Source organism: Schistocerca gregaria, chromosome 6 (assembly GCF_023897955.1).
Source record: "Schistocerca gregaria isolate iqSchGreg1 chromosome 6, iqSchGreg1.2, whole genome shotgun sequence".
Taxonomy (NCBI): Eukaryota; Metazoa; Arthropoda; class Insecta; order Orthoptera; family Acrididae; genus Schistocerca; species Schistocerca gregaria.
Genome location: NC_064925.1, coordinates 165038162 through 165182340, shown reverse-complemented (window position 1 = coordinate 165182340; position 144179 = coordinate 165038162). Strand labels below are relative to the sequence as shown.

Genomic DNA, 144179 nt, shown 5'->3' with positions numbered 1-144179 from the left:
CTGTACTTTTTAAGCACGCAGCTACTGTTAGCTTTTTATAAAAGACTAAGTAATGAGAAATTTTTGCAATTACGAAAACTTGCATGATTGTTAACTTTAGCCGTCCGGGGTGGCGGAGCGGTTCTAGGCCCTACAGTCTAGAACCACGCGACCGCTACGGTCGCTGGTTCGAATTCTGCCTCGGGCATGGATGTGTGTCATGTCCTTAGGTTAGTTACGTTTGAGTAGTTCTAAGTTCTAGGGGACTGATGACCTTAGAAGTTAAGTCCCATAGAGGTCAGAGCCATTTTTTGTTAACTTTAATCTTTTCTCGGCGTGTATAACGGCTCATAAAATTTCTATCGTGTACACTTCTCGAAACCTTCCAATATTAAGAGCGGTGCTTCCCTGTCAAGACCATACGTGTCATGAAACGACGAGGTAAGGGAGTGGCGGTGGAGAGGGTTAACTGTCGAAATACCGACCGTTTTAGGCTAGTTTACACGCATTTCATACAGTTAATTAACAATTATAAACAACGAGAAATGATAAAAGTTCACATAAAGTGTAGTATGTACAGGCCATAGACCTTTACAAAATTTAAAAGTTTAGAGTTGCATTTTTTCTTCTTTTAATTATTAAATCACAAGTATGACATCTATAAAATTTTGCTGGCAATTGCTGCAACGTAGAGGACAGTAGACGCATTATCCATGTACCTCCCCTGCCTTTTCATCGCTCCTCTCCTCCCTTTGTTCCCTCTCCTACTCGCATATCTACTACGAATCTCAATTATGACATAGTCATCACGTTTGTCGTCCTGCCGCAGGTTGTTGTGTTCACGCGACGAGGCCGCTGTGACGTTGCAGTAAAGGATTTTAAATTAAAATTGCACCACCCTCTTTGAAGTGCAGCACAGACGTTTTCCGCGCCGCAGAGTGTCTCTGGCGAGATAAATTCTGGGAGGCAGCGCGCACGGATGCCACAGGCAGCGCCCAGACGGCAGAGAGGGCAGCCAAGACTGCTGGTGGAGAAGGGGGTGCTAAGAGAGAGAGAGAGAGAGAGAGAGAGGAAGGGAGATGGCTGGGAGACCGAGGGCGGAGGGGAGGGAGAGGGCAAATACTGACGCTCCTGATAAGGCAGGGCAGGCCGTGTTTTGCTGGCTCTCTTTGGCCCTTACTGGGTGGACGCAAGCAAATTCCTCGAGGTTGGCGATAAGCCATGTCAAAGCAGGACCGGGGGGTGGGGGGCTGCGCCTCCGGGCGTCTGCCTCGCGGAGCCGAAATTAATTCTGTGTGCGACCCGACCCAGCCGAGGGCCGGGCGCGATGTGCTGCAAGCATGCAGTGGCGGTCGCGTCTACACTTGCCGAGATGTATCCCCCGGAAGCCGCCGTTATTTGAACAAGACGCGTAGGCCGTGACAGTTTCTTCAGCTAACCCAGTAGCAGGTATTTAGGTTTATTAAGCTTAGTACCTAGTATAACACAAATTTAAGACATGGAATTTAGAGACAAATAAATTTTTAATATTGTGAATTGTGTCGCCCGCTGCCATCAGAAAATCTTTGACAATACCGCAACGCGCCCCGTTGGGACTTCCTGTAACCATTTGACTAACGGTTTAGCTCGCTGCTGCACAATCGCATTTGGAGATGGAGCCATACCAAAGCTATGAAGGGAATCCATTCCTCTGCCATCATTGGTGCATATTCTGTTAAACACTGCCCATGTTCTACTCAACTGGTCAAAAAAGCTAGTCTCTTGCTAATTCAGGACAAGATCGGATATTGTGGATGACAAGCCTATGTCCGCACTCGTTTCCATGAGTCTGTTAGCTGGACTGGAAATTTTGCAGTTCTATGGCTGTTTGGATGGATGGCTATTTTTTATATCAAAGCCAGAGAGCCTTTCTAGGATAACCGCATTTTGATGGACAGAGAGTCACAGGTTGCCATGTATGCGTTGAAACTCACGGAGTAGATCTGTTCTTCCTCGGTACAGAAAGTGGTATGGAGCATTTCCCCATCTATGAAGAGTGTCCATGCCTCAGCCATGGCTGGTGTGCATTCGTTAAACACTGCCCATGTTCTGCTCAACTGGTCAAAAAAGCTAGTCTCTTGCTAATTCAGGACAAGATCTGATATTGTGGATGACAAGTCTCTGTCCACATTCGTTTCGGTGAGTCTGTTAAGCTGAACTCTAAAGTTTGCAGTTCTATGGCTGTTTTCATGGATAGCTTTTTTGATCAAAGCCAGTTTCTTTCTAGGATAACCACATTTCGATGGACAGAAGATCACAGGTTGCCATTTATGCGTTGAAAATCTCGGAGTAGATCTGCTCTTCCTCTGTCCAGAGTGCGGTAATACCCTCAATGTGGAAAATTTTAATATTATCAGTTTTTAATATAATCAGTTGAGTCGTTCGCCGCCATCATGAAATCCTCGACAGTACCAGGACACGTCCTGTTCGAACTCTCCGTAGCCATGAGGCGAATGGTTTGCCTCGCTGGGGTTGATCTTAGTGTCCCGCCGATAATTCTCGTTGGGTTGTTCAGCTGTGCGTCGAGATTTTGTTTGTGTGCACTATTGAGCCATAGAGGAGCACCATATTCTGCAGCAGAGTAGACTAGCCCAAGAGCTGGAGTGCTCAGAGTTTCAGCCGCAGAGTCCTTGGTTGTTCCACACAGCTTATTTAGGATGTTGTTCCTAGTCATTACCTTCGCAGTGGTGTTTTGCAGGCTCTTCTTGTCGGTCAATTTCATTTTCAAAGTAACCCATAGATATTTTGGGTACTAACTGTGATGAACTAGTTTGCACGAAAATAGATCTGGAGCTGTTTATTCTCCGATCTCTTGTACAGATGAAAGTAAGCAGTCTCCATCTTGGTGGGACTTGCTTTCAGTCTTCATCTCCGATAGAACGTTCCCATTAGCGCCAGATCAGATGTTGAAATGGCTTCCGTTTCTTCAGAATTTCGATATCCCACGGCCAGCATCCAGTAATCGAGTATCTGAACTTACGAAGTCTAATTTCATGTGTGTTGTACATGTACAGATTAAACAAGTTTGGGGTGAGGATAGATGCCGGAAGTTGTCCGTCATTTAGAGTGTTTTAAGAAACCTATGCTGTTGCTCAGTTCGACCGGGAGTGACCTTCCAGCTAGCATGCTATATTAAAAAGTTCGACAGTTTTTTTGCATGGATTTTTGGAATGACTCCGTAGAGAAGACTTCATCTTCATACTGTATCATAAATTGGATGCATGTGTTTGTTTGGCTTCCTATAACGGCTTGGTAGCTCTAAGATTCAATCAATGGCGTGAAGACTGATAAGGACATCAAGCTCATACATTGATGTGGTTCCACCAATAATCACATCCCGAGAAAGATCACTACTAACGACAACAACTATTCCTACAAAATGTTTGTATCCCTAAAGAATTAATAATGTAACACTTCCATCATCCATAAATTTCCGGAAAGAGTGAAAACTCCAATAAAAGTACAACCAAACTTTCGTAAGAATAATAAGTAGAATTTGAATCGTTGCGTTCCATAACTGGTTTCTCAGTACGTAATGTTTGACAACCTAATGAGGAACCTACAACCAATTGTTAATTAGTCAGGAAACTTATAACAACAACCGGTATTTAAAATATGCGGCAAAAATCCTTTGTGCTGTATAAGGAATCGTTTGTATTGTCCGATAGAGATTCACAGAAACCTTACCTTCGCCCATCCATATGTCCCTCCACCATCTATATACTAAAAGCATCATGGGACACTACTGCAATTAAATAGGAAGCATGTTTCAAATCCCGCAGGAGACAGAATTGAGTCCGGCAGAATGGAGAGCCATTCCACTACAAAGCAGCGAGAAATGTCTCGATCTTACAATTTCAAGATGGCGGCTGAAGATCAAGAAGAAGAAGTGGAGTGTCGGTCAATCAAACTGACACAAACAGCAGGAACTCTGGTACAGCCACGGCTGCAGTAGTGGTCAAAAGGACTGTGTGGGCAAAGAGTGAATTTGCTCGTTGTAAGAGCATCAACGATTGTTGGAGAAACCAAACTGGATACTGGAAAGAGCATGGATTGATGTATTCTAGGCTTTTATGTAAGAATAACGTTTATCGTAGAAGACTGGTCCTATTTATTTTGAAGATCGAGTTAGTTCGTTTTAGCTTCAATGTTGGATACAGCTGTCCCGACTAGTCAACAGTTGTGGAATGTCCGTACTGCAAACTTTGAAGAATCTCAGCAGAAAGATCAACGTCTACATTAGAAACACAGCCTGGCGCACAGTAGCTAAACCTAACTCTAAAACGCCGCTTCTCACTGCGTAAATATTCCTATGTAGATACAAGCCGTCCACGGAAAATACTTAAACCGTTTCATATGTTTGTAACTGCCATAACCTAGGATACAGATACAGGGATTTTTACAGCTCCACATCTGCTCTTTTTGATATCGTTTTTTAATGGACGCCTGCGTTAGAATCGATTTCAAGTGCTCTTTAAACCACACCGATCGTCGTATCCTGGTGATATGTTGATCGGTGTCTCACCAGAGGGAGTGCAGCCATTCGCCAAAACTTTCTAACCGCATACTCACTTATTCTTGGCGTAGATACATGCCCACAGATTGGCATAGTAAATGGGGTCACTCCGATTCATCAACATGGATGGTAATAGAACGTGTTCCTTCCGTATTTGAAAACTGGCACTTCCCTCTGCGTTCATGGTCATCTGTTTGTGTCTTCGATGTAGGCTCATTTCTCACTTTTCTGCCTTGTTTGTGGATATTATGATGCCAGTATTCCCTCGCAGGCGAGGACCGGTGTAACAAGGATAGGGTATGCAACCGACAGTTGAAGAACTATGGCTCCCCTCTACTTTCATGGGTGTAGGTTTGCAATATCAGAGTCAGCATGCTTCTCCTTTGTGCGGATGTGGCTGAGACTGCTATGCTGACAGTATTTACTTGCAGTCAAATGTAGGCATACAAAGAAAACGGTGAACATCTTTTCTGACATGTAACTGAGGGGCAGGCTATGATTCGCGGAATCCCTTGTTTGTTGAAGAAAATTCAGTTTCGGTCCTCACGTATAGCGCTGCCCAGCTTTCATCCGTGGCAGTAATATCTCTCCCTGCTCTCTAAATGGGTCAGCATTCCATGTTACCAGAACACGCCCAAGTGAGTTTGAAGATTTTAGTAGAAGTTATATCCCTCCTGATATCACTTTACTAGATGGTGTAATCATATTTAATTGTGTGTGTGTTGGCTTGTAAAGGCACATATATAAAACCAGCAATCTTTTGGATTGTTTGTTTCCTTTAAAATCGTAGCAATATTTCATGTGATTTCAAGATTATCAATTTGAATTATGGAAACTTGTGTATAAACTAAATAACTAATTTATGCTTTTTTAATACATTGAAAGGTGCTTATTAGATTCTTTGGTATGCGATTTATCATTATGAAGTTTCAGTAATTACTCTGTGTGCGTTTTAGATATGTAGAGACCGAGCTATGCCTGAGCTAAGCTCAAGCTGGTTGCCTTACGTCTGTGCACCATTACTAATCTATCGCATCGGTTTCAGTTCTTTTGTGTTCACATTAATTTTAGTACTGTATAAGGAATTTAACAAGGAGGAAATTCACTTTGGCCAAATCTTAAAATTATACTGTCTTAGAAATAGCCCGAATCAATAAACCTCTTGAAGTGGGTGTTACGACGTCTGTTTTGCAAGTAGGCAAAGTAACTGTTAGTTTTCTGAGAGCTGCAGAGGGAAACAAAAGGGTTGAAGGTTATTTTTGTTCTTGGCTCAGAACTTTAGAACTCTTACCTTCATGTGCCCTGCCATCTCAGTCATGAACATGATCTGCCGCTGCGTAGCACGTGTTGCATTCACATGAAATAAATGAGAAATATGAGTTCCAGTTTACACAGATAATTTCAGTTCCCATAAAACACTGAGATTAATTAGGTTAATATACTTTACAATTAGAACAACGTATGGCGTTAATTACACATAAAATCATACCCTCCGAGAGACGAGGAAAACTCTTACGTCTCATAGCTCCCAGACGTTAATAGTTCATTGAAACACAATATTTGAGCAGAGGTTCATCATCGATATTGTTACATAACAAAAAAGTAAATTATAAAATATTGACACGCATGAAACCTGTAAATATTGTCGTACTGAAACACTGTAATCTCATAGCAGCTGTTAGAAGTGATAAGCAGTCGTCTTAGTGCATACAGTACGACATAATCTACAGGACTGAACTTTATATTCGCTTTCTGTCGAGAACATTGGTCAGCTCAGTGTTGCCTGAACGACTAATTTACTTGTGTTTATCAACAGTGATGTATTTTCGTTCCAGTGAGAATAACATCTGCATATTTGTTCATCATACGAGGTTCTACATCCTATTTGCATTGCATTAAATACATGTCAGCAATAATGCATAATTAGGAATCCTTCCTCTACGATAACCAATAATCAACAGCAAGCAACGACGAATTCTGCAGTGAACATTCGACCTGGGCTAGGGCCTTGAGAGGTATCCTATCAACCGAACTCTTCTTTTAGTTAACTTGCGAAATCGATTTCTTTTTTCTTAAATTCGATTCAGTCTCTATTCATTGTGGCCATGTAAGTCTAGGAAGCAGAGCACTGACTCCTGGATTCAATCCGGATCTGCGGGGGGATTTCTCGTTGGTCCAGTTTCCCCGACCCCTGATCCGCTCAGCGTACTATGAAGTAAGTACCAGAATCTTTCACGCGAATAAAATGCGGCCTAGCTATTGATCCCCCATCCTCTCCCTCATTGTACCACAGTGTAGAGAGGCTCCAGTCTTCCTGCAGTGAGGCCACAATATCGGTTACGAACTTGTGCAAGAATTCGACTTCTGTTACCTCTCCATTAGTTACACAATCTGCCTATCTACTCTGCCGAACACTCTGAAACTTACCCTCTTAGTGTAAAGAAAGACTGTGATGGTAAACTTCTACGTTATTTGATACAGAAACAGCCGAGTAAAACTGCACGCACGCAGACACTTTTCACTTTGCTTATTCTGATAATTTCTCCTCTGAGAAACAATATTTTAGCGCACCGCAATCTGACTTTTACAAAAAGAATAACCATGACTAACAATAACATATACCATTCATGAATCACTTACTCACAAAAATCTTGGTTACTCGAACTACTGCAATACAGCGAGGACCAAAACTGCCAGCTAAATAAGATTCTAACTGCTGAAGGCACTAACTACTGATAGACATATAGTTAGCAAATGAAAGATTTAGACAGAGAACAAACAATACATTTACCTTAATAGTGTTCAAAAGATTCTTGACACCTGTTTTGACTAATTTCCTTTTTCTGGGAGATACACGTCCAGATCGTTCGCTCATATTAACGTCTCAAAACCTTGGCATCCATCTCCCCACATCCACCACTGCTAGCGTCTTACCTCCAACTGCCTAATACTACGGGCTGTTCACATCCAACTGCCAAACACTACATTAGCGATTAATCCAACAATGAGTCCAGTCAGTCACAGACTGCGCACAGCGCAGTCAGCGATTTTAATAGATAGCTCTACGTGGCGTCACCAACATGAAAGCCTAAAAAGCCTACTTCCATACAGCCCAAGCTCGCCACAAAAAGTTTTACATATCGTTTTGGGCAGTGGCCAGTAAATATTTGCTAAATGTTTTCATATTAACCACAGCAAACATATCAAATGTACACACTTATTGATACACTGTTGGTCAAAAGCAAAAATTGTCCTCACCGTCCATAAAGACATTCCTGATCATTCATCACAGAAATAATTATAGTTTTATGCACAACGTCTGAGTAGTAAAAGAAAATGCTCACGGAAGTAGTGGATTTCCATCCTGTCTTGAAGAAGCAGTGTCGTCCATCCACCGGAAAGACAGTGCTAACTCTTGACATGCGACAGGTAATGGGCCACAACAGAGAAAACCCAGAACAGAGCCAGTCGAAGTTTTCAAGAATATTGGTTGGTAGATCGTCACAGAGCAGACCGACAGTATTTCTTGTAGAGATAATGGTATTAGTGGGCCACCAAAAGTGCAGACCCACTGTAGTCCATGTAGATATGGCTAGCAGCCATACATTGCAACTGTGCAGGTGCACCATCATCATCGAAGATTCTTGCGGATAATATAGCAATTCCATGAACCACCACTTGTGCACTCACAAACAAAATCGTTGAATTTTTTTTTATATATCCTTAGAACCAGCAATGCTGTTAACCAGTCTCTAGCTGAAATATCAGCTCACATGCAAATACTAACTCTTCCCCAAATTTTTTTAACTCTTCACATAATGTGCACATACTATGACCAATAGAAATGTGTGCAGTGAAATAAAATCCTGTTATATACTTAATTTGAAGACCTGGTGTCTAATTTCAGTAATGAGAATACAATTACAAAGGTACAAAAATCGTTAAAGAATATAATGATAAGATTAGTAGTAAGCCCGGCTTTGCAAAAAAGGAGAAATAAGCATATACATGAGTATTGAAGGAATTTGGTCATAACTAAATAAATGAAAAAATAAGAATATTTACTAGCACATCAAATTAATACATGCGCTTAAAAAGGAAAATTTAACAGAATAAGTAATACCTAAATAGGTTTTTGAAACTAAAGAACAGGTTGTATTTGAGGATGGCAGTACTGCTCATCATAGTAAATGGAGCTTAGTATTGGAAAAGTTCTACCACATAACTCTTATCAAATAAACTCATAAAGACAGGAAGAACATTGACACACAAGGGTACACATAAACACATAGCAGAATAACACAAAAGGAAAGGACAGGGTTTGAGTTTAGTATAACATTTGGTATTGCAGTATTTATCATATTTCTTTTGCAAACTATACTTTCTTTACTTGTCAGAGATCTCCCTTAGTTTATCATTATTCCCAAAAAGTCCTATGTATGGATGCTTTCTGTATTAGTATTTTCACATATTCATTACCTCCTTATTTGTTTTCAAGAAAATCCTACCTAAGCCCTAATTGTCTATCCATATCCTCTTTCTAAATAATTATTTCTCTTTGTACTATACCCATTTTGGCCCAGATCTTTTTCATATAACTTCTTAATGCATTCTTTCCCTATTCTTCTAGTTAGTTTCTTATATAGTATCCTCTCCCTTAAGTTAACTTAAATCTACTGAGCTTAGAGGCATAAACCAAAGGCTGAGGCAATGCAGCAGCACAAAAATTAACACAAACAAGAACTGTGAAGTGGAAAAGCAAGCAGCAATAAATATAAATTAGCAAAGCAAATGCAACATTACAACTAATATAAGCCAATGTGCAGCAAAGAGAAATATAAATCAGTAGTAAAACTGGCTTAATACAATGCAAAATTCAGTAGGACAGTGTCTCACAAACAGAATTAGTAAAAGCAATGAACTATAATTAAACATAACAAAGCTCTAACAGAAATAATGTTACAGTAAGATACCAACACAAACAAAGGAAATGTCTATTTATACCTTAATAACTATGCCACAGCTTATCACTAGAGTAATTTATCACAATAACTTACTATTCCAAACAAGGTACCAAGCTGTGCAAAAAAATTATGCATGCACTTCCTGTGTAGGGAAGTATCTATTTACATTCTATCATCTATATCATTTCTCCTTCCTGTACTTCTTTTGTTTCCTAGTTCTTCCCTTTTTTTAAAAAAAGAAATTAGATCATAGGTTTATTATTTCATGGACTGTAGACCGAAAGTATTTACTACAGCTATTAAATTTTATTTTAATCAAGGCGGCAGTGCAGCTACAAACAAAATATCAAACAAAATAGGCAAATATATACAAGGCAAAGCATAAAGATGTCATTCACTACCTATGTGGCATTTCATAAGGCAAAAGAAAAAAAATCTCTCAACTAGAAAGACAGTAGTCATAATCATGTGTGTAGGCATAAAATATTTCTCGTCATTTTATATGCATTTCAAGAAGTATCAGGAAGTACGAGCTCCAGAGTGTTACAATATGTTTTCAAGTAGGAGTGTGCCGTATTTGCGATGCTTTCTACAAAGAAACGTCAATAGCAAGGTTAATGGACTCTTTTTCTACATCTGTGCCTCTGAAAGGCGTACACTAATGGGTTTTTCCAGGCGACTGTCGCACAGCTCAGTGCCCACAGCACATTATGTCAAGGTCATTTACCTTCCTTAGCATAACATTTATGAGGCAGTTTTCGCTATAGTGAAAGTCTCATTAAAAAAATCATGGTAGAAATGTGTAGAAACGAAATATCATGAGTAGCAGTGTCTAAATATTTCTGTCGACATTGCAGTGCTCACATTCAAACATGTACAGACATTTCATAATTCTTAAAATACGATTCTTGATTTCCGACATCCATTTCAAAAACCAGAGTCCCTAACCAGTACTCACTATTCCTTACCTCATTACACGTATACATAGTCATTGAAACTTCTTCAATATTTCTTCATAATAAATATGTAGCATATTAAAACTCGTCATATAGCATCATGTCAGTGATCATAAACGCATCTCACCATCATAATACACATCGTCGTCATTATAACATCATCATAACGGATCAGTCACATCACAGAATCGTCATAGCTTCTTTCAGTAATTCCAAAACCAAAAAAACTTCTCTTCTCGTTTCAATAGTGTCCTCTACCTCAAACCTACTTCTAAGATCATGATCCCATACAAAATACATAGTATCACAATGGTTCCGAAAAAAAATGAACAGTTCACAGAGTACAGACAAATTACAATTTCATAAGTGTGAAGTTATCCAACTGCGTAATTGCATAAACATGTGTCACTGATGTAGTAAAAAAAATGTTGGTCTCTCTGTTAAATAATGAAATACCTGCGTAATTCTGTGTTAGAGAAATATGGTACTGATGTGTAAAATTGAAAAAGCAAATACCATATTACCTAGGCTCCTTTTGCTTGCCACGCACATAGTACACAAAGGAAACATATACCTCCCTGAAGGTTAATGTAGTTATACCATCAGGCGTTACAGATTACAGCAATGGAAAGAAATGTATCATCCAAAACCTTCTTCCTATCTTTTTAATTCGAGAATCTTTCAGAAAATATGTTTTAAGTAGAAAAAGTCTCTCAAATATGTGTCCATTAGCATTAAACTGAGTTTTTGTTGCATGATAATTTCTCTCATTACTTAACGGTAAAAATGTGCCGAGTGTCGTAATTATCGTCATCTGTAAGCAATGTACTACAGAAGTCAATGTACTTACCTTGTCATAAGCAAATGAGTAATGCTATCCGTATAGATGTCGTAGTTATTACTTACATTAACGTGACCAAGATAGTACTGTACTGTAAGATATTGTTGTGTTGCGAAAAAGGCTATGTCTTATTGTAGCTATGCCACAGAGGTTAGTACTAAAACATATTTTACTTTCCAGAAAAATGTAGAAAACTGTGCAGATATATAAATCAGATACGGTGCAAAAGCAGTAATGTAAATTGTGTTCCTCATTAATAGCGACGTGATAAAATAGTGTAGCTGTCAAATAAACTACCCACTGTGTCATCTGTTATCTCTCATAAAGTACTTCAAATCCACAATGTCTTTTCAAGTAAATCAAAATATTGCATTAAAATTTTATTAGCAGTATTTGTTCTAAGTATGTAAGCCTTATAGTCGTTACGTAATCATGTAAAAAACAAGTAAGAATGTACACAAAATATCACTGTGTTCCCAGAATGAGATTTTCACTCTGCAGGGGAGTGTCCGCTGATATGAAACTTCCTGGCAAATTAAAACTGTGTGCCGGACCTTTGCCTTTCGCAGGCAAGTGCAATGGCAGAGCACTTGCCCGCAAAAAGCAAAGATCCCGAGTTCGAGTCTCTGGCACACAGTTTTAATCTGGCAGCAAGTTTCATAACACTGTATTGTCTGTTCACCACAAAAATGCATTTGTAATTCCTGTCTAGGTAAGTTACATAGCTTGATGACTGGATAATTAACTTCAATACATTGTTAACATGTTAACAGTTTTTAAGTATAACAAAGTGTACTAGTAACGTGAAGTGATAAATCTTATGGCAAAGACTAAGTTAAAAAGCAGATTATCTCTCAATAAACGGTTTTACATATGAAATGTGGTTTAATCCTTTACCTAGACTAATACGCAGAATTTCAACTTGAACACAATTATCATGCGGTATACGTCGGTAAAGAATACTGGAATTTTTCTCTAGGTTAGCTTATGTTACTTTTCTCAAGCTCAGCAGGCGCACATGGTCACCTGCGGTGCAAGTCAATGTCTGTCACCTCTTTGTTGCTCCGCATCGTTACAGGGATTTTAAGATCTAACTTCTAGAAATTAACTTTGTCAAGAGGCCCCTGACCTGTGTGAATCACGCCACTTTTGGTTACATTCGGGTCTGTTGTTAAGATTATATCGTCTGTCGTCTTGTCGGTAGTTTCCGTAGTTTCTTTCTTGTCGGTCACGTGGTGAAGAATTTTTCCCAGAATCGTAAGTGCGTAATGGACTGTCGCATCCGAAGTTATTCTGTCTTCCTTGATAACAGTTACTATGGTTCCCATATTGTCTGTTTCTACGTATATCTTTGTCAAAATAATTACCACGAAGAGGTGATCTTTCCCTGTAACTATTGTTACTCTGCCAGTGGTTGTCACATGGGTGGTATCTGTTTTGGCCTCGATCTGCGTTATGAAAGTACTCTTGTCGTGTCCAGTTATTATTTCTGTCGTTATGAAATTGTGACGGATATGACCTGTAATTGTTGTGTTCCTGTTTTTGCATTCCATGACTGTCAATGTCTATTTCCAATATTTGGAACAGTCCCTGATTACCTTCGATGTCGTCCTTGCAACGTCCTGCCAAAATAATACGTCGCAATTGTCCAGGCAATTCAATTAAGCTAATCCAGATGAGTTCCAAGGGACTGTACAGATTTGTAAAATGCAGATTTTTGTGCAACATCTCTTCAAAATATTTTACCGGACAGGAAAATTCACACAATTCAAATAGCTTCATCATTGTGATGCTATGTTTTATTTAATCTTGAGCAACTTGAGACCAGTATAATGAGAGGAAGGCATGATAAAATTCTCCTTCAATGTTACGATCACGAAGGACCAGTCGCATACTTACAGCTGGTTCGCTCTCTAAGAAGCCATACATAAATTCGAATCTATGCTCTAATTACCAGGAGGGAGGAAAACAATGAGAGAATTGACGAAGCAATACTTGTGGATGAATGTCATTGTTAAATGTTTTGAATTTACATGTAGTAATGAACAGCTTATAGTCAGACTCATCATGACGGCGAGTTGCACATCGGTCATTTGGTGCACCTTGCCAATTTCTTTCAAAATTTCCAAAATACCCTGTGTACTTAATTTGTGACTTTTCCCTATTTCTGAATTCCTCTTCCTGTGTCGGAGCGCAAGTGGCTTCTGAAACGTGTAATTCTTGCATTACTTGTGTGAACTGATCTTGTACTTCCTACATTTCTCTTTTGTACTGTTATTGATTTGATTCTGATTTTTCTTAAGTTGTTCAAACGCTTCTGTGACAGTAAGGGCTACCGGTCTAGTGTCATTCAGATCATCACCTACTTTTGTTATCAGTTAGTGAACTTGTCCGATATTTCGGCTACTTTCTCTGATAAAGAACTGATGTCCTCCGTGTGTTTTTTGTGAAATAAGTTTGAGAGTGTCCATTGGAGTCTAAAGCATATCTGATGTGTCCTTTAAGTTTTTTCATGAACAATAGTTTGCAGTTCTTTTATGGTTGCTTCGTGATTCTGTAATGCATGTTCATGACATCAAAAAATAGGTTGAAAATGCCCACAGACTTGTGTTTTTACATCTTAACATACTTTTTGATATTTGGCTTCGATGTTATGTAACTCAGTACTTAACTCCTCACATGTTTGTTCACGCATTTTACTTATTCTGATCTTTTCTACTCTGTCAAACGATATTTTAGTGCACTAAAATATGACTTTTAATAATTCCTACAAAAAAATAGTCCTGACTAACAATAACCTATACCATTTATGAATCACTTACCTCAAAAAAACTTGGTTACTCAAACTACTGCAATTCAGGGAGGGCCAATACCGCCAGCAAAATAAAAGACTCTAGCTGCTGAAGGCACTAACTACTGATAGGCATATACACTCCTGGAAATGGAAAAAAGAACACATTGACACCGGTGTGTCAGACCCACCATACTTGCTCCGGACACTACGAGAGGGCTGTACAAGCAATGATCACACGCACGGCACAGCGGACACACCAGGAACCGCGGTGTTGGCCGTCGAATGGCGCTAGCTGCGCAGCATTTGTGCACCGCCGCCCTCAGTGTCAGCCAGTTTGCCGTGGCATACGGAGCTCCATCGCAGTCTTTAACACTGGTAGCATGCCGCGACAGCGTGGACGTGAACCGTATGTGCAGTTGACGGACTTTGAGCGAGGGTGTATAGTGGGCATGCGGGAGGCCGGGTGGACGTACCGCCGAATTGCTCAACATGTGGGGCGTGAGGTCTCCACAGTACATCGATGTTGTCGCCAGTGGTCGGCGGAAGGTGCACGTGCCCGTTGACCTGGGACCGGACCGCAGCGATGCACGGATGCACGCCAAGACCGTAAGATCCTACGCAGTGCCGTAGTGGACCGCACCGCCACTTCCCAGCAAATTATGGACACTGTTGCTCCTGGGGTATCGGCGAGGACCATTCGCCACCGTCTCCATGAAGCTGGGCTACGGTCCCGCACACCGTTAGGCCGTCTTCCGCTCACGCCCCAACATCGTGCAGCCCGCCTCCTGTGGTGTCGCGACAGGCGTGAATGGAGGGACGAATGGAGTCGTGTAGTCTTCAGGGATGAGAGTCGTTTCTGCCTTGGTGCCAATGATGGTCGTATGCGTGTTTGGCGCCGTGCAGGTGAGCGCCACAATCAGGACTGCATACGACCAAGGCACACAGGGCCAACACCTTGCATCATGGTGTGGGGAGCGATCTCCTAAACTGGCCGTACACCTCTGGTGATCGTCGAGGGGACACTGAATAGTGCACGGTACATCCAAACCGTCATCGAACCCATCGTTCTACCATTCCTAGACCGGCAAGGGAACTTGCTGTTCCAACAGGACAATGCACGTCCGCATGTATCCCGTGCCACCCAACGTGCTCTAGAAGGTGTAAGTCAACTACCCTGGGGAGCAAGATCTCCGGATCTGTCCCCCATTGAGCATGTTTGGGACTGGATGAAGCGTCGTCTCACGCGGTCTGCACGTCCAGCACGAACGCTGGTCCAACTGAGGCGCCAGGTGGAAATGACATGGCAAGCCGTTCCACAGGACTACATCCAGCATCTCTACGATCGTCTCCATGGGAGAATAGCAGCCTGCATTGCTGCGAAAGGTGGATATACACTGTACTATTGCCGACATTGTGCATGCTCTGTGGCCTGTGTCTATATGCCTGTGGTTCTGTCAGTGTGATCATGTGATGTATCTGCCCCCAGGAATGTGTCAATATAGTTTCCCCTTCCTGGGACAATGAATTCACGGTGTTCTTATTTCAATTTCCAGGAGTGTAGTTACAAAATGAAAAATTTTGACAGAATACTATCAGTCTATTTACCTTAGTAGTGTTCAAAAGTCGTAGGTTATATATATAAAATTCTTGACATCAATTTTGGCAAATTTCCCTTTTCTGGCGGATAGACGTCCAGATCATTCGTTCGTATTAACAACTCGAAACCTTGGCATCTATCTCCCCATATCCACCACCGCTGGCGTCTCACCACCAACTGCCCAACGCTACGCCTTTTAACATCCAACTGCCAAACACTACACTAGCGAGTAATACAACAATGAGTCAACCAGTCACAGACTGCACACAGCACAGTCAACTATTTTAATACAGAGCGCTACGTGGTGTCACCGACATAAAAACCTAAACATCCTGCTTACAGCTTCTAAATTAGTTGGCCCCTAATAGAGGAATTCATCGTTTATTTAAGATTATGTGAACAAACTTCACTTCACCTTTGAACTAAACAAACGAGAACTGTCTTGATTATTACTTAGATCTTATAGTAACTATAATTTACGTTGTGATCTCTTTGGGTGCTTTTCGAAAGCAAACTAGTACAGACTAATTATCCTTCAGCTCCACACATATCCCATATCATAAAAATGTCTAATTCTATTCAGCCGTTCATCAGGCTGTCTCAACATCATTATCAGCGAAGAAAGATAAATTTGAAATGAATTTAACACCAAAAATGAGGTTAAAAATGGCTATGAGCGTTCCTTAGTAGATAATATTTTCAAAACAAAAAGCAACAGCAGAATTACTACTTTGGGCAATATTGCTAATAATGACTAAAGTAGAGAAACGTTATGAGTTCTGTACTTAGTAACCATTTCCTATAGAACTTATTGTTTTCTAGAAAAAATATATAGTTGAAAAGTTGCCTTTTCCACTAATAACATTATGAAGAAAAATCAAATTCGTAATTTGAAATCTTCGTTTACTTCTTTGCGTAGTTCAGAGGTTTATAAAATCACCTGTGATATTTGACCAGTTAAGTGAAGAGGACAAACCAAAAGAGACATCAGTATCAAATATACATTCACTGTTTGTCAAGACAATAGTGAAAATGTAACTGGGATGAAACATATGTTTGTTAACTATGTCCAACACTGTTTGTTGTTGTGGTCTTCAGTCCTGAGACTGGTTTGCTGCAGGTCTCGATGCTACTCTATCCTATGCAAGCTTCTTCATCTCCCAGTACCTACTGCAGCCTACATTCTTCTGAATCTGCTTATTGTATTAATCTCTAGGTCTCCCTCTACGATTTTTACCCTCCAGCTGCCCTCCAATACTAAATTGGTGATCCCTTGATGCCTCAGAACATGTCCTACCAACCGATCCCTTCTTCTAGTGAAGTTGTGCCACAAATTTCTCTTCTCCGCAGTTCTGTTCAATACCTCCTTATTAGTTATGTGATCTATCCATCTAATCTTCAGCATTCTTCTATAACACCACATTTCGAAAGCTTCTATTCTCTTCTTGTCCAAACTATTTATCATCAATGTTTCACTTCCATACATGGCAACACTCCACACAAATACATTCAAAAACGACTTCCTGAGACTTAAATCTCTACTCGATATTAACAAATTTCTCATCTTCAGAAATGCTTTCCTTGACATTGCCAGTTTACATTTTATATCCTCTCTACTTCCACCATCATCAGTTATTATTGCCCCCAAATAGCAAAAATCATTGGCAACTTTGTCACCCACTATGGTAACGAAGCTATAAACGAAAATCTCGAATTAGTATTCATTCCCAAGTTAAAATTGAATGCATTCAATTATAACTATATCTCATTGGCATTGAATGTCAATCCATTCCAATACATACTTCGAAATCCCGCTAATTGTAGACAGAGTGATGAAGTTTCAGGCAATAGTGGCTGCACGTACTTCGTCGCTTTTTTTAATCAGGGCTCGTAGCAACAAGGGGAAGCGGAAAGGGAAAGGGAAGAGGAAGGGAGGAACGGGGCAAATTTCATTTAAGCGTAGTTTCTGTCCGTTACAAGCTATGTTCTGTTTGCTTGCTGCATGAACGTTATACTGAAGCGTAGTTAGTGCGTATGGTCATTGTAATTTCTGATTCAATGCGCCTCGCAACCACATAAACAGTGCTGACAATTTTTGCTATATTGGCGGACTGGCTACACTGAAACCTCAAAGGCAGTCATTAACGCCATATATTAAGAAGGCTTACAGACTGTACCTTCGCCGTGAAACTGAGGACCAGTACTTGCCCTGGGCTCCTCATGTTTGTTGCATATCCTGTGTCTCAAATCTTCGTTCGTGGCTTTGCTGTACCCATGATCTGGCGAGAACCATCAAACCATGTGAAGACGGACTGCCTCTTCGTGTCCCAGATGATTATGATAGTCACGAATGTGTAGTGAAACTAGTGCTGCGTCGTCACCTTCTAAGCCCAGTTTTTCAGAGAGTCTAATTTTCTGTGTAACGAGAAGTGCACAGAGATTCACAAAATAACACAGTGTGAATTTATAGACCTCGTGAAAGATCTGGAATTGTCGAAAGGTAAAGCTGAAGTGGTGGCGTCCAGACTACAGAAACGTAACTGTCTCGATAAGACAATTAATGTGATTGCGTTCCTTCTATTTTTCGAAAGTGAAAATGGCTCAAATGGTTCATATGGCTCTGAGCACTATGGGACATAACTGCTGAGGTCATCAGTCCCCAAGAACTTAGAACTACTTAAGCCTAGCTAACCTAAGGACGTCACACACATCCGTACCCGAGGCAGGATTCAAACCTGCGACCGTAGCGGTCGCGCGGTTCCAGACTGTAGCGCCTAGAACCGCTCGGCCACCCCGGCCAGCGAAAGTGAAAAGAACTTGGTACTTTGTAGTAGTTTACAGGAAACGATGCCAGTATGACCATTGACTACAAAAGTGATCAATGGAGGTTCTTCATCGATTCCTCCAAAGTAAGTTTCAGATGTGCGCTACTGTATAATCACAACATGCTACCATCGATCCCGACCGGGTGTGTACCTTCTATAAAAGAATCCTATGATGACGTAAAATAACTGTTCCTGCTAGGATCTGATAGTCATAGGGATACTGCTTGGCCCACAACATGACTACGCCAAATCCTGTTGCTTCCAATGGCCGTGGGGTAGCCGTACCAAAGCACTACATTCTTAAATGAATGATTGATCTAAGAGTCAATGACTTGAACCAAGATCTCACAATGTTATGCACGAAGTACTTGTCGAATCGAAGAACATAATTCGCCCTACTCATCATATTAAACTGGACTTAATGAAAAACTTCTTTAAGGCCATTGACAAAAATGAGGAATAATTTCTCTACTTGCTCGAGAAATTTGCAAATCTTACTGAGGCAAAAATAAAATGGGGTTTTCGTATTTCCCTAGATACGCAAATTGTACAAAGATGATCATTTCAAAACCATCCTGACTCGTGATGAAAACTGAGCTTGGATTCCTTTTGTTCAGGTGGGAATCAACTTTCTGGGAAATTACAGGGCAGAAAACTATAACAATCTTGTGGCAAATCTTCTATACTGCTACAGTAGACAGGGGTGCAACACTTCTAAAGTTACATTTCCTGGAGTCCCACTTGGACTTCTTTTGTGACGACTGTAGTTCTATAGCCGACGAGCTCGGAGAACTCTTCCAACTGCTAATTTCGAACATAGAAATGAGATATTAGGGAAGTGGCGTCCGTCAATATTAGCCAGTTACAGCTGGACACCTGTCACGGAATCGCCAGTGGAAAACTACACCCCGAGGCAAAGTCGTGGCGTTTTATTGGGTATAGTTCCCCCTTTTATGCAAAACACTGTTTTTTTCTTGTTACCCTAACATGTTGCGACGCCTTTGTGGCAACACCAATGGGTTTTGTTTATTGAACGACTCTAAAAGTGAACATCTTTTACGTTCTAACCGATGTGACAAAATGGCGCTTAGAAACAGTTTCTGTTCGTTTTTCTTTTAACCCTGATCTTACATTATATGGTTTTGGAGGACCATCTACATCAAAGCCATGTAATGTAAAATCAAAGTAAGAACAAATACGATCAAAATTGTGTTTATGTCTCATGTTGTTAGACCAGTTACACCTAAAATATGAGCAATGTTCACAGTTTTCCAGTCACGAATACCCACTGATGACGGCACAGAGGTGTCGAAACATGTTTGGGTAACAAGGAAAAACAGTGTTTTGCATAAAAGGTGGAACCTATATTCAATATTTTTAACTGCAAAAACGCAGAAAAAATATAAGATCTGCAAATCCAAAAGATGAAAGAGCCTCCAATCTACATCTACATCTACATGACTACTCTGCAATTCACATTTAAGTGCTTGGCAGAGGGTTCATCGAACCACAATCATACTATCTCTCTACCATTACTCTCCCTAACAGCGCGCGGGAAAAATGAACACCTAAACCTTTCTGTTCGAGTTCTGATTTCTTGTATTTTATTTTAATGATCATTCCTATCTATGTAGGTTGGGCTCAACAAAATATTTTCGCATTCGGAAGAGAATGTTGGTGACTGAAATTTACGTGATAATACAAAACGAGCTGCCATTTCTGGCACCCTTTCGATGTCCTCCGTCAATCCCACCTGGTAAGGATCCCACACCGCGCAGCAATCTTCTAACAGAGGACGAACGAGTGTAGTGTAAGCTGTCTCTTTAGTGGACTTGTTGCATCTTCTAAGTGTCCTGCCAATGAAATGCAACCTTTGGCTTGCCTTCCCTACAATTTTATCTATGTGGTCTTCCAACAGAAGTTGTTCGTAATTTTAACACCCAGGTACTTATTTGAATTGACAGCCTTGAGAATTTATGGAGTAATAGAGTTCCAACGGATTTCTTTTGGAACTCATGTGGATCACCTAACACTTCGTTATTTAGCGTCAACTGCCACCTGCCACACCATACAGTAATCTTTTCTAAATCGCTTTGCAACTGATAATGGTCATCGGATGACCTTACTAGACGGTAAATTACAGCATTATCTGCGAACAACCTAAGATAACTGCTCAGATTGTCACCCAGGTCATTTACATAGATCAGGAACAGCAGAGGTCCCAGGACGCTTCCCGGGGAACACCTGATATCACTTCAGTTTTACTCGATGATTTGCCGTCTATTACTACGAACTGCGACCTTCCCGACAGGATATCACGAATCCAGTCGCACAACTGAGACGATACCCCATAGACCCGCAGCTTGATTAGAAGTCGCTTGTGAGGAACGGTGTCAAAAACTTTCCGGAAATCTAGAAATACGGAATCAACTTGAGATCCCCTGTGGATAGCGGCCATTACTTCATGTGAATAAAGAGTAGCTGCTTTGCACAAGAGCGAAGTTTTCTGAAACCATGTTGATTACGTATCAATAGATCGTTTCCTTCTAGGTGATTCATAATGTTTGAATACAGTATATGCTCCAAAACCCTACTGCAAAAACCGACGTCAATGATATAGGTCTGTAGTTAGATGGATTACTCCTACTACCCTTCTTAAACAGTGGTGCGACCTGCGCAATTTTCCAATCTGTAGGTACAGATCTATCGGTGAGCGAGCGGTTGTATATGAGTGCTAAGTAGGGAGCTATTGTATCAGCGCGCTTGCACACAGGCACTATCGTCAAGTTATTTTAACTGCAAATCAAGAGCAAATATTCGTTTTTCATAAACATTTTCGTAATCAGAACATCTGGAAACATAAAGATTAGCTGTTTTCATCCCAGTTATAGAAAAGTAAATTTTTTTGGCTGTTGTTACAGGCCACAAATTGAAGTGAGTCGACGAAATTACTTTCCTCAATAAGGAGAAGAAAGATTATGAAATAAAAATTTCTTTAACAACTTTAAACCACTGTTCGCAACCATTTGACATACTGTCGCTCTATGGCCGGCGATCTTTGCACATAGTTCTCAAATATCGTTGTCCTGCTCTTTTAATTGCTTTTATTGTGTTGCATAGCTGTTGTTCCTACTACGTGTGTTATGTTAGTTTCTGAACTGTTTGATGTTACAGAATTTCCGGTACAATTCATTGTTATACTTTTGTTCTTAAGCTTGGTCTATTGTTATGACTATTTTGATTTACAATATAACTGTTTATTAATCTTTGCAGTCTTACGGTATTCGCACCCATTTTTTTAAATTTTTACATGCACTGAAAATTTGACAAACCTTTCAGTACGATGACACATTTATGATCTTCTGGTTTATTTTGTTTGTCTCGTGTTACTTATGAACATTTAAGTAGACGAAGATTAATAAGCGGCTAGCTGGCCTCGTGGTTTTAATGTTGCCTATACAAGATAACTTATAGTTAATTCACTTGAGCACTTCAACTCATATGAATTTATTGACTCTCCACGCAATGTGAGGCTATCAATGTAATACTTTCTCTGTTTCAATACCTCAAGTGCTACTTAAGGTTTCTGATGTCGTTGTTATGTTCCTACGCTGATTAAAAAAATTATTAGTGAAAATAGCTTGTTCTGATGGATACCTTACTCGGTATCGAAAGTAAGTAATGCAATAAAATTCTTCGCAACCGGTTAGTTGTTTTTATCCTTCATTGAAACTAGAATAAGAATGCTGAACGTCAGCCACGTTACGTCTTATGTGTGCTAAATATCAGGTAGAGGGCTATCAACTGGAATTATTAAATCATTTCCAGCAAAACGCCATCGCCCATGACTAGTGTTGTGCTACTCCAACATGAATAATTTAGGGTGAAGAAGACTGCCTGATAAAAGAAAAGTGAAGCACCCAGAAGGGGACATGGAAAACAAATGAACGTTACGAGTATAGAGGCAATGCGATGTACGTTCGGTTATTACGCAGAAGTTGGCAGTATTTATCGTCTTATCAGTATAACGTTGCACCTTCTCTGGCTCGGATGCGCACACTGAATGCGTCATAAGCCCGTTGTACCATCTTCTGTGACAAACTGATGTAACTGATCCATGAAATCCTGGATATTGGCACTGACATAGATCTGACGGTTGAGGTGTCTTGCCGTCCATGGAAGCACCTCAACATAACGCATTCACTTCATAGAGACTTGTGTCGTGAGTGAGTATAGTTCTGTTCAAAAATGGAGTCACATTACTGTCGGATAAGAGATAGTATTTGAGCACACTGGATGACCGAATGGTGCCATTGTCCCGTAAGTTACCCTCTATCACTACCTCCTATGGTGGGTAGTCGTACCCGATGGCTACCCACACCATGACATCAGAAGTCATACTGTTGTGCCTCTCCAAAATATGTCTCCATTCTACTCGCCGAAAATTGTCATCGAAGAGACTGAGAAACCGGGCTTCATCGCTGAAAACAATGCAACGCCGTTCATGACCAGTCCATGCAAACCGGTCGCAGCACCACTCCATACGCAGCCATTGCTGTTGTGCTGTTAATGGCGGTCTACGCGTTGGACAGTAATTCTCTGGTCCGGCTGCTGCTAGTTCTGACCAATGGTGTGTGATGACATAGAACGTTAAAGGTAGTCCATTACTTCTTCTGGGGTGGTGGCAGGTGCTGATGTGAAGAGGCTACGATGCATCTGATGCGCAACACCCGCTCTGGTTCCCAGATGTGGTTGGACCTAAACCTTGCCGAGAATACCCGTATCACGTATCCGTGCAGTGTAACATCGGGTCACTGTCACATTTGTATGCCCCAAAAACCATGATATTTCACGATTCAACCAACCAGCTAAATGGAGACCTACACTTGAAGGGCCTTTACAACACATGTTGATAAAGCTGTGAACACGAGATCTCCGTGTGGTATCGATAGATAACGATTCCACATAGCTTCAAAGGTTGGCACTACCACGAGACACAGACGACAGCGCCCTCTAGCCGGTACTGTCGAGGTCTACGAGCCCCGCGACTGCTTCAGCCCATTTCATCAGGTGCAGCCAGCCAGGACACTTCGCTTCAGCTTCGCACCTCATTCCAAGTTATGTATGCTTCTTGCTTAAGTAAGTTGGATTTAAATTCATACAGCAGTACCGACGTGTTTTACCTTTTCCTGATCCAACCTACGCGCCGCCTTCCAGGTGGGATACAAAACACCGTGTCTTTCACAGTGACCTCTCAACATCTGACTCTCTTCCGCCCCTGATGTACCCCACGAGGCCTGTTAACCACACTAATCATGACGCCCCTAATGCACGGTGGTGGCTGTTTTATCACAGAGAATTACAGTACACCGATAGACTACACGTTTATGAAGTCACTTTAACATCTGCGTTCCTCTTTTTTTTCTTTGTTAAACAGTGTAATTATTTCCCGTTTTTGTAGTTTAATCTTTGTCTGGCTGTAAACAGGTTCAAATGGTTATAATGGCTCTGAGCACTATGACACTTAACATCTATGGTCATCAGTCCCCTAGAACTTAGAACTGCTTTTAACCTAACTAACCTAAGGACATCACACAATACCCAGTCATCACGAGGCAGAGAAATGTAAACAGGAGAAGGGTCTTTAGTACAATCTGTTATAGCAGCTACCACAAGGCGCTCTGCAGATTTGTTAGTAAATTTTACCTGTAATGAAGATTGCTTTGCAACCTTTGCATCGCCTCTGCCGTCTCTTAACATTGCATATCCACTGATAAGCATCCCACCAAATACGTTCTGCGAATACATGCCATAGGTATACAGTGACTACGAAGTTCCTTAACCACTTACCTTGTACGTAGTACTAGAATATGCACCCTACTGAATGACTTTCACATCTCCTTAATGTCGTTTGTATTCATTTATGTGCGATGTATTGAGAAAAGACCTTGCACCATTAGAAGTAAAAAGTCTTCTGTAAGAGGTTCTTTATTAGAAAGTGATGTAGGTAGTGGCCAAGACTTCTGAATTATATAAAGGGTGTAATAAAAATTCAGTGGTTAAATTTGAAAGTTATTACAGTCTGTCCTGAGGAAATAATTGAAGGCTGGAACTTATGAGAGGAAAGGTCATTCAACGAAGCTACAAAACGCCGAAATTACAGGGTAACAAGTGCACCAGTAGGCCAGCAACGGCAGCAAACTTGAGTTACAGCGTTGATGAACCACAGGATGAGCTCCTCGTAATGGTTTTCAGGACGTCAGATAATGTCTAGCGTGTCCGTGCCTGTCCGTACAATATGGTAGAGGCTGCTGCGGTGAGTGACAGCAGAGGCGATTTTGTTGCAGAGTTGTGGGTTCAGCAGCAGGCATAATCCCCAGTGGCTTTGAAGCTCTTAACTTCTTTATATGACGTTTGTGAACGTAGGGTGACATGGTCAATTTTTCAAGATAAACTGTACACCTCGAAGTTTGTTTCCTTTACTACACCGCTCATACACTGCCTGACAAAAATAGGGGAAGCACTCAGAAGATACGGTAGGTTGTGTAGGCTCACAAGGAGGGCTACGTATTTGATTACGACTGTAATCCCCTGTGAGAGGGGAAACGGGTACCAGAGTGCATTAGTGCTCTCCGGGTTTACTGTTGGCCTCGTAGGGTTTACAAGGAACGGATGTTGATTGTTCACTCTGAATGACACTGTAGAGTTTCCGCCTACTCGATTTTAGAACCTCTCAGGGTTTCATGATGGCGTTGCTTTGAGTTTCTACATGACTGGCTGGTCGAATAGTGCAACATACGGATCTGTGGGGTGTGACAATGACCGAATGTTGGAGTGCTTTGGACCGTGAGATCAGGCGTTTCGCCTTCAACGTTTCAATCGCCTCTAGTTACCCACCACAATCGAGGATCGCCGTATTGTACACCAAGCACAACGACACCTCTTCACGTTTCCGCATGCCATCCGAAAACCAGTGATGGAGGCCCAGCAACATTCTGTATTATCTTGCACAATTGGTGGCAGCTGGTCTAGGGAGCTACTGCCCCTGCGTAGGACATCTTTGACAACACAGAGTACTGTGTTCGGAGTAGTTCCCGGACAGGGAAGCATTGAGCGCTAATCAATGACGCCGCATTTCAGGAGGTCAAAACGTTAGAAAGACAATCTCAAACCTAATTTCCGTCCCAGTAGCACTAACCGGATTAAAAATAAAATGGCTCTTAGCACTGTGGGACTTAATTGCTGTGGTCATCAGTCCCCTAGAACTCAGAACTACTTAAACCTAACTAACCTAAGGACATCACACACATCCATGCCCGATGCTGGATTCAAACCTGCGACCGTCGCGGTCGCGCGGCTCTAGACTGAAGCGCCGAGAACCGCTCGACCAGGCCGGCCGGCCTATCCAGATCTCAAGAACTTGTTAGAGTACCGTTCCCCAAGAGAGGACACAGCGGCTTTTCTCGTATGACACCCTTCCTAATCGAATCAGCACATGCTTTCAGGCCTCATGGGTTGAAGCGTCATACTGATAAGTGGGTTCATACTGCCAAGTTCGGCGGCGCCGTGTGGTTTGAGGCGCCATGTCACGGATTGCGTGGCTCGTGCCGCCGGATGTGCGAGTCCTCCCTCGGGAATGGGTGTGTGTGTGTGTGTTGTTCATAGCATAAGTTAGTGTAAGTAGTGTGTAAGTCTAGGGACGAATGAGCTCGGCAGTTTGGTCCCTTAGGAACCCACACACATTTGAAAATTTTTTGCCAAGCTCCTTGAAAATCTAACTTGATTTTGTAGACACGGAAATAATGCGACGTACTGTCAAGTACCTTTCCTCCTCGCCTTCTAGGAGGTAAACTTTTTTTCCAGGCAAATTAATGAATCGCAGCAGTCCCTCGTAGAGGGCTCTCGAGTGAATATTTTGTTTCCTAAATTAAGTAAACTACAAGCATTTTGCACCTTTCATCTGTACCAATAGCGACTAAATACCCATAGCAGTAGGGCATTTCTTTCAGTATTAGTATAAGGACAGTAATCAGATTGGATATAGGTTCTGCCTTTGAGCTACATTACAGGAAAAGTTTGTGATAAACAGTGCAAAGTAGTTGAAGCGACACACACACACACACACACACACACACACACACACACAGACACACACACATATACATACACATACACACAGAGAGAGAGAGAGAGAGAGAGAGAAAGAGAGAGAGAGAGAGAGAATTATGTTTATATTTGCAACTGTAATTGAAATATGTATCTCATGAGTGGTTCTGAGACTTTGCGTGGAAATTGTACTTTTTTGTTAAATCTCAAAGTTAACTGTGAAACATAAAATAACGTGAAAGACTTCATACCTGCTAACAAGCAGCTCTAAGATGGGCGTTTGAAAGTGGAAAGCAGTTTGGAACAAATGTTCGGACACACTTCATCAGCTGCCGTTTTTGAGGTATGGAGCAACAGTTAAATGATGGAAATATGTGCTAATCTTGCTCAACATGACTAACGATGGCCTCAGTCGATGATAATGACTACAGGTTTGTGAAACGAACGCTCTGTGTACTGTTTGCTAGAAGCCAGTTCGATGTGTGAACGATACCTTCACCATTTCATGTTCCGCAACAGCCTCAGGACTGACAAAGATTTTTCTTTTTCTTTTTTTGCCGTCACCCTCCACAGTAAACAGCAATATCTCTCCATTTATTTAACGAATCTGCAACAGGGATCTAAAGTAATATTTGTACATTAAAACTTAGAATAGAGTATTACATGTAACTCCCCTTTTTGATTGAAACCATTACTGTCCTAAGTCCTAATTTTGACCGTATACTTGGATATCTTGTTGAATGAAAATGAGAAAGGCATTTATTTGTCAAGATATATAAAATAATTAAACGCTGCTAAACAGTACAAAAGGGGAAAATGAGACTAGACACTTCCTTCAGCAGTGTTGCAATCAGTGTAGCATGTTCTAGACTCTATATTAAGAGCATTCTTGTAAATTACTTGAAATGTGATTTAGAAAATACTGCATTCTTCAGTGTGCAATCGTTGCAGAGTTATATCAGTCAGAAGCACTGTGTTTCTACTTTTCAGAATTATTACGGTTGCTAAAACCTCATGAAAGTAATTCTTCAATAAGGTTATAGTAAGTAAAGTACTTCGATATCAGGGAACAAGTCAATGTGTTCTTACTTTTGTTTGTGATAGCCTTTCCGACAATGTTAAATAGTTTCTGATAGGTCTCGATTAGTAAACATAAGTAAAACGTAACAGAAAGCACAAACTGTAAAATATAAACTTTTACGGTCATAAGTTTCGGATGGATATCACCTTACAACTCAACGTTACGTCCCTATCTGCGGAGGACATTTTCAAGGGTCTTCGTAGCTGCTTTGAATCTCCATTTGATACTCTGCCTCGCTACTGACCTTAGGAAGCCACTGATGCGACATTCAAAGAAACTACGAGCACGCTTGAAAACGTCCTCCGTGGATCAGGACGAACGTTAGGTTTTAAGGCGAAATTCATACACCGACGACATGGAAATGGAAGCGCCGTGTGACTAGGGCCTCCCGTTGGGTAGATCGTTCGCCTGGTGCTAGCCTTTCGAGTTGACGCCTCTTCGGCGACTTTCGTGTCCATGGGAATGAAATGATGATGATAATGACAACACAAACCCAGTCCCTGAGTGGAGAAAATCTCCGACCAAGCCGGGACTAGAACCGGTGCCGTTAGGTATGACATTCCGTCACTCTGACCACTCAGCTACAAGGGGTGGAAAGCCACGGCATAATAGCTCGGAACATTTTATTAATCAAAAAAATCACAAAATATTTTGTGACTGTATTAATTACAAGTTAAATAAAATACAGGACATAAGTAACGCGGTAATGCAATGCTTTTGCTAATGGACAAACAAAGAATATACGCTACTTTTCTTCTTGTTGATGTCTTGATGTCAGACCCTTAAACAACCAGTAATGAGAATAACGAAAGTAAGGATATGCAATTACTTAAGGTTGAATAATAAGTCTTTATTTTGCTGAACAGTGTACTTGGTAATCTATGTTCAATGTACAACTGTTCCATCGAGAAGGACCGATGAATCCATAAATAACATACGAGTGTAAAATGTTGCTACCTTTAGTGTTTATATTTGGCCATAGAGTAAATAAAGTAATACTGGTCAGAATCATGTGTAGATATAACTGTAATACATTACATCTGCATTCGCAGAGGATATAAAAAGAGGGCCGAAACATGCTGAACAACAAACTTAGGTAGAATGGAGTCAGAATAGACTGTAACAGCAGGAAATGAAATCGTAATGCTTTCAGGTTCCTTTTACGTTTCTGAGGAACATACCACCACAAATCACGTTAAATTGACATACGCGAACATTCAGATATATAAGAAAGCACTGTTGAAGACCAATATTAGATCACCCTGCAGGGACGGAAAGATAAAGCAGGGGGAAGTAGCCCCTGTAGGAATGTCGGAACACGTGGTAAATGTCAAAATATGGAAAACGTATACAATATTACCTGGGCTGAAACCATCTGTGTCCTATGACACCCAGCCTAAACGCAACAGCATGATACGAAGACAGGAAACATGAGCTATATCGAAATTCGGATAAAATGATGTACGTAGTTCCCACGAGACACAATTTAATATTGCAAGTATGTTCTCGTATTCTGTGGTCTTATATACTACAGGAAATGGAAATTACTTTTACGAAACACGAATGCGATGATTATCAAACTTTATGGAGATGTTAAGTTTTCACTCAATGCTGATCCACTATTGTATCCACATCAGTTGTAGGAGCGTTGTGGAATCGAAGCATAGAGCCACCAAATGTCATGGTGAGGAACTTCTTGCCATGAGTTAAATTAGTGCCGTGTTAGTTCATGAAGACTTCCGGCTCATCCCGTTGCAGAAATGAATATCCGTACATCACTCTAGACGTTTCTTCTGTGAACTGTAGTACTGAGTCTTGCATTATCTACATCAGGTACAGGAAACTTTAGGACCCCCGGGCCTGATTCACGTACTTTACATCGTGGGATGCCTCGTTCTGTGACGCGACACCAACCCTCCAAGCGCATGAAGTCGAAACTGTAGCGTCTGTGCCGTTGAGTTTTAAGGGGACCCGCACCGATATGAGTGGCAGCCTTTTATCAACATACCACGTCAACAAATTATGCCTCGAAACACTGAATTTTAGAGCACATTCATGCTTCAGATGGTTACATTCGCTTACGTGTTGTGAACATTATTTCTTCATTGCTGCTGGTAAACCTTTCGGGATGTGGGGTCGTGGTCGAAAAAACTCATCTGCTTCTGACGCTTCGTCTAAGACTGCCCTGGATATCTCAGAGGCGCTCCTCCGCCGAGGCTTGCCGACTGACTGGTCGGACGTCAGAGAGAGACATAAATGCTGTAGGAAAGAGAGTTTGCTCAAAGTAACACGTGATGAGCAGAGATAATCATTGCCGAGATAAACTTTAACTGTCGATTGCCCTCTTGTCAAAGATAAAGCTGTCAACAAATCTGGAGAGCTAGTGTCCATATGTCGCTAAGTTTCATTGCCTCCTCTCTCCTATTAAAATTATCGCGATGCTTATCAATTTCAGTGGCTTCACATACACTGTCGTAGATAATAATTTAACTTTGTAGATAACATTTCTGTTTCAGAAAACTTCACTTCTTGGTTTCCTGAATGAAGTGCATGTTCCGCTACAGTCTCTATTTTTCCTACTTGGCAAAGTGCTCTTCTAGCCTTGTATTTACGCTCCTATTGGTAGTTCCAATATAAACTTTACCACACGTACAAGGAATTTTGTATACACCACATGTCGACAGAGGAGAGGGTTTATCCTTCACAGATCGGAAAACTTCATTCATTTTCTTTGCTGGTTTGATGTCATTTATTCTGTAAAATTTTACCGATCTGAACCGTTACTTTTTTAATGAAAGGGAGAGAAACTATCTTCCCGTGTACATATTTGTTTCTCCCCAAAGTCACCTTGACCACGAAGACATTTCTCCCAACAAGAGATATATTTGTTGATACTGTCACTGTAGAATGTTTGACGTTGTTATCCCAGTCACGACTTCACCTCCTGTTACACCGCTTCATCACTATCAAAAATCCTCGAAGGCGTTTCCTAAGTTCTGGAAACAAATAAAGATTGGATGTGACGTAGTCTGGATTGTACGGCAAATGATCGATGGCAGAAAAACTGAGCCCTCACTGTTTTCATTTCATCCATCGACACCTTTCGATTGTGTACCCTTGAGATGAAATAAAAAGAGTGAATTAAGCAGATTACTGTTTTATTTGATGTTTTGCTGCAGTAAACACTATCAGCTCCTTACAACAGTCGAGCAAGCACAACATAAAGAACTCTGTTTCTCACCCAGTGATATAGTGAAGGTATAGCCACCATGTTCCACGCTACAATTCGGAGTTCTCTAGCGGCAGGTAGCGGCTGATGTGTGGACATGAAGATGAGTATTAACAGCGTTTCTTTTAGTTGACAAGCTTTAAGAGTTTCCAGTACGCCCTCGTGCAAATGTTAGCAACTGTGACCTACATCTACAGCTACATCTGTACTCCGAAAGCCATCTTACCGAATGTGGTGGACAGTATTGCCTCACTTCCCATTTTCCTGTTCCCGTCAAGAATGGTTCGCCGGAAGATGCCAGTTGCTGGTAAGCCTGTGATTGGATTTGAATTCCTCTCATTTAACCCCGAACCCAGGATTATTGTGGGCTTTGGCCCACAGTAGACAACCCCCACCCCTTCCCCTCCTGGGAACGTTTCATAGCAGATGAGTGTAACTCCAAATGTTTGCGTCGTAGAGTAACTACGGTGTACGCGTACGTGGCGACGGTGTTTGTGCAGCAATCGCCTACATAATGTAACTGAGGCGCAATAAGGGGAACCAGCCGGTGTTCGCTGAGGTAAATAGAAAACTGCCTTAGAAACCATCCACAGGTTGGCCGACACACCAGACCTCGACACTTATCCGCCAGGCGGATTCTTGCTGGGCACCGGCACGCAATCCACCTCACGGTTGGTTGGGTTGTGTGGGGAATGAAACTAGATAGCGAGGTCATTGGTCTCATCGGATTAGGGAAGGATAGGGAAGGAAGTCGGCCGTGCCCTTTCAAAGGAACCATTCCGGCATTTGCCTGGAGCGATTTAGGGGAAATCATGGAAAGCCTGAATCAGGATGGCCGGACGCGGGATTGAATCGTCGTCCTTCCGAATGCGAGTCCAGTGCCTAACCAGTACACTCCCGCTCAGGAAGCAGCGCGTTAGACCGCGTGACTAGCCGGGCGGGCTATCTTACATGTGACTTAACTGCAAATTTAATCTTACGTGGTCCATTTCAACTTTAAATTCCTCGGTACACATACCCCTAGATACTTTAAGGAAGTAACTACTTCCAGTGATTTTTCTGTAATCGTGTAATGATACAATCAAGACTTTTTCTATCTTTGTTTTCACAAAACAGTACAGCCGCTTAAGCTGAGATCGACTGCCAATCTCTTTAGCAAGCGTCTATCTTCTGATGGTCTTCCTACATTTTCTTACAACTTTCTAGTTCCAAAAAGGGTTCAATTGGCTATAATCACTATGGGACTTAACATCTGAGGTCATCAGTCGCCTAGACGTAGAACTACTTAAACCTAACTAAGAACATAACACACATCCATGCCCGAGGCAGGATTCGAACTTCCGACCGTGGCAGCAGCACGGTTATGGAAGGAAAAGCCTAAAACCGCTCGGCCACAGTGGCTGGACTTCCTAGTTTTACGACTTCTCTGTATACATCGGCATCATCCGCGAGAAGCGTTATGGAACTTCCTACATTATCTACTAGATTATTTATATACACTGAAGTGCCAAAGAAACTGGTACAGGCATGCGTATTAAAACACAGAGATATGAAACAGCCAGAATACGGCGCTGCGATCGGAAACGCCTGTATAAGACAACAAGTGCCTGGCGCAGTTGTTACATCGGTTACTGCTGCTGCAATGGCAGGTTATCAAGATTTAACTTTAAACGTGGTGTTACAGTGGACGCAAGTGCGATGGGACACATCGTGTCCAAGGTAGCAATGAAGTGGGGACTTTCCCGTAAAGCTACTTCACTAGTGTACCGTGAATATCAGGAATCAGGTAAAACATCAGATCTCCGACATCGCAGTGGCCGGAATAAGATTCTCCGAGAACGGGACCAAAGACGACTGAGGAAAATCGTTCAACGTGACAAAAGTACAACCCTTTCGCAAATTGCTTCAGCTTTCCACAGTGGACCATCAGCATGTTTCAGCGTGCGAACCATTCACGGAAACATCATCGTTATGGGCTTCGGAGAGGAGGCCCACTCGTGTATCCTTAATGAATGCACGAAACAAAGCTTTACCCCTCGCCTGGATCCATCAACACCGACATTGGACTGTCGATGACTGGAAACATGCTGCACGGTCAGACGAGTCTCGTTTGAAAACGTACCGAACGGATGGACGTGTACGGATAGGGATTACAACCCCATGAATCCATGGACCTTGCATGTCAGCATGGGACTTTTCAACCTGGTGGAGGTTCTGTAATGGTGTAAGGCGTGTGCAGGTGGAGCGATATGGGACCCCTGATACGTCTACATACGAACCTGACAGTTGGCACGTACAAAACATCCTGTCTGATCAGCTGCATCTATTCATGTCCATTGTGGATTCAGACGGACTTGGGACAGATTGGCTCCAGGAGCACTCTTCTGAGTTTAAACACGTCCGCTGGCACCAGACTCCCCAGACATAGCCAGCCGCTGTGGTCGAGCGGTTCTAGGCGCCTCAGTCCGGAACCGCGCTGCTGCTACGGTCGCAGGTTCGAATCCTGCGTCGGGCATGGATGCGTGTGATGTACTTAGTTAGGTTTAAGGAGTTCTATGTCTAGGGGACTGATGACCTCAGATGTTAAGTCCCAAGTGCTTAGAGCCATTTGAACCGTTTCGAATCCCCAGACATGAACATTACTGTACATATCTGGGGCGCCTTGCAAAATGCTGTTCGGGTGCAACCTCCACTTCTTCGCACTCTTACGGAATTTGTGGACAGGTCTGCAGGATCCGTGTTGTCAATTCCCTCCAGCACTAATTCAGCCATTAGTCGAGTCCACTCAACGTCTTGTTTCGCACCTCTGCCTGCTCGAGTGGGCCCTACACGATATTCGTCAAGTGTACCAGTTTATTTGGCACTTCAGTGTATAATGCAAAAAGTAATGTTCCTGTAACGCTTTTATGTGGTACGCTAGTATTTAGTTCTACGTCTGTAGACTTCTCTCAGTTCAGAAAGACCAGTGTTGTTCTTTTTGCTAGAAAATTTTCAGTCCAGTCACAGTTGGTCTGCCGGCCGGAGTGGCCGTGCGGTTCTAGGCGCTACAGTCTGGAACCGAGCGACTGCTACGGTCGCAGGTTCGAATCCTGCCTCGGGCATGGATGTGTGTGATGCCCTTAGGTTAGTTAGTTTTAATTAGTTCTGAGTTCTAGGCGACTGATGACCTCAGAAGTTAAGTCGCATAGTGCTCGGATCCACAGTTGGTCTGATATTCAGTAAGCTTCTATTTTATTCATTAGGTGGAAGTGAGAAATTGTTACCCCACTAGAATATTTTATTAGGTACCCTGTTAACAGAGTGCATGTCAGCTGGCTTTAGTGTACCTGCCAAATACTGGCGAGCATTCGGTCATCCTTCAGCAGTTACGCCACAAATCGTGTTGTCATAACCAGAAGTTCTCATATAGTGATTCGAGGAGGTGTATCGGTCTTGCATACATTGGAGGAGTGCACTCCTGGAAGAAAGGATAACGCGAAGGCATGGCTTATCCACAATCTAGTGGTTTCCAGAATGAATGTTAACTGTGCAATGGAGAGTTCACCAATTTCAACCTTCGGAACAGATTGAAAGTGTGTCGAACTAGGACTAGAAACCGTACCTTTCCGTTAGAGCACTTCCTCGCGAAACTCAAAGGAACCAGGTTCGAATCCCAGTCGCGCACACAGTTTTAATCTGCAGCGACGTTTCACTGGAATATAAGTTTCGTGGCGTTCAGTCAACGTATAACACATTACGTGTCCAACAGTATCAGTAGGGATGTAAATCTCGTTATTATAAACCTGCTTCCCACGTAAGCACTATCGTCATCGGGCATTAGTTACCTGCTTTCTCATTATTTTCTGATACCTCTCCTGCTTTTTCTCCACATGAGCGCTAATAATGCTGCTGATCCTAATGAAAACTTTTTCAATCGTGATTGCATACAAACGGAGATTCCATGGCCCCACCTGTGACGCAAACCGCTTGTCTCTGCACTGAGCGGACGCCACAAAAAGCGAACTGCTGTCCGGTAGGGGCATCGCGCCGCGCCCTCTGTCTTTGGGTGGCAGGTGCCGGTCTGCAGCAGGTGCGCTCGCCAGCTTATTGGACTCTGTCCGCCCTCCAATAAGCGGACGACCGGGCAGGCAGCGGGCCCAGCCCGGACTGTGATACAAGGGGCGCCTATCGGATGACGGAGCCCGCTATGCGGCCGCAATATCCCGCTTTCGGGGCCGCCGACAAAGGCGGAGCGTGTGCGAAAATCGTGCGTGTGTACGGCTGGCGCCAAGTTGCAAGTGGCAAGTGCGCAGGTATGTCGGGAGGGGAGCGAACGCCCGCCAAGTAATAGAGACGCACCCGCCGACTCCGGCCGAGGGTGAAGATGCCGAGTCGGCGGCATTCCGGACGTGTCTGACCGGTCGACCTGCGCTCCGCAGGCCGGTCATCCATCCTACACAATATCTCGGGATGCCCAGCCAGCTGTATTGGACAGCCAGACAGAGGCGAACACAATGCTGCCGAAAAATTCTCCAGCCTTTCAGAAATTCTCCCCGACAGCGATCCTCAAACACGCCTGTATTCCACTCCATCCCGTATACAAACCCTCAACACGCTTCGTGCACACTACATTCTCAACAGCATAAATGTTTCGCTTCCCACCTTCTGAAATCTCCGAAATGTAAACCGTATGCCACGATACCATCCATAATGATGAAAGAACAACTGCTAATCGGCTTGAATTTATCGGTGTGTAGAAAATAGATCATAGAGTAAAAGTCTTTTGTTTCTGTCCATGAGGGCGAAGCTTTCATACTAAGCAGTTGGTTCCGATCAACAGTGACAATCTTCTGATCTGGCATAAAAGGTAGAAAAGCAAAATACAAGAAACTGACAGTTCTGGTGTTAAAACAATGAATTATATAATACCACTTTAATGCATTTTGAAAACATACTCATAATATAGGAAAATGCACACTTGAGGAGAATACGCTAAGTGCCATCACCCGATTTCTCAGAAATTCCGTTCAGTGGAAGAGGAGTCAAAATAAGCTAACAATGTGTAGGATTATCTGTAGATACTCTTCCGTTTCTAAAAACAACTATGGTCAAAGTTTCTAGACATTATCTAGGTACTTCACGGGCCTTTTAGTGGCGGTGTTCTCCGACGAAATAGAGGCTCAGTGATTACCATTGTAGTTTCACAATTTTGTTCCTCGCTTTCGAAACTCGATTATTGTTTCTATTTACTTTATTTTATTTTCATTATTGTCATTATACTACCCATGTTCATATATAGTTACTAGACGATGTTTCTTATCGAATTAAGCGTTACAGGGTCGTTATATTAATCGTATAATTACAACTGGATTTCAAATTCAGTGTCACACATTTCTTATATAATATACACCTGTATAGTTTGTTAAGGGGTTACACATTCTGTTCTTCATTCATAGATCAATTGTTAAATTAGTTGCTGTATTTTATTCATATGTTAATTCTTCAGGAAGATATGGTGCATTCCCTTTAATGAAACGGATGGTACAAGCATTTGAAACACAGATATTTCAGAACACTACGTCGATCGCACGACGTTGTTTTCTACAGTGACGTTTCGTGGTGTGAATCTCACTCGGAAAAGAACGATCCTTTATACTGGTGAAGATTTCACGCCTTGGCAATAACTTCGCGTCGAAATATACATAACGGATAAAGTTTTAAAAATTGGTTCTTACAACAGATCAGCAATGAAGATTCACTACAGTAACATTATTGGAAAATATTTTAAATAATTTTTCATTTTTAAAAATTCGTTCACCTGAACATATATTTAGGAGACAATGAGGAAAACGTTATACCCATACAAAACATTCAAGCAGTAATCTTATACAGACGTACATGGTTATTTAAATGAAAACGAAAATAAAAATTAGAATCGGGTTTCGAACACGGGGCGCAAAATTACGTAGCCGGCAAGCTAACCACAGCCCCAATGTCTTACGGTAAAAGGCACGTAAAGTAACTGAGAAATACCTCAAAAAAATTTAACAGTCGTTTTTTAGAAACGGTCGAGTATCTACAGACAAGCCGAGACAAATTTTTGCTTAAATTCACCTTTTTCCACTGAGAGAAATTTCTGGGAAATCGAGCATGGCGCTTGCCGTGTTCTGTTCGTTAGTTTAGCACGTGTTCAATTATATCTTAGCAACAGTACATCGTCAAAAAATACACACAATATAAGCAGTTACTTCAGATGTGGTCTGAACTGCCCCTAGTGCCGGCACAGTCATTATGTGAACTGCGTTGCTATTCGTAACACACTGAGGTACAGTTGTCTCGAATCTATGTTTGTGCAGTAATCTCTGTGAAACCATTTCACTGCAATTTGACAACAATATGTCCGAACAAACAGAGAAATATTTAAAAAATCCAAGTTAACATAATACCAAAACCTTCTGTATATCGTAGGTACAGTTGGCAGATATGAACATACAGGTTTGAATGAGATAATTGTCATAAGTATTTCATCGGTCCAATTGGCCACTTTTCTTTGGCTGGGTTTAACGAGCGCCTACAGCCATGTAATAAAACTGCCTTTGGGTTCTTGTGACATCAATAACCTCCCCATCATCGACGTACAGCTTATCACTGAGTGCATCCCTTACTGTACCGAACATACGGATGTCATACAATGTAAGCTGCTTTGTAAAACAGAAGCGTACCCACCTAGACTTTATGGCTTACCCGAAGTTCATAAACCTGGGATTCCGTTGAGGCCAATTGTCAGCGCTATAGGCGGACCAACACACGAGTTAGCTACACACCTTGCCTCAATGCTGCAGCCTTATATTGGTAGGACGGACAGTCATATTAAAAATTCAGCTCATTTCATTGACAAGTTAAAGGAAACGAACGTGGGCCCGGATGATATCTTCGTCAGTTTTGACGTTGTGTCGTTAATGATTCCGGTAAACGAAGCTATCTTACGCATAGCGGGTATTTTTCCTACCGATATTGTGGCATTATTCCGACACTGCCTCACCACAACCTACTTTCAATACAATAATAACTTTTATGAACTGCTATGGGCAGTCCTCTCAGTCCTGCAGTGGCTAACTTATTTATGGAGACTTTTGAACAACAGGCGTTGCAGACTGCCAGTAAGAGACCAGCCAGATGGTACCGCTATGTCGATGATACGTTCGTAGTATGGACACACCGAGCAGAGGAGTTGGATGCCTTCCTGACACATTTAAACAGCATTAATCCGAAAATCCATTTCACCATGGAGACGGAAAGGAATGGGAAATTGAACTTCCTGGATGTGTCTGTGGTTAAACGACGGGACGGAACGTTGGGCCATAAGGTGCATAGAATGTCCACACATACTGATCGTCATCTACACAAAGAATCAAACCAGCACCCTAGACAAAAAAGAGGTGTAAGGAAAACTTTGGTAGACAGGGCGTACAAACTTTGTGAACCTGTTTATTTAAAAGATGAGATTGAACATCTACGCTCAACTTTCGTGAAGAATGGTTATTCTAACAAGGATATAGATCGAGCACTTCGCTCTAGGCAGAGAATAAGGAGTAACGACGAACAACAGTGGTCCAAGGGTAAAGTTTTTCTTCCGTTCATTAGTAAGGTCACAGACCGCATTGGGAAAGTTTTAGGCAAGTATGGGGTGGAAACTATTTTGAGACCGACGAGGAAAATAAAAGAATTTTTAAGGTCGGCAAAAGATGCAAGACACCCATTGGCTACACCGGGGGTATATACAAATCCTTGTAGTTGTGGACAGGTTTACATCGGTACCACAAAGAGAAGTGTGAACAACCGTCTTGTTGAACATAAGAGGAATTGCCGCCTGAGTCACACGGATAAATCGGCCGTAGCGGAACATGTTTAGCAGGAAGGTGATCATGAAATAAAATTCAGCGAGACGAGCGTCATATCAAAAACCTCGCATTATTATGCACGCTTCTATAGAGAGGCTACCGTGATTGATAAACATCGTAATAATTTTAACAGGAAAGACGAATGAGTTAAACTGCATAAAATTTGGATGTCAGCGTTGCACCGCAAGAGTGACGATCGATTACTTTCAATCGAGAATGTTGGCGTTACCAGAGACAATCTCATAGCCCACGCCACGGGATCAACAATGGCGCCCTCTGTACTGCCTATGTAATCAGCGCTTCCTCGAGTTCTCTTCGCAGTTCCCCGCTTACCTCCGAGGATGTCTCCCGCAGTCGGAGATGAAACGTCAGGAGAGAGTTTTATACTTCGACCACGGCCTATCAGCCCGGAAGTTCTAACTGAATACGGGAGTCAGTCAGTGCGATATCCGGTTTGTAGGTTAAATACGGAAGAACATTGTAATGAAGTTTTGTGAGCTTCTCTCGCGTGAGCAGACGTGTGTGAGGCCTTGTGTTGTCATGGAGAAGGAGAAGTTCGTTCAAACTTTTGCTGTGAAGAACACGCTGAAATCGTTTCTTCAATTTCCTTAGGACAGCACAATACACTTCTGGGTCGATCGTTGCACCGTGACGGAGGACATCAAACAGAATAACCCCTTCAATATCCCAGAAGACGGTCATAATGACTTTACCGGCTGAGGATATGCCCTTGAATTTTTTCTTTGAATGAGAGTTGGTCTGGTGCCACTTCTCTAATTGCCGTTTTGTTTCTGGTTCGGAATGATGAACTCATATTTCATCGCCTGTGGCGGCGTTCGACAGAACATTATCACGATCATCCTTAAAGTGCGCGAACAGTTCCGTACTGATGGTCATTCATTGCTCTTTATGGTCTTATGTTAGAACCCAGCGTACACACACCTCAGAGTACCTCAACTGGTCGAAGGTGTGTCAGCATTACCAATAGAGACGTCCAGCTGTGCAGAGAGGTGATCCTTTGATCATCTCGAAAGGGAGTGTACGAACATTCCAACACTGATAACAGCCTACCAGCCCCACAGTTCGCCGTCATTTTGTTCACTGTCGTGTCTCCGCAGCCATTCAGCAAGCACCTATCAATATCTGCGATCCGCTAGTTTTGCTCCGAAAGAAACTCAATCGTAGCCTCCTACCTGGAAAACACCTGCGTCGCCGGCGCCGTTTTGAAGTCATGTCCAACACCGCCACCTATCGGAACTTCATGAAACTATAAGGCCGGAGCAAGAATATTCGAGGATGTCCCACAAGAGATTCTCAATTTTTTGCACCAAAATTGGGCGAGAAGATAAAATGTTGTATTACTTGCTGAATGCTCCTCGTATTTTGATCAAATATGTGTAGGCCTGACGACATCTGACGAGCTTACAACACAAACGTATTTCTTCGGCAACTGCACCTTAGTTTTTTATGAATGGCTGTCCGGACTGTGCCCTAGTTCCCACCGTAATAATTATGTGAGACAATGCTAAGCTGATTTTGTGCGTACTTTTTAACAATGCCTCTATGGCTTTATTATACTAGGAGTCATTTTGGACCATGTATACTTCGAAATATTTTAAGCGCCCAAATTCTACATGTACGAAGTCACCCTTTTTCGTTATGGCACAATTCATAGTTTTCAGCTGTACACAGTCCATTACTTGTATTTGTTTTTCTTCCATTTTCATGATATCTGAATGTGGTTACCGCTGACTGGAGATAATCTGACGCTAGAAAAACTTGTGATCATAGACGGAAGTAAGACAAATTTATCCTCCACTTTCTATATCACTGTATTATTCTTGACTGTTCAGCGGAATGTTCAAATGGTTCAAATGGCTCTGAGCACTATGGGACTTAACAGCTGATGTCATCAGTCCCCTAGACTTAGAACGACTTAAACCTAACTAATCTAAGAACATCACACACATCCATGCCCGAGGCAGGATTCGAACCCCCGATCGTAGCGGTCTCGCGGTTCCACACTAAAGCGCCTAGAACCGAACGGCCACACCGGCCTGCCTCAGCGGAATGTGGCCAAGAGCAAGAGTCATGTTACTTGCCTCTTCTAAGACTTTACCTCCAGCGTTTGTCACCTGATTTTCATGTCTTCGAGCGGTTTCTAAACAGGTTAACCGAAATGGACTGAATTGCTTAGCAAAATGTTTAACATACGGAAATCGTACTAGGAAGCATCAGAAAATGAATCAGCAAAAAGTCATCCAGATTTAGGATTTCCGTAGTTTCCCACAAAATGCTTAAGTCATGCTGCAGAGTTCCTTTGATAGTACTTCACTGATTTCCTGCATCATGCTTCCCATTCCGATCTTGATTTCCGCGCATAACCACTGGTTGTTTGTGGGTTATGTTATATAATCTTATTTCGATGATAAGCAGTAACCCGCGAACAACGAATTCGTAATTCGAGATATTTTCATGAGGGTTTCGTATATTTGACTGTCGGTCGCGTAAGATTCTAGAGATTCTTGTGCATGTAATTCAAACATCGATGTAGTCATTTTCTCTCAGCTCATCGGCTTAGAAAATATAAGAGCCTCAAGTTTGATTTATCATTGCAATGTATCTATGTAGAATACATTCTAACATGACGTAATTTAACAGTGAATAGAGCCTATCCTCATCACAGAATGTTTTAGAAAAGAAAAGGATTACAACCTTAAAAGGAAGATTAATTTAAAAATAATGTTCCAGTTTCGTGATCTTGGTAAGCTACAATAATATAGTTCCTATTCAGACAAGCTTTCATTTTCATGGATTACAAACCTGCTACATGTCTCAGACATAATCGTTCAAATTATTCAGATTAAAGGTTACAGTTATTACAAATCTTGTCCAATGCCACTTATTGCCGTACTGAATAATAGTACTCAGAAACGAGGTACGTTTTTGGCTACTCAAGTGTTCGTTGAAATTTTACAACGCTGCCTAGTAACTGTTATTCCTGCCTTCCTACCTTCAGATGAATCGCGGAATGTGCAGTTATTCGTTGGACATTATCTTCTCTTTTTATCCTATTCGACGCGTAAGTTAAAAATGACGAGCTGTACTGAAGGAAACATAGCAGCACCGGCAATAGTTTTGTCACACTAAGAAGACGTAGCGCTACTCTCATGTGTCAGCCCACAGCCTCTTGCTTACTGACCCCAGTTCGGCGAGAATTATAAATCACAAGTTTCGTCAGGTATGCCAAAGGCTACTGAAGCCATTCATTGATATTTAGACCTCGAAGCATTAGTCAAGGACTCAGATGTTGGATGCTACATTACAGTCTGTGTTCAAGTACCCCTACAAATTTTCCGTCCGTTTGGAATCAGTTGACTAAGCGGACAAGTCGGATGCTATTGTGTGCCTTAGTATTCGTTAAACCAGGAACTTAGACATGCAGCTCTGTGGACAACGTTAATCTCCAGAAAGTTGTAGGGAGCTATTGATTTGGAATGGGTTCTAGGCTGGTGGGAGGGGGTGGAGAGGGGAGTGGAGAGGGAGGGGGTGGTGCAGACATATGCTCAGTTTAAAAATTGTTTTACTTATCACTAACAGAATAGACACACACTTTCACTATAGTAAATTACTTTTGTAGCCTGTAAAAGTCCTTAAGTAGTGCTCCGTACAATCAACATCAAAATGTCTTCCATCAAATAAAAAAATAACTCCAACTTTTGCCCATTTTCATTAGTATAATATTCCACTGTCTTCCGTCTGAATACTGTGACACTTCGTCCATTCATATGAAACAGGCTGCGCAGTTGATTTAAAGTTCCCTTCTGCAACATGCGGGCGCATAGCTTCATGACGTCTGAGAATTGGAGACCTAATTAGGGACCAACTGCGCAATTGAGCTATCGTGTTTCACACTTAACCTGAAACGATCCCATCAGAACATGAGATGACTGTGGCGTAATTGATACTGGCGGCCCACCGTCGCTGCAGTCCTTGATCTTGAGAATAGAAACAGTTTCTAACAACTCAATAGCGCTTCGATGATGTGTACCTAAACAAAGCTTGTTAGTTTATTATTTCAATAGTTCCAGAGCTAGAAAAACGTTCAGGAAAAAAGAGGAAACTGGTTAGGCATAGTTTTAATGTTTAAAAGAAAAAAAACGAAAACCCTGCAACAGAAAGAAAAAACCTTAGCCATCAGTGTACGTAATTCATCAAAAACACAAATACAGACATATAAGTCGAAATGAAGACAACTTTTGTGAAGACAAGAGTTTGCATTACGACTGTATTATACTGTCTACTAATTCGTATTTGCACCAGCTAACTTGTAAATGTAAAAGTAAAAGTGAACTATAAATGTCACTCGAAAGTCGATGTCCAATAGATGGATAAAAGAGCTCCGAGCCCCCAGCACTACTGTGCAAATTATCTATAGCACACCATCAATGGCCAACAGTGAAACGTTGCAATATTCTGAAGTCTGGCTGCATTAGGTTCTAGAGACCAACTATTCACTCTTCACAATTTACTAAATTACTCAATGCAAAATTACCACTACCAGTCGAAAATGCAGCCAAGGATTGCGTAACAAAGCTGACAACTCACAGAGGTATGAATTTCACGAAATCATTAGATTTATTTTCCTTTTCAGATCCAGCTACGAATTTTTCAACTTCCAAGGATGACCGTTTGTCCAGTACGAGACTTCAATAACCAGGCCATATCTCAGCTACGTCCCTGTTCAGTCGAAAGCCCAGAGAAACTCTCAGTCCATCTTACTCAGACTATAATTAAAATTCTCAGATACAACTGACAAAAATGAGAAAACCGAATTCACACTCTAGATCGGCGGTAAAATTTCAGAGTTAGGAATCGCCCCCTTACGAAAAAATATTCTTAAGGCCACAGCTCAAGAATATTACTAAATGTTAACCAGCAACCAGCGTACAAAATTTCTGCGACCAGAACTCGGCACAGAAATATCTCAATATTTTCACGAAGAGACAGATTCTCCGCACATCAACATCACACAGACACTGCTCGCGAATGCTGTCCATAATAGCTTGCGAGAGCCAAGTTGGTGGCCCTGTGTTTATATCCTCACAAAGGTCACACGAGTCAAATGGAGTATATTTGCTTCGTGATCATGTAAAAATAAAAATACTTATATATATGAGCATCACATATAAAATCACTTCCGAATTTTATCAACATTTCAGTGCTCAAATTAGATTTTTAGTACACACTAAACTGTTAACATGAAATATTGTTAATAAACTTAAACAGTTAATTATGAACATATTTCTGCTTTCTAATTATTTTCATTATATAATGCTGCCGCTACCTTTAAGATATAATTCAACCTTGTGGTCAAATTTGCCGATTTCTTCAACATGGAATACACATTCTGGCCCGTAGTTGAAAACGATAATGTTTATCACAGTTTTGGTTTTATTCGTTGATAGGTCCCTACAAGTCATATCAATTGACGCTTAGTTTATGAAAATCGATGCAGTTGTCACCGAGCTACATTTTTTTTAAGTTCATACAGTTTCTAAGTTGTTTAACCCAGCGTGAATGAGGCTAGACATTGTTGCACCAGCTATGAGGTGGGTGTGAGATGCCCGAAACTCTGATAATAATTGTTTGATACTATAATCCTGTATTAAGTATTTTTTAGTTAGAATATTAATAATGGTTTCTATTAAACAAGACGACTAAGCAAAATACTATGTTTAAGGTATAAAACCTTGTTTTGGGTGAAATACTGAAGTGTCTTTCTCAGAAAAAGTACAAGTTTCAGAATGGTTCAAATGGCTCTAAACAGTATGGGACTTAACATCTGCGGTCATCAGTTGCCCAGACATAGAACTACTTAAACTTCATTAACCTAAGGACATCACACTCATTAATGCCCGAGGCAGGATTCGAACCTGCGACCGTACCAGCAGCGTGGTTCCGCATTGAAGGATCTAGAACCGCGCGCCCAAGGCAGACGGCTTTCAGACGTTTAACAATGTTTCATACAAAATTCCAACAAAATTACAGTTCATTTAATTAATTAACATAATGATATTATCTTCTAATTATACAACAGAAAAAGAAAATAAAAGGTTTTATGACATCAATTAACTCATCACCAACATAGCACCTACAAATTGGCACATTCCTCTGCGTGTTCCATACATATCGGCTTCTCACACTTCGAGCAATAGTGTTTTGTTTTCCTGTCTTTTTCTTTCAGTAGAGTCACCACATCTGACATATCTACCAGTCATTGTTTTGGAACGGGCGATGACAATTCTCCCAGTTGACCAGCAATCCTGTTTCGGATATGCCTTGGAAGAGACTAAGTTTTCTTGTCTAACGTGAAGGCTAACATTTATTAGATTCAAATCTAAATTACGAATGAAATCTAGGCGCTTCCCTTGTGTTTTTTCACCTACGTTTTTTCTCTGTACACTGTGATGGCATTTATGACAGCCATATTGAGTATACCATAATAAATGTCATAGGACATCGTTTGTTGTTGGAGGCACTTAGGTCATCTGTGACATCGACACCGGCTTTAGTTGCATTGTAATAAGAATCATTTTTGGTTTTCTTTTTCCACTCGCTGATTGCACTATGTTTTTATCATGATGTTAAGTTCATATAAACAGCACAACTTATATTTATAGGTACCTAGGACACCAATGTAACGTCATTCTGAACCCTAATGGAGAGCTATATACTTCTGCTCCTTTTTTGAAAATCTCAGGTACACTCGTCTGGTTTTTACGGACTGTGTCGACAGAAGTCAATGAATGTTCTTTCAAGACATGGATCATAAGGCGATAACTAGTAAAGCAATAATTGAACGTGAAATTACTATTTCTTTTCGTTACTGGCTCCACTAAACGATTTACAATATCATATGCTTTATTAGTAAGTTAGTAAGGTCCTGGTCGTTTTCTTCCCAAGTTTACTTCGACTTTGAAGATATTGAATGTCTTTGCACCTACAACAGCGTACATTTTTATGCCCTATTTGGCTCGTTTGTTTGACATGTATACACTGAAAAGACATCTTCCTCGGAAAGAAATTAGTAAGTGTCTCCGACAGCATATAGTGCTGAATATTTTCCACAAAATTATGAAAGAACTATGGGACAAAACTGCTGAGGTCTTCGGTCCCTATACTTAGGAACTACTTAATCTAACTTAAACTAAGTTACGCTAAGGTCAACACACACGAGGGGGAACTCCAACCTCCGACGGCGGAGCAGCGTGAACCTTGACAAGACGCCTTAGACTACGGAGCTACTCCGAGCGACAGCAAAATTATGAACAATATCTCTCATAGCAGCCATATTGTCACTCTTTCTCCTTACGTCCCGGGCATTGCAACTCGAGCACCATCTACATGTCACAAATCGTTCAAGTTCTCTTTATTTGAGCGGTTTGGGTCCACTATGTATAAAATCCTCCAAAGCTGCGTCGTTCAAGTGGTACTGCTCTTTATTTTCTGGATATTTTCGCCTGATATTATTTATTTGATTATTTGTATGTGTTAGTATGTTATCCAATACACTGTTTGTTAGAAAAAGACTTCAACATTCGGTCTCTGTTTTGGCATGTTTTGCAGCATCTTTTACGCCTCGAAAATTGGTAATTATATTCTCTGAACTAATACGAACACTTTATCTAGGACTGTCCTTCATCCATTTTGTACCATCTTTGCAAGTGTAAGAAAATCCCACGTACCTCAGGTGACTAACTAGGAACCGCAAACGCACATTTTGGCTCTTCCGATCATACAAGATACCCGATTGTTCCGAATCACTTTTTTCACTTCTTTCAGAAACTGTCAATCTCTTCTTCGCTCTGAATCACAGGAACTAGCATTTGAACGGTTTTCCTACACTGCTTCTAGTAGTTCTTGTAGCCGAGGCACAGATTTCTTCATAAGACATCTTGAGAAATACAAAATCAAAAATAAGTCAAAGAATACTACAAATAACTACATATCTCATAAGCTTCCTGACAGCTCAAAAATGTAACACTGACTACGAGGTATGGTGTGATGTATCCTGGCCAGTTTTTCACACGTATATCTCCCTCTGACGCTGGCGCAACAATAAACTCGACACTGCAACACTGCATCTTACCACCCTCCATCCCCCCCCCCCCCCCCCCAGCCGCTCTTCCTTTATTTCTTTAGTACTGGTTTTGCTGTATCTTTCTGGGTTCACACTTCATCAAAAGACACTTAAGTGTAGACCAGATGTAGCTTGAATTCAAAGAAATAATACTGCATCAGTTGAGAGATTTATATCAAATAAATTAACAAACGACGGAACTGATCCTCCTTGGTACACAAAACGGTTCAGAATACTGTTACAGAAACAACGAAACGAACATGCCAGACGCAAAACCCAGACGATTTGCGATATTTTACAGAAGCTCGAAATGCAGCTCGGACTTAAATACAAGATGCCTGTAACAGTTTCTACAACGAAACTTCGTCTCGAAACCAGGCTGAAAATTCAAATAGATTCCGGTCGTGTGTGAAGTATGTTAGTAGCAAGAAACAATGCCTTATTTGCGCGATAACAATGGAGGTAATATCGAAGGCAGTGCTGTCAAAGCAGAGTTACTAATCACAGCGTTCCGAAATGCCTTCACAACAGAAGACGAAGTAAATATTCCAGAAATCGAATCAAGAGCAGCTGCCAACTTGAGTAACGTAGAAGTAAATATCCTCGGATTAGTGAAGCAACTTACATCACTTAATAAAAGCAAGTATTCTGGTCCAGACTTTATACCAGTTACGTTCCTTTCAGAGTATGCTGATGAATTAGCTCCATACTTAAGAATCATATATATCCGTTCGCTCGACGAATGAGCCCTACCCGAAGATGGGAAAGTCACTTGTCCGTCCTCTTTTAGAATACTGCTACACGGTGTAGGATATTTACCATATAGGACTGACAGAGTATATCGAAAATGTTGAAAGAAGGGCAGCGCGTATGTATTACCGTGAAATATGGAAGAGAGTGTCACAGAAATGATACAGGATTTGGGGTGGACATCATTAAAAGAAAGGCATTGTTCGTTGCGATAGAATCTTCTCACGAAATTCCAATCACCAACTCTCTCCTCCGAATGCGAAAATATTTCATTGACGCCGACTTGCAGAGGGAGAAACGGTCACCATAATAAGATAAATCATAACTCTCACTGAAAGATATAGGCGTTCGTCTTTTCCTCTCGCTGTACGAAATTGGACTAATAGAGAATTATTGTGAAGGTGATATGGTGAAACCTCTGACAGACACTTAAATGTGGTTTGCAGAGTAACCATGTAGACGTAGAAATCATATATTTAAATGCAAATGCAAGTGCGGCTCTCAAGCTGTCTGTTGTTTTCGGTTGCAGCAAAGCTTTCTGACTCTGAACATAGTTCTGAAAAGAACTTGCCTCATATGTACGTGGCTGGGCCGCTGCCAATAACGGGCCCTGTCTTTAGAGACGCTTATTTGGTTTCGATTTCGCTCACACACACACACACACACACACACACACACACACACACACACACACACACACCTAGAAGCGTAGGTGGAGACCTGTAGAAAATACTCCGTAAACTTTTATACAAAGTTTTCCACAATTCCGATGACAGAGTTTAGGGGTTGTAGATGTCAATTAGTAGATACAGTTTTGACAGGGAACTCTTGTCCGGGAGTACACCATTTGAATGCAAAATAAGTTTGAAGATCGTATCACTGTAACTCGCCCAAGCCAAGGTACGAAGACAGTAATCTCTGACGTGTGCTGTCTACAGGAACTGCTGGGATGGAGAGCTACAGTCCACACACCAAGTTGTGAACATACAGCTAGGACTGTTGATATTTTTAAAAATGTAGGCAATCAGGTATGTTGATATTTAAAAAAAAAATCATTGTCGGGCCTCGATATGTCGAAAGCGGTATCCATAGATCGATATATCGACGAAGAAACATCGACTTACGGCCTATAAAAATACTGGGAGCACACTGTAACTGCAATTCCGGTTTTATATCTGTGTATTTGATCATTGATTTATTATGAGATACTCTGTACATGAACAAGTTAGCTGCTCGTTTGTACACCTTACAGCAGGAACTGAAAGGAAAACAATGCATGTTCGCGCTTAGCGATAACCATTTTTCCTAAGTGGCACCATGCATGTTTGTGGCACCATAAAAGGTGACCGATGGGTATGTCGCTCGGATTTGTCGCATATCGAATTTGTCTCGAACACTTCATGTGAGCCGGCTGCGGTGTTCTCGCGGTTCTAGGGGAGCAGTCAGGAACCGTGCGACATCTACGGTCGCAGGTTCGAATCCTGCCTCGGGCATGGATGTGTGTGATGTCCTTAGGTTAGTGAGGTTTAAGTAGTTCTAGGGGACTGATGACCACAGCTGTTAAGTCCCATAGTGCTCAGAGCCATTTGAACCATTTTGAACCACTTCATGTGAGTTTCCCTGTGTTTTGCCTTTGTGCAAAAGATAGCAACCAAGCAGTGGTAGTGTCAAAACTGCGTGGTGAGATTATACATCTACATCTACATGACTTCACTGAAATTCACATTTAAGTGCTTGGCAGACGGTTCATCGAACCACAATCATACTATCTCTCTACCATTCCACTCCCTAACAGCGCGCGGGAAAAACGAACACCTAAACCTTTCTGTTCGAACTCTGATTTCTCCTATTTTATTTTGATGATCATTCCTATCTATGTAGGTTGGGCTCAACAAAATATTTTCGCATTCGGAAGAGAAAGTTGGTGACTGAAATTTCGTAAAAAGATCTCGCCGCGACGAAAAACGTCTTTGCTGTAATCACTTCCATCCCAATTCGCTTACCATATCTGCCACACTCTCTCCCCTATTACGAGATAATACAAAACGAGCTGCCCTTTTTTGCACCCTTTCGATGTCCTCCGTCAATCCCACCTGGTAAGGATCCCACTCCGCGCAGCAATATTCTAACAGAGGACGTTGTAGTTTCTGTTGGTAGCGCCGAGCGCCGATTGCGTCAGCATATTCACCCATATGTCTCCGCTCACCACAAAAATCAATCTTGTAATTCAGATTATAGTCATCTTTTTCTGCAGCTGTTTTCGGAACAACGCCGAAGTGAACAAATAACATATTAATGGCGTTAAAAATTGTTTTAACGCAACTAGTGTACTATTTCTCCACATTGGAAATTTGTTGTTCCATGTCCGATATTTCGGGACATGGATCCCTTACTGAACATTTATCTATTAAAGGTTCTTACTACAACAGTAGAAGGTTGTAATAGAAATTGTGCAAAAACTAAATTTATTCAAATCTCGGCCTAAAACACGATGTAGTAGCCCCGTCAAGTAAAAGCAAATGTGCTGTAACATGATATTTGATCACAGAAAAATTGGTCACCAAGTTTTGTGCCAAAATATATCCATCACAAAAATTCTCTACTGTTTCTTTGCTGTTTCTTTTTACGAAGCTAATACTTACAACTAAGCAAAGTTGTCAGGTGACGTAAGAGACGTTCCTGATGCCGAAACAGTAACAATATTGTGCCAATTGTATGATGTTTGCCGCAAACTGTATTATTTACAAAGTTCGTGTCACCTTAGGCTACTTGACCACAGAATATTGAGTAAGTATGGGTAAGATGGAGACTTTTTCGATATGGGGCTTGGCGACAAAGGTGATTATCCCCTACATTCACAAAATACTTATTGCACAGAAATAATTACACCTGGGATCTTTTATTAAATTTCATTTACATAAATGTTTCAGAAATTTCATTTACTTACCACACACTCGTGATATGATAATTTAATAATTCAATATAAGTGTCTTAAATATTTTATATGTTTTATTGTTACTGATACAAAACCTCACCATCTGTCGAACATTAAATATAGGTGTGACTGAATGCTATATTGGAGGGGGAAAGAGAACCGAAAAGTGGATCTGCGTCTGCAGTTGATAGTTTTCACAAAAGCTGTACAGATATAAAATAGAAGGGCAATGCCTCATTCACATTCAGCTTCTTTTCTGAAGACATGTCCATCTCAGTAAAGAGCATGGAGAAAGGTTTGATTCGGATGTCAAGGAGACTGAATGCAAACAGCATGGAAGGTGGGACACAATATCATCTCTGGCTACTGTCGACTGTCGGATATCACGCAGAGATCAGGTCCAAGTTGTCCACGGGAGAGGTAGTAGCGAGAGATGCTGTGAATATCAACACAAAACGAAAGAAGAAATGTTCTGTTTCATGAATACGTGCTTCCTCCTGTAGTTTGCAGAAACTTAAGAACTGTAGAGCAATTAACTTCTCGAACTGCTGATATAATTCTTTATTTAACAATCAGTTTCGGCCGACAGACCATCATCATTCATGGTTTTAGTACATGTCGTTAATGACTTTATACTCGCCTAACATGATGCTGTACACGCTTTTAAGGACATAATGGTGATCTGTCGAACGAAAGTGGCTATTAAATAAAGAATTTTATTAGCAACTCGAGGCGACAATCTATAACACTAGTGTCTGTCACTGCTGTACCATAACCTTAAAGCAGGTTGTGAAATAAAACAATATTATAAAAGCAATTATGGTATAATGCAACAGAGCAGTGTTACCCTCTGGGAGGAATTTTGTTGTGTTGACCGTGTTGTACCTAACGGAGGTGGCTTTTCGGAAATGAAAGTCAGAATTACGGAAATATTTGAACAGTAACCAACAAAATTTTTCCTATCTGCACTGTTTAACAGGTAAATAAAACGGTCGCCAGCCTAACTAGGCAAGAGAATGATTAACATTCTCGTTCAAGAAAATAGTTATTAGTAACTTGAATGGAGAAACACAACCTATACTTTGTCACACGCGAGTGCAGTGAACTGTTGACACATACATATGTGTACGGTAAGACTGAAACTAACAGTTAAAGCAGCACAAACTATTTGCAAAATTATAACAGATACCGAAACACACTATTACTTTAAGGGCTTACACAAACTGGATAGTCATTATAACCTTATTATTACTATTCACTGCAGAATCATTAATTGGATATAGGTTAAGTCTCTCTCAGTTAAATACTTTACTATTTAAAATGAAAGTTAATTGGAATCCAATAACAGGTAGCTTCTCACTATCATTTCAATAAAGAAATTATGGTTTTTCATAATTAATGGTCTTTCCGTTACTTGTTACCGAGCATTAACACAATAGACAGACTGTGGATTCTGGTATACTATTCATATGCACTTCTAATACACAAGAGAGACAAACACTTAGCAAACGTGAGTGTATAACGTTTCATACTGCAGTTTTCCACTCTTACTACATTGAGAGACAAAATTAACACATATGTAAGATACTGACTCACCTTCTGTGATTTACAATAGGCAGTAATGAGATCATATACGAAGCAAAACTTTATAAGCCTCAGACTTACGAACTCATAATTTAAAGTTGGCAACAATACATTAATAAGCAGTTTTATTAGGAAAATTACTTTCATTAAGTATCTTTTTTATATTCAAGAGGCATTAATTAACAAAAACACTGGTCTTTAATGTTCTTTCAGTAGGGACACTCGGAAATCACTTTAGTTGAAACGGAGAGGAACCTGAGAGGTGTTATGATAAGGAGGAAAATCAAGGTAGGTGCATAAACTCAGTTATAAATTATACCTTATATTTGAGCACACTAACACATCCATTAAGGTGATCCTTCACTGTACATTGCTATAGTGCTCCATTACAGTGCTTGCACAATGTGGTGGCGATTGCATGTCGGTAGGTGGAATTGCAGGCAGGATATCTGGACTCTGTCGTTTCTTGGTGGCGATGATAGATACAAATTCCAGAATAGTTCCAGCTATTTATCCATCCATCCGAGGCATTGGAAAGTGGCAGAAAAAAACCTCTCTCGGAACCAGCACAATATGCAACTACTACATGGCAGTGCACAATTTGGTGCCTCGTCCCCGACTGACTCTCAGTTCCACCTTTTCTACCTAGGCCAACCACAATTTGCGCGCACTATACAGTTCCGTTCCCGAGGCGAACCACAACAACTTTTACATACAGAATAACAAAGAACCCTAAGTGAGGATCAGCAGTTAACATAACAGCAACCAAATGTATTACATAAAACAGAACATTTGCACACATTGACATTTCTTCAAAATTATTTACCCAGATTATAATTATATACAGTAAGATTTGTTCCCTCCAAATGGGACAAAGAATTTAAGTGACAGATATACTACACTGCATAGAATCATATCATGACGTCGAAGTTCTTTCAAGAAAAGGAGTATACAATTCTGTGTTATCTATTCAATCAAAAACATTTACAGAAGCTTAACGATGTAATATTAAATGAAACAAAAACCAAAATAAATCAGTATGGCATTAGAGTTGTGGTGTTACAAATCGCGATCAAAATGTAACACTGACTACGAGGTATGGTGTGATGTATTTTTGGAAATACACCAAGAAACTATATGTTTAATTCAAAGACAATGTTTGTTTTCCGATAATAAGACAACTTTCATTCCAAAATCATGATAAGACAAGGAATAAAATAGATAATTTCCTTTTGTTTCATTGTTATGTGGCCACTGTGTGTTAAATTTCTGCTCTAATCGTGGTAATTGCTCTTAATTGTTATTAAATTTGAACGAGCCTGTTTCTCTTTTTCACATAGCGATCAAGTACCAAACTTAAAACATGTTTTTGCTATTTGCGGTTTTTTATATTTACAGTGTAACAGTCATGCAGTGACGAAAAATCATCAGTAATTTATATCATTCCACATGATGAGTCTTATTGTCTTTTTCAGATGCAAATGTAATGTTTCGAAATAAAGGTTTAAAACTTTAAAACGAATTCAGGCAATAATCAAGTATATTTTGACACTGTTCTGATATGGTCCTATCAATTTAGTCGCACAATACTTACAGAGGGCCAAGTATTTTAAACAGTTACTATACCTACCACTTAATTCGGTATTATGTAGTAATATAAGCGAAGGGAAATTAAGATATTAGCATATGGCTTAATCTTATCTTGAACAAAAAGCTGCTAACTATGACAGGAATATAAATACTAGAATGAAGCTTAACTCGGCAGTGAATTAAAACTACAATGGTCTAGAGATAGGCATATCTTTAATTTTTGTATCGAGCAAAAGTATGCAGAGTTAGCTGCAGGACGCGCGAATCTTTGATAGGTCGTCTCTTGCTGCTGTTCCGGAGACAACAGGCGTCGCTAAATAAGGAGGGAGGTACGGTGGCCGCATTGTGATTGCCGATCAGTTACCGCTAAGAGCGTCCCTAGGCCATTTTGAAGAATCAATGCTTCTTTATTCTGTTATTGTCACGGGGTGAGTCTCATAATTGTTGTTCCTGCCGCTTTGGGGGGTGGACGTGGTCCTGCCATCATTTCGTATTCACCAAGTCTGGAGTGGAAATGAATGATGATTACATTTCTTTGCTTGTAATAATATGTTTGATGAGATTCGCGAAAACCTGTGTTGTTGTACTAAACCCTTGACACACAAATTTGGTTTGAGTTCTCTCTTACAGCTTCTGGAAGTGGGCATTATTTTGACCTCTGAGTGTGGAACTGCGTCTCCGGTAAATATCCGACTTATTTTTTAGGCGATCGTAGAAGGGCTCATATTTAACCAGTTCTAGTGGAACTGTTATTTGACCACAAGTATATACCGTTTATTTAAAATTGTGTTAGTTTCATTCCGAATCGTTTGATGCTAAAACTGTTATAAATCGTTTCTATCCCCTAGTCTCTGTTAACTTTAAAGCACTTGTAGTTAAATGGACTCACTGCCTCTTGCCTTAAATTTACTATGGGAAATTGAGACCTGTGTGTAATCTGCAAATTATTTGAGTTATAAGTTTTTCATGTATATCCTGTCTGCGTTTTGAAGTCTGAGCTGAATCAATGAAATGTGGGGTGCATGATCTGTTTTCAGGCCGGTAATGTTATGTAGGCTAATGCATTCACATTGAACTTCGTTCTGTTTCGAATATGGGCATCAAGTGCAATCGTATTTTGCCTTTTCGCGATCTATTATTCTACAACTTATTAATTTCGGTAGCATTCAATCCCGCACTGAAATAATTCTGTGCCACTTTAATAATTCCAACTTCCTGCAGTTTAATCATTAATTGCTGTTTATCATTTAATGGCATTAAGGCAAAATAAAGAGGTACAATGTTTTTATTTTGTACATTCAGTACCATACGACTACCATATCTATGATATCTTCTATTTCAATCCGTCGCTTGTGGCAAACGTCCCTTGTTCATAAAACAGTCACATATGCGACTTCGTATATGCGATTACTCAATAAAATTAAACTAAAGAATGCAAATATACTTCACCATCCCGTTTTCGTACCACTTTATGAGCAACAAATAACAATTTTACCAATGATAGGGAGCTGTTACAAGAGGATTTCTCTATCGTATTTTTTCTTCAAGGGTTTTAGCGCACCGTACCGGCAAATTCATTGCTGAATTGATGGGATACGATTAATAAATGTATTTTATATCGCCTTAAAATGACCATGATATTATATCGGGAGTAAAACTCGAATACAGTGACGGCAGTAATGCCAAAATCGAACAGCAACCTTGAGCTGTGCTGCGGCTCACGTTCGTGCAGTTGTAGGATTCCTTCCTCTTTTGGAGGCCAGACTGTATCGTTTAGATGACATGGTTGCGGTTGTTGGTCTTCTTTTTGTTATGACTGGCACCACTTAGTTTCGCAAGCATTACCTGTCCGCCAGCGGCAGCAGAGGCGTTATCGATATGTAGTAACGGTGGCTATATGTTTGGGGTTACATGGTTGTTTCTCCAGGTCGTGTGAGTAAGCAGTTCGTTTGGGGACTCCAGAAGAGCCGAGAGTGCAGTACGAGAACACGCCGGGACCGCTTGCGGCACACACACTCTGCCTGATGGAAGGGCTGTTGTCATGATGGTATAGCACCTAGTCATCAACCGGATCCAACAAGCTTTAAGTTGGGTTTATTTTAATCCGAGTAGTGAAACCTCCAACATTTAGAGATCACGCGATTCTCCAATGACTTGAGTTGGTGTTGCAGCTCGCAGTGTCGCCGAGACGAAGAGCATTGAGTGGAGTGTTTTCGGAAGGCGGATCTAATTAACTTTCCCTGACTTCTTGTTACTACCTGCAGCATTTTGTGTGTTACTGTTTGGTAAGTTCAACCAGCCATATTTTTCCAGTCTGGTGGCCGCTAACGCCCCAGTTATCTGCCCTGGAGGTTAGTGTATGTTCGAGTAACATCAGTGTACGTTTTCTCGCCTCGTCGCTGCTGTCCGGTAAGGCGTGTAGTTTTTACAGTTTCCTTGATCTGTAGGTCGGTTGGTGTTCCTACTACTCTTTTCACAGTTCGGACGCTCTAGACACAGCGTTCTGAGGACGTCGTGATGACCACTGGTTCCGGCCTTGGCGTGTTGTTCCGTGGTGGCATTGGTTATCGTACGTTAGGTAGCTTCAGCATATTATCGTTAGTCATTCGTTAGACTATCACTAGTCTGAGTTACCATCTTGTGATGTGAATTCAACTCTTGGCTGCCTTTCTCATTGCTCTCGAAATTGTTTTTTGCTTGATATACTCAGAGGTCGATTCCTGGAACACCGTCTGTGACTGACCCTTGTGTTTTATTCTTATGTTATTATTTTATTGCTGTATTACCAAGTGACCATCATTTGTTTCACCAGTTTGGGGATCAGTTGCTTGTCCTTTTGAATTATCCTTGTTATTATATTTTGTGTTTTATTGTGTGTTCTAAATTTTTGGCGTTACAGCCAGTTAAACGATTATGCTACCAAGTTTATTATAACTTTGTTTCATCTGTTTGCAGATCATTTGCCTGTCTTTTAAGTTAACTTTTGCTATTGCATTGCTAGTTGGCAGTATGTTTGTTAATATTTTTAATAATTGTCATTCTTGGGGATTAAGGTCATCAGTGGTGAAACTGGTCTTAATTTATTGCCAGTAATGCTCAAAATGGCTCTGACCACTATGGGACTCAACTGCTGTGGTTAGTAGTCCCCTAGAACTTAGAACTACTTAAACCTAACTAACCTAAGGACATCACACACATGGGCCCGAGGCAGGATTCGAACCTGCGACCGTAGCAGTCGCACGGTTCCGGACTGCGCGCCTAGAACCGCGAGACCACCGCGGACGGCGCCAGTAAGGCCTTCAGCCGTGAAACAACTCTTAATTTATAACCATTATGGCCTTCAGCCGTGGGCATGGTTACTTCTTTTAAAATCCTAATTAGATAATTGCATTTTAGCAGTGAGCTTTAAGATATTTGGTGATTTCTCTTTTGTACCTTAATAACTGTAATTGTAAGTTACTTGTTTAAACAATTCTTAATTTATTCCCATTAAGGCTTTCAGCCGTGAAACAATTCTTAAACTATTGCCATTATTTTAATTTGTTGTTGATTTTGAATAAACTGTGTGTGATAAAAAAAGCCAACCAATAATAACTGATTACTGCCCCGTCCACAATCGTAACCGAATTCTGCCTTCGTTGACTACCAGGTTTCAAACGTAGAGATATTTTACTGTAACAACGTTATGTGAAATTCAACCGTAGAAGAGGTATTTCATAGCAGCTTGCTACTTCGTGCTCTTTAAAATGTGTAACTCTTCTGAGTTAAAGATACATGGCTCAGGATTCCGAGAAGTGTGCGCATCCAGCAGGAATATTTCAGTCCATTTAAGCCAACACTGTTCCGTAGCTGGTGTGCCGCCGACAGCATGCAGACAAAGCGAAATAGGTCGCTGTAGGCGGGAGATGTATTAGCTTGCCCTGCACGATCTCCTATGTGAAATAACAGCTCGTATCGAGTCTGGGCTACCGCCTTTACTGCTCTTCGCCCTGAGTTGAAAGAATTACGATGCAGTTTGTCTTCCTCTGACACCTCCTGCATACTACTTACAGTAGCTACCCCTTCCTCTGCCCGCTTCTCTGCTTTTGAAACACATCCACACTGCCTCCGCCTTCTCCCCTGTCACACACTAAATATTCTATGAAACAGAACAGATGGTCAGAGCCATATGAGGGATATTTTTAATTAGAAATGTGTTACTGGAAATACGAGACATCACGAAAGGCCACACCAACCGCTCTTGAAGATCACAATAGAAATGACACCATCCGACTGTTATTTATTAACGAAAGACTTGGCATTAAACGTTGCAAAATCGGTATTTCGTATTGAGCAGCGTATTTTTCATTAAATGGATTTGTGTGCTACCGTATTTTCATTTGCAGTTTATCCATTTTTATCTACCATGACATACTGACAATAGCTACAGCTTCATTTAAGGTATACTGCTAGATCACATGCGGGCAGGCTTTATCAACTGTCGGAGATAAAAGTTGCTGTGAATTCGGACCTCAGAACTGAAATCAATATGGCACTGCTAAGTAGTAATGAATATTTTGCACGGCAGCATGGAAATGTAACAAGAGAACAACAAAAACTTTGTATACCGTCCATTAACTTCGAAACCGGTCTATTGGGAGTTTGTTATTTGCATTTCTGGAATTTGTACATATATCGAATGTCTCAGTGGTTCATGGTGTGGGTTCCTGTAGTCATGTCCTAGTTCATGAACCACGGGCAACTTATGAGTGGCCAAGTAAGTGGTCCCGACAGTCGGGATACCAGTTACTTTGGAATAAGGCTGGACATCTCGGACATATTCTGAGTCGTGGTCACCTTTGTGCTCATACGGCAACGACTACCAAATCCACCAGTTAGTCCGTCAGCCGCTAGGGGTAAAACACAATGGGACTCGGGGCAAGTAAGGCTAGCAACCTACTTCTCTGGTACTGTAAATATGATGCTGGCAACAATCAGAGCAAAATGCCTCTGACCTTTGGAAGTGACGGAGTCCCACCTCTAACTGACAAAGCAGGGACTCCTAAGATACGACTTGGCAAATAAAAGGTAATGAGATGGGGAGCGATTAATATCAATGGGAACTACTCTGGGAAGAAGGTAGAGCTGGCAGAGGCTGCAAGTAAGATGGGCTGGACGTTTTAGCTGTTAGTGACATTCGGGTAAGGGGTGAGAAAGGAGAGGAAGTGGGAGAATACAAGGTCTATCAGCCAGGAGTCGAAGCAGGAATAGCACAATGGGGTGTAGGTATTTACATCAGGAAAGAAATGGAACGCAGCGTAGTTGCAATAAGGTACGTAAACGAACGACTGATGTGTATAGATTTGACAGTGTCTAGCAATAAAATTAGGGTTGTGTCAGTATGTTCGCATTGTGAAGGGTCAGATCAAGATAAGATGGATAGTTTTTATGGGGCAGTAAGTGATGTAGTTGTTAGAGTAAAGGACAAGGACAGTGTTCTGCTCATGGGTGATTTTAACGCCAGGATTGGATATCGAACAGAAGGGTATGAAAAGGTTATGGGTAAATTTGGAGAGGATATGGAGGCCAACAGGAACGGAAAATAACTCTTCGATTTCTGTGCCAGTATGGGCTTAGTAATTACAAACTCCTTTTTTTAAACATAAGAACATTCACCGCTATACTTGGGAAGGCAGGGGAACCAGATCTGTCATTGACTATATAATAACAGATCAGGAATTCAGGAAGGCTGTGAGGGACACACGTGTATTCAGGGGATTCTTTGATGACACTGATCATTATTTAATCTGGAGTGAAATTGGGATTGTGAGGCCGAAAGTGCAGGAGGTCCGGTCCATAGGTAGGAGGATAAGAGTGGAGAAACTTCAGGAAATCAGGCACAAGTACATAACAGCGATCTCAGAAAGGTACCAGTTAGTTGAATGTAGTCAATTGCAGTCATTGGAAAAGGAATGGACAAGGTACAGGGACACAGTACTAGAAGTGGCTAAAGATTGTTTTGGAACAGTAGTGTGTAAAAGTAGGATGAAGCAAACAGCTTGGTAGAATGACACAGTTAAGGCAGCGTGTAAAAGGAAAAAGAAGGTGTATCAAAAATGGCTACGTATTAGGACTTAGGTAGACAAAGAAAATTATGTGGAAGAAAGAAACAAAGCCAAACAGATAATTGCAGCATCCAAGAAGAAATCTTGGGAAGACTTTGGAAACAGGTCGGAGACTATGGGTCAAGATGCTGGAAAACCATTCTGGAGTGTAACTAGCATTCTTCGAAAGGGAGGTAAGAAGGAAATTACAAGTATTTTGAACAGGTCAGAAAAACTGCTCGTTAATCCTGTGAATGCCTTTGGCAGATGGAGTGAATATTTTAAAGGGTTGCTAAATGTCGGTGAAAATACGATCAGCTATGTTTCAGATTTCGAGGTAGAATGGGATAGGAATGATGATAGAAATAGCATCACATTGAAGAAGTGGAGAAAATGGTCAATAGATTGCAGTGCAATAAAGCAGCTGGGGTGGATGAAATTAAGTCGGAACTCATTAAATACAGTGGAATGTCAGGTATTAAATGGCTACACAGGATAATTGAAATGGCCTGGGAGTCGGGACAGGTTCCATCAGACTGGACAAAAGAAGCAATCACACCAGTCTTTAAACATGGACACAGAAAAGATTGTAACAACTACAGAGGCATCTCTTTAATCAGCGTTGTGGGTAAAATCTTCTCTGGTATTGTTGAAAGGAAAGTGCGAGCATTAGTTGAGGACCAATTGGATGATAATCAGTTCAGGTTTAGAGGTTGTCAGGACCAGATCTTTAGTTTACGGCAAATAACGGAGAAGTGTTATGAGTGGAACAGGGAATTGTATCTATGCTTTATAGATCTAGAAAAGGCATACGACCGGGTTCCTAGGAGGAAGTTATTGTCTGTTCTACGAGATTATGGAATAGGAGTCAAACTTTTGCAAGCAATTAAAGGTCTTTACATGGATAGTCAGGCAGTAGATAGAGTTGACAGTAAATTGAGTTCATGGTTCAGAGTAGTTTCAGGGGTAAGACAAGGCTGCAACCTTTCTCCACTGTTGTTCATATTATTTATGGATCATATGTTGAAAACGATAGACTGGCTGGGTGAGATCAATATATGTGAACGCAAAATAACCAGTCTTGCATACGCGGATGACTTAGTTGCGAGGGCAGATTCGATTGAAAGTTTTGCAAAGTAATATTTCAGGGCTAGATCAGATATGTGAGGACTATGGTATGATGATTAGCATCTCCAAAACGAAAGTAATGTCAGTGGGAAAGAAATATAAACGGATTGAGTGCCAAATAGGAGGAACACACATAGAACAGGTGGACGGTTTCAACTATTTAGGATGCATATTCTCACAGGATGGCAACATAGTGAAAGAACTGGAAGCAAGGTGTAGCAAAGCTAATGCAGTGAGCGCTCAGCTACGACCTACTTTCTTCTGCAAGAAGGAAATCAGTACCGAGACTAAGTTATCTGTGCACCGTTCAATCTTTCGACCAACATTGTTGTATGGGAGCAAATCTGGGTGGATTCAGGTTACCTTATCAACAAGGTTGAGGTTACGGAAGAAAGAAAGAACCTAGGGTGATTGCAGGTACTAGTATAAGGGAATAATGGCAGGAGGGTGTCCACAATGAGGAAATCAAAGAAAAACTGTGAATGAACTCTATAGATGTAGCATTCAGGGCGAACAGGCTTAGATGGTGAGGTCATGTTACACGCATGGGAGAAGCAAGGTTACCCAAGAGACTCATGGGTTCAGCAGTAGAGGGTAGGAGGAGTCGGGGCAGACCAAGGAGAAGGTACCTGGATTCGGTTAACAATGATATTGAAGTAATAGGTTTAACATCAGAAGAGGCACCAATGTTAGCACTGAATAGGGGATCACGGAGGAATTTTATAAGGGGGCTATGCTCCAGACTTAACGCTGAAAGGCATAATCAGTCTTAAATGATGATGATGATGATGATCGAATGTCTCAAACGCTAAGTTACAGTTTTGAATTCCTTATTATTGGTAATCAGTCTTTGGTCAGAGTAGCGGAGTCGCTCGAATATGTGAGTGTTTAGAGGAATACTGAGACACAGGCCAAGCTAAAGACTCATGGCAATGCAAACGTACTGTTAAGTATGTCTGTGTCTATGTAAAATGATTTGTGTCTGAATACAAGTGTATCTGTGTTTCAATAAAATGATTTGCCTTTAAACATTGCGAAACAGATGAGAAAGATTCTGTTAGTGATTAAGAATGAAATGAGATGTAATGAGATCAGAAAATCATATAGCAGTCGAGATGGAACCATTTTTGACTGAGAGATCCATACCATGGAATTTTGGATTTTTCATTAACGACTGAGTAATTTTCACTGTGAGGTATTTTTTATGTCTATTAATTAGTTGTATAACTTATGTGAGAGTACGATTTTGATATCAATGTTGCCCTTCTTCAGTGTTAATGAGTGTTGTAACATGAGTTTCATACTAGTAATAATATACCAAACAATTCAAAAACGGTTTGTTTAAGAAATGTTTCACCTACGAGCATTGCCCACATCCTCGATTACATTACCAGCTAAGATATTTTCATTTCAGGATCAATTTGCTACGAAAATTATCAACGCATAGGGACATTTCATAAACAGGATAATGAAGCAGCTTATTAACGCATAGGAACCACTTTGTTTAATTAAAGAGATTAATAGTGAAGCTTAAGAATTAATTAGTTGGCACATTTTTAGAAAGATTATAAAACAGGTCCAAATTCAGGCAGATGTCTTTGGTGTCTCTTGCAGATGAAAATGCACAATGTCACCGAAAGCTAAATAACAGCTTGTTACAACCAACTAACGAAGCATGTACGAGTTGGAAACCAAGTGAAAATAATTTTCAAAGGAAATTTTCAACTTGATATAATAATTCTCTTGACCAAGAATTGCGTTGAGAATGACTGAAGTTACATTGAAGCAACGTTTAGTACGATGCTTGATATCTCCTCGGTCCCATGACGTTTAGCGGCCGCTATTCTAAACGCGACGTCGATAAAGAAGATATACTTAAATATAAGTACAATAATGTTAAAGTATATTAGCAATTGCCGACTCCATTATTTCGCCTACGGAATCCAAGACCCCTACATCACTTTGCGATCTTCAGGACGTAACGACCGGAAGGTTAATGAATGTGACGTACAAGCTGTACAAGATGACCAGCACAAAACTTGAGCAAAATATAAATTGAACAAAGGCCGAAGTAAAGCACAAAAATTAAAAATTGAATAGAAATTTGTTGTGCGGAAAAAATGATGCGAATTTAGTCAAGGATCTGAAGGAACTCAGTTGTATAGCAAACAAGAATCGACATAATGTTGTAAGAGAGGCAAACATCAGCAGGGGTGAAGAAAAGTAAAGAGGATATGTTTACGTCTTTGGTGACCTCTGAAACATCTTCCACAGAATACTATAAGTGAAAATCCAAAAGTCAATTTGCCTTTTAATTATGGAATGTCTCGGGAAAGCAGTGTGGTTATTTTTGTTTGATATTGAGAAAATAGTGACGGAACTGTAATAAACAAATTCTGAACTATAGCCAACGCTACAGTTCACGAAAAGGGCAGGTGCTCTGGCGTAGTTTGAGGAAGGCTTGAATTGATTTATGAGTGGGATATCGAATGTGTTTAAAGATAAAATAATGTGATATAAAGTAGCAACGCGGAAAACTTCAAAGTTCGTACGCAGTAAAAGAGGTGAAGGGCTAATGATGTACTGTAGTAGTATAGAAACCACCTAAGCATCAACAACATTGATGTAGATATTAACGTCTATGATATGCGAACAGCAGCGTAGGGAGTAAACTAGAAGAGAGGCAAAACCGACAGACGTGATGTCAGCCATTTAGCAGCAAAAACGTTTTAGGAATCTTGATCAGAAACGGCTGATAAAGGCAGTTGGAAGGGTGTCAGCTGACGTTGCGCAAGGTTCGGTCCCTATGGTACACGAAATATAAACTATGCCAGGAGGCTAAAATATAATTTATTGCGGTGTGGTGCAATCCACAATTAAGGCCGGAAAATACGGAGGAAGCATTCCTCTTGCTGTTGTACGTTTCAAGAGAACGCCGTACCGTCAGAATGCATCATCTCTTGACCTGGCCCTGTCATGAACAGCAACAAATGTCGATCCAGAGGTGAATATGTTGTATTGATCTGTTGGTTCCTATGTGATTCTATGTCAGCACGGCCATATGATTGAACGAGTTTGTCACTGTCTTCTGATATTCTCGTATTTCTTTTCGTATCGCCTGTAGACAAGTTTTGCACTAAACCTGAATAATTAATTGTGTGTAAACTATGTGATAAGTGATTTGTGAGCAGGAACATATCTGGGACGAACGAAGAATTTCTCATTTTGGGATACTGACGTTAGTGCCACTCCAGCTGCCATATCACATCCTCTCCCTGCTGATCTTCAGGGCCCCATTACTCGAGCCATCCATCCGTTAATATATCATTGTTACCGCAACAACTTCATTGGCCACCGCATTAATCATAGAACAGCGGCATCAGCGTCAATATCAGTCACATGGATCACACTGGATTAGTTTAAAATCGAGGAAGCCCTTAGCAGACCTTCATTTACGGCAATATCAGACGAACTTTCATATAAATTATACATTTTGTGATGATGAAGTAAGAGGTCTAATACTTCCAAACTCTGCATGAACATAGCAACTAACAATAACATGCAACGGCTGTGCGCTTCTCCATTCGGATATATTTCTAAGTTTTGCTAGACACTGTTACCAAAGGCTCCAATAATGTTAGGCATCATGCTGACAGGAACTGAACTGAAATTGTCCACGCACAGCGATATTTGTCTTTCTTAACGCTTTTAAATGTTTTCTAAACGTTGTCAAAAGGGAGTACCGTATAATCTATTTTCCATTTACCAGTATTAACATTGGAAGACACGTTAAGTAATGATGTAGAAATACATTTGCAACGTTACGAAAAGCTACTAAGTGAATAGGAATGAAATTAAAATGCAAGATCTCATGATGAAACCAACTATAGCGTCTTACTAAGCAAAATTAGCAAATGAATCGGTAAAAATTATATACCATTTAAAATGACATGTAAAGTGTTACGTAGAGCAATGTTCTGTCAAATTAGAGGAAGGGATTTTCACCAACAATTTATCCTCCATTATTTTATTTTGTTTCGCTATGTGAGAAAACAATGAATTTTTTTTAAAATACGCTGGGTACATCTATCCACGACATAAAAATTTATATTAACTGTTAAAATGGATGTATTAAATGGTAGGAAATTTTTATCATACAATGTAGCAAATCGGCGAAATTCCCCAATAGGGAGGGCAATTCGCGTCAAACATATTTTTACTTCTCTAAATTATAATGTTTACAGAAGCATTTGGAAATTCAACGGAACAAACAAACACAATTTGAGACATTTTTGTGGCATTTTTGTCAATGTCAGTCTGTCCCAGAGTAACAAAAGGAACACAAGCCACTGTCTTAGTGAAACCCGTCCTGGCGACTTGCACATTGTTACCACTCCACGTTTCTCGCTGTCGTATAGTGATAAACGTTTCCATATTCTTTGCAGGTAGAAAATTTGGTACGTATACGTATCTCGAAATCAAGTGTTACTCCACTGGACCGAGGCTACAAATCTTTGTTTTTGGTGTACCTCATTTTTCTTTGAACAGTTTCCGACGTTACTGCTTTTTCATTAGCACTGCTACCCATCATCATCGTGGATATTTTTCCGTTTGTGGTGGAAGAGAACAGTCTCCGAGTGTCCAAAACAGCCGCAGTAATGTATCCTTTAGGCGCCATTCCAATTATGGAACCCAGTGGCAAACCACCATCTCAAACATCTTTCCGGTTCTTCCCTTTGTATAGGATCATTGGGGAGACGAAATGTGTTAAGTTGGAATTGACACAAGCCAAAGTTTTCACTGATTCCCACACTTCCCCGTGTGCAATTACGTGAACATGCTTTGAACCTTTCAAACACAAAATTCTTTCTTTTGCATTAACGGTAAGTTGCAAACCTGTTTCATGCACATTGTAGATCAGCTGTGAGGGGGATGAAAGATTCATGGCATCATAGACTTTCCCCAGAAGATTATAAAACTGGGATACTCTTTCAGCATTTTCGTAACTCAAACCTTCTCGTTTTCCGAAAACTATTTCAGAATGTCGAGCACGAAATCCTTGAAATCACAATTTACCAGCATGGCCGGCCGCGGTGGTCTCGCGGTTCTAGGCGCGCAGTCCGGAACCGTGCGACTGCTACGGTCGCAGGTTCGAATCCTGCCTCGGGCATGGATGTGTGTGATGTCGTTAGGTTGGTTAGGTTTAAGTAGTTCTAAGTTCTAGGGGACTGATGACCACAGCAGTTGAGTCCCATAGTGCTCAGAGCCATTTGAACCATTTTTTTTTAACAGCATGGTCACTTCTAAACATGTTTGGGATTTTTCTCTTTGCATGAAATTTAACCATCATCACCGGGGTTTTTTTGTTTTTAATCATAAATCACTTTCACCGAAGTCTGGCGATGTGGTAACAAGTTTATTTTCTTTACCTCTCGAAGAATTTGGTGACCTGCTTAACATCTTTGTTGGTGATCTGCTACCAGACCGTTTAAATGGCGTTCCAGAGCTTTCCTCGGAATCCCATGCAATTTAGATGCAGCTTACACAAACTGTGGATTGCAAACGGCTGTAAGAGCTCCTTTTTTATCTTCAGTCTTCCATTTATCGTACAGACCCTACAATTGTTTCACGATTTTAAATGAAAAGTAAACAGAGCACGCCAACTTAGCTGATTTTTAAGCAGGATAGCACGAAGTGGGCGTAAACTATTAATTTCCCCGAGCGTCATATTTTGTCGACTACTGATGTTTTAACTGATACGCATATTATTACTTACCTAATTAAAATAAAGATAATGTTGATCGAGAAACAAATAATACAGTTTTTGGAAGAATGTGAGAAATATAAGTTCATAGATTTTTTATTTTGAAATAAATATCAGTATTAAAATAGATAAAAGTTAATAAAATCATCCAAATAAACGAACTTCCATAGCGCCATAAGACATTGGATATCGTGAAGTCCAGGCGTTATAAAAATGCTTCATATGAGCTGAGACACAGTTGCTGTCACGCCTTCGCATGAAGCGCTTGTATAACGATTAGAATTCACGATATCACGTGCTTTGTGGCGCTCTACGACAAGTTAGTTTATTTGGATAAAAGCGTATGGGGCCTGAAGATGCCAAAATGAATTGTCGAAACTGGTAGCTTTCAGAATAAAATAAAATATCTTAATGTAAACGGTTGTTGGTGAAGTTTATTGACATTTAAAAGTTCTTACCAGCCGATGTCATCTGGCGATGATGGACCAACAGCGATTGTCTCGATGACCTTCTTCTCTCAAAATGTCTTCTATTACATGCTTGTGAACAGCTATTCATTATCTTTGCGACCACGAGATGGCAGAAACAGAACAGATATGTTTTGAAGTTGTTATTCCCATGACCGGCGACATGTTGCAGTGATTGTGAAGGTACCTGTTGCAACCGAACGACCACTACAGAGAACTTTCTTCCGTGGCGAACACCCCTTCTTGTGCCCCGCTACAAATTAACTAACATGCCTCCTTTTGCTACTAATAATTTTCCTATACCCACTAGAAGCAAAATTTGTTTTGATTTGTATGACTGAAATATATAATTTTACTTTCACGTTTCCTCAAATAATTTTTCTGAACTGTTCTTTATTGTCCGCCAAAAACCAAATAGAAGTTAAAAACTGTTTATTCGAATATACCTCACACATTATGCGGATTTCACCAACAGTGTGATAGTAATGAAAAGTGGAACACTTTTCCACAAGGTAGAACTACTAACGATGGTGATGGTTTTGTCAAATCGCAAGTTACGACAATACTTGCAGCACATGCAACGTTTTCTATGTTAGCTAAAACATCCTATACGTCAACATCAAAGGCGTACATATAATCACTGACCGTGTGTACGCGATTAGAAGCCATTATACAGGAAGTTACAAACAGGTACCAGCAAACGTTCAGGAAACATTCATCAGACACAAAGAAAGAAAATATGTTATTTCCACATGTGTCCGGAAACGCTTACTTTCCATGTTAGAGCTCATTTTATTACTTCTCATCAAATCACATTAATCATGGATTGGAAACACACAGCAACAGAACGTACCAGCGTGACTTCAAACACTTTGTTACAAGAAATGTTCAAAATATCCTTCGTTAGTGAGGATACATGCATCCACCCTCCGTCGCATTGAATCCCTGATGCACTGATGCAGCCTTGGAGAATGGCGTATTGTATCACAGCCGTCCACAATACGAGCACGAAGAGTATCTACATTTGGTACCTTGGTTGCGTAGACAAGAGCTTTCAAATGCCCCCATGAATGAAAGTCAAGAGGGTTGAGGTCAGCAGAGCGTGGAGGCCATGGAATTGGTCCGCCTCTACCAATGCATCGGTCACCGAATCTGTTATTGAGAAGCGTACGAACACTTCGACTGAAATGTGCAGGAGCTCCATCGTGCATGAACCACATGTTGTGTTGTACTTGTAAAGGCATATGTTGTAGCAGCACAGGTAGAGTATCCTGTATGAAATCATGATAACGTGCTCCATTGAGCGTAGGTGGAAGAACAAACTAAAATGAGCTCTAACAAGGAAATTAAGCGTTTCCGGACACATGTCCACATAACATCTTTTCTTTATTTGTGTGTGAGGAATGTTTGCTGAAAGTTTGGCTGTACCTTTTTGTAACAACCTGTATACTTCAAAGAAGCATATTCGATACTCATAATATACTGAAAGGCTCTCTAATCATCTATGAAGAATGTGCCAAATGGCGCACAAGGCATAATACCCAATTTGGTCGTGTCAGTGAACAAGTGAATCACTAAATCAGTCATTTTATGATTTATTCTGATTTCCCTCGAGAGTCTGATAGCTATACTTTTAAGGCCCGCATCATGTTACAGGATGTAAGCATATTTTGTAATAAATTACGCATCACCATTTCATCTTGAATTTTAAATGAAATAATGCATAAAACTGAGTCTATCAAAATTAGACAAAATCACAATTTAGCCACTCCCATTAATGGACAGGCTAAATGGCCTAAGAGGATTTCTTTGCGTTTCATCACGACAGTGTCAATTCTTTTCAAGTAAAATCATCTTGCATCAAACAGCACTCAGACCAAGAAGTTTCCTAAATATTTTTTTCTTAATACAAAAATCCTGGTAATACGGTTAGAATTCAATATGAACCATTTGCATTTTTTAATCTTAGCCCTTGTTAAAAGTGGATATTCAGCTGCATGAACTTTCATCTATGTCTTTGTTATAATGCTACGTCTCACCAAATGCAACTTTATACCTTATTTGCAATTAATTTACCGCTGCGGAATTGTGAATTTCTCTTATGACAGGAATTATATAAATGGGTATGATTACAAGGCTCATGAAATTTCGTAGAAGGGTGTTTTCTTTTAATTTGGTCTAGCCGGCATAGTGTTGCCAGAAGCAACATTGTGCTAATGTGATTTTCAAACGTAGTAAGAAAGTCTGAACTAAATTTATCTAGAAATTTAGAAAGTTCGATGAGAATACGTCTCAGTGTGCGGCTAACAGTTTTTGGCAAAATTAAACCAAATCAAAATTTAAGATTACATTTGTGAAACAGCTTTAAGTTTCCAGTAAGTTAGGATAAGTGCTCTTAGAATACAATCGAAATAATGCCGCATTAAAAACTCGATAACGAGTTACGCCTACGAAGCAGAACAGAATGCTCCGCCTATCAGTATCTTTGACTGTTCCGTAGTACACTAGTAAAGTCTTTCGAATACGCTGCATTGAAACTGGATTTGACATGCATATAACTAATGTTCTCGAATGTAGAAGTTTTTCCAGCGATTTCATTCAGTGCGCCTCCTGTAGACCGTGACACATGTCTGGTGATCTTATCTACCGATACGTTTCTTCTTAGATCTGAATACAAAATACTGGGATGTCACACTGGACTACAGTTTCGACAGTGTATGTACCTACAAGCCATCGACATAGCAGTCGAGCGTGGAATAGACAAGACGTACGAGATATGCCATAACGAGGTGTTTGACGATGTCCACATCGTGGGCTTTAACGCAGAAACATTCCATTTTTTATGTCGGCTTTTACCATACAGTTACTACGACCTCTCACTGCCGCTAATATAGCGTTCCCATATTAAAACCACAATTTTCGGGGCAACACCCTGTTTACACTTAGTAAATGATGTCAAATATTTAATGAAACGTTACCAGTACAATGACTTAACATATGGAAATAACATTCATAAGGATTGTGTACTTGTTACAGAAAAGTGTGAAAATGAAATGGCTAGTCCAAGGCCTACTGGAGAGAACAACTACTCATGTCCAAGTTAGCTGAAGGAGAAATCCGATAAAATTGAGGACAGGAAGGCAGATAGTATGCAAAAATTGATTGTCGACTGTAAAATAAGTGCAAAAATTAGTCGCAGAGGATCTCCCAAGAAATATTAAACAATATCGAGAGTGAAAACTTAATTGTAAATTATCTGCTATTTCGTAAGTTTCCTGCAACTGTCTGGAATCGGTAAACTTAATTAAGGGAAAATCTGCTAAATACAGAATCGTTCCTTTTCTAACCACATCGAGTAGTTCATAAATTTTTTGCAAGACAATGAAATATAGCACTGGGCTTAATTAACTTAAAAAAGGAACCATTCATCAAAGACACCAAAGCCACACTATTTTTGAAAATGAACATAACTTCATTTCAAACATCAGTACTGTAAATCTGTTCATTAAAGATTTGTATTTATTTACCTCTTAATCACCTGTGAAACAGATATGCTAGACAATACTATTTACACAATCTTGCACAGCAGTTCTATATTTTATAATAAACTGAGAATACTTTAGCCATAGCCTCTCCAACTTCACTTTTGTGGTATTAGCTTTAATGTTTACTACTCCTTTTACTTTTAAAAACATGATTGAATTGTTCATTTAAATCCGGATACTCGGTTCTAGTAGCACTTGGGTGAGGACCCTGCATAGGTTCGTGATCAGGATCGAATATATGGATTCGGATTATTACTGAAACTACACACAAATTAACTGGTCCATGTGCATATGTATTACTTAACTGAATGTATAAGGATTGTGAAACAGTGGCGAAGATTGTTGCGTATGCGACATATCCACTAACAGTACTCACTGCTCTTGATGTACGAATGCTCTATAAAATTTCTTCTTGGCGTCGAATTTGGAGCATATTATAGCCATTCCACTATGATGTGAATACCAAATAATACCCAGATCCACTTCCGAGGCATACCCGTTATAATGTAGCTTCCACTTGCCTTTCTTCGCACCATCCAAGTTTACCGTCCTACAGCTAGCCACATACTACGTGTCGTTCACACAAAGAGGCCACTCAGTTCGACGGCCAAACCCACCTTTTACATCGCAACATGCCACTTCCGTTGCAGAGGGACTTACCTACGTTTTTACATGTTGCAAACCCAAGACCCTTAGCATGAACCAGCTTTCAATAAACATTTTCTTTTTATGAACATACTCATATCGAAATAATTTATCATTTCAACATATTCGTTTGCTTCTTTTCATAGGTACATTACGAAACTCTAATGTTCTCGCCATACATTAAGGAGTTAAAACAATACATCGAGATTCATGGATTGCAGAAGTAACATATGATGTGAATTAGTAATGTGTACTGGGACGTTTGTTGTTCATGTGTTATTTAAAGAACGTGGCAGACAGTATCACTTGTATCCTCACAGTTTCTGCTACTATAGTAAATTATAGTCTTTAAAACCTGTACAAATGGTGAGTCATATCTTGATAAGATTGAAAACTGGAGTGGAGATTAGCTACCTACTTTTAATGTAAGATTGTCTCCTTCACAAAATAAATAAATAAGTAAATAAAATCAGTACCCTATGATTAGAATTTCACAATTTGGACTCCTTATGTCCAAATTTAGTTCCACGCTTCATGCAGTGACATTTCAGTATTCGGTTAAATGATGCTTTTGAGTGTGGGTGTGTGACTGTCATTAGTATGAACTTGGTGCAAATTTACTCCTCTTTATTTACCGATGTGTGTGTGTGTCTGTGTGTGTGTGTCTTACTGGTAACTGCTGCTACACACAGTACAGAGTGCACTGTCTCAATATGTGTCCTGTTTGCTATGCAAAAGAGAAATCTGAACAAAAATAGCTTCAATAACCAATATTCAATTTTGTCACATTCACATTTCCGAATTCATGTGCCTAATTGGACTGGGGACCGTTCATTTTTCAATTCATTTATGATTTTAACACATTCATTAATTTCCAAAGGTAAAGACAGATAGGTTTTTCTGTAGTTCTTGTTGTTGTGGTATTCAGTCCTGAGACTGGTTTGAGGCAGCTCTCCATGCTACTCTATCCTGTGCAAGCTTCTTCATCTCCCAGTACCTATGCATCCTACATCCTTCTGAAGCTGGTTGTTGTATTCATCTCTTGGTCTCCCTCTACGATTTTTACCCTCCACGTTGCAGTCCAATACTAAATTGGTGATTCTTTGATGCCTCAGAACATGTTCTACAACCGATCCCTCCTTCTAGTCAAGTTATAATACAAACTTCTCTTCTCCCCAATTATATTCAATACCTCCTCATTACTTATGCGATCTACCCATCTAATCTTCAGCATTCATCTGTAGCACCACATTTGGAAAGCTTCTATTCTCTTTTTGTCTAAACTATTTATCGACCATGTTTCACTTAAATACATGACTACACTCCACACAAATACTTTCAGAAACGACTTCCTGACACTTATATCTATACTCGATATTAACAAATTTCTCTTCTTCAGAAACACTTTCCTTGCCATTGCCAGTCTACATTTTATATCCTCTCTACTTCGACCGTCATCAGTTATTATGCTCCCCAAATAGCAAAACTCCTCTACTACTTTATGTGTCTGAATTCCTAGTCTAATATCCTCAGCATCACCCGACTTAATTCGACTACATTCCAGTATCTCCGTTCTGCTTTTGTTGATGTTCATCTTACATCATCCTTTCAAAACACTATCCATTCCATTCAACTGCTCTTCCAAGTCCTTTGCCGTCTCTGACAGAATTACAATGTCATCGGCGAACCTCAAAGTTTTTATTTCTTCTCCATGACTTTTAATACCTACTCCGAATTTTTCTTTTGTTTCCTTCACTGCTTGCTCAATATGCAGATTGAATAACATCGGGGAGGGGCTACAATTCTGTCTCACTCCCTTCCCAACCACTGCTTACCTTTCATGCCCCTCAACTCTTACAACTGCCATTTCGTTTCTATAAAAATTGTAAATAGCCTTTCGCTCGCTATATTTTACCCCTGCCTATTTCTGAATTTGAAAGAGAGTATTCCAGTCAACGTTGTCAAAAGCTTTCTCTAAGTCTACAAATGCTAGAAACGTAGGTTTGCCTTTCCTTAATCTAGCTTCTAAGAAAAGTCGTAGGGTCAGTATTGCCTGACTTGTTCCAACATTTCTACGGAATCCAAACTGATCTTCCCCAAGGTCGACTTCTACTAGTTTTTCCATTCGTCTGTAACGAATTCGCGTTAGTATTTTACAGCCGTGACTTATGAAACTGATAGTTCGGTAATTCTCACATCTGTCAACACCTGCTTTCTTTGGGATTGGAATTATTATATTCTTCTTGAAGTCTGAGGGTATTTCGCCTGCCTCATACATCTTGCTCAGCAGATGGTAGGGTTTTGTCAGGACTGGCTCTCCCAAGTCCGTCAGTAGTTCTAATGGAATGCTGTCTACTCCCAGGGCCTTAGGTATTTCAGTGCTCTGTGAAACGGTTCACCCAGTATCGTATCTTCCATTTCATCTTCATCTACATCCTCTTCCATTTCCATAACATTGTCCTCAAGTGCGTCACTCGTGTATAGACCCTCTATATACTCCTTCCACCTTTCTGCTTTCCCTTCTTTGCTTAGAACTGGGTTTCCATCTGAGCTCTTGATGTTCATACAAGTGGTTCTCTTATCTCCAAAGGTCTCTTTAATTTTCCTGTAGGCAGTATCTATCTTACTCCTAGTGAGATAGCCTCTATATCCCTACATTTATCCTCTAGCCATCCCTGCTTAGCCATTTTGCTCTTCCTGTCGATCTCATTTTTGAGACGCTGGTATTTCTATTTGCCTGCTTCATTTACTGCATTTTTACATTTTCTCCTTTCATCAATTAAATTCAATATTTCTTCTGTTACCCAAGGACGTCTACTAGCCCTCGTACTTTTACCCACTTGATCCTCTGCTGCCCTCACTACCCCATCCCTCAAAGCCACCCACTCCTCTGCTACCGTATTTCTTTCCCCCCTTCCTGCCACTTGTTCCCTTACGCTCGCACTGAAACTCTGTACAACCTCTGGTTTAGTCAGTCCATTCAGTCCCATCTCCTTAAATTCCCACCTTTTTGCAGTTTCTTCAGTTTTAATCCACAGTTCATAACCAATAGATTGTGGTCAGAGTCTGTTAAATTCATCAAATTCAAAATTATAGTGCTGTAGCTTGGTCCATTGCGCGGTCAATATTCGAAATCCTCTCATAGGGTAACATTAGCGTGTTTCTCGTTAGAGTGATATACGTTAGTGATATAATCCCACAGGATCTTACATTCGTCAGCATGAGTAGGTGTGATACTGAGACAGATGTTTTCCGGAAAGCAAGAAATACTGCCTCTACGAGACTGCGGTGATGGATGACATTCAGAATGTCATGTGAGACAAGTGCGAGTTGAGTATGACAGGACAGTTTTGAAAACCATGCTGACTGGCATCGAGATCATCGTGATATCTCATTGCGTTTAAGCTCAGCATATGGTATAAGATTCTAAACAAATGGATATCAAATATTTTGGTTCGTAGTTTCCGAATTACTTCTTCTACACATCTTGTAGATTCTAGTGAATCGTGATTTCTTCCAACTACGGAGCACTGTTTTTTGTTCGAAGGATGTATGGTGTGTTATGACCTAAATATGGGGTAACTCAGCTGTAAATTCGGCGTACAATTTGTAAGGGATTAAGTTGAGTCCTTGAGCTTTATTCAACTTCAGCGATTTCAGCTGTTTTTCAAGACCATGGCCGCTAATGTCAATATCAGTATTCTTTTCTGCCATGAGAGGGTTAAAGTGGGAGAATATTCCTGGTTTCTCCTTTGTGAAGCAATATGTGAAAGCGGAGTTCAGATTTTTTTCTTTATATTTTTTCTTTATATTTAGTACCCTCAGTTTCATTTTCTGTCTCCCTTATGAGTGTCCCGTTGCTAGCTTTGGTACCAGCAACAAACAGCCTTTACACATAGGCAAATTTTTGTTTTAGAAGAAAATGTTCCATAATGTTTAGCTACGGTAGTCGTTGAGAACACACTGCCTTCTTCATAGCAAGCTGCGTTTCATTCAGTGTCAATCTATAGCCCAATACTTGTTATGTAATAGCCTTTATCTCTTTAGAAATTTCATGATAGTGACAATATACAGTGGAGAGTCCCTCCCATCACGAACGGTTCTACTCGAAATATACACATAGAATGAAAGGTAAACTGTTCTTTTATACTGGAGTCATAGGTCCTCTACATCTCTCCAGAGCTAAATGTTTCATGATACTAACTGGGATATGACTCCATTGCCTCCTTCCCTGTGACGGGGTTCCAAACGTTAGTATCACTTTAGTATGGCGTGCCAAGTATCTTTCACTAACTGATGTACTTCAGTATGCTCTAAAATTCCCCTTACAGACTTCAGGGAACGTATTTAGTAGTCGTTCTCAGGACACCTTCCTATGTCCACCACTTACAATCCGTAGTTTCCTCAAATAATTGTTGGATGTTTAAAGTGCCCCCCCCCCCAATGACAACAGTGTAATTGTTGAATGTATGGGCGAACTGATGTTTTCCTTTAAGTTTGTGGTTACATGTGGAGCCGGCGGTTGACAGAAGATTCCAATGAGAAGTTTATGCCCACCATAGTAGATGTAGACTTACACCGTACAGTAAGCACTGTCAGGAAAGTAACCTGAGACATGACTGAGCATCACTGAACACGCAGCTTGCGGACCAAGAGTCAAGTAGGCTTACTGTTGTTCTGTTAAAATAAGACATGCAAGTCATATCGTCAACTGCACTGGTTTTCTTAAAAGTCTTTTCAGTCTGTCCTACGTAATAATATATACTCTATTGCTCTCTATCTTTCATGCTTCAGTGCTAATGCATTTGCCTTTCTGACTGTCGATCTAGTGCTAGAATACGTTCTCAAGGTTCCAGGTCCTCAAACCCAACTTCAGTCTCTAAGATTGATTCAAATAGACAATTATCCGTCAAAATGGTCATTACCTCATGTCTGTTCCTGTGCTGTTAACCTTATCCCTAAATCTTATACACTAAAATATAAAGGAGAATGCAGTCAGCACACACTTACAAATTTAACTGTGACTTCAACAAAGGTTAAAAGATGAATATAATTTTGAACCATTTTTCTCTAAGTTCTTACCACTTTGATGAAGATACTGAAAACGAGGCAATACCAGATAATATACTTCCTGGATGCTTAGAAGTTGTCAAACTTTAGCAAAAGAATACCTACTAAGGAGATTCTAGACAACATGAAGAGCGATTTATTAAACAACAGAAAACCATTTCGGCGAGGAAATCAACGAGCTGATGGGAATGTAGTAATTTACCTTATCTTTCAATTACTTTACACTTAAAAAGAAACATTTTTCCCAGTCGTCAAACCCAGCTTTGGGCTACATCATACCCTTAGCAGGTACATTAGCTAAAATATTATGAATCATATCGAAACGCGTTTCAGTAGCTTACACCCCAATACTTGAGGTAAGGTGCTCATTTACAACAGGTACGCAGACGGAAGATGTCTGTTAGTCAATGGAAGTGGTGAACTTGCTGATAACATTACAGAAAAGTTGAACCAGAGGCATTTAGATGTTTGTTTTATTATAGAACACGAAATCTAAGAGCATTCGGCCCAGTTTGCACTTATTATGAGTAAACTGGAGACGATACTCTACATCACCGTAACTCTGGTGGATACATCACTAATCTCTCTATTACTGTATTCAGATTGTAATGTAGCACGTTTCCCAGTAGATGCTTCTCTTAACATTCAGTCCCTTTTACAAAGGCAAAGTGACGAAATGTGCAAGAAAAAATAAAATAAATGTTTTGTGATCAAACACTAACAGCGACACGACTCTCCCAGTAATGTGGGTGTCTTGATAGATCACATACGTCCTGTTGAGGATATTGGAAACTCAGTATACGTAGTAATTGTGGTCTTTCGGCTCCCATTTCGCGGAAGAGATACGGATCTCATATGATACGCTCTTTCTGCGTATAAAAACTGTTTATTCTCTTTATTCTGAAATTAATTCCAAAAATCCGTATTTGGTGTTCAACTTTACGAGTACGAATTGCGAAGCACTCACACCTTCGAAATCTATGGTAATAAAAAAACTGCAGCAATCACAGCTGTTTGGAGATAATTTTAAAATAAAGAGAATAAGTGGTTTTTCCAACAACAACAGTACCTTGGGTATCTTAGATATGATATGACACTCGGTGTTGTTCTCACCACACCCATTCGCAGCAGTTACCGGTAGCTTGAAGGTAGTCAGGTCGATCTCCAACTGGTTTCGAACATCAACTAACACAGTCCAAGCTTGTAAAGAACACAGTGGAGCTGCATTTTGGCTGGCGCCGTTTTTTCCAAAACATCATACAAGATAGATTATATAATGCTATGACGGAGATTTAGGATCCAGGTTTTAAATTGTAAGACATTTCCAGGGGCATATGTGGACTCTGACCACAATATATTGGTTATGAACTGTCGATTAAAACTGAAGAAACTACAAAAAGGTGGGAATTTAAGGAGATGGGACCTGGATAAAATGACTAAACCAGAGATTGTACAGAGTTTCAGGGAGACAATAAGGGAACAATTGACAGAAATCGGGAAAAGAAATACAGTTGGAGAAGAATGGGTATCTTTGAGGGATGAAATAGTGAAGGCAGCAGAGGATCAAATAGGTAAAAAGACGAGGGCTAGTAGAAACCCTTGGGTAATAGAAGAAATATTGAATTTAATTGATGAATGGGGAAAATGTAAACATGCAGTAAATGAAGCAGGCAAAAAGGAATACAAACGTCTCAAAAATGATATCAACAGGAAGTGCAAAATAGCTAAGCAGGGATGGCTAGAGGACAAATGTAAGGATGTAGAGGCTTATCTCACTAGGGGTAAGGTAGATACTGCCTCCAGGAAAATTAAAGAGACCTTTGGAGAAAAGAGAACCACATGTATGAATATTAAGAGCTCAGATGGAAACCCACTTCTAAGCAAAGAAGGCAAAGCAGAAAGGTGGAAGGAGTATATAGAGGGCCTATACAAGGGCGATGTACTTGAGGACAATATTATGGAAGAGAATGTAGATGAAGATGAAATGGGAGATATGATATTGCCTGAAGATTTTGGCAGAGCACTGAAAGACCTGAGCCGAAACAAGGCCCCTGGAGTAGACAACATTCCATTATAACTACTCACGGCCTTGGGAGAGCCAGACTTGACAAAACTATACCATCTGGTGAGCAAGATGTTGAGACAGGCGGAATACCCTCAGACTTCAAGAAGAATATAATAATTCCAATCCCAAAGAAAGCAGGTGTTGACAGATGTGAAAATTACCGAACTATCAGTTTAATAAGTCACAGCTGCAAAATACTAACGCGAATTCTTTACAGACGAATGGAAAAACTTATGGAAGCCGACCTTGGGGAAGATCAGTTTGGATTCCGTAGAAATGTTGGAACACGTGAGGCAATACTGACCCTACGACTTATATTAGAAGAAAGATTAAGGTAAGGCAAACCTACGTTTCTAGCATTTGTAGACTTAGAGAAAGCTTTTGACAATGTTGATTGGAATACTCTCTTTCAAATTCTGAAGGTGGCAGGGGTAAAATACAGAGAGCGTAAAGCTATTTATAATTTGTACAGAAATCAGATGGCAGTTATAAGAGTGGAGGGGTATGAAAGGGAAGCAGTGGTTGGGAAGGGAGTGAGACAGTGTTGTAGCCTCTCCCCGATGTTATTCAATCTGTATATTGAGCAAGCAGTAAAGGAAACAAAAGAAAAATTTGGAGTAGGTATTAAAATCCAGGAGGATGAAATAAAAACTTTGAGGTTCGCCGATGACATTGCAATTCTGTCAGAGACAGCAAAAGACTTGGAAGAGCAGTTGAATGGAATGGACAGTGTCTTGAAAGGAGGGTATGAGGAAACATCAACAAAAGCAAAACGAAGATAATGGATTGCAGTCGAACTAAGTCGGGTGATGCTGAGGGAATTAGATTAGGAAATGAGACACTTAAAGTAGTAAAGGAGTTTTGCTATTTGGGGAGCAAAATAACTGATGACGGTCGAAAGAGAGAGGACATAAAATGTAGACTGGCATTGGCAAGGGAAGCGATTCTTAAGAAGAGACATTTGTTAACAGCGAGTATTGATTTAAGTGTCAGGAAGCCGTTTCTCAAAGTATTTGTATGGAGTGTAGCCATGTATAGAAGTGAAACGTGTACGATAAATAGCTTAGACAAGAAGAGAATCGAAGCTTTCGAAATGTGGTGCTACAGAAGAATGCTGAAGATTAGATGGGTTGATCACATAACTAATGAGGAGGTATTGAGTAGAGTTGGGGAGAAGAGGAGCTTGTGGCACAACTTGATTAGAAGAAGGGATCGGTTGGTAGAACATGTTCTGAGACCTTAAGGGATCACCAGTTTAGTACTGGAGGGCAACGTGGAGGGTAAAAATCGTAGACGGAGAGCAAGAGATGAATACACTAAACAGATTCAGAAGAATGTAAGTTGCAGTAGGTACTGGGAGATGAAGAAGCTTGCACAGGATAGAGTAGCATGGAGAGCTGAATCAAACCAGTATCAGGACTGAATACGACAACAACAACAACATACAAATTATTTTAAATTAACATGCTGATTCTTTTTTAAGTTCTGGATATGTTAAGCTAGAAGCACTTACTAAATTCTTTCAAGAACTTAAGTAACCCTGATTAATAGAAAAACGATATTTCCATAAAATCAACAGACAAACCTGGGATGAAAAGTACTATAAGAGGAAATGTTTCGAAGCATATAAGTTTTCTGGGATATGTGGCAGTGCGGTTCTAGGCGCTTCAGTCTGGAGACGCGCGTCTCTACGTTCGAAGGTTCGAATCCTGCCCTGGGAATGGATCTGTGTAATGTCCTTAGGTTATTTGGGTTTAATTAGTTCTAAGTTCTAGCGACTGATGACCTCAGAAGTTAAGTCGCATAGAGCTCAGAGCCATTTGAATAATTTTTTTCTGGGATATATTGTGAAAAACTTACATCCTCACCTACAGCCTCGTAAACAGCGTTGTGACAACCATTCGTCGTATTTCAAAAGTCAACATTTTCTCCACATGTTCGATGTCGACTCATACATCCTCCTACTTCAAAATTGTATTGTAATTGTCACTTATTTCATAATACGTTTTCCTCCATTATCTTTTTTACACTATGTCGCCTTATTCTCAACAGTTATGTTTCACAGCTCGTCTCTGTATGGAATACTTAACCGTATAGGATATTGCTCTTCTAGAAGACGTTTCAGAGTCTAACTATTAATATCTAGTTTATGTTGGACCAGAAACTGTACACGCAGCGTGGTGTTTTTGATATCATCCACACGTTTCAGCTACATAAATGAGTTATGTCTATATTTGTGCTCTGCCTTCACTATTATACACTGCCTGACGAAAAATAACTACCCAGAAGGATAAGAGGAAACAAAATGAAACTTCACTAGTGAGGGTATGTGATGCTACTTCATTGATAAAAAAAACGAGTTACATTTACGAAGAACTTTGCAGTATTGGCCCACTCATCACTACGACCTTTTGCCCCCTCTGGCTGGGATGCATGCACTTACTTGGTTTAGAAATATCTCATAAGGTCGTTGTATTCACTGCCAAAGCATGCTGTCCCACAACTACTGTAGCTAGTCCTTGATAACCCGGATAATGGCACTACGATGTAGTTGATACGTTGATATTGGTGCTGTTCCCGCACAAGTTCTATCGAGGACAGATCTGGAGATCATGCTTTCCATAGGAATACCTAGGCATCATAGTGACACCTGCCTGCTGGCAAGTGCCATGTGACGAGAAATGTCCTGCTGAGAGATGGTCCGGTGATTCTATGACGTGAGTGGTAGCTCGCTAGATGTCTGTGATGTACCGCTGTGTTTTCAAGCGTTCCCTTCATCACTGCCACCCTTGACGGGAACTAATACTCGATGGCTCCCGACGACATGAGCTGTAACTTCACAGCGTTACTCCAATACATATGAAGAATGGACTTCTTCCGAGGTCACTGGCATACAAGTTGACGATGGTCATCTCGGCTAATGCAGAAACGTGATTCATCACTAAACACAATTCAACGTCATTCATCAACAGTTCACATTTTCCGGTCATCGCACCACTTCTAGCTCATCCATGTCGTAGTGTTAACGGCTGCTTGTACGTGATATGGTAACTGTTGAGCCCGGCAATCGCTAGTCTCAGGTGACTGGTGGTCGGGGACAAAAAATATCGCAGGGAGACATTACTTTTGTCGTAGGAGTGTGCAGATTCAAATGGTTTACGATCTGCTTGGTGCACAATACGGCGATATGCCTTATGTTGGTTAGATGACGAGTATGGCTGTCTACACCTTCTCATGCAATCCAACATCAGGTCACTGTCATGTGTCAATACCCTATCAAACTCGATACTGGAGTTTTCTACCAGCAACCAAAATGAAGACCCACTATGAGGCTCCATTCAGATGGCAATAATACCGACCCTGTGTGTTCTTCACAATGATCACACACTATCTGACGCTGTTCACGCCCGTTGTATACCCTACCAGTCCTGATAAGAAAACTAAAAACAAACAGCACTAACTGACATTGTTGGAAATTCTACCTGTCACAGACAATTGAAACCGTTGTTGTTGTTGTCTTCAGTCCTGAGACTGGTTTGATGCAGCTCTCCATGCTACTCTATCCTGTGCAAGCTGCTTCATCTCCCAGTACCTACTGCAACCTACATCCTTCTGAATCTGCTTAGTGTACTCATCTCTCGGTCTCCCTCTACGATTTTTACCCTCCACGCTGCCCTCCAATGCTAAATTTGTGATCCCTTGATGCCTCAAAACATGTCCTACCAACCGATCCCTTCTTTTAGTCAAGTTGTGCCACAAACTTCTCTTCTCCCCAATCCTATTCAATACCTCCTCATTAGTTACGTGATCTATCCACCTTATCTTCAGTATTCTTCTGTAGCACCACATTTCGAAAGCTTCTATTCTCTTCTTGTCCAAACTAGTTATCGTCCATGTTTCACTTCCATAATTGAAACCATGTAATCATATACATATCTGCCAATGACGTGAAGATAGACGAAATTACATTAACATCCGACCATGTCTTCAGGTTGCTTCACCCTTTTGTCAGGAATTATTTTTTTAGAGGAAAGCGATTCAGATACCTGTTCAGACTATGTTTTCCTGGTTTCCCTTTCTAGCTTAAGAAAATACATATCTTTGAAAATGATGCGATTAAGTCCTATTCAAGTTTGTACACCATCTTCTGACCGCATAGTCGATGGGACGTAACACCAATCTTCTTACTTCAGCCAATAAAGTGCCACTTCATTTCATATTTGTAGACAGAGTGGAAACATTTGAATTGTTATTTCAGCGCCACCATTTACACAGTACCGAAAGACACTATTACTCTACGAACTATTCTGCTTTGATCCTGTTGCTGAACGTGCTGATGCCATGAGCAAAATTCTGAATGCTAAAGCACGCGCACAGTATCACATTACCGCAGTTAAGACAGCGTCATGACATTTCACTATAGTGGCCGTAGACTGCAATCAAAAGGAGCCAGGTTGATGACTTTTTTCGTTACGTTATTAAACCCCTTGCTCAGTTATCCTGGGCACTAGCATTAATCTATTTGTGATTTTTTGGGCACAGGACACCGACTTGTCACAAAATGAAATGTGAAATAGAGACAATATTGTAGGCATTTCAAACGAAGGAGAGCACAACATTTTTCGGGAAAAACAGTATTAGGAGAGAATTTTAATTACTTTACATATTGTGCTTGCTCGTATGTATTCCGTGACGTGCTGAAACCACTAGACCCTTTTCTGACCGGCATCGCTCAGTCAGTAAACGTTTAATGACGGCGTCAGGAATAAAACAACATCCGAAATTGTACTGAACGATTTCTCAGAAAATTATTTTGAACAATTAGTTCATGAGCCCACTCGAAGAGTAAACAGTTGCGAAAGCATACTTGACCTCTTGGCTACAAATAATCCTGAGCAAATAGGGAGTGTTGTGACGAATACAGGGATTAGCGATCACAAGGCAGTTGCTGCTGGGCTAACACTTACAACCAACAAGAAGAAACGCACACACACACACACACACACACACACACACACACACACACACACACACAACACACACACAGCATCATAAATAACTTAATAAGGGCAAGTCTTCCGGTCCATATTGTTTACCAGTCAGGTTCCCTGCACAGTATGCTGATACCACAGCTACATATTTAGCAATCATATACAACCGTTCCATCACAGAAATACCCGTAATTAAAGACTAGAAAGTTTCTCAAGCCACACCAAAAGGGAAGAAGAAGTAACCCGCTGAATTACAGGCGATTACAGTAGGGTTTTGGAACATATACTGAGTTCGAAATTATGAAGTACCTCGAAGAAAACGATTTATTGACACATAGCAAGGATTCAGAAAATATCGTTCTTGTCAAATAGATCTTTATGCTCATGAAGTAATCAGTGCTATCGACAGGGGATGCCAAAGTGATTCAATATTTTTAGATTTCCAGAAGGCTTCCGACACCGTGCCTCACAAGCGCCTTCTAGCCAAACTGCGTACCTACTGAATATCGCCTCAGTTGTGCGACTGGATTCGTGATTTCCTGTCAGAAAGAGAACACTTTCTAGAAACAGAATGAAAGTCATCGAGTAAAACAGAATTAATATCCGGTTTTCTCCAAGGTATTTTTATAGGCCCTCTACTGTTCCTGATCTCTACTTTACAGAAGCTCTCCTGCGAACTTGCAGAATTAGCACTCCCGAAAGAAAGGATACTGCGGAGACATTGCTTAGCCACAGCCTGGGGGATGTTTCCAAAATGAGATTTTCATTCTGCAGAGGAGTATGCGCTGCTATCCTTTCTTTCGGGAGTGCTAGTTCTGCAAGGTTTGCAGGAGAGCTTCTGTAAAGTTAGGAAGGTAGGAGACGAGATACTGGCGGAAGTAAACTGTGAGTGCCGGGCGTGAGTCGTGCACGGTAGCTCAGATGATGCCGGCACGGTAGCTCAGCGTGTTCGGTCGGAGGGTTAGCTGCTCTTTGTAATAAAAAAAAAAAACTGAGTTAATCGATCAACAACGAACATAAACGCAAGTCTTACGACATCCGCCCTGAGCAGATACAACGAACAAAAGCGAACAAAATGAAACTAAAAAAAAAAGTGGTAGAGCTCTTGCCCGCGAAAGGCAAAGGTCCCGAGTTCGAGTCTTGGTCGAGCACACAGTTTTAATCTGCCAGGGAGTTTCATATCAGCGCACACTGCTCTACAGAGTGAATATCTCATTCTGCAAACGTTGTACATATTTATTCTTGATGACTTCGTATTGTCAACCCTTCTGCCCTAAAAGACTCGTAGTTTAGTGTCTAACAAGGTGGTGTGTAACGTAGCTATGTTGGTGCGTGAGAAATAGCGTAATACAATCCAGTTTGGAATTCGATAAATTCGTCCACACGCCGAGCCCCCTACGCTTCAGCACGACAATGTCAGACCGCGTACGATCGCCGCGTTATGTGCAACGATCCTACGGCTTGTTTGCTGTCATCAATCGTCCTCCGTACAGTTCTGACTTAGCTGCATCCGGTATCCATCTTTTTTTCAGAACTTAAATAGTGCCTTCGCTTTCATAGTTACGAAGCGGTGCAAGCAAAGGTGAGGTTGTGGCTCCGTCAACAAAGTCAAACATTCTTCAGTTACGGCATCAACAAACTCTTCTCTCGTTGGGAGAAATGGAGAAAATTTTTGGTCCCAAGTATGACAACGAAGTGAAATAAATATGTAGGCATGTAGACTAAAAATGTAGAATGTAAACAACCTTTGTTTTATTTCAAATATTTAAGGAGTTTTCATATGATATGAAATTCTGGGGTAACTCTTCAAGAAAGTCTTAGTTGCACAAAAACTTGCTGTTAGAATAATATGTGGTGCTCACCCACGGTCATCTTGTAGACATCTTACGACACTAGACATTACGACTACGGCTTCACAATAAATTTATTCCCCCATGAATTCTGTCGAAAATAACCATTACAGTTCCAAAGGAACAATGATGCACGTAATTGAAATATCTGAAGGAAAATGACATTAATTACTCAATGTTAATGTAGACTTTGGTCCGCGGCTCGTGGTCTCGCGATAGCGTTCTCACTTCTCGAGCACGAGGTTCCCGGTTCGATTCTCGGCGGGATCAGGTATTTTACCTACCTCGAAATGACTGGGTGTTGTTGTGCTGTCTTCATCATCATCATTCATCCCCAGTACGGTCGGAGAAAGTCAATGGCAAACCACTTCCACTAGGACCTAGCCTAGTACGGCGGTGGATCCCGCATCGTTCCCCTACGTTCTGTTAAGGAGTATGGGACTCCATGATCACCATCATCATCATCATCAATGTTGACTTTATCGGAAAAGAAAGGTGCAAAACGCTGCAGAAGAAAAATTGTTCACTTACCCAGTGACATTATATGCCCGATAGGCAGCAAAATAAAATTTGCGAAAAAGCTAAAAAAGTATCTCCTTCACTAGACCATCTCTTCCACAGAAGAATTTCTAGTACTGTGAAGTGCGAAAGGTGGCGGGAAAGAGTTACTAATACATACGTATAGCTTTTTCTTCTCTTACAGAAAAAATAAATAAAAAAATAAAAGAAATATTAATAAATCTATAGAATTATACCATATATTTAAATTAATCTGCGATATGGATGTAAACTGACTCTTTGCACAACATTACGACTCATAGTGCAGGATGATGTATGGAACATAGACCTAACTAACTAACCAGGGTGGTTCCATTTAAAGATGACGGCCGATTCCTTCATCAAACGTCACCCAATTCACCAACTTCATCCCATTCTGTGACGCTCTCGACGTCGATGAAGCGTACCTTTATCTTACAAAAAAATTTCGTGGCATTTTGTACATTCAGTAATATAATGCAGTACCCAACAGTCTGCACACTACAGAATGTTTGAAAACGAATTCCATTTCTCTCAAGAAGACGTAACTCAATCGTACTGAGCCCCTTTGAGAGACAAACGACAGAAATATGCACATTTTCGACTGTGTTTCTTAAGTTATGGACGACTGTTGAGTAGCCGTCTCCTGAACGCAGTATATTTCTCATACATTTAATGTTATATCACGCCACGACTGTGATTAGGAAGAAAACGACTCCTACCCTAAACTAAGGAAACATCTTTTTTTTCCTTTACTCGGCAGTACAAATCTGACGTGTGTCTGTAATGTCAAAGCTGAAGTTGATTTCGTGATCTGTGTACTGTGATTTCACTCACATCACGTTATTTCCCTGTGCGCTATTTCAATTATACGCTAGACTTAACCGTTCGAACAGAAACGTAATAGTGAACTGCATGGCAACGCAAAGTGAAAGCGAGTACTACCGCAGACCGTTCGTCTGAGGTCATGTGTCTCAACAACTCGCTGACCTAATCCTCGTGATAGCTGTAAGTGCTATAGGTACGCGTCATGAGCCACGTGGAATGCTGTGGTGTTGTGTTGGGAGTACTACTGAGCGGGGCTTGCCGTTCGCCCACTGTCGGACAGCAAATTATCATGCAGGTTGCATTCAGTCGCGCGAGGGAAGATGAATGCCCATCGTGGAACCCGGGTCGGAGGTCGACGGCCAGTTCACAGGAAATGGAGCAGCCGCGGCACCCGGACACAGGACGGTCATCAGTGCCAGCAGTCGTATTCCGAGGCAAGGACAGAGGTGAATGTTGACAGAAAGGAGGCCTTCACGTCATCTGACTCCCTGTGAAATGCCAGCGACTGTCCTATCCACGTCCGTTAAGAGCTAATATTATGATTCAAGTAATGTAAAGAGTGTGTAACTTAAGACGTAACACATATTTCATTTCGCGAACAGTTTCAGATATCGAAATGAGCTTTTCGGAAATTGATAGTACGTTAAGACTCACGTACGCTGGTGGGTGACAAACAGGGCTACCTGTTGCATCATTAGAGATAGTGTAGCAAGCATGATCTGTTAAAATGAAGAGACTTATTTTTAATGGCCTCCGAAAGCACTGGAAAAGGCGACTGCAGTGATATAATGCTTACTAATTCTTTGGCTGAGATTCTTCGCAATCGAAACCGGGAAATGTACTAAAATTGGGAAGTTATCACGCCCGAGTCGGTTACTGTGGTGTGAACACTCCCAAGCAGAATTCTCGTACTAGGCTAAGACGTTACATTCGGCAAAACAGTCGTACGCTACTAAGAAAAGCCTGATTTCCTTTACGACGTAGATACAAGATCAGTTGCGGTTTTTGTACATCGATCTACGACATATGCCAGCTTCTGATGCATCAGACGGGGCTTAGATGAACTATTTTAATGTTATGTATGTTTCCAGGATTTTTCTATAAAAATCAAAGACTCGTCAGGCAGTTTTTCGTTCAAACCAGGTCGTTAATTACTTATCAACGTCGAAACAGAAACGTCAATTATTCACGCTTCATAGTGATGAACAACTCAATCACGGATAAAATAAACTAGTTTATTAATTTTCTTAGCTTTAAAATAATAATGACAGTAATAATACTGGCGTGTGACGAGGGCCTCCCGTCAGGTAGACCGCTCGCCTGGTGCAAGTCTTTCGATTTGACGCCACTTCGGCGACTTGCGCGTAACAAAAATAGTAATAACAATTATACCTGAATTCTCTTTGTCTACAGAAGCCTAAATGCTTCTTAGAGATAAAAAAAGGTGCTGGCTACGAAGCTATCTGAGACGGAGTCCTTGCATAGAAAGTTCTAGATTCAGTTAGCGCGTCAAATTCGGATAAAATTGCAAGCTTTCGTAGATACCCTCCATCATCTTGGTCAGGAAGTAAAACTGACTGTCGTGAACTGGCAAAAATCCCTATTTGTACCCACAGGACGGTACCCGACTGGCTGGACTATATCGATAGATTTTGCATGAGCTCTCTATCTTGCGTTGACGGTACAGCCATCCGTAGCATCAGGCGGCGACCTGCGGGAAATATTCGTATCTTTCTTTCTTTTCAGTAGCGCGCTTCCGTGCGTCGCTAAGTGCATAGCCGGTGTCTCTATTTAAGTTGTTTCCAAAACATCTAATTTCCACTACTCCTCTGACAACAGAATGGGAATAGTTCGAAGCGTGAGGAAGTAATTTTGTTTGTACAAACAAAAATCCGAACCATACAGATCAGTGTCCCTACGGGCTTAGTTTTTACCATCCAGAAGAGAGCTCTGCTGATCACCGAAACTATTTGGGACATGGACCTACCTTTTCCCAAGCCTACCTCCAACACCGCCTGAATCTCATAATCGAGTACTGTAATGGAATCTTCAAGTTATTCCGCAGAGAATCCACTCGACGTTACCGTCGTCCAGCTTTCCACCTCTCCATCTACAAGCAACACGTCCCCCGACTAACACTCTAAACTATTTTGGACCAATCCTCGACACAGAATTAACACGGAATACTCCTCTCAGTACCATCCAGCACTAAGCCCAAAACGACTAAAATTATTAAAACTACCAGCAGGCCGCATCTGCGGTGTACATCCCTCTAGCATTACCCTCACCTTTATGTCCCTCATCTGCCTCATCCTAACCTACGCTAACGTTACCTCGATCTCTACCTTGCCTAAATTATGTAAGTCCCCTGAAATCCCGGAAAGACGTGTACTCCACCTCGCCATCCACATTCGCCTACCTTCCCCATCTTGCATCCTACACCAGCCCATCCATTTTCCCCAACTTCTTCTGTTCCTGGACCACCTTCGGATCCGATACCCTCCATCAATGGCAAAACCCAGTCCCAGTAATCAATTTACAACCCATTAATCACAGTGACATACCCTGCTGCGCTACAACGTCCATATTCCACCTTCCGTGCACCTGCATGTCCTGTCTATCCTCTCATGCCGGAATGTGAAGCAACGCCCACTCCCCAACTATGAAATCCGTCCCGAGATATACCCCCACTTTCCAAACCCAATCACAACGCTCCACTTCACATCATTATCAAACTTTCTTCTTCCCCTTCCATCAATATTGCTGACTTCTAGTCGCTACCTGAGCTTCTACAGATCCTCACACTCATATTCATCTTTGCACCTACTTCATGACAATGTCTTCCTGTGTAACCTAGCATCACCATTACCCCACGTCATCATTCGCGTTCAAGATTTGCTGTATTTTAACTGTAGTATAAAACTGTCAGACAGTTCTCAAGTATCATCACTAATTTCCATGTGTGTGCATTTTACAAATCCTCGTTTGTTAAATGATGACTAACCGAAACCCTCAGCTCCTGACAGGTGTTGTTGTTATACCTCGATGTGGACAGCTGAAAATGTGTGCCCCGACTGCGACTCGAACCCGGCATCTCCTGCTTACATGGCAGACGCTCTACCCATCATTTTTTTTTAGTCTCATTTTGTTCGTTTTCGTTCGTTGTATCTGCTCGGTGCGGACGTCGCAAGACACCCGTTTCAGTTCGTAGTTCATCCATTGTCTCAGTTCTTTTATTACACAGGGAAACTAACCCTCTGACCGAACACGCTGAGTTACCGTGCCGGTATCTGAGCCACCGAGGACGCAGATGAACAGCGCGACTGCTGCCATGTAAGCAGGAGATGCCCGGTTCGAGACCAGGTCGGGGTACACATTTTCAGCTGTCCACATCGAGGTATATCAACACCTGTTGGCAGCTGAGGGTTTCAGTTAGTCATCATTTATTCCAGGGAAAAGCTGCTCGGTCATCAACAGTATTCTGTTCTTTCGAGAACAGTTACTGTCTTCATAACTTCGTTTATTGTTACTTGTATTTATGTAAAAATCACTATTGTGCACCTAAGTATTTTTTCCTTGCAAAATCTTCTGTTGTTGTCACCTTTTATATATTTTAACCGCTATTAAATACAGTTATTGTAACCTTTGGCTGAAGAGCGGTTTTCATCTTCTGCTAGCCCTCCCACATTGTGGGAATTTGAAATAATAACAAAGATAAGAAAATATTTTGTGACGGTCTGTTTTAGTCCTTGACGAGGATGGTGGAGGCGTGTGCTCAAATTGTTTAACATCTGTGGCAAGGCATATTTTGAATCGCCCTCCGAGAGATAAATAAACAGATGAAAGTACTTTGGACGATATCCATTTCTTTCTGTGACCATTCGACGACACATATCGTCTGGAGTAGTTGTGGCTTCATGATGGACTGAATCATTCAGTGGTCCCCACGGAAAGAAAGTAAGAGGAGTCAAATCAGTGTACCTGTCCGACCATTGTACGGTCTGAAGCATTCAGACCGATGCAGAGTCCGGATTACTTTCATTCAGTAATTGCATTACGACAAAGGAAGATGAGCTGGGCAGCCGTCTTGTTGCAGCCACCGTCACTGACGGTTATCCACTGGAACAGCTTCTAGAGGAACAGGTAAAATTTCCGTAAAAGATTGACCATATGTACTCACATTTCCGTTTAACGCTCCTGGGGTGAATAAGGTCACACAATGGAATTTCTTGTGATCTGGCACTAAACGTTTACGCCTCAGTGTAGTCGGTGGACTAATGTCGAAGCTAGCGTGGGTTTTCAAGTGCTTCGTAAACGTTGCTTCGTCGGTAAAGATTGTCGTCTCCCAGGCGCTGCAGAGCAAATCGACAAACTTCTATATGACGTTCGAAATTAAGTCGTCTGAGCGCCTGATGTAGTGAGTAAATCTATGTCGTTGCAAGATGTGAATGACACTCGTATGGTTGATGCCACGTTCCTTGGAAATACAGTTCTTGCCAGCGTGCGAACTGATAAGTGCCCTAGCGACAATAGCCTCTTCATGTAGTCGTGTGCTTTGTCAGTTGCACTCTTCGTCCTTATCCTCTGTATGACGTTGAAGCTGCCTGTTGTCAGCGACGATCAGGATAAACGTCCCAAACCGCCGTCCCGTTTCAAGATTTTATTTTATTTTATTTTTTTACATGCGTCGTATAAAAGTAGCATGTCTAACGTCTCATTGGTGTCCATTTCTACATGCAAAGAATGTTGAAGCAAAATGACCTGTCGATAGGCGACACAGCTCCTGCAAGTTCTACAGTGCAAACAAGTAAACAGCCGACAGCCTTGATACAACGATGTAGCCTAGCATCATTCTAGTTATAACGCAACAGCCATTTACGGCCGACTTGTCTTTCAATTTTAGAATATTTCGCCGATCAGTCTGAGAACCTTTTCAGCCTCAAAATCAACAAGAATTATACTACTGTACCCGTCTTTTGAAGCGCTCCCGGATACTGTTAAAAAAGTACGAGTATATTTTTCCACTTAAAAAATCATACTTGGCACAATATCTCGATCGATATGACTCTTTATCATACATCAAAGTACATGCCCCTTAGTGTGCTATCATTTGCCCAAAACCTCGTATCGATACCTGAAACCATTCAGGAAATGAAAAGAGGTTTACGTGACGCACCCTGTATGAGTAGCTACTATCCATGACGTAAAGTAAGGAAATCATAAATAGGCGAAGAGCTGCTTCACTGTTCAATTACTCCGGATGCAATAAACTGCTTTGAAGCACCAAGCGAGGTGGTTCAGTAGTTATTATACTGCTTGCATTTGCGAGGTCGAGAGTTGTAATCCGCATTCAACAATTCAGATACAGATTTTGTGTGATTTTCCTAAATCGCTCCAGACAAATGCCAGGATGGTTTCATTTAAAAGGAATTCTTGAAATTATCCGAGCATATGCTTCGTCTCTATGGCCCTCGATATCGACGGGACGTTGAACCCTAGTTTTCGTTCCTCCCTTACTTCCTTCCTCCTTCAACTGGAAACAATTACAACCGAAAAACAGCTACACGTAACAGATCAGGGTGATCTTAAGTGGAAGTACCGCAGAGAATTAACTTGTGCCAAATAAATACTACGCTAAGATTCACTGGAAGCTATTTTAATTACATCCAGTTCATCCAAAATAGAAGTACAGAACCTTTGAATACACTTGCTCGAATCATGTTGATTTTTTTCGATTAATGTATAACATTTAGCAGGTTAGATTTGTAGACGAACAGCGAACATTGTTTAGTGGCGCGAAAGCACAGCGTTGATGCTCAATGAACTCTAGTGGTAGATGCTACAAGAGGTACGTTGTACATCGTGAAGAGGTTTGCAATTTAAATTCCGAGTAAGAACGATACCGGAAGAGTCAGGGAACATACTATTTATTTCCTTATATGCGTCGCGAAATGACTACTACGAGGATGAGAAATTTCATTACATGCCGGTGTTTACTAACAGCCGTTCTTCCCATGCCTCCTTCACGACTGGAACAGAGAAGATTGGAAACCGTAGTGGCGCCAGAAATACCCTCTGCCGCATACCCTATGGTTGCTTGTGGAATGTATCTATAGATAGGTGTAGACATAGATGGAGCCGGAGATTTGACTCGTAAGGACACAGAGGAGCAGATCGCAAATACAATAGGATGTAAATTATACGAGCTTGGCCATTTCCACTTTTCAGAATAGAGCAAGACAGGGAGTACTGCTACGCTTACTGACCACGTAGAGTACGCAATGATATTTTTTCACATGCTCTGATGAGCCAACAAATTATAATCATCTGCTTAACCGATTTTTTAACCGTATTTGGAACGAAATACATGACTGATTCTGCGTATCAGGGCTCCGACAGGTACTTGGTAGGTTTGTGCAGGTACATGGCATTAGATGTCCACGCACAGGTCATGTAATTCCCGTAAATAACAGGCTGCTGATTTGTGTACGAGGTGGCGGCGCCCGACAGCGATCCAGATGAGTACCAGAGGAGTTACGTCGGGTAACTCTGGTCGTCGAGACATCATCGTGAGTTCACTATAATGCTCCTCAAACCTCTGTGTGACGCTCCGAGACAGAGACAATTATACTGCAGAAAGAAGACATCAAGCATGAAAGGCTGCTCCCACTAGCCTGCGTCCGTGGCGTGCTGCACGTTTCGAGCCGCCGTTCACCTCAATCACCGCACTTATGGAGACGACTACCGAGCTACTGTAGCAAAACTGTGATTTAGCCGAAGGGCCGACACGTTTCCGCTGATGGACGGTCGAATGCTGATGGTCCCGTGCCGACTGCAACAGTAATTGACAATGTCGTGGGCTCAACATGTGATCATGTAAGCGAGATCTGCTGTCGAGCTCCATGTTCATCATTGCATGACGAATGGTGCGCTCCGAAACATTTGTGTGTGCGCCAGCATTGCTCTCTTTCGGCAGAGATGCCACAGATCACCATCCATCCTACTTTACGGAGCAGAAAAGCCAGCGAACCCCACGTTCTCTGAAGAGTTGTCGACGTCCCACCATTTAGCGCCTAGTGGTAGTTCCACAGTCCTTCTACCTGTTTCCGTACATACGCACGACAGTAGCACGTGAACAGTCGACAAACTTCGCCGTTTTCAAGATACTTGTTCACAGGCTCTGCGTGGCAACAATCCACCATTTGTCAAAGCCACGTATCTCGATGGATTTCCTCATTCGCTGCCCATATCTTCCTAGGGCGATTTACCGTCCGTGTCTGCTCCACTTACACACTTCTCTTAACGCGTCACGTGTCCGCAACGCAAGCAGGTGGCATCCAGCGTCGCGGTGGGAATTCGTCATACTATTTTGGCTTCTCAGTGTATTTATTACATTCTGTACGGAACTTACGTAAGAGCTGTAATATTTTCCTCAGTTTGTCGGATAACTGTGATGTAAATACCAGTACAGCCTGTATTCCTTTTCTTCATCCGTATTTTCTGCAATAGTATGCAAAAATTAAGAACGAAAGTAACTTTCGAGTGATGTTTCAATACCAAGTAACATAGCTCGATGAAACATGGACCATACGTTGTTAAACCTCCTCCAGTGTAGTAGAGAAAGTTACTGCAAGAAGTATGCAATGAGACTAATAGAAATGACATTTTCGCTCAAGGGCAATAATTACACTGAATTCACTAACACTGATGATGGTCCCTTGGACATCAGAAAGGGCGGACACGGTTGTTATTATTGTATGTGATCACCATGGACAGCAATGCGAACTCTGCAACGCTCTTCCCTGCAGGCCCCAAGTTTGGTAATGGATTCTTATTCTAGGAAGTTCCGTTTCTCACCAGAGCGTTTGACAACCGCTGGATGGTCACTGGTGCACGTGGAGGTGCTGCAGAACGTCTCCCCAACGTAAGCTACATGTGCTGGATAGAATTGAACTTGGGGAAATGAACAGGACAGCCCATTCGCCGAAAATTCTCTCTTTCCAAGAACTCCTCCACTTGCGATATTCGATGCGGTCATGCGTTGTCAGCTCTGAGTGCACCCTAGAAAAGACTGATAAAAGGACCTAGACGTACAGTGTCGCAATAAAGGTGGCCGGTGAGTGTATCGTGTTCATATGTCTGGAAGTCAGTACGTCCCATGGAACATTATGCCTTCCCACGGCATAACACCTGGACCACCAAAAGGTGTTGAGCTACCGTGTTTCCTGGAGTATTACGTTTTGGCTCCTCGAGCCATTTGAGAGTTACTACTCCGACTGAATCTGCTCACATTCGAGTAGATGATCCACTTCTCGGTAGTCCAGTCCTTACGCTCTTGGAACTATCGCAGACGGAGCTGTCCTTTTGAAAATGGCGGCTATTGCGTCTTCTCTTTTTCCGGGATGCCTTCTTGTCTGTTGCACAATTTAGCGGTCGTGACACTGACATGACGCCTGCAAGAGGGTAGTCTCTTTGCCCGATGACCAGTACTTTGTGTTCCGTGGCGTGTTCCTTTTTGCGTGCGCTACTGGGAGACCACTGGCAACATGCTCCCGCATTTTCATTTCCACTTAGTAGTTAATATGCTACGGTACTTTAGCAATACCGTCTGTAAGTTCTGCAGAGCAGAACGTTTTCTCTTCCATGCCACAGGTCTAAGACATAATTAGGCAACTTTTATTTTTATTTATTTATTTATTTTTTGATGGATGATGATATTAGCCATGACTATTGACCTTTTTGCACAGTACCAGCAACAGTTTTCTCGAGCTTCTTTGTTAGGCATGACGCTACACCAAATCTTGCGGTTACTTTTGTTTTGGGATGAGTCTGCACCATTTTGTACGAAAGATCTATTCTCCATTGCTACATTACGACTGTTATGGCTATTTCTTCAAGACATTACACGTACTTCCTTGTTTACTGTGACCTTTACCACAAATTCGGTCCCCAGTGACGTTAAAACTAGATTTGGGAACTTGGCAACTACGTCATTTATGTAAATAAACGTGGAATACAGACGTATAGCACGGCATTAAATTAATTCTCCATCGTTAGAAGACATATACTGAAAATACAACAATATGTAAGTTTATATATCTGTGCAAACGCGTGTGGAGTTGAATGTGGAAGTAGACAACTGGTTATGAGTAACAGGGGTGAAAACGTGGTTGGAACGTAGCACCTTCAAATGCCAGAGATTTCAGTAATCTGGTTAAGAATAACTAAAGGACACTAGAAGAACTGAGGTAGTGAAGAAAGGAAAACTACTTTTTTGAATTATGAAATCAACGTTAGTTCAATGGGACCGTTACGCTGTGCGTTACGAATACAGTTAGACATGAAAATAAAAGAAACTGAACTCATTGTAGTTCGTTGAAATTATCATAGAAATTTACAATGTGTTATTTTAACCTGCTAAGGTTTTCTGCTTTATGATCCACATGCAGGTATCGGGACTAACAACAGACATTTTTCTTCCGCTATATTTAAAGCGAAAGTGGTTAAGACACCGCAGTCACAAATTTAGGACACTTAAGAGAAATGTGATGTGATTACTTCGTTTGTTATTGTTAGGTGTCTCATGCAAGTTTATTCGTTAACAGGTGGCTGTCACTTTCGTAACTTTCACTGTGGAAATTATTTAGAACTTGCAAGTACACTGAAGACATATACAACTGACTTTGGCACGTTCTGTACAGCGGTCGGAAGCAAAGACTTTAAATATCGCCTAGTGGTTATGCGTCCCTATGCTTGAACGAAACTGAGTTACCGCTCGCCATTTTTTCTTGTACTCAAGGAAGTCGTCTGATTTGTCATTCCCCTCGCCCCTCTTGACGTTCCTGTAGCTAACTTCAAATGGCTCATGCTAGCTTTATTTTTCTCTCTAAAAAACGTAATCATTGGTGGTTTCTGTGTACACTGAGAGCAACAAGTAAAGGTTTCACGGAAATATGGATAAACTTCTGGATGCAAATAAAACTTCAAGCTGGCTGGAAACATGTGAGTCCACTCGCAACAACTTCTTGTTGCTTCTAAACTGAACATAATTCTTTTGAATTTAAAATTTTAGTAGTAAAATCTATTGTATAATTCTTTGTAATATAAAAAACTTTTATTGACTAGACAGCAATGTACTTCAATTTTATTATTATTGAAAAGACTGAAGGAACGATGAGTTTTACTTGCTGGAAACATACAAGAGCCAAGGTCGCATGAAATATACTTTTATTTAAAACAATTTATTTTTACAGACTTTGTTGTCATCTTCAATCTTAAAAAACCTTTTTGTTATGAAACGTGTTCCTGTTACATTGGACTTCACACCGAGTTGGCAAGTGAATAAAGAAAAACCGATTCTAGAAGATCTGTCATAACTAAAAGAGTTTTGACTGCAATCTACATTAGACAAAACTTGATAACTATTTTCGGTTGTACGCATGAACCATCTTCATATCCGTAAAACAGCCGTGGGAAAAATGGACAAACAATAAGAAAGCTTTGTACTGTAAGTTAGAATCTGAAAAACATATAAAAGATGGACACAATACACAAGGGGAGCCAACTCTAATATCAGAAATGAAGCCATATCAGCTGTGTTGTATGGATTACACGTTCCTGTGTTTAAGATGATCTACCTTTCAAATCGTAAGAACGAGTTGAATATGGATTAAAAAGCATTATCATTAGCAACATTTATGCAATGACATGTATTCTTATTTCCGGCTAACAAGACTAGGACTGCATATTGTGATAAACACCATCGATAGCGAGCTGTGTTGAGGGAATAATTGGAGACAAAGAATCTTAACAAGTTAGTAACTAAATCCAAGTAGTTTTAAAACCATAAAACTAATAAGGAAAGTGAGTTAAAATTACAAGACTGGAAAGCTGTCTGATATAGTTAGTTGGAAACATGCCATACTTCACAGACAAATGATAAGTAACTGTCAAATGACAAAAACATCACATTTAAGTGTAACGCTTAAAATATGGACATACCATCATCCCGCAAAATGCAGGCTATAGAAAAGGAGAATGGTCAGTCGCGTAAGTAATAATTGCTGAAAGTACCCATTATACATATGTAATTACATTACCGTTAGAAACATCTCTGTCACAATTGAAAGTACTGTCAGCTGTTGCAAAGCTGTGAACAACAAATCATACACTATGCAGAAATATTATAAATAAAGGTCTGTGATCAACAGTAGTAAAAATAGACAGAAATACTATGGATGTCTTACAAAGCAATGAACCATCAGGGCGTATAAACTCTCATCCTCATATTATGTACGCAAGTTCATGACCGAAAGTAAAATGCCACAAGCCAACCAGAATGGCAAGACACGTCAACATTAAGAATGACATAATTGTGAATGGACTTGGAGAACTGAAGTAGACAAGAAGATCAACAGATAGCATGGGAGCGCTTCCTTATTAAGTACACTGACACAAATAAATAATAAACCTTAGCGTGCATATATTGTTTATACGAAAGAAGACAGCGATGACTCATGAAAGTAAAGGTAATTTCTGATTTATTCCAAATGAAATACCGGAAATCATTAGTTACAGAAAGTGACCAGAGATCGATTCACCGTCAACAAAATAACGCAAACGATCATAAAGACATATGTAACGGGTAAAGAACCTAGATTCTCATATAGGTGGATACCTTACCTCTTTTATTGACCTTTATCTCACCTATGGTGATCCTATCTCTATATTAAATCCAGCAGCATAATTACACTCCTGGAAATTGAAATAAGAACACCTTGAATTCATTGTCCCAGAAAGGGGAAACTTTATTGACTCATTCCTGGGGTCAGATACATCACATGATCACACTGACAGAACCACAGGCACATAGACACAGGCAACAGAGCATGCACAATGTCGGCACTAGTACAGTGTATATCCACCTTTCGCAGCAATGCAGGCTGCTATTCTCCCATGGAGACGATCGTAGAGATGCTGGATGTAGTCCTGTGGAACGGCTTGCCATGCCATTTCCACCTGGCGCCTCAGTTGGACCAGCGTTCGTGCTGGACGTGCAGACCGCGTGAGACGACACTTCATCCAGTCCCAAACATGCTCAATGGTGGACAGATCCGGAGACCTTGCTGGCCAGGGTAGTTGACTTACACCTTCTAGAGCACGTTGGGTTGCACGGGATACATGCGGACGTGCATTGTCGATGACGGTTTGGATGTACCGTGCACTATTCAGTGTCCCCTCGACGATCACCAGAGGTGTACGGCCAGTGTAGGAGATCGCTCCCCACACCATGATGCCGGGTGTTGGCCCCGTGTGCCTCGGTCGTATGCAGTCCTGATTGTGGCGCTCACCTGCACGGCGCCAAACACGCATACGACCATCATTGGCACCAAGGCAGAAGCGACTCTCATCGCTGAAGACGACACGTCTCCATTCGTCCCTCCATTCACGCCTGTCGCGACACCACTGGAGGCGGGCTGCACGATGTTGGGGCGTGAGCGGAAGACGGCCTAACGGTGTGCGGGACCGTAGCCCAGCTTCATGGAGACGGTTGCGAATGGTCCTCGCCCATACACCAGGAGCAACAGTGTCCCTAATCTGCTGGGACGTGGCGGTGCGGTCCCCTACGGCACTGCGTAGGATCCTACGGTCTTGGCGTGCATCCGTGCGTCGCTGCGGTCCGGTCCCAGGTCGACGGGAACGTGCACCTTCCGCCGACCATTGGCGACAACATCGATGTACTGTGGAGACCTCACGCCCCACGTGTTGAGCAATTCGGCGGTACGTCCACCCGGCCTCCCGCATGCCCACTATACGCCCTCGCTCAAAGTCCGTCAACTGCACATCGGTTCACGTCCACGCTGTCGCGGCATGCTACCAGTGTTAAAAACTGCGATGGAGCTCCGTATGCCACGGCAAACTGGCTGACACTGACGGCGGCGGTGCACAAATGCAACATCGATGTACTGTGGAGACCTCACGCCCCACGTGTTGAGCAAATCGGCGGTACGTCCACCCGGCCTCCCGCATGCCCACTATACGCCCTCGCTCAAAGTCCGTCAACTGCACATACGGTTCACGTCCACGCTGTCGCGGCATGCTACCAGTGTTAAAAACTGCGATGGAGCTCCGTATTCCACGGCAAACTGGCTGACACTGACGGCGGCGGTGCACAAATGCTGCGCAGCTAGCGCCATTCGACGGCCAACACCGCGGTTCCTGGTGTGTCCGCTGTGCCGTGCGTGTGATCTTTGCTTGTACAGCCCTCTCGCAGTGTCCGGAGCAAGTATGGTGGGTCTGACACACCGGTGTCAATGTGTTCTTTTTTCCATTTCCAGGAGTGTATAACCTATAGAACACCCTTGGTGTAAATATGCTACAATTATTTTTCATGTTCTAATTTACTGTGCAAAACTATCGAGGTTATTTTTTCTGAGATTCCTTACAGATCAGAAGATGGTTGTTGTACACAATGAGCTAGTTATCACGATTTACAGCATAACGTAAATTGAGGAATATATATATTAAATGGTTTTTATATTAAAATGTTCTGTTCAAGAGATTACCACTGTGAAAAGACGAACATGTTTTGAGTCGTCTTGCATATTTATATGTATCGAGAAATTTATCCATATTTCGAATAAAGCTGCCCATGTACACAGAAACTAGTCATGTTTTGTCTTGTTTGATCCATTATAAATGGTTCTGTGAAAACAATAGTTTTCCTTATAAATAATTCATCTGAAACCAGTCACGATTTTCTTTGTGTTATTTTTAATACCACACATTTCAGGAAATGATTCCAGTTATCAAGTGCATTTACTTGTGTTTCTTATGTCAATCGAATGTGATGTCGATGTGTGAGATTCAGCTTAATTTCGTCCACTTTACTGTAATATATAAGATAACACTCGATTTTTAGTTCGTTGTCGATCTTTTTGTGAATTTAATGGCGAAATTTAGAATACTTTGTACTTACAGTTTCCTTATTGTCCATTTGTGCAGAATCTCACACACACTAAACATCACACACAATTTGTACACTTTTATACATCGAAAATATTTTACATAAACAAAACAATTACACAGATGTTCCTGCAAGTAGTCAACAGAGATGACATTATAGGTCTGCCACAAAGTATGATATGCTTTTGTACAGAAGTTATTTAACTTAACAATATGGATAATAATTTACTTATGTCTGTTTTACAATTGTGCTTTTTTCTATGTGTTACTATTTTTATTTAAGTATACTATCGAATCATCTAAGGAAATTCACTCATTCACTTTCAAGCTCTCTGTTTAATATTTTATCTTCATATTTTCTGTAATGTGAATATACTCCAGTTCTAGCAATTCCATTTTATGTCCTCTATTTAGTGGGTGGAACACTTTGACATTTACCTCGATTTTGCCAAATGAGTTTCCTGTTTTACGTACATGTGTTTCTGTGGCTGATATAGTGTGTCTGTTGTGTGTGTAGGCTTTTATGTGCTCTGTGTATCTGGTATTGAAATTTCGGCCCGTTTATCCTAGGTAGTACATGGAGCATTCCTGGCATGTGACCTCGTATATTCCAGAGCCTGAGTATGGATCATCCTTACACTTTATATTGTCTATTAATTTTTGTTGTAGTTTCTTAGCTGTAGAAAACCCAAATTTTACTTTGTGATTTTAGAAAATATTTGCAATCTTGTGTGGTATATTGCCATTGTATGGGATACTACATATACAGTTGTTTTTACCTTTTTCTACTGTGGTGCAGTTCGTAACCAGGTCTTTCTGCACGTTGATAACGATTCTGTCAACAATGGAAGCATTGTACCCATTGGCAACTGCAATCATTTTCACTGTGTTTATTTCTTGTTGCATGTTTCCTTGGTTCAATGTTGCCCTATGTACATTTTCCTGTGTGCTGCCTGTTTATGTATATTTGGGTGTCATGAGGTTTCTGGGATTGTGGTGTCTGTCATTGTGTTCTTCCTATGAATTCTGAATGGGCATGTGTTGTTGTATCTTATAATATTTAGGCCCAGAAAGTTGAGTCTTTTATTTTGCTCATGTTCCACTGTAAATTTGATTCTCTTATGTAGATTATTAAAGTAATTTAGAATGTCTTTGATATCTTTGGTATCCCATTTTAGTAACAATAGTGTATGATCTACATATCTCCTATAAGATTGAATTTCTTTACGTTCTTGGCCATTAAATAATTTTTTTTGTAAGTGATTTTGTACATGTAAACTATGGTACCAGATATGCATGATCCCAACGCCAGGGCATATGGATGTTTATACATGTTGCCATTGAAAGTGAAGTAGTTGTAACTTAGGGTTATCTGAAGGTGTTCCATAAATTCAACAATTTCTGTGTATGGAACTATCTAGTGTTTCGTAAGGTTCTTTTATATTACTGTTACAGCTTCTTATAGGCGTAAAGGTGGGTGATATCAAGTGATATAAACTGAGCATCTTCGGAGAGCTTTCTGGTTTTTAGTTCCTTAGCTAGTATCATGCTGTTTTTTATGGAATATGTTGCTTCATATGTATAATTTTTCTTCAGTTCGTTATTCAGTTTTTGTGATAGTTTGTATGTACAGCTATTTATAGAGTTGACCACAGGATGTATCCAGTTTCCATCCTTGTCTATTTTTGGCCATGCTCTTAGGTGTGGTGCTTTTGGGTTCATGCATGTAAGATATTTCTTTTCCGTTCCTGTCAGTGGGAAACATGTGATCTTTAGTTGTTCCTTAATTTCGTTTTGAAATTGTTTTTTGTATCTTTTTCATTGTGCTGAATATCATTAGCATCAAAAAATTCTTGTGTTTTGTCTATGTATTCTTTCTCTTCCATCACAATTAGTGAATTGCTTTTGTCTGCTTTACAGTTATGGAGTGGTTGTCTTAAAAATTTATTATTTATGGATTTTAGTGTCTTTAATCACTTATTGCTTATTTGGGTCTAAAATTATGTTTTTTAATTTCTTTCCCAAGAAATTTGCTTACTTTCTGAACTATTGCTGCTTTTGTATTAGAATTTAATTTTGCATCATCTGCTGCATTTTTAGATTCAACTATAATCTGTTTTAGTGTATGGTTGTTGAGGTTAGGTTTTACAATGCATTTTAGTCCTTTTTGGAGCAGATCATTTTCCCTTTGGCCAGATATTATGTCTGTGTTTTTCACCAGTATATTGTAAAATGTGTGTGTGGCTTTGTCAGTTACCTGTAGGTTATATTTCTAATTTTATTTGGGTGTCAGGGTCTGTAGTTTCTTATTTTGTATATTGCAAATTCACAAATACTCCCTGTCGACTATGTCTTGGATGTGCTTACATGTGCTGTCTTAAACTGTGGGTTCCATGTTGTTTCTGTTTCTATCTGCATGTTTTGTAGCTTTCTTTTTTGTATTCCCTTCTTCTTGTGTAACTGCCTTATTTCGGTTTTCAGCGACAGTTTTTCTCCTTTTTGCTTCATAACTTTTGCTATGCTGATGCTAGAACATATTTTCACTTTTCTGTGTCTGGGCTCACACAATGGCCAAGAATGTATAATCGTCAAGTGTAAACAAACATCACTTTAAGCACATAAAAACTAGCGCTGCCATTATTGACATTAGATTCGTTTTGACTGTCGCAACTTCATACCTTCTGATATACGTGGTTTTTAAAAGACAGCATCGCCTTGCATGTAGCAAGGAATGCCTACATCATGGTTTAGGACAATGCAGGCAACCCACATTAGGGGAATACTGCTTTACGGAAGAAACTGTGGCACTGTTTCCATTATTTAAACTGTAAATATTCCAGAAGATATAAGGTTTAGTTTAGTGAAACTAAGTCTGCCGTCACTAACTGCACCTCTGTTTTTCATTTCTGTAGAATAAAGACAAATACACCATTAAAATAAATAAATAAAAAATAAAAGTGAAAGAAACGCAGCCTTGTGTTGAAAGTGATGTTTGCTTAATTATAGCAATTGTGGACTCCTGCCCAATGAATGAGCCTTTGACATTGGCGCATCCTTGATAAATTGCATTTTTTTACTTTCTTTTTCAGTTTGGAAGTACATGAGGTGGGAAAGTTAGTTGGAAGAACCAGTATACATGTTTCATACAATATTTTATTGACATTTCATTTCTACGTGTTTTCATTGGAATTTAATTTCTGCAGTGTTTCTAACTGCACAGTTCTTCTTTGTTTGAACACTAAGTTGTTTTATATGTTTCTTCACTAGCACATTCTCTGATGTACCCAGTCATATTGTGCTCTCGCCCATTTTGAACTTGGAAGACTGTAACTATGATAATCATAAAAATACAGCACCAAAAGAGTGAAATTGAACCATAAGGTTTTAGTTATAGTATCACTGAATGAGCAACATATAATCAGGATCCGTCGGTGCCTCCAACCGTAATCAGAGCTGGGAACTGAGGAGCCTGATGTTAGCTTGTTGCTGGCCGTTGTGGCCGATCGGTTCTAGGCGCTTCAGTCCGGAACCACGAGGCTGCTGCGGACTCAGGTTCGAATCCTGACTCGGGCATGGATGTCTGTGATGTCCTTAGGTTAGTCAAGGGGACTGATGACCTCAGATGTTAAGTCCCATATTGCTTAGAGCCATTTGAACCAGTTTTAGCTTGTTGGTTTCCTCTTAATTTTCTGACCACCGTGAAATTTTGGTGGCAGTTAACAATGGTTGCCTCAAGGAGCGCTGCAACTCATGTGTTAGCCAATCTACGAAGTTTTAACTCGTTGTTCGGAGGACAGTAATACTGAGACGCGGTCTGCAGCCGAACGGTGGACGGCGCGTTTCAAAGAGACAACGAGTACAGTGAACCTTGTGTGTCTGTCTAGTGCCGTCAGTCAGTGATGTAGAACGTAGCACTGCTGTGTGGTAAGATGATAAATTGTTGCATAAAATTAATGTATACCTGAAATCAGAATCTGCTCGCGACGTGTATACAACGTACCTGTTTTCGTGTTGGTATTGCAAGGCTTGGAGTGGGAATTGCAACGCAGTTCCCGAATTTCAGAACCTCCACGCCGAAATCGTACACTCGACGCGTTGTGAACTCGATTATCTTCGATACACAGTGCTGAATCGGTTTTCTATTAATCTATCCAAATTAGCAACCTAAAGCGGCGAGTACGTCCTGCTGATTCATTTATACAAGGGTTACAAGAGCCCTGGGTCACATTTTAAACGAAAAGTTCATTACTTAATGAGCGAAGTTCTAAGATGTTTCCTGGGTATTTCCATCTAGCAACGAAATTAAACTTAGTAGATTGTGACGTAAGTTCTTTTGTTTTATGTGTACATGTGTAATCAAATATTCACCTAATCCAAAATCTTCATACATATCTGATGGCCCATTAAAGAGATATTTATGGCCTCTAAGGCGTAAGGCGTGGAGCAGAATCTGGCGTTATTGATCCAGATAATATATCAAGGCTAGTGTACTACTGATGGAGCAAAACAAAAATAAAGGCAGCCGTTCAGCTAGCCCCAAGTTTCCATTGTGAACTTCGAGTTCGTTCAGTAGATTCTGGACAGTTTAGCATCATACGAAGCATCACACGTTATGCGGAAGTCCTCTGAACGACATCACAAGTACAGAAAGTGAATCTGCAACAATACAAATACGACCCCCTCCTGTAGACAGCGTTAGTGTCCCATTTATGGGTTTCATTGAAGCTGACGCTTGTCACTATTGAGGACATAGATGGATGAACGGTAATTGGTTGCTTTTAATGTAACAGAATCTTCAGAAACCTGCCGTCGCCTTAGCACACTGTTACTTTCTATAGGATGTTTTATTTATTGATTTAAATCACCCTGCATGTTACACAACATTTCCCACAACTATAAAGGGACCACTAAATCCCACTATGTATTAAAAATGAAAGAAGCTGTAAGTGTAATGAAATTTTCATTCTGCAGCTTGCGTGTGGATGTAACATACAAACATGAGACTCATGTCATGAAGAAAGTATATCGCACAGTGGGCACACTTACTTTAGAGAATGCTGACTGTTTACAGGTAGAACACCTGTTTCCTGATGAATAGAATGATATCTGGTTTCTCTTGCAAATCAGAAAACAATTAGTGTAATTAGATATCTACACTTAGTTGGAAGATTGCCTAGGGGACTCATGACCTCAGATGTTAAGACCCATAGTGCTTAGAGCCAAAATTGCCTAAAATGCATGAATTCCAAAGTGTCCAGTATGCATACATATAATGTAAAGTCTTAGAATTTTAAGCGAGTAGTTAGTTAATTTCTTACATAACAATAATTATGATGAATAAATGCACATTGATCAATTCACATGATAAGACGTAAACCTACAATAAGCAAAAGATTTATCTGGTATAATGAATTACATTCTAAAAGACTGGCCATCTAACATTGGAAAGAAGAAACGAGCGATGAGAAAAGAAAATCCTTTTCGTCATTTTCTGTATAAAAAATACGCTTGTTTCACAAATGCTCAGAAATGGATATAGCTATGGTTCATTTATACAAAATATTATTTCACAGTATTGTAACTCTCAAATCCTGTTGGGAGAAAGATATATTGCCTTGTAATGTTACTCAGGTTGTACTGATGTAGCATACAAGCAAGTGACGGAAATTCTTCGGTATCGTACATTGTGGCTTCGCTTCATACCACGTAAAGGGGTCCGTGCACTAAAATGTAAGTTCAAAAACGAATACGAAATAGCAGTGTCTGCGTTGTTAAGAAGTGTGATGAAATGTTCCTTCGGGCAAACAGGCTGGTCCGAACAAATATCTTCTGCAGGGACTACAGTCACCAAGAAATAGGGGAAATTTATTAGCGCTTGTAAACATTAACAGCTGTCTTTGTGTATTGGAATGGCGATAACGAAAATTTGTGCCACTGCGGATTTCCGTCTTTCGGTGAGTGTTCGCCTTACCCGCTTCAACCATATGAGCAATACTCATGGGCAGACCCAAAGTCCAAAATGTCGTCGACCATTTGAGGCAACATGCACGCCGTCAGGCATATTTCCGTCCGGAAAGGATATACAGGTTGAGAGTCGGGGGCCTGGTACTAGCGAATAAATGCGAAATAGCAGTGCATGTGTTATTAAGAAGTACACGCAAGCATGTCCGAAGGAACATTGCCCCGATCTTCTTCTACACTTCATATGTTTCTCCCACTCACGTACCCGGTGAATAAGAGCGGACTCACTCGTCAACAACATGTAAGGAAAATCATAAGCTCTAGCGGGGCTACTCGATTGACTCATCAAACTGGGACGGATTTACCCTGGATTATGAACTTGTAACATTATGGTACTAAATTCACTTTCCACGATGATCATGTAATGATCATACAAGTAACCAGTGGTGAATGAGGTTAGGATTTACTACGCTTCAACTGCGCTTTTACATTAAGTCAAATGTTGGAAAACAAAGGCTAGGGCGACTGGAACGTACTGGCGTTGCAGTACGACGACACTTCCGACATATTAAATCTGTCTGAATGCTTGCTTCTTTTGGGAAGGTGCACAAAATAAGTTTTCGACAGAAATGGTGCATTGGCTACGCAGTGAACTCATATTAATGGAGAATGGGCTCAAATCCCCATCGTTCCACGGCGGTGTCTAAATCTCTTAATGTGAATCCCAGGATGGATGTTTTGAAAAGGACGCGGCCGATTTCCTTCCGCATGCTTCTGCTTCTTTTGTATACTATCTCTTACACCTGTCTTCGAAAGGAGGATATTAACCTCACACCTAGTCTATAGGACCATTTAAGTATTACCGTGCTGTATTTTTCGAACATGTTATACCGACTGCTGGAATCAATGCGATTTTAAATAATTATCTCCAAAATGATATTGCAGAGCAGCAGTTCTCAAATACATGTTGTGATAAGCGTTTCAGAGTACCACAAGTTATCCTTCTCTCTGGTACAACTGCAGTGAGAGAAAGAGGAAAACGTTTTTCTAAGCTGCTGATGAGGGAACTGCATAATGTGATTCTTTTAACTGGAGAAGAATCAAGTGAGATTTTTGGAGATGTAAAGTGAGGATCTGTGAGCAGTTTTGCGTAAGTGTATTAATCTTTGGATGTTATCAGGAGTAGAGATAGAGAATATTCCCGCATGTGACATCTTTGAAAATGTATTTGACAAATTTAATTTTTATTGTTATGACATTTGTGTTTAATGAAAGATATTCTCAGGAACTACTGCCGAGTTTATGATCCTGTTTTGACTAGCAGGTACACTGATCGACGAGGGAGGTTTTTGTATATAATTTATAAATATTTCATACAAATTGGCTTAAGTATGACGTATTTAGTTGTGAAAGGGACACAATTACCACAAATATGGACAGGGAAAAATGTGAGGTAGCTGTAAAGGATCTCGGATTATCAGGCCATCTCCGTCAAATAACAACAGTAAAATCAGGCATCGAATCATTCCCTAAATTACAAGCCTAAAAACGACATCTATCAGAAATAAAAATAAAAGGTTTTTCAAAAGAGAAAGGAAAACAAAGCTGGGATGAAGTGTATAAGGAAACCAATGTGAATATGAAATTCTCTAAATTCTCCACATTGTTTCAATTGAACTCTGATAAGCCATTTCCAAAAGTATGCATATCTGTATCAACATCTCTCAAAAACAGTTGGACAACAGCAGATATCAAAAGTCCTCCCACACACTTAAACACCTGAGTTCCATGGAAAAGATTCACAGTGAACCAGAAATCTTAAATTTCTATCATAGATACAGAGAGATCTCTAGGTAGCTGCTGATTGCTACATAAAAGTCATTTAGTGACAAAATAATTTATAATGCAGAGAATAAAAGCTAAGCAATCTGGCATGTTATAAAAAAGGAAACGGGGAGAGGCAAACATATGCAGAATAACATACTGCTAAGGGAGGGGGATAAGGTAATAAATGATCCACAACGTTAAGCAAACTATGTAAACGAGCGTTTTTCAAGTATTTCAGAGAAGTTACAGCAAAAATTCCACGAAACAAACGTATCACCTGTAAATAATATTGCACTAAATACAATGACGTTACTTCCAACCTCAGAGAATGAAGTCAACAAAACTGCTCAAAACAAAAAAATAAATTGTCAGCAGGCTTAAAAGGAGTATCAATGAGTGTACTGAAACAATGCATAGGTATTATACAATGCCTCTTAATAAATATAATAAATGAATCCTTCACGTCAGGGACATTTCCAGAGCAGTTAGAACAGGCAAGAGTTGTACCTTTGCTTAAGAAAGGTAAGTCAGAAGACATAGAAAATTATCGGCCCATTTCCCTTCTGTCAGCATTGTCAAATGTCATAGAAGCAATTATGAAACCCATATTAAAGGAGTATCTGAATAAATACAATATTTCAAGTGAGCCACAGTTCGGTTTCCGAAGTCGCAAAAATACGGGGTCAGCCATAGTAGAATTAAAAAAATTGCTACTTGATGCTCCTGATAGAGATGAGTGTGTCACAGGCTTATTTTTGGATCTTTCTAAGGCGCCGAACACAACATTCTATTAAAGAAATAACAGGCATTAGGAATAAGAGGGGCAGCTAATGACTGCTTTCGATCATACCTAACACATAGGGTACAAAGAGCAGAAATAACATATACATCAAATAGATCAAAACACTTAGTAAAACATTTATCACAATCAAAATACATTAATGTAGGGGTTCCATAAGGTAGCATATTAGGACGAATGCTGTTGCTGATATACATCAATGACTTTCCTAGTAGTGTTACTCATGGTGAAAAAATTCTCTTGGTAGATGACAGCAATATTATAGTCACTGAGAAAATAAGGGAACTCATTGCAAAGAAAGCAAATGAAACTCTCAAGGAAGTTTATGATTGGTCAATAAGCAATAAAATGACATTGAACATAAAGAAAACTAATGCCATGAATTTGAGTTTGAAGAGAAAAAATGGCCATGTTAAATAAAATGTAGATGCCACATCTATAGACTGTGTAAAAAATGCAAAGTTTCTAGAAAAGAATATTGATTCTCAGTGGAAGTGGTGTGAACACCCAAATGTACATGGAAACAGAATGTCATCAGCATGTTATGTCCTTAGAATCCTATCATCTGTGTGTAACATGCAATGTCTTTTAGTTACATATAACTCAAATGTACATTCAATTCTTAGCTATGGCATACTTTTTTGGGAACCAAACACACAAAATATGAACACAATTTTCAAACTCCAGAAAAGAGCCATAGGAATAATAACCAAAAATAGCTGTCTAGCTCATTGTAAAGATCTGTTCAAAACAATGGGGATTTTAACTGATCCATGTGAATACATTTATCAGTCAGTTGTGTACATCAAAAGTAACATTGGTAATTACTGCACAAACAGCTCTGTCCATGACCATGCAGCAAGAGATAGACTCAACTTACATATACCAAGAAAAAACTAAAACTTAACACTAAATTACCAAAAGAGATTAAGGAAAATGAAAAAATACACTTTTTAAAAAGACAGCTAAAAAGTATCTGTTATGCAATACATTTTATACATTTAAGGATTACTTAGATAAAACAGAGGAGGAGCTGGATAAAAAAGTTATACAAATAAATAATAATAATGATTATAAAACATTCAACATTCCACATAACACCTTCACTTTGTGTTCTTTTTCCTTCTTCTTTCCTTTCTAGAAATACTTACCCTGAAGTTATGCATAGCGCAATACTAAGACTTACAATTCTAAGATCAATGGTTTTCAATTCTTTACGCATGGGATTAATTTTGTTTCGTTTACCTAAAGAACATTTTGCAGCAGCGCAGCATATGACTCAAATTTCTCTTTTCTGCTTTTTTTGAGACAAACATAAATGCGACACGATTCTTTGCGTGGATAGGCACAAGTTGTTATCGTTTTAAAATTTTCAAATTATACAGAAGGCTGATAAAACAAATTCCAATTATGTGAAACAGGTTTAGGTTTTTTAAAGATTACAAAGACATGTTCACGACCTACCTGAAGTGCATTCAGAAATTTCTTGTAGGTGAATACATAATATTTCCATACATTTCTACAGATGACTGAGGACAATTTACGCTTCCCTCAGATTATGATCCGCAATTCGCACTCTTTTTGGTGCAGATTCTTCGAACAACCGGCAGTGAGTTACACAGCTAGGAAGTATCCTAAAAAAATTAACCAAAGTAAAATATAACCTCCTCATCATAAGGCTGTGATGTGAGACACACATTTTGAAGTAATCAAAAATTATTCTCCAACAGTTTCCCTGCAATTGTCTGAGAACAACCACATAGTGTAAACAGGTGAAACGGGGGTATTTGATGTTTTATTTCTTGTGCTTCAAGTAAAGCGATAATCGAAAAATTACTTCAGCCTCTCTGCTTCGTTCACATAGAGCAAGGCAGCAGATGACTCAGTTTTCAGCTTTCTGCTTTCCTTGAATCAAAAACAAGACGTGGTCAAGATTGATTACGCGGCATGGTGAAGAAGTCTGCCATAAGCAGTGCACGACAAATATTTGAGGCAATGAGCCTCAACAGTTCACCACAGTGGGTACTAAACGTCACAAGAAGAGTTCAGTAGCACGAAGTGGACATGCATATCATACGTGTTTTCTTTAATTATTTTATTCCTTGTGTTAATTGTGCCACGTCACCAAAGCCCCTATGTATGTCAAACCATTCACAAGAACACATTATAATATCATTAGGATAAAATATTTACATTGGTCGTAAAATATTAGTCACATCACATTGTGCTCCCATCATTGCCGTGACATATGGAACAAACACAATGATCAGCCCGAATACTTTGATCAAGTACATACTACCGATGTAAACACATCCATGCGACAACTGGCGAGGAATAACTGCTAGTGAAACACACGCACGTTGTGTGTAGTGTCACTGAGCGTGCAGTCCGCGTGTACAATGGGGAAGGCGCGCTTTGTATATGAATTTGATCGGAGGCTCGGCACGATCATTTCGGAAACTACTCCATTTGTCTGGTGTTCGAGGAGTTCTGTGGTGAGTGTCTTGAATACGTGGTGAAACCAAGGTGAAACTAATTCCAGACGTCGTCGGGTTGGGTGGCAATCCCTCATTACAAATGTCGCACGCCGTAAGCTAGGCAGACTGGTAAAACAAGACACGCGGAGAACTACGGGTGAACTAACATCAGACGTAATTGCTGGGCACAATACAAATGTGTCTGAACATACAGTGCACCGAACACCGCTAACGATGGACGTCCGCACCCGACGACCCATTCACGAACCAGCGTTAGCAACGTGATATCGGCAACTACGACTGAGATGTGCATTTGACCATCGGCGCTGGATGTTGGCGTAGTTTCAGAGCGTTGCCTGCTCTGACGAATTCCGATACGTTCTTCATCATGCTGATGGGAGGCCGCAAATTCGTCGTGTTCCAGCGGAACAGCACCTTGTCACCCATACTGCCAGACAGACCAGCTGGCGGCGGCTACATTATGCTCTGAGAAACATTCACGTGGGCATTCGTGTGTCTACTGGAGCTCGTGAGAGGCACCATGACGGCCAAGAAATATCGTACACTGGTTGCTGACCACATACACTCCTTCATGACGATCATGTTTCCTGGCGGCAGCAGGATTTTTCGACGAGATAATGCGTCATGTCACAAGAGATGGAGGGTGACGGAGTGGTTCGAGGAATACAGTGGCGATTTCCAATGCATGTGCTGGCCTCCCAACTCCCTAGATCTAAGACGTGATTGAACGTGGCGTCAGAGCTTATCGGCCCCCTCACCAGAAGTCACGGGAAATAGGTGGCTAAAGGTGCAGATGTGGTATCAGCTCCCTCCCGCGATCTTCCAAGACCTCATTGCCTCCCTGCAAAGACGCGTTGCCGCTATTCTTCGTGCCAAAGGTGTACACACAAGCTACTAGGTAGGTGGTGATAATTTTCCGGCTGATCAGTGTAACATTAAGGCTTTCACACGTGCCATGCCGTACGCTGCTCACATAGCGTAATTTACACGAATATCACAATACTCAATTACTTAAGTTGTTCTTTGCATGTTATTCGTGGGCGGCAAACAAATCCGCTTTTCCGGTCAAATCATCTGGCTGTAGATACTTAATTCCAACCGTGCGAAGCAGGGCCGTGCTTCTAGTAGTCTTGTAATGAAACAACTCAATCAATAATAGATGTAACATATGTCTTCAAAACTGTATTAAGTCTCTTATTGCCCACGCTAATATCAGATACAGTATTTAGGAAGTGATTTAAGACTTTTTATTACGTGACTTCTTATTACGTGTCCAACCATAGTAATCTGGGTGGTATTAAATAAATAATAAACGTTGAATATTTCCTATTAAAAAGAAGGTTACATGGCTTGAGACTATTGTGTAAAAATTAACCTTTTTTGTGATATGTTACAATACAGCATCACCGGACTATTGCGGTCTAACTGTGTTGGTGAGGCAGTAAATTTATCCACAGGGCAGTGACTGCGTGACTGCAATTCACTTTGGAGTTGTGATGCTGGGACTTGTAGTCGCGTACCATCCTCTGACGGTGACAGTACTAACTACATGAGTCAAGAAGAAAAATTTAGCCTAACGTGGGCAGGTATGATTGAAAAGTATTCGACGTAGAATGGGGGCTAGTCCTGCCAAAGGATGCGTCCGTGGTGGGCGTGCCGGACCTATCGTTTGCCATGGTCGGAAGCCGATTCCTGTAGGATGGTTAGGGGAACCGGATGTCGATGCCAGCGGCGTGGATGTGTGGTCCCAACGTGGCGTAACCCATGGCCAGTGTCCCGCAAGGCATCCACTTTCTCATAGAGCCGCCGCGCTTTGTTGCGTATGGTCGTCTTTAGGGGGACGATTTCAGCTTCCTCGTGGAGAGTGACAATTGTCGTGAGTGGCGGGGCGTGCAGGCTCCACCTGAGCACCTTGTTCTGCAGGCGCTGCAACGTCCGCATCCTGGTGACACTGATCGTGGCCCATGCAGCAGATCCATACGTGAGGGCAGGCAGGATAACTGTTCAGTAAATGCGGAGCTTGGTATGCAGGTTAAGTTCCCTACTGCGAAAGAGCGGGTACATAGCCCTGGTTAGCTTTTGCCCCTTGTTGGTGACATACTCCGCATGACAGTGGAAGAGCAACTTGTGGTCCATCTGGACCCAGAGATAGGTGGTTGTTGGGGACCAGGGCACCTGCACACCTGCGATCGAGATATTGCGGCGGAGGACTGGGCGCCGTTTCGTGAAGTAAACTGCCGTAGTTTTGGAGGCATTGAGAGCTCTTTTGTCTGTCCACCACTAGGTGATAGTGGCGTCGACCTGTCGCTGAAGGCGGGCGACAACGGCGTCCGTAATGTGGCCAGTGGTGTATAGTGCTGCGTCGTCAGCGTATAATGCAAGGTGGCTCTCGGGGATAACCGGCAATCACCTAGTTACATTACTTAGAAACATTTTAAAAGCTTTCCAACTGCGAGAAATGCTGAAAATCGGGAGGATATCAAAGATTTTATAACACTTCTTCGAGATTCACTTACAAAACAATATTTTGTACTTTCAAAGGGGAGAGTGAGTTATAAATTGAATCTGAATGACACGTTTTTACTTCAATTAAGTGAAAGTAATGTGCAAGACTTTTGATTTCAATGAATAAACTTTTAATAACCAAGATCGATCTTCAATAGTATTTATTATTGAAGACCGGTTTCATCATTTGAATTCCAGAAAACTTGTTATTTCCGTTTTGGCACATAACAACAAGTCTTTTGGAGAACTGAAAATGACAGTATTAACTTTTAAAATAGTTTGTCAAGAATAAACAGTACTGAATGCGATCTTGGCTATAAAAAGTTTCGTGACAGGAAATACAGATTGGTTCTTCCAATCTCGAATTATAAGAAATTTCAGTTTTAGTTTCAAATATAGCTGCTGGTGTAGAAACTAGAAGGTTACCAAGTTTGTTTGAGTGATAGATTAATTGTTACCGTTCATTGTCTGTACAGCAAGAAAAAAGGACAACCGAATATTACGATAACTTCAGGTAGTATTTGTAGAAAGTAACTTATCCTTTTTACCGTTTTCGTTCTCAAATGACACAAACCCGCCAACATTCATATCATTGGAGATGAACTCAAAAAAAGCAACAGTTGTGGAGGAGACGGACTATCACAAGGTCGATTAATAAAGTAAGTTCCTTATCAGCGTTTAAAACGTCTAAAAGGCTCCCGTTACGGCATACATGACTCAACTGGACTTTCATTAAAAACGGATGCAAAAAATCGTAAGAATAATGAAGCTACGCTTAGAGACGATAGGATGTTATGTGACAAGGCATGGTACGTTTTACTTTGACGTTTAGGAATTTTGTAGTCTGTACTGTTTACTGAGTTGGTATTCTGAATGTGAAATTCGCCACGAGTGAACATAAAAGATTTCACGGTCCGACCGTTTCTCCACTTAATGTTCTCGATGCTGTCTACGTAGAAGTGTAAATTCAACAATTTCGATTTACGTGTACCTGTGAATTTGACGACGAACGCAACAGATTGATAACCAGTACTTCGAAACTGTACCTCCGTTTTCTGATTAGAAGAGCTGCTTTTAATTCGGGCGTAGTTGCAACCATTCAACGAATGCTTCTATAAAATTGAATTTGGAGGGGGTAAACAGGATTTTGTGATGGCCCAATATTTAATAGTCTGTCTGTGTAAAACAGCAAAAGTGAGAACTGTTACTCTTTCATTTTCACTATACCTTTTCGTAATGTTCTCTTAAGGGAAAAATTCATGCAAATTAAAATATTAATGCAAAAAGTATATTTTGAAAAGTGAAGACCTAGGCCTTCTCCGGCGGATATTGGTCAGCTTAATGTTTCAGCGTAGCGCTTGCTACCATCTACAGTTGAGAGGCAATTATTGTGTTTAGCCAGACTAAATTATACTACTGAACAATTTCAGTCAAATGCCGGGAGGTTTCTTCCATAGGTCACGGCCGATTTCTTACTCATCCTCGAAACAATCCGAGCTTGTGCTCCGTCTCTAATAACCTAATATTCGACTGGTCGTTAAACCCTACTCTTTCTTCCTTCTTCCCACGAAAGTTAGCCCCTGATGCAGTATCCTGTTCCTCTTCTTGTCAGTGTATTCCATATATAACAATTTATTACTCCCACCATCGCTCCAGAATTACACTGTTCACAGTATCGAATTCAGATCTTAATTACTATCTTCACATGTGATTAATCTTTTAACACGTTAGCCAAAACAAACAAAAATGCGGGCTGTATAACGGCGCACTCTGCGTTCAATTGTGCTATGAGAACCTTCACATTTCTTACCTTAGGAGTCCTCCTAACTGTTCTGCAGAACTCTAATCCAAACCCTTGGATTCTCTTACTTTTTGGATTTCCCGTCCATGACTCACTACCAATAGCATGCCGTGCTCCGAATACACTTTCTCAGAAAATTCTTCCTCAGAGTCAGTCAGAAAGAACCCCTTTGCTCGTGCCAGTCTGCTTGTTACATCTCTTTGCTTCTTCTGTCGGGAGTTGTTTTGCATCCAAAATAGCAGAATTCCTTAACTTCGTCTACTTCAAGTCCCTAAATTTTGAGGTTAGGTTCATTGCTAATCTTACATCTGCTACTTCTCGTTAATTTCTTCTTTCTTCGATTTACTCCCAATTTGTTTTCAGTACTCATTATTCCATTCCAGTCAACACGTCATGTAAGTCTCCTTCACTTCCACTGGAAACAGGAATGTCATCAGTAAATCTTTCAACCAGAATGTTAGTACCACTCTTAACCATTCTCTTATTTCGTCATTGCATGTGGAACGTATAAACTGAAACATAGCGGCGAAAGACTACATCGTCATTTTACATCATATTTAATCCGAGGACATTGTTCCTGGTGTTATATCCTAATAATTCTAGTACATTTTCTGTATTATCCATTATCCCTATTGTATATTATCCATCATCTCCGTAGCTTCTTCCCATTTGTCTCAAAGTATCTAACGCATTAGTCTGTAGAACACTTTCTCCAGGTCGCAAAGTCCTGTGAATGTACGCTCATTTCTACTGTGTCTTCGTTCCATTATTCACGGCAACGCAGGTCTGTCCATCAGTAGCTGTTACTGTTCCGAAAGCCAAACTGTTCGCCTTCTAACAGGTCTTCAATTTCTTTCGCATTTTTCTGTATATTGCTTTTGGCAGCTTCTTCTATGCATGAGCTTCGATAGTTATTTGTGTGCCACTTCCCCCAGTGAATACACAAATTCCGAAGGAACGTTATCTGTCACTCCTACATTATTTGATCACAAGATTTCCAAACCTCCTTTAAACTCTAATACTGGATCCCCTAAAACTTAGAAATCGACTCCCATGTTTTTCTCAGTCTCGTCACCAGACAAGCCTCCTCTCTCGTGGGGACCTTCAGTGTACCCTTCCCAAGTATCCGCTCCTAGTCTGTGTTTTGCAGTGGAATTCTCACTGCATACTTAATATTGACGCACTTGCTATTAATTTCCCAGAAGGTTGTTTCGATTTTTCTGTGTGCTGAAGCAGTCCTTCCGACGACCATTCCCTTTTCGGTTTCTTTAAATTATCCCTGCAGCCACACATTAGTGACCTAAGCAATAATGCCGTATTCCTCTGTTTTCCTGATTATTTTTGTAATTACTGTAATTACTGACTATATAGACACAATTTTGATGTATAACTTTCTTGTCTACATCTGGATACATATTACGCAAGCCACCGTGTGGTGCGTGGCGGAGGTCAGTCTATACCCCTACTAGAGATTCCTATATGTCCCCGCACGACACCTAATCTCTCTTATCTTCGTGGCCCTCATGCGAATGTACGTTACCGACAGTAAAATCGACCTGCAGTCAGTTTCCGATTCCCGTTCCCTACATTTTCTCAATTGCGTTCCGAAAAAGAATAACCCCGTCCCTCCAGGATTCCCATTCTGTATCCACAAGCATCTCAGTTATAGTCGCATGCTGTTGGAACGTGCTGGTAATAAACCTAGCACCTCTCCACTCTCTTGAACTTCTTCGATGGATTGCTTTAATCTGACCTTGTGCACATCCCAAACACCGGAGCAGTACGCAAGAATGATTCGTACTAGTGACATGATCTGTACAGACAAACTACGCTTTCCTATAATTCTGCCAGTAAACCAGAATCAACCATTCGCCCTCCCTACTGCAATCTTCACACGCTCGTTCCATATCATATCGTTCTGCAACGTTAAGCCTAAAAACTTTATTGCCGTGCGCCTGTCAAGAAGCACAATGAATGTTGTATTCGAAAATGTAAGCATTTACAATTTGAGACAGGTGCCATTCATCACACCAACTATAAATCTCGTCTAAGTTATCTTGTACTCTCCGACAAACACTGAACGAAGACAGCTTCCCGTACACCACAGCATCATCAGCCAACAGCTGCAGATTCCTTCCCACCCAGTCGGTCAGATAATTTATGTGTATAGGAAACGATAAGAGACCTATCGCACTTCCCTGGGACACTCCTGACGATACTCTTGTCTCTGATGACCACTCGCCGTCTAAGGCTACATACTAGGTTGCATTATTTAAGAAGTCTTCGAACCACTCACCTATCTGGGAATCTATTCCTTATCCTCATAATTGTTTAGGAGTCAGCGGTGGAGCACGGTATCAAATGCTCTTCGGAAACCTAGGAATATGGTATCGGTTGTCCTTCCTTCGTAGTTCACAGGATATCTTGCGAGAAAAGCTCAAACTGAGTTTCACGCAAGCGATGCTTTCTGGAACTGTGTTGATTTGTGGACAGAAGATTTTTCGTCTCGACAAAATTTATTACATTCGAACTGAGAATATGTCAAAGAACTCTACAGCAAACGGATGTTAATGATACTGATATGTAGTTTTGAGGGTCCTTTCTTTTAATCTTCTTATATGCTGGAATCATCGGCATTTTTTTTTCCACTTGCTTTGGACTTTTATCTGGGCTAGAGATTCCAGATAAATGCAATGTAAGTAAGTGACCAGTGCCGTGCAACGCTCTTTGTTAAACCGAATTCGGATTCTGTCCGGAGCTGGCGACTTATTTGTTGCCAGTTGTTCTCAGTTGTTTCTCTGCTCCACGAATGCCTACTACTACGTGCTCCACAGGCGATGGTCAATCGACATTATGTTCGTACGATTCTCGTACGTGAACGATTTATTAAACGCAAAACCTTACAAATTTCAATAATTTTTAATGCATACACTGCTCCGAGTAGCTTGTGCATAGTAATTCTTTTTCATCTGGAGACGACAAAAAATTAAAACATTTGAAGTTGTCGAGGTTTTTGTGTATTACGTGAGGAACTAAGGTGAATTACTGTGGTGATGGACGACTATGGTGTTTTCTTACCTCCGGCGTTCCGTATGGCAACAAGGCGGCCATTTGTAACGATCCTTCAAAATTGTACGAAACTGTCAATGGTTTGTGTTTTGTCTTTGGTAATTAATGACAGGTTTTGGACCTTTTCAGTCAATTTACAAATTATCCTGTGGACCAGAATATAAATGTTAAAGTATGTACAAAAGGTAAGGCCATACAAAAGTATAGAGGAGTTTGAGAAAAATTTATATATCACATAAGTGAAGCATCATCCGTTACATGTGAACGGTGGTGCGAATATGTGTGTGATTGAGTACAAGATTTTATTTACAGGCTAACAGTACTGTGCTGCAGGCTGCGAAATACTGCTAGGAGAGACTTACTCGTAGGATAGGGGTGCCGATGATAGTGCGCCAAATGAAAGAATATTTCTTATTTTACAAGATATAAAGAAAGCTACTTATGGCAGATATACTACAACCCTTAGCAGGAAAAGTGAAAAGTAATAAAAACAATATAAAAAGAAACGAACGAAAACTAGATCATATGAACGCATATGCTCCACGAACAATTAGTCAGTACAGCATCAAAAATAACTGAGAGTAGGTAATGGTACGCATTATTAACAACAATTGTGCAAAGGATAGAAAATACAACAGAAAACCTAACCAAGAATATAAGTAAGCTTAACATGCTTTTTTACACGTTACAACTAATTATAGTGTGTACGTTATAACACAAATCAATCTTTTAAAAAATCATAGTCAAATTCAATTAATGAATGATCTGTTGAATGACAGAGTTATAAAATATACAAAACACTTCTAAAAAAAGTCCGTTCACTCGGAACCGAGCCAGTAATAAAGCTAATAGTCGGAAACCAAGCAATGAACGCTGAGTTAGTCAGCTGTTCGCCTTCTAAGTCAGACCAAGTTCAGCAAACTGTAAACGAATCTGATTTATTCCTTATTTTCTTTAATTCATATTCATTACTCTCCTATCCGTTATCACTAAGCAGTAAAGAAGTACGTTTGGAAAAAACAGATTTACTCAGCGTTCGTAGCTTGGTTTGCGATCGTTGATTTTATTAATGGTGAGATTGCTCTGTTCAGTGTGAACGGACTTTGCAAGGGTGTGTTTTTACACGTTTCATAACGCTGCCGTGCAACACGTGATGCATTAACTGTACTTCAGAACGGATGTATGAAAATCCGGTTTGTGTTCAGAGATATGCAATAAAACACGTTGTAATGTGTAACGACGTATATTAAGTTATTCACGCTTTTGGTCGTGTTTTTTTTAATTTTATATGGTTTGCCAACAACTCTTTAAGGCTGTTTACCATGGCTACTCTGTTATTTTTAGTGTCGTAATGACTAGCAATTTGTGGCGAAGAGTCGTGGCGCGTATTCATTCATATCATCTCCCTTTGGTCTGCTTCTTTTTATATTATGATTCTTGCTTTTGACTATTCATCTGATATTTGTATTGTTTGTTCACAGTAACTTTTATTTGAATCTTGCAAAATAACAAACAGTCTTCCCTACTCTACCGAGCGAGGGGGCGCAGTGGTTATCACACTGGACTCGCATTCGGGAGGACGACGGTTCAATCCCGTCTCCGGCCATCCTGATTTAGGTTTTCCGTGATTTCCCTAAATCGCTTCAGCCAAATGTCGGGATGGTTCCTTTGAAAGGGCACGGCCGATTTCCTTCCCAATCCTTCCCTTACCCGAGCTTGCGCTCCGTCTCTAATGACCTGGTTGTCGACGGGACGTTAAACACTAACCACCACCACCACCATCTTCCCTACTACCCACTGCCGTCAGCGCCCACTGCCTCAATTTGACTAATTGTGAGCTAAGTTCACCTAACAGTCTTACGTCGCATGCAGCACAGTGCTGTCATTTCCTAAATAAAATATTGCACTGAGCCATACTAACATTGTGTGGGGCCAGCGTTCACATGTAATGGATGTTGTTATACGACATACATGGTATGTAACTATCACAGAAGTTCGTTGTACTTTGGTATGGCAGCTTCTCTGTATTTTGGTATAGTCTTATCTGCAGTTCAGACTACAACGCCCTATATTCTGATCAAAAGGTTTTTTGGTAAATGGAACGAAAAATATCCGACACTACGCATCAGTCAATAAAGAGAAACAGTTGTACAAATCAGACGTTTTTACAGTTTTATTGTAAGTTGTTTTCGATCACAATGAAAGCTCTGTAGTGGATTGAACACAGAGACACAGAGACAAGCCATTGCCAACGCACCTATTGTTTTGAGGAATGCCTTGGGATGTTACTTGTTCGGCATTGGTTTTATTCTATCAAAACTGCAGGGACCTGTCTACAAAAAGTTTCTCAATATCTAACACGTTCATTCGGGGCAGTAAGAATCTTGAGACATGTGATATTGCTATACATTCGATCACGACCACACGGTTTAATGTAATGTCACAGAGCTATGTGCGCAGCAACAAGAGATCAGTTTCTTTTTCTGTCTTTTAAACAATGTTTTTTCTGTATTTTCCATTCTATTTTCATTTTTTTCAGTGGGAAATTAATACTTCGTAACACGGACACAGACTTTTTTAGTAGTATTATGAATGCATCGTATTGTAAGCGTGAATGTCTTTGGGAACGTCATACATAAGGACATTGCATGGCGTTTCAATAAAGATGTCATGGTCTGAAGCTACTTGCACAGTGCATGACTACGGTATTTGCAGGAGACTCCGAAATATGTACTAGTGTGGCGGACGTATTCTGAAATGATTGTAATTACTTTTAGCTTTAAAAAAATAAGCCGGATGTCTTAGGTGCCTTTTTTTGCGTAACAAACTGCACAAGAAACGTATTGAATCTCATTGACAGTTTTTTGACCAGTATAAATTAATTAGGCAAAAGGGCAGCTTGTGAAGGGATATAATAGCAGGAAGACAGACAGTTAGCAGAATTCTTGCAGCTGCGTATTCTCTATGACACCGTCTCTATGACACCGACTTTTATGTCCAATAGCTGTTGTAAAATTAGGATTAGAAAATATACTTGGAGAAAAAGGAAAACATTGCACAGTAAAAATTATCTGAATGAGTTATCTATGATATTCACATACACAGATATGCACCAATTGTCTAAAACATGGCTCAAGGTTAGATTAAGTTGACATAAGGGAAAATAAGAAGTTGAAGCACGTAAAATAAAACATGCATAAATGTAAACTTTGTAGCCACGTGTCCAGTTTAGCGTCTGTCTGCGTCTTTTGACTTGAAATTATTGTATTATTGTTTTCGTCAAAGTATATTTATTACACAAATTTACAGATTCTTTTTTTTTGTTATATACTGCATTATTATCACAGATAAAATAATATATGATATCTTCCTCTTCATATAAGAAGCACTAACTTTTATGTACGTCAGAGTTCCTGATCCTTGCCGTTTAAGACCAGGTAATTCCCGGTCAAGGCACTAATCTGAGCGTAAATATTTTGGAAGAAATTGAATTAAAGTCACCCAGACAGAGTTTACCACATTCACATGTAGTTAAATAAAAGACTCAAAATATCGTTCATTTTTCCATAGTATGTTTGCTATCGGACCGCAAAGACAGTAGAGATTTTAATAGTCTTGAACGTAACACACTGAAGCCCCGAGGAAACTGGTACAGGCATGTGTATTCAAATACAGAGATATGTAAACAGGCAGAATACGGCGCTGCGGTCGGCAACACCTACATAAGACTACAGTCGTATGGGGCTGTTGTTAGATCGGTCACTGATGCTACAATGGCAGATTATTAAGATTTAGGTGAGTTTGAACATGGCGTTATAGTCGCCACGAGCAATGGAACAGGGCACCCTCGAGGTAGCGATGAAATGGGAAATTCCCCGTGCGACCATTTCACAATTGTAACGTGAACATCAGGAATGCGGTAAAACATCAAAACTCCGACGTCGCTGGGGCTGGAAAAAGATCCTGCAAAGATCCTACAAATTGCTGCAGATTGCCATGCTGGCCTATCAACAAGTGTCAGCGAGCGAACCATTCAGTGAAATATCATGTACCTCGGCTTTCGGAGCCCAAGGCCCACTCGTGTACCCTTGATGACTGCACGACACAGTTCATGTCAACACCGACATTGTACTGTTGATGACTGATGACCGGAAACATACTGTCTGGTCGGACGAGTCTCATTTCAAATACTATCGAGCTGATAGACGTTTACGGATATGGAGGCAACTTCATGAATCCATAGACCCTGTCTGTCAGGAGGGAACTGTTCAAGCTGATGTAGGCTTTGTAAGGGTGTGGGGCGTGTGCTGTAGGAATGATATGGGACTTCAGATACGTCTCGGTACGACTCTGACAGGAAGCGCGTTCGTCAGCATTCTGTCTGATCGGCCGCATCCATTCATGTCACATGTACAGTCGTGCTCAAAATTATCCGAACGACCTGAACTGCATTTCGCCTGATTTGCATTCAACCGGCATATCGCGGCTATCTAGCAGGTCCTCTAATCGCTCCTTGGTACAGTCGTTTGAGTATTGAAAATGGTTCCAACAAGTCACCGTTAGAAAACACTGTTCTGTATCGCAGTAACTCAAGATGTAAAGTAATACCACGATGCTACTAATATCAGGGAACACCTTATCACAGATAAGACTGTCCTTAAGACTTGTAAGCTCACATTTATTACAATAAATGACATACCTGAAATGTTATTACTCTCATTATTACGTAAGATAGGTAATGCACGTAGTAAGTTCGTCGTATTCATGATTTCCTCTTCAAAGTAACATAGAGTACTTATTATTTAACACAAAATTACATTAAAAATTTAAGTTATCCACGAGCAGCTAGTTGAGAATATGTATGAACTTCTAATGACAGGACGAACCTTCTCGTTCTGCATATGGATTCAAACCCAATTCAGGCAGACTAAGCAAAGATTTCGTGACTGACGCAAACTAACAGTCATTCCTGACTAGGCATACAGACAGTGATATACCTCGATTTTAGACAGTATAAGTTAGCAAATATCAACTTTAAATTACATAACGCAAACATTTTTAACGGACGCGAATTCCTCCCCAGCATCTAGAACTTATGATCAGCGAATAAGTGTAAGATCAATGAGTCGGATGCGAGTTTTGCAACTGTGAAATACTTTCCTACATTGTAGAAGCGAATATTAAATTTGAACTAATACTGCGAAAATTTTGTACTTGGATAGCATAGAATGAAAATCTTTCTGTTTATTTCCAAGGAAAACAGTTGATTTTTCTAAAACATTGTCTGTCATACACAACTTGAAACAGGTCATGTCGACCAAATCGTATGGAAGAATTGACAGCGACGTATATCGGAAGGCAGTAAGATCTCTTGCCTTTTGGTTTGCCATTTCTAGGCCGCAAGTAAATGAAGAAAGGCAGCGGGTTTCTGTTATCAAATAACGTCTTCATCAATTACTTTAGTTTTAATGTAATCTACGAGTAGCTGCTGATGTTTGATATTAACATGAAAAGGATTCCGTAGACAGGGAAAGAACCTGTCCTTGAGAAACTAGTTCTATAGTGACCAAAAGGCATTAAATGATCTTCAAGCACATGTGTTCCAGGAGCCGTATGAATAAAATGATATTAATAATGACGGTAATAATCGAATTATACGGTAACTTCACACTTCACAATGGATTTTCTCGAACTAATAAATTTGCTCAAATTGTGAAAATTCAAAATGCCTTTACATCGAGCCTATGATGCCTAGAAGAGTCTTTACATCCTGCTGACATGAGAATAGCATAATCTCGGCGCCAGAAGCATGCTTCTACTTAACCATTTAATAGACTCCCATTTTTTTCCACCGTGACAAATTTTGTAAGCTAAGCACATCATCCGTTTCAGCACATTCTTGAGGCTGGAAAAAGTGGCCACAATGGTCTGGTGGAACGAGGTTATCACAGGTACACTGCGTGGGTTCAGGAATTTACTTTTAAGAGGCAGAAACAGATTTATTTTACCTCTAGTAACCTCAAGAGAAAGACGTTATAATCCATAATCGCCATTAAACATCACGTTCCTGCATTACCAACTGGGCAGAGCCGGTTTACGTTGGGAAACGACATAGCGGAAGTAATGGCAAACAGAAATACAGTCGTCAGTAAACTTACATTAGAAAATTTTATTTTATTTGACGAACCGATAGTTATTTAAAGGAACAGGTCTCTTATTTTACTTGTACTTGATTGAACTAGAGACGTTGAAAAATTTGGTGCTGGACTGTGATTCGAATTCGTACCTCCTCTTTCGAGGATCTGAATCTCTCAAAAAAATGGTTCAAATGGCTCTGAGCACTATGGGACTTAACTTCTGAGGTCATCAGTCCCCTAGAACTTAGAACTACTTAAACCTAACTAACCTAAGGACATCACACACATCCATGCCCGAGGCAGGATTCGAACCAGCGACCGCAGCGGTCGCGCGGTTCCAAACCGCAGCGCCTAGAATAGCACGGCCATCACGGCCGGCGCTGTCCAACAGTATTAAGCCCATTCACGGCGGGGGCAAATGTTTCGGGCTGCTATTACCCCTCTGCGTAATTGAAACAGATGAATATCAAACAACAACAGTGAAGGGCACATAAAGAATTGGCTACTGATAAATAAATCCGTAGCAAACGGAAAATCAACATGCATAACAAAAACGCAATCAACTTTTGCGCCAACCTAATGTAATATATCATCCAGATTTCTATGTATCCTTCAGACAACGATGAAAGACGTCGCAAATGATCTGAATGGTGTATGTGGCATGCTAAACGTAATTTTCGTTAAGATGTTATTTGCCACCGGTCGCGGTGGCCGAGCGGTTCTTGGCACTTCAGTCCGGAACCGCGCGACTGCTACGGTCGCACGTTCGAATCCTGTCTCGCGCACGGATGTGTGTGATGTCCTTGGGTTGGTTAGTTTTAAGTTGTTCTATGTTCTAGGGGAGTGATGACCTCAGATATTGAGTCCCACAGTGCTCAGAGCGATTTGAATCATTCTTTTGCTATTTGCCCTACTCGACAGAGTCACCTTGATGAAATTAAGTAGTAGAGTTAGAGAAAGTATCTCAGTTTGCTGCGGTGTGGGCATTAACTGAAGAGTCTTACGTCACTGTAATAACTAGGTAATTTTATTGTAGGCAGTACGTACAAAACATAGCAAAAAATATACACGCCTTTCCTCGCCGTTTGCTGGTGTAATACATTTTGTAAGTAAACAAGCAGCTTATTACGGTTCGCAGAGACCGCACTTAAGTGCGTCTTGCATCTGCGTCTGCGAAGGGCACTGAGGGAAAGCAGGTCCCAGCCGCTGCGCCCCAAGTTTATTAAATTTTTCCCTCCTCCTCCGCGCCGCGTCGGCGCACTGAGTTTGCAGCGCGCAGCCGCTGTCGCCACGTAAAGGCGGCGCGGAAGAAGCCCAATTACGCCGTTTCTGGAGAGAGTTAGGGAAGACTGCTCGGCAAAAAGAAGTTCCTCTTAAGACTGCTGTAAGACAAGGGCAGAAAAAAAAGAAACAGAGCAAAAGAAGAAAAGTACGTTCTTTCGTCCTAACATACGTTGTCTACTTGAGTTCTGACATAAAGTACGCAATAACGTCAATGAAGTTGCTGCGAGGAATTTACGTGGATCGCTTCATGTATAACTTGGGAGTCGATGCCACAGACGCTATTTTAAACCCGAGAAACCAAAGTCTTGGACACTAATCGTTTTTTTACACTGAGGTGACAAAATTCATGGGATAGCGGTACTATCGCAGAAGTGAGATACAAAACTTCACTGATGGAGGTGCCATCTGTATTCATATGATTCATGACAAAATGTATCTGACGTGATTATTGCCTCACGACGGGAACTAACAGACTTAGAACGCGGAGTGGTAGTTGAATCTACGGACGCATGGGGAAGTTCATTTAGGAAATCGTTAGGGAATGCAGTATACCGAAATTCGCAGTGTCACGAATGTGCCGAGGATGCCAAATTTCAGTATTACCTCCCACCAGTATAACGCAGTGACCGACGTCCCTAAGGACGGAGAGCAGCAGTAGAGTTTCCATTCGCGGCAACATTCGTGGGACGTACGACGAACGTATACGTTAGGGCAGTGCAGCGAAATTTGTCGTTAATGGGCTATGGTAGCAGAGGACGGTTGCGCGTGCCTTTGCTAACAGCACGACATCGCATGCAGCCGCCGCTCCTCGATTCGTGAGCATATGGGTTGGACTCTAGACCACTGGAACACCTTGGTCGGGTCAGGTTCGAGGGTTGCGCAGACCCCATGAGGCCGTGAACCCAAGCTGCCATAAGGTATTGCGCAAGCTGGTTCTGGCTCCTTAGTGATGTGGGCTGTGTTAACATGGAATGGACTTGCTACTCCGGTCTAACTGAACAGTTGATTGTCGGGAAATGTCTGTATTCGCTACTTGGAGACCATTTGCACCTGCTCGTGGACTTAGTTTTGCCAAATAACGATGCCAAGGTACCGGCCCAGAAATTTTGGTCACTTGTTTGAAGAACATACAGGACAATTCGAGGGAATGCCACCCACATAGACCGACATGAATCCCACGTAACTTTTGTGGGACATAATCGAGAGCAAGATGTATGAAACAGGCGAAAAACCCTCAGACTACAAGAAGAATATAATAATTCCGATCCCAAAGACAGCAGGTGTTGACGGATGTGAAAATTACCAAACTATCAGTTTAATAATTCACGGCTGCAAAATACTAACACGAATTCTTTACAGACGAATGGAAAAACTGGTAGAACCCCATCTCGGGGAAGATCCGACTGGATTCCGTAGAAATGTTGTAACACATAAGACAATACTGACTCTACGACTTATCTTAGAAAATAGATTAAGGAAAGGCAAACCTACGTTTCCAGCATTTGTAGACTTAGAGAATGCTTTTGAGAATATTGACTGGAATACTCTCTTTCAAATTCTAAAGGTGGCATGGGTAAAATACAGGGAGCGAAAGGCTATTTACAATTTCTACAGAAACAAGATTGCAGTATAAGAGTCGAGGGGCATGAAACGGAAGCAGTGGTTGGGAAGTGAGTGAGACAGGGTTGTAGCCCATCCCCGATGTTATTAAATCTGTATATTGAGCAAGCAGTAAAGGAAACAGAAGAAAAATTCGGAGTAGGAACTAAAATCCATGGAGAAGAAATAAAAACTTTGAGGTTCGCCGACGACATTGTAATTCTCTCAGACACAACACAAAACCTGGAAGAATAGCTGAATGGAATGGAAAGTGTCTTGAAAGGAGGATATAAGATGATCATCAACAAAATCAAAACGAGAGTAATGGGATGTAGTCAACTTAAATCGTGTCATGCTGAGCGTATTATATTAGGTAATGAGACGCTAAAACTAGTAAATGAGTTTTGCTGTTTGGGGAACAAATTAACTGATGATGTTCGAAGTAGAGAGGATATAAAATATGAACTGGCACTGGCAAGGAAAGCGTTTCTGAAGAAGAGAAATTTGTCAATATCGAGTATAGATTTAAGTGTCTGGAAGTCGTATTTGTATGAAGTGTGGCCATGTATGGAAGTGAAACGTGGACGATAAATAGTTTGGACAAGAAGAGAATAGAAGCTTTCGAAATGTGGTGCTACAGAAGAATGATGAAGATTAGATGGGTAGATCATATAACTAATGAGGAGGTATTGAATAGAGTTAGGAAGAAGAGAAATTTGTGGCAAACTTGACTAGAAGAAGGGATCGGTTGGTAGGACATGTTCTCAGGCATCAAGGGATCACAAATTTAGTATAGGAGGGCAACGTAGAGGGTAGAAATCGTAGAGCGAGAACAACACATGAATACACTAGGTTGCAGTAGGTACTGGGAGATGAAGAAGCTTTCACAGGATAGATTAGCATGGAGAGTTGCATCAAACCAGTATCTGGACTGCAGACCACAACAACAACAACAACAATCGAGAGGTGAGTTAATGCTTTTGCCACACTTTCGCAATCATGACGACTGTGGAGGCGGCACGGCTCAATATTTCTTCAGGGGAGTTCCAACGACTTGCTGCGTCTATGCAACGTCGAGCTGCTGTACTACTCCAGCACATGCAGTTTCGATAGGATGTTGGGAGGTATCTGATTGTATTTGCATCGCAAATCAAATCCACCGAATAAACAGTTCTCTATATCTTGGTTTCAGGTGAATGCTTTTTATTTAAGATGTACATAATCAGTTTGTCTCGAGAATTTTCTGTTGACGTTTATTCTTAGCAATCCTTAGGAACTTTGGCATGCGCTGCAAAAATATGCAAGTGGACGCTTGTGAAAGTTGTCAGACAGTGAAATCTCACTTGTGTGAATTTCAAACGAGAGAAATGGGTTGAAGAAAAGCAACCTTTAAGAAAATACTAGACTGAAGAACAATCGGAGTATAAACTGCAATAATTATGATACAGCTCTTATTGACAGGACGTTGAAGGAAAGTACTTATATGTGTACGACCCACAGAATGGTATAGGCCAGGAGAGATGAAATAAACTATTCGATATCGCAAGAGGATTTGGTATAATACATAGAGAAAAATGATTAGTGCAGAATAACGGTAAAATAATAAGAAAAATAAAGAGAAAATCAAGAAAGAAAAATTATTTTGGAAAAAAGAATTAGCTTCAGTCTACAGTCGTATCTTTATTTTGTGGAATAAGGGCAGTGGAACCAAATATTATCATCTGGGTAGACTCTGAAAAATAACAGTAAAGTCATACCTAAAACTCTTCAGGAATTTTGTATAAAATGTCAGCAGTTTGCCTATTATTTAATGCATAGCGTTCGGCTTTATTTGTTACCATAATGACATATGTACGCATCTGCGTTAACGATTTCCATGATTGTGCTCAAGGTGTAAGGTGATGCCTATTATTTACGATTTCACATGATAGTGGTATACATACTGAGGCTATTAGAGAGGAAAAAGTTTTATACCGGGTGGTTATAATTAAACTTGCCTATTTAAGACGTTACAACAGGGAAACGTATTACCATACGGGTACAAAACGTGAAATCATTAATGTCAAAGATACAGGGAAAAGAAATAATGCAAAATCAGTACAACTGAAACACTTTTAATGTGCTGCTATGGTACATCATACCATAACATGCCGATACGATTATTGTTAGAAAAGGGGCTCAATGTATTGCCCATCAGTGTTCAGAAGAGCCTGAAAGCGCAGGATTACATTCCGCACAGCAGAACGAAGTAAGTCCGAAGGTATGCTGGCTACCTCTCTTGATATGCTGCGCTTGAGATCAGCACATGTGTGAATGTTACCCTGGTAGACCCCGTCCCTCAGGTAGCCACACAACCAGAAATCCCAGGGAGTGATATCATGTGATCGTGCCGGCCACGCATTTGCAAATGATCGGGTGATAATACGACCGTTTCCACATGTGTTTCGGAGAAGCAGGTGAACTTTACGAGCGACGTGCGGGGGGGGGGGGGGGGGCGTCAGGCATGAGAACTGTTGAGTTAAATGTGTCGCTCACTTGTAGGGCGTGTATGACATGCTGGTGAAGCATATCGCAGTAGCGTTAGCCAGTCACACTGCACGTCTTTGATCCTTGAGCGCCAACCTGTTCAATAAAGAATTGGCCAATGATGAACGTAGCCTTGAAGCCACACCATACGGTGACACATTCATCACGCAGAGGAACTTCATGCATAGTGACTGGAAGTGAGGATCCCCACACTCGACAGTTCTGTGTGTCCACCTCACCCGTCAGAGGAAAATGAGTTTCGTCTGTCCATAGGACAGTACAGTTCGAAACTAGCAAGTACTACGTGACCATCATAGATGCTCCAGGCCACAGAGATTTCATTAAGAACATGATTACAGGAACATCACAGGCCGACTGTGCAGTGTTGATTGTAGCAGCTGGTACAGGTGAATTTGAAGCCGGTATTTCCAAGAACGGTCAGACTCGTGAGCACGCGCTGTTGGCATTCACTTTGGGTGTGAAACAACTGATCGTGGGTGTGAACAAAATGGACTCGACTGAGCCACCATACAGTGAGGCTAAGTTTGAGGAAATTAAGAAGGAAGTAAGCAATTACATTAAGAAGATTGGTTACAATCCTGCAGCTGTTGCCTTTGTCCCAATTTCTGGATGGCATGGCGACAATATGCTTGAACATTCTGACAAGATGAGCTGGTTCAAGGGATGGTCTATTGAACGTAAGGAAGGGAAGGCTGAGGGGAAGACCTTAATTGAAGCTCTTGATGCTATCCTTCCTCCTAGCAGACCAACTGAAAAGCCTCTGAGACTTCCTCTTCAGGATGTGTACAAAATTGGTGGTATTGGCAGTACCTGTGAGTAGAGTAGAAACAGGTATTCTGAAGCCTGGTATGGTTGTGACATTTGCTCCTGCTAATTTGACGACTGAGGTGAAATCTGTGGAGATGCACCATGAAGCTCTGCAGGAAGCTGTTCCGGGTGATAATGTTGGTTTCAATGTTAAACGTCAACGTCAATGCATGTGACAAAATGGAGAGCGAATGCAACACGTCTTGTGTGTCCTGTGTTGCAAGCTGCTGTACGATGAAGATTTTGCAGGGATACCATTTGAGAATGGTTCGAAACACCTTCCGAACAGTGGACTACGGGACGTTCAACTGTCGTGACAAAGCATGCGTTCTGCCTGACGATCGGGAATTGTTCACAGTGTTGTCTGCCATAACGACAGCTACTAAATCAACCATTTGTGGTTCAACATGTCGTCAGCCTCTTCGCGGAGCGACGCTCTGTTATCCTGTTGATTCGAACTTCATCATGCTCTTCACAGCAGGAGGAGAAAGAGGACCCTTCCGTAATCGTTTCAGCCAGCGATATTCTCGAAGTGCGTCTGCTACATTACTGTCGTTTTCATAATAGAGGTTCACCAACAACGCCTTGCTCCATTTGTTCGAGCTCATATTGAGTGCACTGCGACTCGTCATGTGTGTGAGACTGTGAATCACGATAACTGATCACGACACCTGGTGGTCGTATTAGGAACCGGACGGTGGCGCTATGACGCATGGAAATCGTGCACGGCGTATTCTGGAAATTAAAGCTACCAAGTTTGGTACTCTTCGTGTAATTAGTTTCCAAGCTATAACGTGTTAAATAAGGAAAGTTTAATTATAACCGCCCGGTAAGTAGAATTTCATTTGTGTACTGTAATGTTCTGATAGTGCTATTATCTGAGGTTAGTACCTTGTTCCGAAACTCACCACATACAAAAGTTCCTGTTGGCAGACAGTGCTTTTCCTTTTGAGAGATAGAGTTGTTCCTACATTTTACGACGACCTAATACTTATGGTACGGCCGTAAATTTTATGAAATGAAAGACGGAATGGCTATTTCCAGCAGTGGCCAACATTTTTATGGAAAATTTTGAGGAATATGCATTAAATCTGGCTGTACTTCGTCCATATTCATTTTATTGTTATGCTGACGATACGTTTATGGTCTGACCCCACGGCTTAGACGCAGTTGAGCAGTTCCAGGAACATATGAACAGCATGTACCCCAACATCCAGTTCACCATCGAGACAGTGAAAGAGCGAAGCCTGCCATTTTGTAGTGGTGCAACGAATATCGGATAGACGTATCGGCCGCTCAGTGTACGGCAAGCTCACGCAGACTGATTTATACCTTAGCATCCAGAATTTTCACCAGCCAGTCCAGAAGATAGCAGCGTTAAACGCATAGATAACACAGGGCTGAAACCATTTCTTACGAGGACCACCAGGATTGCGAAATTAATCAGCAGAAGAACATGTTCAGAATGAACGGCTTTGGGCGTCGTGAAACGAACTAAGCGTTCTCCAAGAAAAGCAAACGTGAAAATGATGCACATTCACGCTATGATCCATCGATTACAATCCTTCCCTTCTTCGGCACTATATCCAACAAAATAGGCAGAGTCCAGGAAAGAAGAGGTATTAGATTTATTTTCCGACGTCGTAAGAAGATAACAGAGTTGCCATATCGTGGCAACGACTGTTTTGGCCTCAGGATTCCTGGGATTTATAATACCATTTCTGAGTGAAGAAGAAAATACATCGGTCAGTCCATCAGCACCGTTTCCGACCGCTATGCAGAACATCAGCGACATCTTTAAAATCAAGAACTGGAGAAATCCGAACGAAATACTGTTCGAAGAAACAAAAGTTTTCTCCACGCCTCTCACATACTGGGATTCTGTAATTAATGATGATGTAGAAATGAGAATGTGTGACAAAATATTCAACCGTGACAGCGGATATAGTATTAGCTGTGCATGTAGGCGGCCTCTTGATGCAGAACCAGAGATACTCGTCGTAATGATTACTCCACGGCGAAAGCCGTGGCTTGACCATCACAGACGTTGACGCCATTAGCGATAGCGTGATGGCATTATCGACCCATCAGAAGCCGTCTTTGGCTACGTAAGGCCACCGCAGCAGCAGTTCTGACAGTCAGTTCCTCCTGACGAAGACGATGGATTTAATAGCGAAACACTCAAGGTCTTACCCTGAATTGACGCGGCAAAGAGTTCCAAGAATGTTCTAGACATACTGTCGAACTATTTGAAGTTACATTTTTGTATTTAAAATACTACCTGCTACGATAACTATGATCCTTGATCCACTCACCTGTCCTAAGTAACTCAAGAAGACTCGTACTCCATCTGATATAGCTTGATTAGCTTACCTTTTTACATTAAGGTGTATTATGTACGTTAGTTTTTGATACTAACGGAGCTTACAAAGGATCCAGCTCACAATTTACTGTCCTCAAGTCTTTTCTGCTACAAGTGACAGCGTGACGTTGTTACTATACAACATTGCACATAAGATGTGCCACAGACAGAACTGATATATTTTGCGGCATCAGCCACAAGCAACACGCAAAAAGCCACGGATCGTGCAGCTCCACCACTAACGAAATCCTGCAGCTGGGTGCTGAATTAATACTGGCATAACATTGCGAAATGCAGCGGTCTACCGTAGCCGGAGGTTGGTTCATCGCATGCAGTAACATATAGGCACATTTACGTCTGTGCGCCTTGCGGCTAGTCGCCGAGCAACTGTACTTACCACACACGCAAGGACAGGTATGTGTGTGTGTGTGTATGCATGCTTTTTCCACAACATGTACGCACGGGTGATTCCAATCGCACCTGCGCTCAAGCTGGGCGCTTCTACTGTGCGTGTGAGTCAAGCACAACTGCACGACGGCTAGCCGTAAGGTGCACAGGTGTAAAGGCTTCTTAACCACTGTGCTTCTGCAGCCGCATAAAATAAGAGAAATTGGCTCCTATCAAAGCACACACTGCCCCAGCTAGTATTCATGCCCTCTACTCAGCTGTCAGAACCCTTTCTTCCTCGATTAGTTAACTGTTTTCTTGAGATCTTCTTCAACGGTTAGTCATTTTATGCTCATAACATGTTATTTCCTCTTGAATTAGAGTATTATTTATTAAAAGCAGAAATAGATATTAAATAATTAGAAGGTCCGCTAAAACGCTCCTTGCGAGTTATGTGCTACCTGTGACATCCTTGCTTCTCACTATTGACGGGCTCATTCACAGTGATATCTCCCATCAAAATTTACGTTTCGGAAAATCTGTGTGTGTGCTATTACTGAAATCTGGGTTTGCAACACAGAACGGATCAGGTTGTGAAAAGGGGCCAAGATCAGTTACAGTTAGCTACACAAGAACGCCCAACATCATTCCTCTAAAACATAATGCACAGTTTTCTATTTAAAACAACAACGATCAATTCACGACTGAGGGCCGAAGTAAGTTCTCAGCAATAAGGTTTATATAATTCCTTTTAAAACACAAAGGATTTAGACAAACAGCTGAAGGCCTTACTGAAGTAAAATTAAAAAGTCTTCTCGGCTGAAGGCCCAAATAATAATTCAGAGCAGCAAAGGAATTTCTCTAAAAGGCAGTCGTTTACCAATTTCGGCTAAAAGTGATATTAAGGAAAATTTAAATTAATTCCTCAGCTGAAAGCGCAATAATATTTCAACATAATAAAAGGCAACATTTAAAGACAAGCATTTGCACAGTACAACAGAAAACCATCTGAAGAAATGAGACTTCCTGGCAGATTGAAACTGTGTGCCCGACCGAGACTCGAACTCGGGACCTCTACCTTCCGCGGGCAAGTGCTCTACCATCTGAGCTACCGAAGCACGACTCACGCCCGGTTCTTACAGCTTTACTTCTGCCAGTATCTCGTCTCCTACCTTCCAAATGTCACGAGTTCGAGTCTCGGTCGGGCACACAGTTTTAATCTGCCAGGAAGTTTCACATCAGCGCACACTCCGCTGCAGAGTGAAAATCTCATTCTGGAAACATGTTAAGAAAACTTTAAATATCTTAACGGTTGAACACCCAAACAATTATTCGAAATAAATAAAGACAAACCTTAAGATAAGGCTTAACACAGTTCGGCTGAAGGCCATTTTAAGAATACAAGATAATTAAAGAGAAACCTTGCAGACAGGAATTTACACATTACAGCTGAATGGCAGAAATTTTAAAAGAAACGTGGCTGAAGGTCTAAATATAGAACACAGAAGAATTTTAAATAAAACACGGCTGAAGACCTAATCGTAAAATACTTCACGAAAGGGTCGGCTGAAGGCCGTTTACTAAACATAGAACAGACAAAATTAATACACGGTTGAAGGCCTGGCACAGTACTTGCGACAAAAGAAAATCACAATCACATACAACAGAACAGTGGTGCTCAAAAGTGTTCCATGGGTCAGCCTGGGAATGAAACTGTAACTACAGCTTAGGTGAGACAGGCACCCAAGCGTAACACTAAATTATCTGGTGGCAACACGAGCTAGGGACGGCTGAAGAACCAACCAACAACCTAATCAATTCCCTTCCACCCAACCAACGGCACTACACCTGCAAATATCAGCGAGCACGAAGATCGCAGCAGCACTGCGTCTTGATAATTGGCATCTAAAAACAGTCAAGGCACACCGTCTCGCAACCGAGCGACTGGCTACTCCAGTACGTAGACAGCATTCATCTGCTGATCGAAAATCACAGAATATATACACAGTTCCACGTAACCACTTGCACCAAGAACTCTGGGCCGGTCGCTGGTGTCCGAGCGGTTCTGGGCGCTTCAGTCTAGAACCGACCGACCGCTACGGTCGCAGGTTCGAATCGTCCCTCGGGCATGGATGTGCGTGATGGCCTTAGGTTCGTTAGGTTTAAGTAGTTCTAAGTTCTAGGGGACTGATGACCTAAGATGTTAAGTCTCATAGTGCTCAGAGCCATTTGAACCATTGTGCACAGAGCCAGCCCACGGGCTAGCAAATCAGCAACTTAGTGACGCAAAAAAATTCAAAGTGGCGACAGAACCACAAAAACAAACATCGGACATCGATTTGAGACGGTTTGTAGCTGCAGTGTGCTACGGACAGCCAAGACTCGCCCGACCGTTGCCGACACACATAATTTGAGTGGGGACGACCTTGGTTGGTGGTTCGATCGGTCGTCTCATCGGACGAGCAGTAAACGCACGGGCAGAAAACGGCTTTACTGCGAGCCGCGCACGTCTCAGTTACATTTTGAAAGTGTGTACATATCCGGAAATACTGTTTTTGGGTATTCCAAAAAATCTGAAGATGCGTAAAACTTGGTTGTACTGCACCGGCAAACTGCCAGGATGTCGATGCACAAATTCCCTAACTTAATAATGCCTTCAACTCTGACCTTCGTACTGTCCGATTAGGAGCATTATTGTTTAAAGTATAATCATCTTACGTAAAGATGAAGTAAGTCTACTCCAAAAACTGAGGATAGTTTTCACTGATAATAGCCCAGTCCTTAAGTCTGTGTTACCTGGTTATTGTACAAGCTTTATAGCATCCCAAATAAACGACCTCTTCACGCTACACCTCGGTGTACTACTGGCAGATGGTGATACAATCACCACATGCAATGATTTTCAAGAAGTGATATGTCTGTACAGGAATTAAAGTCATTTATCCTCAGTCGTCCACTTCTCCGACAAAAATTAGTGCGTTACTATGTATATTGCATCCCACCATCGAAACAAATGCCACAGTGAGATCTCACTAACACTATTATCGTATTTCTTTTAACACTGATAAAATTTTACGGACCCACCGGTATTCGAACTTTTCGAAAATTACAATGTTGTCGGATTCTAACCTGGCACTTTCGTATGTCTTGTCGGACGCGTTACCTGTTGCACCAGTGTCATGATGGACGTTGTGTGACTTCTGGTGATTGTGTTGTATGCGAGGAAATCAATACTAATATTTACCGAGTATTCTAATGTGTTGTGGGTCGTAGTTCATGTCAATGAACGATGGTACGTTTTACGGGTTAACCTCATCTTAGTTTCCGAAAGTATATTTCACTTGACTGTGATAATTGACAATCTGGATGTAGGATACGGTGGCATTTTGAGCAGGTTTAATGATGTTGCAGGGAGCACGGAAAAGAATGCCCAACACTACACATATCGCCACTCTAAATCGGTGGAGCGTAAATGTTTCTCTAAACATTCATGGTGGTGTCTGTTTGTTCTATATAATGTCTCCCTTCCACTTTGGCGCAACGACGCTCTGAGCGTGTTTTTTTACGTAATTAACTTGTTTGAACCTGGGACCTGTTGCTGGTAAGGAGACGCCAGACCACACATGACATGTAGAATTCAGAAGAGGTCAGTGAGACTAGCGATGATATAACCAAATACTTAATGATCTCAGCGTCAGCTCCACTGCACTCCCTGAAAAGAATCTTAATATTAACTAAATTTAGTGGAAGGGGTTGAAGGCTTTCCTATTTTTAGTTAGCTGGTAAAATAACGTCGAAAAAACAGTTACGGTTACCATTGGAAATTTTATTCTACTCACAAAACTTTGTTTATAAATTGCACTCTTAATAAAAGGAAATGTTTTAATACAGAATGGCAAAAACCAAGTGCGTTCAACATAAATGTAAACGAATATTCCGTGAATGTGTTTCCAAGTTCTACAATGGATCGAAGGATGACCTATGCCATATCACGTCTATAATCTAGGTTTAAATTAAGTTTCACAAAAGAGAAAACTATGAAAATGGTCTACAGTGACCCTCAATTATCTTTAATTACTTATTTAACTTGTCGTAAATTACAGTGGCTGATGTGGCTTCTCAATAAATATATAACAGAAAAATCATTGCGTTTCAGATTTTTACTTCAAGTTGCAAATGTGAACACCATAAGTTTTAATTAACGATCGACACAAGTATTACGCAAAAAGGGGGTTAACAGATGAGACTTGTGCAGTTCTGAGTGAAGCCTTATGCGCTCAAAAATGCGGCATCGCGTGCGTTCATTACCTTGTCGGTGTTTAGGCAGCGTCAGGGCAGCGGCGGGCAGCACAGCTTCGCTCACCTCGCCATCTCGGAAGCAACTCTTTTTTAACTTCTCCTTACAACAATTTACCGAAGTTGGTTTTAAAAAAACTATGTGGCTGTGTTTTCATGTGACTAATAAGGGTCTCAATGTTAACCTTAAGCTCCACCTACAAAAATTCTGTTTATCCAATGAGAAACGTTTTACTTTTCGTGGTGGGGCAATGTTTTTAAAGTTTGCAACGTAGCAGAGACGCGAAAAAGTCTCACGCTAAAACCTGCAGCTGATGTGGTCCTTTTAGCGTTATTGTAAGATCTATTCTGTTCTTCTGCAGGGCTCTATCTTTTAACATGGGCTGGGGGATGGTCCTAATGTAACAGAGACGCGAAAAAGTCTAACGCCAAAACTTGCGGGTGGTAGTGGCCCTTTTTGTGTTATCGTAAGATCTATACTGTTTTTCTGGAGGGCTCTAGCTTTTAACATTGGCTGGGGGGGTCGGGGGGTGGTCCTTGACGTAACAGAGACACGAAAAAGTCTCACGCTAAAATGTGTGGGTGGTGTCTTAGAGGTAGGCTGGCGACGTGGGTGTCCAGTCCGTCCCTTATCGAAGGGACTTCTAGCTTAACACTGTTCTGCTCTCGGCTTCTGTTCTCATTTCTCCCCTCGGAACTGCGTCGGTCTCACGGTTGGAAGGTACGACATGCATTTAGGCATTCTTGTGTTAGTCTGAGGTATTCCATTTGCTCACTCGTTACTCGTATTACTGTGGTTAATTTAATGTCACGATTTATTCGGAGCCATGTGTCATACTACTGGATTTGCTTATCATGTCAGGGTTTTCATGGAAGGTTCTGGATTTGCCTGACACCTTACAAGCGAATTTAATTATGTTGCGGGGAGCACGGAAAAGAATGCCCACCACTGCACATATCGCCGCTCTAAATCGGTGGAGCGTAAATGTTTCAACTTTCAGAAGGTCTTCGCTACCAGCGTTCGGAAAATTCCTTTCTATTGCTATTTAAAAGCTTCGAACGCGTTTTCCGTCACCAAACGGATGAACTCATTGCAGAAAAATTACGGAAATACCTAAAAAAAGGGCTAATAGTCCTATAACACATGTAAGGTCGTCTTACTCCTAGTCTGCGACCTCACCACGGCTTCATCTAACAATAGAGCGTGACCAAATCTAGAAATGATTTTTAACATTTTTAAGCTCAAATAACAGATATTAGAAGTGAAAAAACCTAAAATAAAGACGAAAATCCTAGGACCAAGAACTAAGGACGGTGTGCGTTATCCAAAGCCCAATGCAGAAACATACAAAAATGTCTCCAAAATAACAGACACATTGCGCATTAGAAGAATCCAATTCATAGGGTATTTAGAAAGAAAGGACGCAATCAGGTTAACGCACAAAATCTATACATTTTTAAAGAACAAAACTATAAGACCGAACTGGTACAAACAGACGGATAAAGACCTGAGAGAAATAGAGCCTGCAAATCTACATGACAGAAATGAAATCAGAAAAATCACAAAAACATAGGGTTTTGAGGAAGGAGAAAAACCAATCGACATACGTGGTCTACGCAACGAAAACTTACCCCTTTTGTTGCTTTTGAAGGAATACTGGGCGAAAAGGAAGGCCAACAAATGTTGATTACACGTGGTCCTAAGTGATCCATCCGCGAAGAAGAAGAAGAACAAATATTTTGAGACAATATTGACCGAAAATGCAAGATGAATATTATAATCATTCAGAATAAAAAAAATCCGTTCCACATTCTTAACATAGCAAAATAACATATTCAGCCAGTGCCATGACAATTTCCGCGCCAGTCGTCGGTATAATGCATGGCCAATCTTCCACAACATCGCCAGGGAGCATCATCAACTAGGCAATGCTGCTGGTCTGGCCATCTGGACGTGATGGGTCTCGAACTGGCACCACCGAGAGGATGCCTCTCCCGGGCTTCATCGTATGGCACACCGGTTAACTCGACGCGAGTCGTCTGATCGCCTTGTCAGCTGCCTGGGCTTCTTTACGCAAGGCCAGCCTTAAAGATCGCGGGAGATCAAGTTGACTCCAGCAGTGTTCAGCAAAGCTTCGTTCACTGACAGCTGTATTGTGCTGAGACGGCATACCAGTTCCTCGGCGTTCACACCCACTGCCCAGTTCTGGGAGCAGATATCGACCCCGCTGTATAGAACCTATGCGTAACAAAGAATATTATTCGCTGAGAATTCCTGGCTGCATTCTCATTGCGGTATTGGGAGAATCTCTCCCGCAGGTTCCTCACATGCCATTCTGAGGCTGGAGTGTGTCTCGGCTGGTACTGGTGTTGGTGTATGCCACTGCGGCCCGACATTAGATGTTGTTTACTGAGGAGAGAATACAGGGTGAGTCAGGAGGAGAGAGACTGGCATTGAGGGCCGATAGTGTTAGTGATTCCAAACGAAGATCTTGATATGTATATATGCATATTTCTGAATGGTTTTTGAAACAGAACTTACGTAATATGTTTGTTGAAAGAACAAACAGCCATTTGACTCTATTTTACAAATATTTACCTCCTCTGGGCTGACTTTACCAGATATGACGCACTAATGATCTAAGAACATTAAGCATTGTCCTTGATACTGGAGTAAAAGCCCAAATCCAGATGACACAAAAGAAAAATATATTAGTGTACAGTCAAATGGTGGTTTATTCCTTGAAAAGTTATTGCATGTCTGTGGCTCTGCGACATTGTAAACTTTTTACTTTTAATGTGCATTGTAGTTTATTTTTTGTGTTATTCTATCATAGTCATTGTTTACAACGTACCACAGTGGCACAGAGGAAACTGAGACGAACAGTTCCATACAGGACACGTATGACCTATCAAAACGAGAAACTAAAGCGTGTCGCGAGAGATTTTCTATATTCTCGAGTTGATTTCGCGCAAACTACATCTACATGATTCCTCTGCAATTCACATTTAAGTGCTTGGCAGAGGGTTCATCGAACCACAATCATACTATCTCCCAACTATTCCACTCCCGAACAGCGGGGGGGGGGGGGGGGGGGGGGGACACATAAATCTTTCTGATTTCTCTTATTTTATTTTAATGATCATTCCTACCTATGTAGGTTGGGCTCAACAAAATATTTTCGCATTCGGAAGAGAAAGTTGGTGACAGAAATTTCGTAAATAGATCTCGCCGCGACAAAAAACGTCTTTGCTTTAATGACTTCCATCCCAACTCGCGCGTCATATCTGCCAAACTCTCTCCCATATTACGTGATAACACAAAACGAGCTGCCATTTTTTTCACCCTTTCGATGTCCTCCGCCAAAAGAATTTGGTAAGGATCCCACAGTTCGCAGCAATATTCTAACAGAGGACGAACGAGTGTAGTGTAAGCTGTCTCTTTAGTGGACTTGTTGCATCTTCTAAGTGTCCTGCCAATGAAACGCAACCTTTGGCGCGCCTTCCCCACAATATTATACCAACTGTAGTTGCTCGTAATTTTTACACCCAGGTACTTAGTTAAGTTGACAGCCTTGAGAATAGTACTATTTATCAAGTAATCGAATTCCAACGAATTTCTTTTGGAACTCATGTGGAACACCTCACACTTTTCGTTATTTAGCGGCAACTGCCACCTGCCACACCACACAACAATTTTTTCTAAATCGCTTTGCAACTGATACTGGTCTTCGGATGACCTTACTAGATGGTAAATTACAGCATCATCTGCGAACAGCCTAAGAGAACTGCTCATATTGTCACCCAGGTCATTTATATAGATCAGGAAAAGCAGAGGTCCCAGGACGCTTCCTTGGGGAACACCCGATATCACTTCAGTTTTACTCGATGACGAACTGCGACCTTCCTGACAGGAAATCACGAATCCAGTCGCACAACTGAGACGATACCCCATAGGCCCGCAGCTTGATTAGAAGTCGCTTGTGAGGAACGGTGTCAGAAGCTTTCCGGAAATCGAGAAATACGGAATCAACTTGAGATCCCCTGTCGATAGCTGCCATTACTTCGTGCGAATAAAGAGCTAGCTGCGTTGCACAAGAATGATGTTTTCTGAAACCATGCTGATTACGTATCAATAGATCGCTCCCTTCGAGGTGATTAATAATGTTTGAATACAGTATATGCTCCAAAACCCTACAGCAAACCGACGTCATGATATAGGTCCGTAGTTAGATGGATTACTCCTATTACCCGTCTTAAACACTGATGCGACCTGCGCAATTTTCCAATCTGTAGGTGCAGACCTATCGGTGAGCGGGCGGTTGTCTATGATTGCTAAGTAGGGAGCTATGGTATCAGCGTAATCTGGAAGGAACCTAATCGGTATTCAATCTGGACCTGAAGACTTGCCTATATCAAGCGATTTGAGTTACTTCGCATCCCCTAAGGTTTCTACTTCTAAGAAACTCAGGCTAGCAGCTGTTCGTGTTTCAAATTCTGGAATATTCCATTCGTCTTCTCTGGTGAAGGAATTTCGGCAAACTGCGTTCAATAACTCCGCTTTAGCGGCACAGTCGTCGGTAACAGTACCATCGGCACTGCGCAGCGAAGGTATTGACTGCGTCTTGCCACTTGTGTACTGTATATACGACCAGAATTTCTTCAGACTATTAGTCTTAGACAAAAAAATAATAGGACTTTTTGTAGGAAATTTAATGTAATTCAACGTTTTACTGTGACACATTTTCGCTAGATAGTGCGGTTTTTGAGTTATTGAAGAAAAGAGTACAAATGTGAATGTGTTCTTTCTCGGACACCATTCGAAGTATGGCATACGTCCATACGATTTGTTGTTCGGAATCACTAATGTTATTACCGCACAAAGCAGGTTCATTTCTTACTGATCCATCCTGTGTGTGAATTGTACAAACACAGTAATTAGTTCTGAAATGAAATTTTTGTCTCTGCTTTTTGTTGTGTGGTGGATTCTATGAGGTCAAGCAAGTCGACAAGCACCCGTCAACTAATAGTCAGTCTAAGGGCTTCATCCACAGCTGTTTGTGTTGGATGCCTCTAACTTACGGGGCAGTATGCGTGCACACATGAAACCTCAGTACTAACGCTTGTTGGACAGGGACTCACAGTTAAGTCTCCAGGGAAACGTAGTAAAAAATAGTCATAGTCCGAGAAGCGGGTAATAAACATAAATACGTACGTTGAAGATCGACTGCACAGCAGTAGAAAAACAGTGACGAACAGATATCGATTAAGTCCACAGCAATATGACCGTGTAGTAAAACTACAGATATTCAAGGCAGGACAAGGCGCACTTGTTACATAAACTGGTGTTTGCACTTGTTACATAAACTGGTGTTTGCACTTTTGAAGAATGCTCGAAGCAGTTTCCAGGATGTGCATGATAGTGACCTAAGTTATGCATGTAGATTAGAGTCACTTCAAGGGAAGGAGTGGGTGGTTGTGTAACTTCAAACAGTGCTACGGAATTTGAAGACGTAAGACAACGACATTTCAAAGTGTCAACTTGACGACTGA

The 144179-nt window shown here is 41.0% G+C and overlaps 1 protein-coding gene across 1 annotated transcript; it reads left to right on the top strand.

Annotated features, from left to right (window-relative positions):
• Positions 1-35113: 35113 nt before the first annotated feature.
• On the top strand, positions 35114-131757 carry LOC126278780 (elongation factor 1-alpha-like). Its single transcript, XM_049979056.1, is given in 4 exon segments — positions 35114-35219; positions 107654-107834; positions 131027-131578; positions 131580-131757. Coding segments are annotated over 4 exon segments (1017 nt in total).
• Positions 131758-144179: the final 12422 nt, after the last annotated feature.